Genomic DNA, 144,179 nt, shown 5'->3' with positions numbered 1-144,179 from the left:
ATGGCCCTCTATAAAAAGATATATATGATAAAAAAATCACAGACATTTCTAGTTGTGTGATGCAGAAGGGTGATAAATCAGGAAAACACTTTATGTCCACCATCATGGTCCACAGGTACCACAAAAGACAATTTCATAAAACAGCGTAATTCCTTCAAAAACCAATTCTGGGCTGGATCCTCAATGGGGAAAGAAATGTCTTGGCAAATGTGATCTAAAAATACCTAACTCACCTGGCTCTTCTGGTTAGCAGTGTGTTGGGGGTATGGTCCTGTTCTGAAAGATGTTAGGTCTCCCTGCATCTGTGGCAGTGCATGGAAGTGTTAGCAATTCAACAGTACCCTGTAATATTAGAGCACAACAGATACACCAGGCAAAACAGATGTCCCCAAAGGACTTTTAAAAGCAGGGCAAGAGCCAGAAGCAATATTGATGGAAGAGGAAGAGGCTAGATGTGCAGGATAGTGCAACTGGGGAAGAAATGGGGAAAGAAAGTGAGAAAGGTCAAGGAAAGTGAGAGCTTGTACTGTCTCCCCATAGCATTATCTCTGAGATCTTTGGTGCTGTTGGCTCCTTCCTGTATTCCAAACCACAGAAAACAGCACTGACAATAAACACATTCCACAAACTGTTAATTTCTCTTGATTGCCTGAGCAGAAGGATGGAAACTACTTTATATATCGCAGCAGAAACTCAATAACAATATTGAATGAAAGCATCACTTTCAGAAGGGATTTCAGGCAAACAAGCAATGTGACTGAAGAGAGTTCCTAATGAGTGCCTTACATTTCACCCAGGAGGAAAAAATAAAAGGCAACATAATGGAAGAGGGACCTTCCTGTCCTTTTTTAGTGAATGGGCACAGCCTCATTCATTACAGATTCCAAAAAGGAGGTGGAAATTCATAGGCATTACTGATGGACCAAAGTGCATGAGGTTTTCTGGGAGTGTTAGGAAGTTGTAGTCCTGCAAACACTGGGACAAAAGAGAACTGACTTTCAAAAGTTTGCATCTTGCAGTTAAATTCTTTGGTTTTTAATATACAGAAAATGTTGACTGAAATAGTTCTTAAAGTCAGAGATCTGTGTACTTTTGAAAACCCTGGTGTTTATGACAGGTTGATTTCTCCATTTCCCTCAGCTGGGGCATAAACTGATTGTCTATCCTCTAACCAGGTGTTTACTGCCATGAAATCTATAAGGCTTAAACATCTCTGAACTGTTTATTTCTTGATGTCTAATGATTTTAAAAACTATTTTTGGGGCAGAGCTAACCATACATACAGACTATGCAATGTACACCATGAGGCTCCATGTACTGCTTCTCCTTTGAGATTTGGGATTAAATGGGTTTTGCATAAGAAACCACAACAGCAGCTGAGGAAGATTTTCAAGTTCCTTCTAGTTTGTTCTATTTTGTAAACTTATCCCATACAGACATTTGGGATATTTAAGAAATAAAAAATTAGAATGCCCAAAATCTCTGTGAAATTTGAGAGTCTGAAGTCTGTAAGCACTGTTGTTATGATGGCAGGATCTTGCTGAGCCTCTGCTTTCGATCTCAAGCCTGCCCATTTGTGAAAAGTTAGAGCATCTCTGCAGCACAAGACAGAGGTGTCCACCTATTTGGGCACTCCACATAGTGCAGGGGCTCTCACTCCAGCCCTGGAAGTAATGGTGTTTCTGCAGGTGCAATGCTGTACCTGACTAATTAGGGCTTGTAAGAGGAAGATTAATTATCTCAGTCTCCCTGTGTGGTAAAGGGTCACTTGGGGACCTTCGCATTGCCCTCCATGGGACTGCACAATACACTCAAAGTTTCTTTGGATGAGCTCTTCTCCCCACTGCAGCACCTGGTGCCCAGAGCTGGGCAAAGTGCCAGAGAAGGTCCCTGGAGAGCTGCAGGGGAAGACAGTTCTGCATTATGACTGCCAAGTCTGTGGTCCTTGTGCAGCTCTGCCAAGGAGGGAAAACCTGAGGAAATACGTAACGGCACATTCTTCAGCATCGTCTTTCCCCTCCTGGGCTTGCACCTACCATGGCCCAGGGCCATGCAGCCATCTGGGGTGGGGGAAAGCTTCACTGCACCTTTTGTGGGATTGTGTGCCTTAATGCCCTCCTTTCCCTTTGCCACAACCCAGTTTTTTGTTCCATACCTCAGTGATGGAGCCAGACCTGGTAATTACAACCCCACAAGTCTCTGCTACCTACTGGGTAACCAAGCCTAAATGCAAACTTATCAAACTTTCTTCAATAATTCTACTAGCTGCCCATAGCCACTAGGCCAGAAAAACCAATTTCACACCCTATGGGGAAAAGGACACATGCAGCTCCACTCCATGGAGGGCTCCAGAGCTTATCTTCCACTGGGAGGAAGGTCTGGGATGTATTATGTGCATCCGTCCTGCAGCAGAGGAATGTAATTGGCAAGGGGCAGCTGCTATCAAGCCCAACACATTCAGCAAATTCTTTGGCTCTTGTCACCTACCCAATGGCTTTTCCTGGTCTTAACAACCTGGTTGGCAGGGATCAGAGGAACAGGGGGAGCAGCAGGCAAAGCTGGCCAGCACCATGTTTTTTCTCAGGTTGGCAGCCAGCACTAATGCAGGCTGTCTCTTTGGGAAGTGTTCCCCTGATAGGGGCCACCACTCAGGCCAGGGTGGCAGAGAAGATAATGCCCCAGATAAGAAACCTCTCTTTTCTTCCTCCTCCTTTAGCATGGGCCATCTAGTCTTGGAAAAATAAATATCCTGTGGACCCTGAATTGCTGCTTTGACAAGTGAAATAAATCCAACAGAAATCTAAGGCCAGAATAAGGCTCAGAGGGAGACAACCTCAGGCACAGTTCTAGTCACAGTAGTAAAACTAGGTTTGCTACAAACCTCTTAAAGTTTAACTGAAATTTTTTGTACGAGGTTTCTTGTGTTCCAATGGATTTCTTCTGGGGGAATATCTATTTCTGGCCAAATTTTCCATTTTAGGAATAGAAGAAGGGTGAAAATGAATACACACACATGCAACAACTTTTTGTCACATTCAGACTTCCTTCACAGGAATGATACAAACCACCCAAGAGATCAAGCTAAACAGTTAAACAAGGTGTCTGAAATATTATTCCCCTAATAAAAGAAAGCATTCTCTCCAGATCAGGCATATTGAATATCTTACTCCTGCTTTCCTCTTCCAGACATGTTAGAACACAATGAAATAAACTACTCACCTTGCATAAAAGTCTTTTAGATGTTTTCCACATTCTCCATTGGATAGAAACTCTCAGCAGAAGGAAGAAAAAGTTATTTGATATTGCATTTTTTTTTAATCTTTGACAACAGGAGTATTTCAGTGCAGGTGACATGACAACATGGCTTTGGATAGGAAAACAATGATTCTATGAAACAGAATTTAGATAGCCTAAAAGGAATTAAGTCTGTAACAATATTTAGCAATAGAGTGGTGGAAAAGAAAACTCCCATAGCACCCAGGGAGTTTCACAAAATACCTAGGAATTCTGAGGAAAAAAACAAAACCAAACCAAGGAAAACACCCTAAAAATCCATCAGCCACCCTTTAGATGCAACTATATTTTTCCTGGCAACTACTAAAGGGTCCATATCACAAAGCAAAATGAAAACATAACAGAGTGACCTTCCAAATCACCATCTGAATGCAAAGAGTGCTTGACAGGGAAGGCACAGAAGGCTGTCTTTTTTCAGATCCCGGTTACGTCAGACAGCTCTAGATCAGGTCCACCAAAGAAATTGCCATGTCAAAAAAACATCCTCTACAACTGATTCTTCATAACAACCCAATTGCTTTCCTTTCCTGAGCATAGGAAATAGAGTGGAAAAGTTGGAATCTTCAGCCATCACTTTGTCATCTCACCAGTGTGTGTAACCACATCACAAAGGTAATTGAAAACAAGACCAGGAATTTAATAGCTCAGAATTTATAGGTGCAAGTAGGATAGTTTTTCTGGAATCCCTTTCATTGAAAAAGTTCATTCATATTCATTTAATCAGGTTGTTATACACATACTCTGATTTCTGTGCATGAGGCTGAAAAGCTGGCAGCTCTGTGAGCTCCAATTGCCAAAGAACTAACCACCAAGCAACAGTCTGCTATTTAAGCTCCCTGACTTTTATTCATCACAAAATTTTATTTTCATCTGCCTTGCAAAACTTCAGGATGAAGTTTCCATGGCAGATGTCTGAGGCTAAGCACATGTTTGCTAAAAATCCCCATCAAGGTGGTCCTTGCTCCTCTTGAGAATATTATCAGAGAAGTATGCTGTATATGTTGCACCTCTGCATGTACAGTGCAGCTTTAAGACCTTGAAATTTTGGTAGTAAGAAACTCCAAATAGTGTTTTCAAACAGTGTTTCTAGGTGAGGTCAGAGCTGAAATGAAGAAAACCAAGGCAGGATCAAGTGGCATCCAGGGCAGGGACTCATAACAGTAAGGCTTGCAGGTTGGGGTAGAAAGCGGTAGGATGTGATGAAGAGCAGAAGAGAAGTAGCTGGACTCAGTTGTGGAAATGCAGAATTAGAAAAGTGAAATGGATTTCTCAAACCTTGAAGGAGCAAGGAAAAGAGAGGGGAGGAATTGCAGGGGAGGAGAAAGAAATGTATCAAGGAGAGATGAAGGACTGTGCACTTCCAGCATTCTCCAGGAATTCATGCTGAGGAAGGAGAGAAATGAGGAGGGAGAGAAATGGAGGATCTGGAGTTTTCAGGTATAGCAATTTGTCAAGCTCGATAAGCTAGAGCTATTCCTCTTGGAAGAGGATGGTACTGAGGAGGGAGCTCAGGAGTCTGATTGGATTCAAGAGCATTAATGTTGTGAAAACAGTAATCCCAGGAGTTCAATGGAAGCATTATAAAGCCTATTTCTTAAAACGTGAGACTTGCATATCATTTCAAATGTTGAACAGACACCTTCCAAGCTCTTCAATCCATATTCCTGGGTATGAGTCTTCAGTGATAAACTCATCACTTCTGGAGACTTGCTTGGTTTTGTGCCTAACAAATTACTCAGAGTAATATGTTAATCCTCCCACACAGACAAAAAAAAAAAAAGTGCTGTTCCTTTGTATACTCAGAGCATGCCCAAATTACCTATCATGGTCAGTTGTAAAAGCAGAATTCAGGATATTATGGCCAAATTTCCTAGATTATTATGACCAGCACAGTGTGAACACTTTTTCTTAAACCTATCATATAAAATTACCCCTGATAAAAAATAACAGAACACAAGTGGCACTGCATTATACCCTGAGAGACACTACATTGTCTTGGTCTGGTGTACATCAGTGGATTTTGATTCTTTCACATGCTATATCCGGAGGTTAAGTGAGGGAGTGATTTTAACATACCCAAGCTCTAAGTGTCAGACATTTGAAGCAGATTAATGATGTCTGCGTAAAACTGCCCCTGATAAAATGCTGCAGTTTGGACCCCATCTCCAGTCTGACTACAGGACTAAACCAATCTTCTGTCTTTCAAATCAAGCTTAAGCTGCCATTGTTTATCTTATTCTTAGCTGAGGAAATCTGAAAAACATATAAACTAAATCTAGAGCCCTGTTCACTCTCTCTTGACTGCCTCAGGGTTAAGATGAAATAAAAGCAGAAAATCCCCTGCTTGTTTCTGCCACAAGGGCACAAAAGATTGCTCTCAGATCACACTGAAGCTTATAGAAAGTAAATAATCATCTTGTGGGACGTTGAACATAATTCCCTGTAGAATTATGGCTTCTAATTATTGTTCCATCAAGATGCAAAAAGTTTGCTGAAGATATGGCATTGATCTGAGTCCCATATTTATCCCTGGCTGTCCCACTGACCCGGGGGTGATGTGGAAAGGTCATTTTGCTACTCTATGCTTTTGTCTTGCTTCAAAGTCCCCACATTCTGTATTTGGCTCTCACCCTGTTTGCACACTGCCTAGAAAAACCTCAGCTGCAGCCTACACACTCAAAGGTAACTACATTACAATTAGTCACCATGATGCCAGTAGGGTAAATCTGGGTAGTCAGTACTTCATTACTCATTCCTATTTATTTAGCTAAGGTAGTGCAAAACCTATTTTTAAAATAAAGTAATAAAAATGTTGACAGAGGACTTCGGCTTTTGGAAGAAAAAAAAAATTCAGGACTTTCCCAGACTGAAAATGGTTTAGGGCACTACTCTCATCCATCACTTTGTAAGGCTCCGTGATAAGTCTCCTTAAAATTGCAAGTCATTCTCTATCAACATACATGGACAGCTCTCTAGAAATTAAAACAGGCACAAAGCTGCTTATTGGTAAATAAATCAAAGAAGAGGAATTGGGAGAAGGAAACAACACAAAGCTCTCTCTGTCAGGATAGGACAGATTTATGTGAGAGATTCGCTGATGCTTCAGGCCACTGGTGCCATTTTCCAGGGTATGAATGGGTGGATCTTTTGCATACGTTTTGCTGGGTTGACTTAAGTAAGTCTTGACAACTCTCTTTCCCTGGGGACTAGACTAAAAGTATTGTTTAGAAATCTAATATATGGTTTATTTACTCAATTTGTGCTGAGCACTACAGTTCCTTCAGGCCAGCTTCAGCAGTCCATTACTCCATTAATGCTCCATTACTGAAATTAGTGCTGTAATTGGAAGGAGGGAGGATGATGGGGAAGGGGACACTTTTTAAAGGAGCAGGTCCTGCTTAATCCCATCACAGAAGAAAGCATTAGAAAAATCTCAACTGCTCCCTCCCAAGCCCTTTCCTTAGGAAAATGGTATTGAAGAGAAACTTCTCTCTGCTGGCTGACATGCAATAGCTGTGCAGTGAAAAGACAGGTCTGAGAAGTCGCCACTTCCCTTCAAATGAGAGGACAGAATGACAATATCAAGAAGCCTCCACACAGAGCTGCCCTGTGACAGAAATCAGCAGGCACTTAGGTTTCACCCTAAGCTTCTGGTCCCTCGCACAGATTGGTGCTGGTAATGGGACCACTGGTACAGTCTCTGCTCCCACTGTCTCCCTCACTGTCAAACTGCAACCAGCTCTTTCACAAGCCTAAGGAGAGGGAAGCAGTGCTAAGAAAGGCAGCTTAACCATGGAGATGGGGTACAGAGCTGAGTCTGATTCCCACCACGGGTCCTTCTTGAAGACATGGAAGATGGCCATGTTTGGGGTGGCCCTTTGGCTGCTTTGCTTTACTCATCCATTCCCCAAAATACTTTGCAGCATGAAGAAATTCAGGATCTGTGTATGAATATTTACTAATTATTCAACTTAGCTACAAAAAGAAAATTTCATGTATGTTGTATCCAAGAATTTTATATCTCCATGCTATCACTCAGCCTGCAATAATTTTCAATATTAATTGTAAGCTAGTTACTGAGTAACAAATACCCTGTACAGTTTTTCTAGATAACTGAAATATATGTTGCAAATATGCATATTTATTGGTTTAGTTAAATAGAAGACCTGTCAGGAGTCTAGCAGGAAGGTAATACAATAGCCCTGGAGAGGTCATCTGTTAAAGGAGATTAAAGAATTTACAATAAGAAGAAATGCCAATGCTTTTAGCTGGGATGCTGCTGATTCCATCTTCCAGCCTGTGACATTATTTGTTTCATCAAGACTGGAACTGGAAATTCCCAAAAGAAACTAAAGGATTAAAAGATTTTTTGCTATGGGGGTGAGACCTATGAGGACATGCACATCTCCTGAATTCGTTCAAGAGGAGCAGACTGACTTTGCTGGAGAGCCCAAAATAGCAAAAGAGCTATTATAGCATGGTAGGACCTATGGTAAAGTTCACATCATATCCTTCTCTTCTCACATTTGGCTTTGTTCTTCTGATTGCACAGACTCAACAAGATTTACTCTGAAACAGATGTTTTATTGCTGGGATGAGCCACTGCTCTGGAAATCTACCTAGAAAGAAATTGATTTGTTCACCAAAAAAAAAATCAGTGTAAAAAGAAATACCAGCGAAGCATGCATCTTACATGCTTATAAAAAAGAAAGTTATCTCTCTTCCTTTCTGACCTCTGTTTTGAGAAAAGCACTGTACCCCTTGAGGAAGTAAGGAAAGACACTACTCCTTTAGGCTGTCCTACTGATCAAGGTGGCTTGTCCCTAAACCTCTTTGAGAACAAACCACAGGGGCAGGCTAAGAGTTTGTCACCCCTTTGCTGTCCAAAATCTGAGCCACGTGTGAAAATTAAGAGTGTTAAGGAGAGCTGCATCATCAAGAGTCAGCAGATAAACTGTGGGGAAGGCTCTTTGGAGGATACATGTACCCTCTATGTCCCAGGTTTCTGGGACAATGGGTTGTTGCCTCTCTGGGCATCCAGCAGCACCTCAGAGACCTGTGTGCCTCCAGTGGCTGCCAGAAAGTAGTCAGGCACCAAGTTCTTGGCTGAGAAATGCATCAACATTCAACAGAATGCTAAACATACTCATGTTGGTGAATGCTGCTGAAAGAGGACTTTTTTAGAAAGTTGCAAATGGCTATTTCATGGTGGATATGGACAGGATACAGTGGAAATAACATTTTAAAAATAATAAAACCTTGATACTTCATCTTTCTAATTTTCAAGCTACTCTGGATTTCTCAATGAAGGCTTCAGAAAGAGAGAGAAGACTGGGAGGGACAGAAGAATGCCCCCTCAAGAATTAAATCCCAATTAACACGCCATCAGTGACGAAGGATACATTTTACGTGGTCGATTAAAAGACTCCTCCCTATTGATCTTTGCAGCTAATCATTGTCCTACTCCTGCTTAGGGAGTGCAGACACAAACCAGAGATCTAAATTTATTGAGACTCCTGACAATCAATAGGTCAGACTCACGGAGAGCATTACACAGAAAGCATCTCCACTGACTCATCACAGACCAGCAAGACCCAGGTCTCCAGCAGGTCCCTAAAGCCATTCCCCTCTCTGCTCGGGTGGTTCATGCAAGGCCAGGGCTGCTCTGTGTATGCTCCTTGTCAAAGTCTAGACAAACAACCTGTGACAAAACAACAGCCACAGTGATCCCTCTTACCTTTGACTCTGTATCATGGCGTGAGAGCAGGATACCTGCTGGAGGCAGCAGACAGCCTGCCACATGAGTCCTGCAGTTTTGATTTAAACAAAACAAAAGTGACTAGCTGTAATTTCACAGATGGGAACAATTCATTAGCTGGGAAAAAATGTGGTTGCTCTAATTTGGAGTGACTGGGGAGCTTTTGATGCAAATAGCCATTTGCAGCTGCCTCTCACCAGGTCAGTGTAAGGCAATAGCCTGTGAGATGGAGAAAATCAAACTGTATATTAATTGAGAGCCTGCAACAGAGCAACAGCATTGCCAGGCAATATTTTTGGGCCTTCCATGTGCCCAGGTAATCTGCCACTTTAGGATTTTATAGTACATGATAACAAGAGGATCACACACTCCATTAAATCACCCAGACAACTGGTGTTCAATATGACTGCAATTGAAGGGTCAGAACTAAAATCCCTACAAGTCACAGAGGTGAGTGCCCAGACTGTCCAGGTCTGAGATAGCAGATGGGGAAAACAAGGTTAAAAAAAAAAAAAAAAAGCCTTGTCACATTTTAATCAGTTACATTTGAGCTTGAGTGCCTTACACAAGGCTGATGGAGCAATCCAGCCTTTCCTTGTTCTCCAGTTACACTACGGCAAAGCATGCTCTCTGTAGCACTGATCAGTATGGTTAACCAAAGGGAGAAGAGTATTTTTGGTCTGGAAGGACTTTTACTGGTTGGTAAACGTCAGAGAAAGTGAGGAAGTGTGGGGAAGCAGCTGTAAATGTGAGCTACAGGCAGCAAAGCCTGCTGTCAAGGATGATGGTACTGAGAATGGAAGGAAGCACATGCTGATTTCTGTGCACGGAGATGTGGATGGCTTTGGACTGGGTTAAGGCTTCAAAAGAGAAGACTAAGCCTGGGATCCACAGGAGTTTGGGATTACAACACACAGACATCACAAGCAGCATTTCTACCTTTGGCATAAAGCATGGGTGGCTCCAGTAACCTTCTGGCAAAAGCAGACTCTTATCCTTCTTCAGCTAAGTTAGCTGAGTTAGGCTAAAAGTCAGGTCATAGCAGGACTTGTCCCAGACGAAAACCATTGAGGTCTCTTGCTGACTGCAGCAAGCTTTGCAGAGAGTACTCATTAGAGGGGCACAAATAATCCAGCAGTACACTCATGTGCTCAAGGTGAGAGAGGAGAGAGGAGAGAGAGGAGGGATGGAAGTGGCAGGTGGTGACCTAGGCACTGTGGTGCTCTCTGCTTTTTTGCAATTGTAAACACCACCTGCTATCAGGATTTCTACAAGAATTAGACATGGCCCCAGCACAGTCCCTTTGGAAGGTGCACATGCAAACTGGTCAATAAAACCATCTTAACATTCCTCCTTCAGGTAGAAGTGCTTTTTGTGGAATAAATGAAGGAGATGTGGATATTTGTTTCCTCAGTAACCTCCAAGAGCAAGTGATAAGGAATGTGGGAGACATGTCAGTCTGGTAAAAAAGTTGATAGTGGAAGATTTAAACAGAGAGAAAGAATAACTCCAAGCGAGTTACATACTGTTTCCTTTCTCACCCAACAGGCAAAGGCAACACCACTACTGTTACATAATGTCTCCTTAAGCCCCACTCTGGTGAAGTGGCATCCCACAACAAACATCTTTGGGAACAAGCATAGAAGCAGAAAAGGAGTAAAAACTGGAGAATGGGCAGAGTAATTTTAATTTAGATTACTGAATGACGCACCAAAACTGCCTGGGGGAGAAGTCCTTAGAGAAAATGACAAATCTGTGTATTACATGACATTAATTGCACTTTCACTGTGAGTTAACCCTATTACAGTATTGTGTATGGACACAGAAGATGGTACTTCTGTAGTGTCCCTCCTAATAAAGAGCTGTCCTTGCAGGGGCCCAGACATGGGGTTTATTATGCCCTGTACCACTACCCATAAAGGCTGCTTAATGCACTTCCTTGCAAGCAGATTTCTTTGCAACTTTACCAGATTAGAGGAATGGGGAGGAGCAGGATTTTCATTAACTTATTCTTTAGTTCGACGTCCTTTAACATGAGCTCCAAATGAGATGTGAAATCCTTGTGCCAGACGTCCCAGCTAGACCTCTATTGCAGGACTGGAAAAGTACTGCCAACACCAATGGTTGTAGTGTCATGACTACTCAAATCACTTGTGCTGATTTATCCTCCAGCACAGCACCTTGGAGCACAAATCTGAGCATAGCTGTGGGGTATAACCCTCAACTTGCATTCAGAAAAGTGACAGAAGTTAGTTCTTCACTGTGCTGGATTGCTGGGAGACCAGTAATGTCTTTCATGGGCTCAGGTGGCAATGGACAACAGCAGAGGTTCAGAGCAGGAGCAACATTGCTGGGGTTTTGTTGAAAGCAATAAATTTCAGAGAAACAGAAAGAAAAAAAAAAGCAAAGGAAGATGAGAGGGCAAGAAAAATATGATTAGCCAGGCTCAGGTAAAGCCACAAGAAAGAATTTAGTGCATCCACTACCACATAAGGGCTTCACACCATGAACAAGAATCTCATAGCAATTGATCCCTCATTTCCTCAGCAGAGCAGGGTTTGGCCAACACAAATTAAATTGCATCACATTTCCCCTCTCCAAACAAAATAGCTTAGAAGCACCCTAAGCACTATTGTACTTGAGGCAACAGCTGTGATAGAGATACCAAGCAAAGTGCTCAATAGCAAGATGCAAACAAACCAGAAGTAGTCAGCAAAGTTACATCAAAACAAGCATTTTAATAGAGACCTCAAGGTGCCCAAAACTTATTTTGGCACTGAGTGATTGCAAATCTCTTCCTCACTAAAAGCTGAGGGAGCCTATAATAGGCTGGAGATCAACTAACCCATGGAAGTTCTGTGTGTAAGAGTGTGTGAGCTGCTTCAGGAAAAAAAGAGCAAGCCAAAGCTTTGGGCTGGTCCCTAACATGGATGAGGTAGCTTGAGGTCTGAGCCTCTTTCCAAAGCATCTGAAATGGGCTCTCCAAAGAGAACAGGGAATTGTGCAGGCAAACCACCACAGCCTGCAGTTGGCATGATACAAAAGGCTTTGTCCAAACAATGATGGGATGGATGAAAGAACAAAAACGAGCCACTTGATTGGTTTTTCACTTGAAAGATATTGAATCTTGTGGATCCAGCTGGACTGAGCTGGGGACTATCTGTGCACTGCACTTGCTGGAAGTTTCTGTAACTTCTACTCTATCAGCTGAACTTCATCAGGGACTTCTCCATGCTTCCTACTCCTAGCAAGCCCTCTCATTTTGTTGGAATTGAATCAATGCTGGCACAAAATATTGGGTCAGTGTCTGCCAATCAGCTGAGAATGACAGCCAGTATTGGGGATATATACTGTCCTGTAGGCTTAGCTAGATTTGAGAACAAGTCTTTCCATAAGCTCATACTGCAATTATTTGGCAAGAACACTGCATTAATATTGGATTTTTCCTCAAGTAGGACAGACATGCCATGCTGGCTGCTCAGCAGCGCAGCAAACTCATGCTCTGGAAAACTCCTCCAAAAACAACTTCCTGCTTGCAAGAGGTGCTTTGTGCACTTGCATGCCCAGATGCTGAGTAGTAATCAGTGCAAGCATATGTATGAGAGAAATTCAACCTGTGTACAGCAGTCAACTTCAAACGTGGACTTTGGATGAATGCTTTGCAGGTTTTCAATGGTTTTCAAGGCCAAAATGAGACCTGGCTGCTGACAGATATCTACAAAATTCTCTGCTTTTTACCAGTAGAAGCAGAAAAATTATATCAGCAGGAGCATTGGAAGTGAAAAACACTGGTGAAGTGTCAAAGTGAAGAGTGGTGGAGTGCTCTTTCACTCCAATCATTTTTCTTACAATTCAGTGCATTAAATTACATTAAAAAGAGGGGCGGGGGGGGAGGGGAGGGGGAGGAGAAAAAAATAAGCCAAACCTGATTAATTAATTTTGGAGGCTGCTTTTTCCTTTTCAAAACCAAAACCAGTAAAACATAGTGGAGGAAATGCAAGAGGCCTAGGGATGAGGAATGTACAAATGGGACATGATGCTCTGAATCATTCATTTTCTATAACAACACTCTCTCAAAGGTGATCAGAGAGAGGAAATGAGAAAAAAATGGGTAGATAAAGATTTAGGGTAGTTTAATATTCTGTAACTGTCAAAACTACCCTGAGGCAGAGACATAGCTGGTAAAAAGCAAAAAAAATTTAAAAACTTGATACTTGTATATTTCTTGTATGAAGCATCCCTTAGCCCAAAGTGCCACATAGCAATGCGTGCAAATCTCTGTGACTGTTTCACCTGCATTTAAACACTTCTGAAATCAGGGACCAAACTGCCATGGTGGGAAAAAATTACTTCCTACATGGGAAAAATAATGATACAGAAAAGACCTAATTATGTTACAATGTTCTTTCAAGTTTATGCTGTATTCTTACCCTTAATACCACAATTTCACTTCAGAAGGATAGCTAAATAGTATTTTTCTTGGTTAATCCGTAGTATTTTCCTTCTGAGCAAGTTTGCCAAAAATAAGGTACTTAAGCAGCAGGGTCCTGTTCTATGTGGCCCCCAAAGGACAGTCATTTTCCACACCATGTCCTGGGCATCTCTGAAAATTCTACCAATTTGGATCAACATTTTTAGCTGCAATATTCAGCTTAAAAGAGATCATCAGTAGAGCAAACACCATCTGTTTTGTTACAAATGCCTGTCTCATAGTCTGGTTCCTGGTTCTGGTTCTCATTGTGTGCCTGGACAAGGCTTTCCCAGAGCTTCATATCATATGGGACCTTCATATCTCCTCTCTAGAGAGAGGGCTGGTCATCTTCTCCAAAGGAGATCCCTGATGATGTCTCCCCTCTTTGGGATTGCCTGTTTTCACTAAACTTGCAGGAAGAATCTACCTCTGCCATCTAGCTTTTTCTAGCCACCTAACCTGCCAAGTCCTGGAGTCACTGTGTGTGTGAGAAGGAGCAGACCTTCCTCCCTTCTTCCATCCTCACTTCCTAGAGAAATGGCGGAGAAAAATTACAAAAGCATGAGTGAGACAAACATGAAATGATAAATTAAAGAGGACAAAAAGATGTTTTAGGAAGGAGAAGAATGGTTCAGAGAATGTTCGGGCTCCTGAACTAGAAAGAAGCTAAGATAGTAGCTCTGAATTTTATCCCCATGGCTCTGCTGTTTGCCTGCTTACAGCTCCTGCCTCTCCATCCCAGTCCAGCCCACCCAGAAGATGATCCATCATGTAACCTGCCTAAAGTGGGCTTTTAGCTGCTCTGGGTGCTCCCATGCAGGGAGCCACAAACACACAATTCAAGGGAAGTTATAAATCCCCAGTGGCACTGTCTAGCAGGTTACCACAGTTTGGGTTTTTTTGCTTCACAGCTCTTGAAGGGAGCCCTGGGAGCAGAAGGATGAGAGGGAAAGAAGGAAAGGCTGTAGAGAGTCTGCAGTGGGAGGAGGGGAAGAATGGAGTCATGCTCACAGCTTTTCACAGATGAAAACAGACCCCACTGCTGGTAATGTGAGAGGGCTGGAGCAGGCGCCAAATGGATAAGGCTGTAGACAGTGGGACTAGAGCGCTGATACTTGCCAGTACCTGCAGATAGGAGACAAATAATTGGCACATGTTAAGAAAAGAAAAAAAAAAAAAAAAAAAAAAAAGGGAGAGAAAGAAGAAAGGAAAAAAAAAAGGAGAGAAAAAAAAGTGGAAAAAAAATAGAAAAGACAGGCAGAGAAAGACAGAGTTGTTAGACATCCGTATTTTCTAAATGTGTCTGGCAGGAGCCCCAGCAAGGAATTTAATCAGCAAGAGTTGTTTAAACTGGGCTTTGAAAACAAGCCCTGTGCTGCTAGTAATGAACTTCATATCATCTGCAACTCCTGTTTGCTGACGACATTCAATTTGTTAATTCTGCAGCTGGTGATAGGGGTCAGATATGAAAGTGACGATTGTTTTTTGACGTTCCAACCTCTGCTCACATCTTTCTAATTAATCCTTTTAGGAGCCACCAGCAGATCAAGAGAAGTGTGGGGAGGGAGAGAGAGTTGGGAGGAGGAGAAAGAGTGAATTTTTTTTGTGTCTGGCCTGTGGTTCCTTGCCTCCCTCTGTGGCAGAAAGGAGACACAAGGACATACCTGCTACTTGGTCTTATGGTCATGAGCTTTTACAGATGTCTTAGAAAACCTTAATTTTGGAAAAATAGGTGGCAAAAAATAAAAATTAAAATTAAAAAACAAGGCTCACATAGTCACAAAATAGGTAAGGTAGGAGGAGACCACAGTGGGTTATCTGGTCCAACCTCCCTGCCCAAGCAGGGCCATCCTAGAGCACATGACACAGCATTGTGTCCAGATGGCTATTGAATATATCCAGCAAAGGAGACTCCACAACCTCTCTGGGCAACATGTGACAATGCATGGTCACTGCTCAGTGAAGTTCTTCCTCATGAAGATCAGGTGGAACTTCTTGTGCATCAGTTTCTGTTCACTGCCTCTTGTCCTAGTGCTTGGCACCACTGAGAAAAGCCTGAAAACATCTTCTTGGCACCCTTCCTTCAGATATTGATAAATATTAATGAGGGTCTCTCTCAGTCATATTTTCTTGAGGCTGAACAAGCCCAGCCCCCTCAGCTTTTCCGCATAAGAAAGATGCTCCATCTTCCAACTGATCCTTGTTGCCCTCCCATGGAGCTGCCCCAGGAGCCCCAAGACTCTCTTGTACTGGGGATCCCAGAACTGGACACAGCACTCCAGATGTGGCCTCACCAGTGCTGAGTAGAGGGGCGGGGTCACTTCCCTCAGCCTGCTGGTGATGCTCTTCCCAATGTAGCCCAGGATACCACTGTGCTTCTTGGCCACAAGGGACCTGCTGGCAAAGGGACAGCCTGTTGTCCACTGGGAGCACCATTTCTTCTCCGTAGAGCTGCTTTCCAGAAGATTAGGCCCCAGCCTGTGCTGGTACATGGGGGTTACTTTTCCCCTGATGCAGGACCCTGCATTTACCTTTGTTGAATTTCAGACTATCTTCTCTGCCTCTCTCTCCAAACTGTTGAGGTCCTTCCCCCTAAAATAGCTCACTTTAAAATCTGGCAAGCATTTCATCTATAACTATCTCCACAGGGAATGAGAAGGGTGATGGAATTAGCAGTGAGGTAGGAAACCATCCTCCCACTATATTATCTTGCTGATACGGGGCTGGTGAGATCTCCCTGGTTTAAAGAGCTGTATGTGTGTACAAACCACACAGAAATCCAGAACTCTCTGGAGGCAGTTAAGAATGTCATCAAACAGAAGCAATCATGGCCTCAAAAGGAGCCCAAGTACGCACACACAGGCTGGTACTGCAAGGGACCCACCAACATGCACAGAGGCTCACAATGCATAGATGGTTCTAATGGAAACAGCAAAAGGGCAGGAGATATTGCTGGCCTGTGCACCATGACAGCAGGATCATTTTGCAAATGCCAAAGTCTCCCTTCACGGAGTTTTTAACCTGTGAGCCTGAATTTCTTACCTAGAAAGTTATTTAGGGTATTGAGTCCACTGTGGTAACCACACATACCTTGGAGAGGGCCAGCTGGCACATCAACCTAGATGTGGTGCAGTGAAGTCTGTGTTCATCTGCAGAGGTTGGATGACGAGGCCTTGCAAGGCAGAAGAGCCAGCAATCAAGAAGGAGGAAATTTTATAGAAGCTCAGAAATGTTAGAGTGGAAAACTGGCTGAGTGACAAAATTTTAAGAAAGGAAGACCTGAGATTATGCTCAGATTGCTGGCATTGGGGAAAGGTAGCAGAAAATAAACTTGCTCTTATTAGCACTAGGCTGAAAAAGAATTTTTAATGGAAGAATTTGGTTCTTCTCTCCCAGTCCACCTCAGCACTGAGGTTTGAACTCACAGGAAATACATCATTATCAGCTGCCCTAGAGCAGGAGAGTCCTGGCAGAGATTGCACCTGTTCTGGGTCAGAGCTGAAGAAACAGTTCCAGGTGCTGCCCTCACACAATGATTCCCCAGGAGAAGAATGCTGGGATGCTGGCACAGCTGAGTAAACACATCTATACATTTGCTCTGTTCCAACAGGATCTAACAATGAACATTTGGCTCAAATGCAGGGGTCATGGTTCCTCTCAAGAAAATGGGGATCTACCAGCTCATTCTGGCTGTGTATACACTGGACCCTGCTTTTCTGTGGCCAAAAAGTACAGCCACTTGCATATATGCTGTCAGTGCTCTTGTTTTCCTACAGAAGTTTTCACTTGACTCCCTTTATTAACCAGCAATTACTGCTCTCAACAATTCTCATATTGGTTTACCCATCCAGTATCTTGCAGTATCTGGTATTGTGATGAGAAATCAACCACCTCCATAAAAGTTTATCTTTTTTTAGCAGACTTTATCAGTATGTATTAATTTGCACACAGAAAGAAGGCCTATTGCTCTTTCACTCCAGACTCAAAAAATCAGTAAAACCCAGTTCTGCTCTTGGCATGCCAAGAACAAGACTAGCTTCAATTAGATTTGGCCTAGATTTAAATCACTAGGCTCATGAGCACGCTTTGCCCTTAGAGTGTCTCTTCAGTTTGCTCCAAAAGTTATGAAGAAAATCTAGGAAAATACTAGGGGTGGGGGAGAACTGTATGCTGTGATTAAATTGATGAAAAGGTATTGTTAGAGGTGGAGGTATATTCATTCTTGAGAATCACTGCTTTCCACAAGCAGGTAACTCACTATCAAAGCCTGCTTGTAAACGGAAAAGAGTGTCAGAGGGCTGCCTGAGCTTCCTGGGAGACACCAGCCCCACAGAGGACAAAGAGCTCTGCTACATCTGCTGATAGTAGAGGACAAACAACTGGAAGGATGAAGCTGCATTGGGACATCAGCAATGAAACAGATTTTTCCCATCAGATGAGCTGAAGACAAGAAAACAGAATTATAAATGCAGTGAAAAATGAGTAGAGGAGACTGAATATCTCTGGCTATTTAAAACACGCACTGTTATTTTTTAATAGGCTTTCACCTGCTGCATCTGTGAACACAAGCATATCTTTCACTCCTGCAAGATTTATAGGCTTAATTTAGCTGCTTATGAAAGACCCTGAACATCTCTGCAAGTGGCTCATGGTATCCACTCTGCTTAGCCAGAAGCACAAAGCACTTAGTGAAAAACATTAGCCTTTCCAGTGTTTATGTTCAGCTCAAGCACATCTTAACCCTTTTATTGTCTGTATGGTTAAGTCCTACAGGTACCCTGTCACATAAAAGACATACTGTTTATTATTCCACTGTTAACAAAGTACTTGAGGGAAACAGTAATCTATTTTCAGTGGAGGGAAAAAACCCAACCAAAACAAGTATGGCAAGAATTGCCAGCTCCAATAGCAACAAGAGGATCTTTTCAATCACAATCCTGCAGAGGCATCCCCATGCAAGCCTTGTGCAGGCAGTTGTACCCCACTAAGTGCATCTTAAACCACAGATTTCAACTTCTATGCTACTTTTCTCATTCTGTTGTTCTTGCATGACATTTATTTGAAATCCGAATAATATTTATTTTTATGAATTAACCACATTCATGGTTATAAATTCTGGTTTAGAGTGATAGGTCTGATTTTCTCAGGTAGGAAAAGGACTTTACATCAACACAGAACACCTAACACCATAAAGAATCAATTCCATACATTATCAACCCTGTTTTCTTAAATATTTTGTGTTTTTTTACCAGATATGTCTCTTGCCACAATATGAAGTTTTAATAATTGGGAAAATACATATCTTAAAGAAACACACCCTGTCTCTGAGACACACATGCAAAGAAAAAGCAAAGCATGTCTAGATCGAAAACAGCTAAAAGGAATAAAGTCAACAAGGACAGTGTTTAAGTAATCAACATTCCCAGATAGGTGATGTCAAAATGGTAATTATCTTTCCAGAGGTGCCTGAAAATCTAAAGCAGGAGGAAAATATCCAAATAACTGTGCTGCACTGCTCTCACCCTGTGAGGATACGGAGTACATCTGGAATAAAGTGCTCACAAAATGGTGTTCATCTTCCACAGCCCTCCAGAGCTCTATGGAAAGGGTGTAGGTGGTCCAAAGGGACACAATTACAAGAAAAGGAATAAAATTTAACACAGCAACATTTGCAGTGTTTATCAGAACAAATTCCCCAGCAATGAGACATAGCTGACATAAGGAAGTGTCCTTAAGGAATCAATGGGCGCTCCATTAAAGGTTATGCTAGATAAAGCAGGCAGCGCTACAACTTGGAAGGAAAATTTTCCAAATGCTCTGATTTCTTCAACAGAGTGAAATGACAGAGACTCTTCTGGGCAGCAAAGTTTCAAAAATGCCTTTAGGACCCTGGCTTGTTTAGGCTGCCTCTTGGAGAGCAATGCAAAAGAATTAGACTGCATGAAAGTGGCATTATTCAGCAGGTGTTATCTTGGGCACTTTGGAACAAAGTTACCTTCTTGTATTTAGCACTTAGGCCTTATGATTAATTATTTACATCTGCCCTGTCTTGGAGGGTGTTCAAGGATGCTGCTGCAGTACAGGCCACCAAGAGCAGAGTTTGGAAGGCTATGGTTCAGTAAGAGAACACAGGACAGGGAGAGTAAGGACAGGTACATGAAGATTCCCATTGAGCTTTCTAGATCCATATTGAGGAATCTGAATGAAAGCAGCTTGATTTGTGAAAAAAAGCACATAAATATCAGACTTTCATAGTGAAAAGACTGCTTAAGATGTACAGTTTAGGAATCATGGATGGAAGGAATAGCTAAATCAGTCTTTTTACAGTTTGTTACATGTTATAAGAGAAGAGAAAAGCCTTCATTCTCAGCAAACACCTACATCAGGGCCAGAATGTATTAGAGACAGTCCTTGCTGCCCAAATGCTGTCCAAATCTAAATACTTAACATTATTGATAGACATTAGTTTTCAATACTAAGGTTTTAGATGGCTGCGCAGAGACCAATCTTCCAGCTTTTATTTATCCATCAATTTCCATTTTGAGACCACAGAAGTATCTATGCTGGCAATTGAAAAATGGGGAAATGAACAGAGAAACATCTTAAAACAATACCGTTGTTCTGCATCGCCACAGTCAAGGGATTATTGCCCTTCTCTCCTCCTGTAATCAGAGATTTGACCTGTATTCCCTGGGCTGAAAAGGGACAAGTGACCCACGTACCAAGAGGCCCAACTCTCTCACCAGCAAGTGCCAATGCACTTTGCATTAGCACTTCTCACGAGGACACCCTGAGTCCCAGCACCAATGGGGCTAGGGGAGTGTGAAAAACCTCTAGAATAAGCTTTCTCACAGCCTGACAGATAACTTGCCATGAAACCCAAAGACTGTCATGTCATCCAGGACATAATATCCCATATTACAATTCAAAGGAATGAGTTGCTACTCACAGGTTACATAGAAAATCCTTAAAACTTCTATTGGAAAGTTATTTTTCTTAGGAACACAGCTTTGCTCCTCACAGAGCGTATTCTCTAAATCCACATAAAATATGGCTCATTCAGGTATCTCTGGGACAGCAAAGTTCAGCTGGTTTGAAAAAAAAGAAAATAAAAATACCTACTTACTCAATATTTTTGTTCTATGGAGTTTACTTTGCAAAAGAGCAGGGAAAGAGAAGAAAGTAGATGGAAATGCTTTAAAATACAAATACTATTTTTAAAAATGAAAGAGTTAACATGAGGAAGGTTATTTTATCTCTAAATTTCAAGTCCAAGATGCTCTGAGCAAGCAGTGGTTGGGAACAAAGCTAAAGTAGTAGGTTTCTCTTTAAAGAAATGCAGACCAAGTAGCAAAATATAGACTGAAAATTAAAGTGCAAGACAAAAATGCTTAAATTAGCCTGGGGAAGTCTATCTATCTAAGTCTTGCCTATATTAGGGCTTGCTGGAAAAGGGAAAATTTTAAAATTACCAGTAAGTTGCCCTACTGGAAACACAACCTTATATTAGGAAAAAGGAGACTTTGGGTTTCTATAGCCCTATAAAGTTCCTTCAAGCAAGTAAGCCAAGCCAGAGAAAGGATTCAGCTTCTGCTGAACCATTTGCCTGCACCTGCAGCCTGATGGAGAACGGTGTGGGCTTTGCTGGTAATGGTTAATATCTTGGTATTTAGAATCATCCTTGGCATTCTTGGACAGCCTGGGGAGGCAGTACTTTGTTTCATAGACTGCATTTCACAATACAATGTCCTGTGTGGCTGCATCTCATTTCTATACACCCTCCAGAAGAGGAAGAGGAAGAGGAAATGGAAGAGGAAAAGGAAGAAGAAAAGGAAGAGGAAAGAAAAATAAAAGGAAAATAAAAAGGAAGAGAAAAAGGAAGAGGAAAAGAAAAAGGAAGAAGAAAAGGAAGAGGAAAAGGATGAGGAAGAAACTCTTTATTGAAGTGGAGGAGAAAATTGCTTGAATGTAAAATACTCAGGGGGTAGCAGAGATCCTGGGAAATAGGGGAAAGTAGAGGCTGTGGCCTTCTGTGCCTTCTAATGGAAAAGTTTAAAACCCTCTCTAGGAGGTCCAGGTACAAATTACTGTTTTCACTCTCATCCTTCCCTAACTCACAGACGCTGTATGTCAAATACAAATTTTGAGCATGGATCCACTGCCTTAATCCCTTCCAAAGTCCTCTTGCCCATTCCCTCTTTGGAATGAGGTGACTCTCTCTGCAAATCAGTCCCATGATCTTATACTTCTCAAATCTTCACTTCTACCTCCAATACTTCCCCAAACCTCATCCCAAAATCCTTTTTTAACCCATTTCAAAAAAGGTACAACAAATGCTTGCAGATTGCTGACCTAAAGCACGATTCTTCACCTGATTCTGCACCGTGTAAACTTTACATTTTTTCCTACATGGCCTCTAATTTTGAGTTTCTGATAGAAACCTTGTACTAACAGACAGCATCATTTTGTGGTCAATTCAATGCAGATGGCCAGGATACTGTATTTATTTCCTCCTGGTATCTGTTTTGGCCAATTCTCATTTTTCTCTTTCCAGCAGAGGGGATACTCAAGACTGGTTAAAGAGAGTTAGGCATCCAAGTCTCTGTTTTAGAGCACTAGTGCACACTGCTTGCAATTTGCTTGCAAATCCCCAGGCTTAATCTAACAAGAAGAAGTAATTTTAGCCTCTTTAGGTCTCTTTGCCATTTATAAGTAAAGAAAACTATCACACAAAATAAAACAGTGGGGGTTTCCAACAGTAGTCTCCCTTCAGGCGAAGTCGTAACTTTTTCCAGGACAATTTTGATTTTCTACTACCAAACTATGGGTCTCAGAATTATATTCTGCATTGCAGATTTCATATTTGTGGCCTGCAGTCACAGGAAACTTATCCTTCAGAAGTTAATTCAGCAGGACCGCAAAATGGGACTTGCTGTTCAAAACAATAGGAAGACAACATTTATTCTTTTCCTTACTTACCATGACTAAAATGAAGAATAAAAAAAAAAATAAATAAAATCAACTTTATCTTCTGGAAATGTCACATTTGCTTTGTGTCCTTCAGAATCCATTGATTTCTCTCTTCTTCCCCTGGAGTAATTGCCCAGACCTTTTCTGCCCATCTACACTTCCTCTACCACAAGCTGCAGAAGCACTCACTGTTAGCGTGTCTCAGAGGTGCTAACCTAAAGAGACAAATATTAATGACATAAAAAACCCTGTGCAGCCTCTTCTATCCTTTTTCATTCTTACTTGTTAGAAGACAGGGAGCAGAGGAGGGGTTTCTACAATGGTATTGTTTCAGCTTAGTATGAAGAAAATCCTGGATTCTTTATGTGTGCTTGGAAGCCTATAGTAATCATATTATTCCAGGGTCCTTATTGCTGGTTAATGGAATTCTTTTAATATTGACCCAAGTTTCTATTAAATAGATTTGCATTGATCTGGTGATGTATAGAGCTCAAGTAAGTCTATCTATGTGTAAGCAAATTAAAAGCCTTAAGCCTATACAGCCAAACTGTATAATCCCATGCTGAAAAATTGATCATCTGATACTCTCCTGGGGACATTTTTTTTTTCTTTGTAGGTAGAGAGATACCTTCAATTTCTTTGACACAAAGAAAAAAGCACAAATATTTTACATTCAATAAATACAGTCCAAAGCCTCCAGAAAAAGTGTTTATAATTAGAAACTGCACCTTGCACTGGCTAACACTGACAATTCAGCAGTTATAATGAACATATGAATTATGTCGAATACAAAAAATTATGTTTCTACAGCATCACTCATCATTGCTTTCCAGTCTGAGCATAGAGTTTGATATTTTTGGAGCAATGTTTACCACAACCTTGCTGTCACCATATTCAATACTGGCATCACCCAGACCATTCTCCTTTGAAATCAAATTGGTCTTAGTTTGCCTTTTCCCTGTACTGGAATAAAATCACCAAACACATAGATCTCAAAACACTCAGTAAATTACACTGTCCTGGTTGTGTATGTGCAGTAGTGTTGAAAGTACATCCATGAAACCTGTGGCAATAGCAATAAGGTCCACAAATCTGCATAAGAACCAGTCTCCAGCCACCACCATGGGTGTTCACAGCCACTGATTGTGAGGATGGGCACAGGGGAGTGAGCAGCAGGAGCTCAGATGGGTGTTTTCCCAAGGCACCGTGCTCCAGGGTGGCTTATCCCATCTCTAGCAAGAACTGCATTCACTTTGAAGTCTCTCTTCTAAGAGAAGGCACCAATACTGCTCCTCCTTTCTCTTCCACCATGTCCATTAATTACATTCATTAATTAACCAGGAGATAATCCATCTTCACTATCAGACCACTGGGTTCAGAAAGCACCCAAGGAGCAGGAAGAAACACATGTACATACAACCAAATAAGTGGGATGTCTTCAACCTTATTTCCATATGAAAGTAGACTAAAATAATCATAAAGCTTAATTCAGTTTCTCAGTTCCCGTTTCACACATATTTTGACCCTCCAGCACAACTGCACTAGAGGTAATCTTTTTCTAACATATTACAGACTACTAGCCCAACTTCTAAAAATCCACAACCATATCCAAGGTGCCCAGCTGCATATAAAGACCAACTCAAATTTAGGAAACCCTAATTTGGAGGCCATTCTTACATTACCCAGTTAATATGTGTGTATGCTTCTGCTGTGTGCTTACAGTGTGTGAGCAAAGACTGAGTAAAAAGAACCCACAGAAGCCTGCCAAAAAACAGTGATCAGGATGGCAGAGTTCATGCAGTGTTTTTAATGGGGATGAAGGATGAGCATCGTGTCAATGCTTACCTTACCAAGTGGGATCTGTTCAAGAAAAGATAGGTAGTAAGTAAAAAAACACCTTTTTAGAAATTCTAATTAACATCAAACACTGATCAATAATCTTTAAAACCTCCCCATTATAAGCATGAACAACTACAGCTTTGCAAGTTGAAGCAGCTCTTGGTACATGTGAAGATTTTTCTGACTGGAAAACCCATATCTGATGTTATCCTGTGTGCAAGCACTTTCGTCAATTATTATCAATATCCAAAAGAGCATATCAGCAAAACCAGATATTTTCAGTTAGGGTATTGCATGCCATGAAACTTGCATGTATTTCAAGAAGCTTTTTTTCATACTTGTTATTCTGATAGACTTGAGACCCAACCTAGCCTCTGTTCTATGCATGCAACCTTTCTGCTGGAGGAGTTTTGAATGCCAGGTCAGGAATGGTTTTCTTTTAATGGAGTTTCCACATGCTTCAGTAGGAGTAGTGCAACACCTCGCTTTCATTATGAAGTTGTGTGCTTACTTCTCTGTGATTTCTCAGACAAACACAATTATGAAGTGTTAAAACAATTTTCCTGCAGGTCAGCTGCATGAATTTGCTTTGGGGAGACAAGAGTGAAAGCCTTCACATCATTACCATCTCTAGTTAACAGAATGAATAGATCACATCCCTGCATCAAAGGAAACCCACTGCCTACAGGACCTCAGTGTTCCATTATGATTGTCTTAAAATAAGTGAAAACTTAATGGGATGATAAAGAAAAAATATTTTCCTATTATGGGTTTTGTCATGGGTCCTTAAAAGTAACTTTATCACAAAATTCCTGTCTGTGCAGAAAAAGGATCCTTGCCTCTCACCCTCTACTAAAGGTAGGCATTACCTTCTATGTGGTACCTGCAGGATTTCCAAGGAGTGTAGTATGCAAACAACACCTCTTTCTCCAGGTGCAGAAGTCAAACTGAAAAAAAAAGGCTAGTAGTATGCCCTGACTCCTTTGCAAGACAAGGGGCTACATCAGCAATATGTACAGTAGCCCTGTGCAGCCCCCCAGGGCTGGGGCATGCTCCTGAGTCCTGCCTACCTCAATCCTCTGCTCCAGCCCTGAGCTGGAAGGTGACCTGCAGGAAACTCACAAAAAGCCATTACTGTGTTGTGTCAGCTCAGAAAACCACAACCAGGCCAGGCAGGGGAGGAAAAAGCCTGGAGAGGAAATCAAGGAAATTCACTTTGGCAGAAACTAGCAAAGCCTTTTTCTGAATGTTAACTATCTAATTTAATGAAGTCTAGAGATCAGTAGAGACAATTGTCACTGCCAGCTTAGATGCCAATCACAACTCTGGAACATGAGCCAGTGAATGCATCCAATACACAAAAGAGAAAACAAAAACAAGGCAAGGATTTGACCCTTTGCTCTCATGATCATTTAAGAAGAAATATCACCTTTCAAAACTATGGGAGAAAAAAATCTTCCCAGTCAGAACAAGTCAGCAAGAGAATGGAAAGAGAAATCACAAAGCAAAATACTACAGAATTGTAATTCCTCTCTGTCGGTCTGTGGTGCCTTTAGGGCTGTCGGCAGGAACACTTGTGGGTTGAAAATCTCTGTGTGGGCTGGAAAATTAGGGAAGATTTCTCTAATCCCTGTCAGGGAAGCAGGCCTGAACTTTTTCCATGTGAGCAGCTGTATGTCTGCTGTGCCTTCATGGGAGTCCTACTGCCAGGACACACTTCTCTTGTGCTGGTGGGTTCCCAGTATCCTCAGCTCCATCACTCCCTTCACCTTATTCTTGAGAAGGCATACGGTGAAGGAGACGTTTTGCATCTTTGCTAAGTATATACAAACAAACTCCAAACCTCTGTGCATCAAAGGCACAGCTAAGCAAATTAATATAGTCTGATTTCTTTCAAGCAGGTTTTTCCACAGAGACTTTCAATGGAAGAAAATTAGAATCATTAGGTTTGGAAAAGATCCGCAAGATCAAGTCCAACCTTTGAAGATCACCATTCCCACTAAACCATATCACAAAATGACACATATACTCATTTTTTAACACATCTGGGGATGGTACATTTCTACTTTTTTCCCTGAAAAACTTCTTGCTCCTATGGGTAAAAATGGATTAACATATAAATCTGGACAATCTACTCCTTCCCAAGCTGAAAGACTGAACTCTTTCATCACTTGTCCTCTTGAGCCACCCTTCCTTCTCTGAAAATGGGCTCTGGGAAAGCTCTGTAAAGGAGAGCAGCATTTTATCCCACCTTTAAAATATTAGGAATTTTAAGTGTGCCCATTTCTTGCTTTACATGGCTTTTGCTTATCTACATCCTCCTCAGAATAGTTACACCATGAGAAATTCTGGTGGTAATAAAAATTACTTTAGTGTGACACCGTATAATCTAAGAGGTTTGCATGAAGTTTCTACCAAGCATACAAACATAGAGGGTGATTTAGGGATGGATTTCCCTGAGGGTACAGTACCTTGTACTCAGTTTTGGAAGAATCCTGTCACAATGCAGAAGCATCCATCCTCTCTCCTGCATGCATGAGAAATACAAGACCCCAAATTCTTCTGTTTGACTTTCCCTTGCTTTCCTCTCAGTCTTTTCATCCAAGCTGTAGAACTGAAAACCAAACCATATGATCAGAAGACCATGAACACATGGAGACCTATGGAGAGCCCCCAGCTGCACTGTGCATTTCCAACCTTGATCCACCAACTATTGTGTGTCTCATTTCATCTATGCTGATGGCAGTCACCAAACTACACCAAGATTTGCAGCACAGCAACAGAACTCAGCAGACATAATCCCACCCAGGCCAGTCATATATTTTCCACAAGAGCTATACAAGGAGTGCCCCAATCCTGTCAGAATTTAGGTGATTTTAAGACAATGCACTGAAAACCATACTTTAACTTTTGGTCAGCCCTAAAGCTGTCAGGCAGCTGGACTAGATGGTCATTACAGGTCCCTTTTGGCTGAACAATACTAATTTCTGCTATTCTTACTATCTCCTCCTTTCCCTAGAAGTACACACTGAGGCACACACACTGATGCACTAAGTACAGGTGCTGGGCATTCCTCGTGCCTCTTCTGCCATTCAGCTCCCAGGAACTAACCTTGTGGTACTCCTCTCTACTTAGGCCATGGCAGAAACCAGCCCTGTGGCCCAGGGACTGCTGCTATTAGCTGTTCCCTCTCTGAAGACATGGGATAATTTCCTTGAGGCCATGCAGTGAGAACTGGAGACACAAACTCAGTTTTGGGGGGGATACAAGGGGTGGTTTCTGCAGCCAGAGCCTGGATAAAAGACAAATAACCAGAGCCATGGGCTGGGCTGGCCAGTGCCAAAAGACCACCATGGAAACAACACAGGCTTTTAAAAACCAGTAAGTGGAGGTTACACTGGTGTGGTAGAAAGGTTGGTAATTTTCAGATCTAGAACATTCAGATCTGTGCCCAAAGCAGAGCCAGGCAAGCAACTACATTTCCAAATGGCAAAAAATAGCTTGTTTCTGCTGTCACTATCATACTCCCTTTCCCCACTGAAACCAAGCTGCATAGATCTTCTGTTAAACACACCAATTTGCTGTGTTTACATAGGATACAAAATGCATTTCAGCCAAAGGGTAAAATTTCCACAGCTCACTTGTGCCACTGTCCTTTTGAAGAGGAGAGGGAGAGCAGAGTTCAGCTGGATGAGACATACACCAATTACCTAGTCCAAATACCTGATCACAAGTTGAAGGCATCATCCAACTACCTCTTAAGCACCAACAGGTTTGGGGCATTGACACTCTCTCTAGGAAGCCTGCACTAGGATTTGGCACCCTCTTGATAGATATGTTTCCTCATGTCAACTCCAAAACTTCCCTGATGGAGGCAGATTTAAGCCTGAGGTTGTCCCTCAGCCTTCTCACCAAACTAGACAAACCTTATCCTCAGCCACTCTTCACAGGTCATGCCTTCCAGACCTTTCACATCTTTGGTACCCTCTTCTGAATGCATTCACACCCCTCTTAAGTGATGGAGCTCAGAACTGCACACAGAACTTCACCAGTGTTAAGCACAGTGGGATAATCCCCTCTTTTGACCAGCAGGTTGTGTTATGTTTGATGCACTCCAGGATGAGGTTTTCCCTCCTGGCTGCAAGGTTACATACTGCTGGCTCCCACTTAGCCTCCTGTCAGCCAGCACCCCCACTCCTCTTTCTGTGGGGCTGCTCTCCAGCCACTCCTCACCAGCTTTGGACTTTCATCCAGTGTTACTTTACCTTAGATGCAGAATCCAGCATTTGTTCTTGTACAAGTTTATGTCACTGATTTGCCAATGCTCCAATCTACCCAGGTTTCTGCAAGGGCTCTTGTCCTTCAAGAGAATCAACACACTGGTGACTGGCTGTGTGACATTTATAACCCCAGTCATGTCAACCCTTTGAGAGCTCTGCCCTCCAGTCTGTTCTTCAGCCAGTGTAAGGTCTCCCTGTTCATTTTGCAAGACATCTGGACAAGTTGTCCAGAAGGATGCTGCGACCGACAGTATAAAAAGAGTTACCTATAATGCAGAAAAACTACATCCACTGCTTTCCCTTCATCCACTAGGCAGGTGACCTAATCACAGAAGAATATTAAATTAATTAAACAAGACTTTCCCCTTGTGAACCAATGTTGGCTGTGTCTGACGATTGCATTTTTCTTTAAATGTCTTTCAGCAGCATCCAGTATGATAGTCTCCATCATTTTTCCATGATGGTTAGACTAACAGTTTGCAGTTTCCTGGGTCTCTCCTCATCCCCTTTTTCTATGCTGTAGTCATACTGGCTAGATTCCTCTCAGCAGGAATCTTCCCAGGCTCCCAAGATATTTGGTAGATGATTGAGAGGTTCCTGCCATGACACCCACTAACTCCATTACTCCAGAATGAAGCCCATCAGAACTCCATGGACTTGCAAACATTCAGCTGATACCACTGGTCTCCTACAGGTTCATTATCCATGAAAGGAAAGTCACCACTTCCATACTCACGGTTCTCTGGCTCAGGGGACCTGGAAGCCCAAGGTCTATCAGTATTATTAGAGATTGAGACAATTGAAAGCATTGAATGTCTTTGCTCTTTCTTTATGCCTATTAGTCAGGTGCCAATCTTCAACAAGAATCTTGGCTGAGCAATAGATAATAGGCACCACGATGCCTGCTTTGCCTTCTGTGTCCCTGATCCTCACCCAGGGGCTCTCAATCACATCATCCCTAACATTAAGGGCTGTGCAGTCAAAACCTCTCCTTTACAACATTGCAGCTCCTACATCTCATGTGCTCTGTCTGTCCCTCCTGAAGAGCCCAAAGCCCTTCATCTCATTTGCCTATTTCACTTTGTGGGAAGATTCTCAAGTCTTATCTAAAATCCTGGTAAATCTCCTTTCCCTTTAGCATTTTGAGTACTGAAAGAGTAAGGAATAATATTATTCTTCTCATTTTGTACATTGATGCTAAAATTGGTTTGTACATTCAGACCATGTAAAAAAGACCATTTATACCATATACATTTATTTCATTGTGATGACGTCAGAAGAAAAAAAAAAGGGGATTGTTCCCTCTGTATGAACTTCACAGAGATATAGACCAAGATGTTATGGAAAAGTCTACTTGAAATGAACTTCTGGACTGTTTTTGCACTTTATTTTTTCCTTGCACTTTAATAGCTCTTTTCCTCCTTTGGCACAGGAAAACACCTATGTCCTTTCAGAACTCAAGTCTGTGTGAAAGAAAAGTTAAAACTTTTACCTTTTTTATCTTAGGAATAAGGATCTGTGTCAGGACTTAGGTCCCTCATATTTGTTGTGCTACATGCATGCTTTCCAAACTTTGGTGATGAGGGCACAAAATTCAGCATTGTGCCCCACTGAGGTGTGGAAATCTTCTTGGCAGTCTTTCCACTCCTCTCCCTAAGCTGACCAACTGTACCATTGGGTAGTGAATGCCTGGATCACGTCACCTGCATGTTGGGGATCACAGAAGCCACCAGTCTATGAAATGAACAAAACTTTATTGAGGTAGATTTGGGCTTTTTTTCCCATTGACTGCATTCAAATCCTATATACATTTCTTTGCCTCCAAAAAGAGATATCTTGGACCAAATGGCAATTTTCCAAATAATATGAGAAGGCTCTCAATAAGAAAGTTTCTTATCTTAAAAAGATAATTGGTGAAATATATACTGCTGGAGTACCCATCAGCACTGCCAGATGTCAGTCATTTCCATTACAAACCAGAGTACTGAAAATAAACTAGAATTAGGCTGTTATGTCCTTTGTATGGAAACCAGCTCCAGCACTGAATATATCAACTCATGTACACTAATTATTTTCTTAACTGAATTTTATCTCAACATACTCAAATGAACAGAGTTGATATGATGGTGGATACAAGAACTAGAAAAAATATTAACTCTAAAGATGGGGAAAAAAATTGTTCTGGCTATTGATAATCTCAAGAAATATCTGTTCAAATTAGCCAGGTTCACATCACAGATGTTTTGGATTGAGTGAACCTGTCTTATAAATAGTGCTTCTTATATTGTAGCTTGGCAGGACGAAGACCAAGAGGGGTGATAACTCTGTAATGACAGCAGAGCAGCATGTGCTAGAAGAGAGGAAGCCGAGGTATTTTGTTGAGTTAGTATATAAACCCCAGCTTTGTAAAGTTGCAGTGAGATTTACATATATTTACTTTAGGAATTATGTCAGTAGAGAGTTTCTGAATCACTGATGCTGTCATATTTGAATATTGCAAATTCACTCTTTCAGAGACTCAGTCAAGGAAAATCTAGAGAGCAGGTAGATTTGCTGCTGTCCCTGCTGCCATTGGAAAGCCATGCCAGAACACTCCTACCGTCAGTTTCCAATTGTGGTCAGCTGTTCTCAATTTTATTTTAGGCTAAACAACAATTTTTCCTCATTGCTCTTTGTTCCTCTCATGGATGCAGACAGTATTTACAGTCTCTTCACAGAAGTCTTTTTGCTAGACCCTGTAAATGCTATTCTTGCAATTCCCTCTCCAAAGGTTTTTATTTGTCTGGGCACATTATCTGTCCTGTCCTCCTGTGCTCATGGGTGTTTAAGGCCATGTGCAATATTTCCTATGAAGTTGCACCAATGCTTTGCCCAGGATATTGCTTTTACTTCCTCTGCTGGAAATGGATCACCTGTATTTCCCTGTATTTTCTGTTTTCACAAGCTATCACAGGAGTATTCATAAGTAATCCCATCTATCACTAATTGTTACAATTATTTGTCCTCTGCATCATGTTTCAAGAGAGTTTTCAGGCACAAGGAAAGCCAAATTCTGGAACAGACTCAAGTCCTACAAAGGGGTGGGAAGCAAAAATCCTAACTAGTTTTAAAACTCAGCCTGATAAATGAAGAGGAATATATGATGTGACTGCCTGAAATATCAGGAGTCTGGAACTCATGATCCATGAGGACTTTCCTTATCCTGAGTCCAGAATTACTAAATATAATAATATAAGATACAGTCACTGAAAATCTCTAGCTAATCACTCACATGCCAATAGCTTTTTAGGTAGAATTTTGAAAAGCAAGAACAAGATGAGTACCTAAGTCCCTTCAGCCCCTGTAGAAGCCTCAAGATGCTTTTTAGTTACAGTTTTTTCTATTTCCAGTGTTGGCTACAGAACTACATTCACATAGAAAGTTCTGTTTCCTGGCATTTGTACACTGAATGAGCATGACAGAAAGACCAAAAAAGGACTATCTATGTTTTAAACACTCAAAAGTTAGAAGAAAGGAGATATTAGAAATTCTGTAGAGTTGCAAAAGCCAGAAACTGATCTCAACACTCCCAATCCTCCCTGCAACGCCTAATTTGTGTGAACATCTCCTTTCCTGTAGTGCATCCACTGCTGAGTGAGTCAGAGGAGACTGAATCAGGAAACACATTTTCCATTTAGATCTGAAACCACTTGGCTCCAAGGTAGTCAATCTCAGTTGCATAAAGCAGATATAGAAAACAAGAGCAGTCCTGAGGAAGTTGTCTCCTGTGTTCCCATTTTTCCTGCTATTCCTCAGTTGACTCATTATTCCATTAGAATGACATAGATATTATGATGAAAGCATCATTTAGGACAGCATTTTCTAAAAAGCCTATGTAAGTGCTCAAATATTATTTTTAGAAGTAAGGCATATATGATCCCTCCAGTGAAGATACTGAAAACATGGATTATAACATAAATGTAAAAGAAAAAATGCAATACAAACTCAGAACCAAACACTGCTCTCCCTGTTCAGTCCTTACCTGCCTTCCCTGGGTACCTGTGGTTGATTTTCAGGTTTCTCAATTTCATGTACAAATCCCGGAGCATCACAATTTTGGCTTGATGTCTGACACATCCCTATGCTCATCTGGGCTTCACAAAATTAAGTATTTGACCCCCTTCCTTGAGGCGGGAAGGGCTGAGATGCCCAGATCACATCTATACACACACCAGCAATATGAGGCTGTCCAAGAAATAAAGAATTTCCATGGCAGCCTAGGGGTTACAATAAGCAGGATGGAAATCCAAAGACACAGTATAAATATTACAGACCTAAAGTCAAATCCTTCCTCTGACTGAGGCAATATTTGTGACCCACTACAGCATACCTCACCCCAGAGCTTCCTAAGTACCCCAAAAGAGGACATTTTCTTTTTGCAGGTGTTCATTTTAATAAAAAATCCTAATTCTTCAATTGAAAATGCAAGACCAAAATCTGGCCCCTGCAATAAGGATGGTCTGTGTATTATCCAGCAAGTAGTTCAGCATGGTACTTACTTTTCTTTCTGCGTATAATCCCAAATTACTCCTGAAAACAGAACTTGAATGTTTTTGACAATTCTGTCTTTTTTTAGCTACTTAAAAGATTTTTTAATTCAACTAAAAGTCTTTACTTATTGTGGCAGTGAGTTCCACAGATTAACTATATGTGACATAAAAGGGCATTTTCTTTACCGTTTTTAAATTTATTGCCTTTTAATTAAATTAGGTATCCTTCTGTGTCTCTTTCATAGGATGGGATAAATAGAAGCACCTGCTGACCTTCTTTATGCCATACATTATTTTATATACCTTTATCATGTCACTTCTTATTAGTCTCTTTACTAAACTAAATAGCTGGAATCCTTTTAATCTCTCCTATTATAAGATACCTTCCAACCTGTAATCATTTGCTTTGCCCTCTCTGAAAAGTTCTTGGATATTCAGATCTCTCTAGCTAATAATTTAAAAGTAACATATAATTTACAATAATTTAATCTTAAGAAAGTCTTACACTGCACAACTAAGTTCCTTCTATGATCTATCCTTTATATCCTGGTACAGATTTATCAGGAAAACAATGCCTCTAGGAACGGTCTTTGTTGGCAGCAATATTTGCAAACATGAGAGACTAAGCTCAACCTCAAATTGTTTATGTATTTGGGGCAATACTTCAGGATGTACCCCAGGTCAGGTCTGGTTTTACATTCACAATTAATTTGAGAGTGTAGTCAAATCCATCCCACACGCACCTCTGCAACATTGATGCCCTGAGTGTACTTCAGGTGACCTTAGTAGACCTTCATGTAGCACCTTCTGCCAAGTTTCTTCTCAATGAGTGCAGGCTGGTGATTTCATTTCCTCTTCATGGAGGTGAGCCCCAACCAGCAGCTTGCGATGGGAAGTCCCAGCACTCGGCACAAGCAACAGACCCTACACTCCCAGCTCAGGTTCCTGCTGTTGATGGAAACTAGAAGATATAATCTCCAGTTTCAATATCTCTGAGCAATCACATTTGCTAAAGAGAGAGAAATTTGTGCAAGCATTGAATGGATGTTTCAGTGTATCATCAGTGATAAAATGCCATGTACAGTTCAGGAGCTTGAGAGTTGTCAGAGCTTTCTCACCTCTTCCAAATATTTTTTGACTCACAATATCATTTTTAACAGGCAGGCAGGCAGACAAGGTAAGTTGCTAGCTCCACTGTAGGAGAATTTCTACCACCAGTACACAGCAGGACAAAACAAAGGTGTTTTCTGATGTAGCTCCACAGTGGCATTAGCAGGAACTAATGACAGGTCTTATAACCCCTCGTCTGTATTTAGACAACATTCATTCTGCACCCCAGAAAGCTCTCACTGCTGTCATTACATTTGGTTTAGGGTTCAGCCTCTATTCTTTAACACCAAGATTTAAACATTATAATCCCTCTGTCCATTTGACTCACAAATGGGGAGCAATTCCCCCCAATCTTCTTCCTTACACCTCCCCAGCTGTGGCCAGTCTTCTCAGGGCCTGATAGTTGTGCCACACTGGGGCACCCAACCTGCTGGGCCCAGAGAGAGGAACTCCAGCATTTCACCAAATATTTCACCAGTGAGAAGTCACAATGCCTGTTCATCCCACATTAACAGCTTCTGCTCTGCAGGTGCTAGAAAGAAAATTAGTGAAAACTTTCCCTCTCTCTTTTTCTTTAACAGAAAGACATTCTTTTTCCACACACACAAAAAGCTGAAAACTCTGGTTTTACTTCAGTTTCCTAAACCCAGGCACCCTAATATCACTGGAGATGCCATAGGTAGAGGCAAAACTCATGGCAGGTTGGGAGATGCAACACAGAAACTGTGATAGATCCTCATCCTTCTGAACAGTACCTTGACAGCAGCTACTGCAGCCCAGGGCAGCCCAAGCAGCAATTATTAGGCACTCACATTGAGCCTTTGCTCTTAAATGCAAGTCCTAAATCAAGTACCAAAAAATATATTTTGTGGAAAGTGACTGACTATTCGCAATCCAGCCATCTTCAGACCCGGCATCTGTGTTAAAGAGCATCTGATCCCACTGACTGCTTTCTGAACACAACACCCACTGGTAGAGGAAAATAAAGAAAAAGCTCAATCTCGCTTGCATGGTGTTTCTAAAGTGAGAGCACTCCAAAAATTGTAAAGGAAAACAGAGCCATCTACAGGGGATGGCTCTTCTTGTTTGGCAAGAAAAGAGATCTGATGAGACAACACATGACCCTCTGCAGCCAACACAGGGGCAGGATTGGACAAACAGCAGGGTGACAAAGGTTGCATAAATATATACTGTATAATAGACGCTTTTTTAATCAGGTCTCTCAGGCTCTCTTCTTTCATAGTATTTTTAGCAAATCATTTCCATGAGCATCCAAGCAAAGCTACAACTAACTTAGTTTCTCTGTGACCGCCTCCTCACATTCCGGTTACTGTTAATTGCTGGAAGACACTCACTGATACACACCTTGCACCTACCCAGGAGACAGGCTACAAGACAAAACAGGTTACTAGACAAAACTAGTGCAACATCTGAAGCTGCAGTCCCACACCATCTTTGGACTCCCAGCTCCTTTCCATCAGCACTCTGCCCCTCTCAGTTGCCTGAGCATGCCCTTGCTATATCAGAGACATCCAAGCTGTACCTAACATTGCTGGCTACACAAGATGTAAAACAACTTCTCCTTCCTGTTGTACAGTGGAAAACAGAAAAGGCTGGCACTTTTTTTGGTATTAATGTGTGTTTGGCTCCCTGCTTGTGACAAAAACAACCAGTAGCTACAAATTTTCAGTCTCATCAAGACCACAGGGAACAGCTCCTTATTGCCTTTTTGCCTCCACAAAAAAAAAGATCTTGGGGCTGAAATCCTCTTAATTCATTTTCCTATTGTATGACCAGCTTGCTACATGTCTGCAACCAGAGAGACAGAAAGGAAAAGAACAGCTGGCTGAAAACAGTGTATGATTGGCTCAGGGTATATGGAAGCCCTAAAAAACTGTAGCAGAGCAGCTGCTAAAAATGCTATACTAGGAAATGCAAGGTCTTCAGTGTTGGGGATTGCTACAACTTTGGGAAAGAACTCTAAGACTTACCCCATGGCCAGATGATAAAAAATGGGGTTTTTAGTGTTAACACAGGAACCTCCACACTTAGCTGTATTAAGCCAATTAAAATGGCACAAAATCAATCTTTCTTTAAATACTTAAAAGCAGAGCAAAAATTAGGTTGAGTGAACCCACCCTAATTGATTTCCATTTCTGTAATGACTGATTTATGTGATATATAAAGTTCAGTTTCATATCTAGTTGGACTTCTAAATGTTTGTGTGTTCTTACTTATTCAATCATTCTCTTGTAGTATTATTATTTTAAACTCATCCAGACTTGAGCTTTTTGAGTTATTAGAAAAAAAATTATACAGACTTACCTTTTGCAGAATTTAATAATAGTTTTAATTCAATTAAGTCTAATTGAATTACTTTAAATGCATCCTGCAATTTTATAGGTACTGACTGAGCTGTACAGTCAATGGAACTAAGTCATCAGTGTAACAGTATAGCTTTGAGTTTTAGTATTGTTGATGTAGGTCATAATATAGGAAACTAGGACTTTTGTGGGTAGGAAAGATTTACTTTGGCCTAGATAGTCTCATTTCTGCGTCAAAAGGGACAATGGTTGTGCCTTGTACTTTACAGCTTCCATCTGGTTCAGGTATCACACACAGAGATACCGAGCAATGACCCCTCATGAGGTGGCTGTTGACTTCTGTGGGAGCTGGATGGTGTGGGAAGGTAAGAAAGGAGTATTGTGTATATGAGTTGTCTGGAGCCCTTCTAGAACAGGACAACTTGGGCCTACCACTCTCCCTGGCCAATTATATCTGAAGACAAAACTAACGCAAGATATTTTGAAACATTTTTAAAAAAATTTCACTGTTCTTTCTTCTGTTTTAACAATGAGTTTAAATGAAAAACACATGGCAATCAATTAGGCACGGACTGTAAGCTCTCCCAGACAAGGGCTGCTCTTTTTGTGTATACATACAGAGTGAGATATGTTTCTGTTAATTTTAACTATCTAGGAGTTGTGTCTACTCTAAAGCAGTTGCCCAGGCATCTGCTGAACTCTTTGCAGAGAGTCTTTGCTAAGCAATCCACCCCATCTATCTTTGATGACACATCCTTTAGGGCTATGGAAAAGTTTTCCTTTGACTCACATTTATTCTTTTCCTCATACAAGTAAAAATGCAGTTTTAGCTCCATCTCTTTGCTTTGCCACCCACTCAGCCCCAGTCTCTCAGAGTCTCAGTAGGCGGAGAGCAGAGGATCTCGCCTGTCAGGATGGCACTCCTGTATTCCTGCTATTGCTCCTCTTGGTTAAAATCAGTCCTCCGGAAGAGGGAAGAGGGGAAAGAGGGAAGTGCGAAGAGATCCTCAGGGACTAACAAAAAAAGGAGTGAGTTGTGGAGGAAGAACACTGCAAGCAAGGAAGGTACAGATGTTAGAAGACAAACAAGGACCTCTAAAAGAAGAATGGTACCAGGAAAATGAGATATTTTGTGGCAATAGAGTGCAAAACCAGATCTAAAAAGCCAAGGCTGAAAGAAGAGCACTTGTGTAAGGTTTGGCAAATGGGTTCATCACTGAGCTTTTTACATATGCACTTAAGTCCTTTTTGTTCCTGTTCTCTGATAAAAGTGAGCGGCAGCTATTTTAGTCACCACAATATTATTTCATGCCCAGAAATCTCCACTGAAGAAAAGGTCAGTTGTCTTCCAAAGGCACAAATGAGTGGAAGAAGTCAATAAAGCAATATTAAATACCAACAGCTGTTTCACTCAGTATCTTAAACTTGGTTAAAGCATTCAACTTCCCTTGACTGCTACTTTTTTCCTAAAGGGATAAATATAAACCTAACTTAAATTTCTCATTTTTTATAGGATGCTGTGCTATTTTCAGCTCATTGTAAAATATTTATGCAGAGAGAAACTCACAATAGACAGGCTTGATACTTGACTCTGAATTTCTACAAGAAGAATATACAACCTCCTTCAGGTAATAGGAAGATAAAACAAGTGTGTGGTTAATCAGCTAAATTAGAAAATAAAAGGAAAAACATAAAAGTAGAAGTTAATCACAAGGCACATTGTCTTCATAAGTACATAAGTGTACATTTGGGATAAGTACAGGAAAGGGACTTCTCTCAAAGATATTTTCTAGTAAGAGGAGGAGAGGAAAGAAGTAATCTAAGGGATTATCTGCACCAGATAAAAGCTCTTGGATAAACTCCCATGCCTATTAACAGCTCATCTCCAAGAAAACATAGTGGAACCCACAGATAGGGAAAAAATGTGTGTATACCTCATATAAAATTTTCTCCCAGGCTCTTCCAGTAAGAGTAGATGAGGGAATCTGTGGGTAAGAGATCTGCAGGGCTTCCCATCTTCCACCCCTAAACTACAATTCTTCATTCTGCCCTGAGTTTTGCAAGCCCCAATCCTGCTCTCCGCATTCATGCTTTGTGTAAAAGCAGGAGGGGAAATTAGCTCACAGTCTACCTAGGAAAAGTTGTCAGTGATGGTGAAGAAACTGGGAGACAACATTTTCTGCTTCTCCTTGACTAGTTTTAGGTTTTCCAAAATTCCCAATGAGCTCTTTGGTCTGACATACAACTCTAACTTTCATTGCTGGCAATTCCTCTGCACAGGCCTGAGGAGACACTTCTATTTTGTAGTGTGAGCTCACATCTGGCTCCATACTCGTCAAATTTGTGGCAAGCTTGGCAGGACTGCCACAGATCCTCACTGGCCCTCTGTGGGGGAAAGGGACGAAGAGAAGTCATAAAGGAATGAGACCAGATTTCCTCTCCAGTTCTCTCAGCTGGATTCCCCTCTTCCAAGTATGTTAAGGCAAAGTAACACTGTAAAGATCTAGACATACAATGTTTGCCTATCAGGCACTTTCCTTACCACACCAGTCACTGTGATCAAGGGACATCCACAAAGCCAAGCACCATAGGAACAAATGGTGATTGCTAAGTGTATTTAAAAGGACAAAAACTCAGCTAAGATAAATGAGTACACCTTTTATAAAGTATGTGAGTCTGTCTGGATGTAGCACTTTAATTTTTGTTCTGCAGCTCAGGCAGGCTTTGGGATGGAGATGCATTACTCTACCACCTCGTCCCACCAAGCAGCTGGGCAAGCAGCAGCAATCCAGCACTTATTTCACATTCAGGTAGTTCCTGCTAGCCAGGATGGAAATTCCACTTTTAGTTTAAGGTTTGATTCGTATGACTTTGATAGCAGCTTTATGGCATAACAATGTCTTTAGGGTTTTCTTTGTGTTTCCCTGGTGCCTTGAATCAAATACTCACTTCAGGCAAAATAGGAGAATTAGTAACCTATTGGTATCAAATGGGTCTGCATGGGACCCCTAAGTGCCACTTCTGTTACTAGTTACAGAAATTCCTAAAAGTAATATGAAATAATACCAGTCCCTGTGCATGTAAGCAGCAATTCTTGATCTATTTTGACTAGTCTGTCTTCCTGATCAAAGAAATTTCCTGGAATTTTTTCGGTGTCATGGGTAGAGATCAACTCAGTGTCTTCATACACTTTGGTATAGACATATCAAGTCACAGTTTTTGTTCCAATACTTAGAGGTTTCTTCTCAGGGTACAAGAAAAAAAGAAAAGAAATTCCAGTGCAGATCATGGACTTTGATGGTATATGGACACCTGTGATTCTTAAACACTAGATCTCATTCAATTAGTCACATTGTTCTCTAAGGAAAACATAAAAGTTTGAGGGGTTCTCTGAAGGCAACTCAGGCTTTATGTGTTCACCTCCAGTGAGTACAGTCTTAATTTATACAGACAGTCATGTTATATGTTGATCATACATGTAAATTATATTTAGATCAGACTACATAATGAGAGGAATTCAAATCACAGTTGATACATTCAAATCACAGCACCACTTTCGTCTGCTGAGATTTCAGGCCAGAGCTTCTCTCCCCCGTTTTTTTCATAGTTTGTTTACAGAGTTTATTGAAACATCAACATTTCCACAGAGCACCAAGGAAAAAATCCTGTATTTTAGACAGTTACTCGTTTGCCAGTATACTAGGACTTTATATTGATTTTCTGTCCTCAGCTGCTAATGTGGTGCACTTCTATCTATTTTTCTCTTCACAGGTCACAGAGATTTATGGCTGACCCGAAGGAGATGAAACCAGACTGCTGAATCGCCGCTGCTAGAGGCCACCTGCTGCTGACCAGCACTGGGTCACACACATCTCCCTGAACACTTCAGGCCACACCAAAAGCTCCACTGGATATTTTGATCCTTGTGTGGGAAAGCTTGGATTATTCTTCCCATATTTACAATCTAGATAATTCACTTCCTCCCCACTCTAATGAAATTTTAACTATTACATAAAATGCAGTGCATCTGAATGAATTATCTGCTTGGAGAAAAGGCAGGGCCTCCACTGAAACATAACTTAGCAAGACACTGCTTAGCAAGATGTCTCCAAACTGGATAATCATTGAACATTCATTACTCTTTCCTAGGATAAAAAGGTCCCAGTGTGTTTGAAGATATTTTGATTGAATATTTAAAAATAGTCTGACATAAGAATTGGTTAATGTTAGAATGGTAAAACCTGCAGCTGCAGCCTGGGAAGGGATGGAATGTAGAGACACACAAAAGAAAGGAAGGGCTGAGGTTAAGATCTTCATCTGAGACATAGGGAGGGCTTGGGATGAAGGAGATGAAGTGGGGCAAACTGGCCTACAGGTAACTGAAGTTAAGGATTAGGGTTCCTACTGAAAAAAAACTATCAGCAGCAGTGCTGAAGTGCCTGCAAAAGTATCTCAAAAAATAATTATAAGCTCATACCAGCAGTCTCATTTGTCTCAGTGGATTAGCTTCCTGGCTTGTGAATTAGCTTAGGATTTGGGTTTGGGCTAACAGAAAGTTTAGGACTACAACCAGTGTGGGACCAGAAAGAGTCTTTTAAAAGAAACTGAGGGCTGCAAAAGGAACTTCTGAATGAGAAAAATGTTATGCAAAATTTTGCTAATGGGATCCAGAATAATATTTCCAGTAAGATCACAGAAAATCCCTAGAGAGGGGACTCAGTATGGTAATGCCTTCCTTTTTTTTGCCCATCTTCAGTCGATCTTGAAGAGGTTTGAACCCAACATAGATTTCTCATATTCAACTATGGAAATACTTGTCCTGAAAATTATTGAAATATAATGATTTAATCCTTGTGTGTACTGGGGCAAAAAAGGTCCACTGAAGATGATTATATACATAGATACATCAACCAATTTAAAAATAAAGCAAACCAAAATCAAAGCAAAACAAAAAACTTCCCTGAAAAATGTCAGCTGAAAATAAAAGCTGAGAGAACATGTGAAGAAAGTGTCCATTTTTTCACAGTAAGATCATATTCAGATAAGGCAATAGAAATGGGTCCCATTGTTCCCAGAACAGCCCCCACCTGATCTCCCCCTTGTGCTATGGACAGCCAGAGCAGGAGAAGTGTGGACAGAAAATATCAGGATTTGGTGAGGCAAACAGTGATGGGGCGGGGGCTATAAATTAAATGGTAAGGGGAGGAACACAGCTGAACTTCAATGAAGTTTTGAAGGAACTGGAAGAGATGCTGCTGCCCTGGAACGTGGTATCCCCACACACAGTTATTGCCACACAAATTGGGGAGCAACATTTTCCTATATTTTTCCTGTAGCATGAACCCAGCAGAAAGCACAGTGTGGCTTATGGTCACCCCAGACACAGGGAAAGCATTGCCAGTGAACCCCTGTGATTTGGTTCTGCTGAGACATTTTGAACCCATTATGTCTGAATGGGTCCTAAATGTCCCCAAACATGTTCCCATTATCTTCAATTAAATTAGCTTATTGAGATTATCTATGACAAAACATCATACAATTAAAACATTTGCACTCAATCAATTTTAATTGTATTCACTACAGTCGCCTGTGCCAAACCAGATGCCTTCTAGCCCGAGGTAAGTGGAGGAAAAGCAATTTTTAAACCCCACACTTACTGAAGTTTGATCTGATCGAGTATTAGTGACGCAGTCGGTTGGGTTGTTTGGTTTTGTTTTTTGTTATTTTTTCCTCCCGGGAGATGCGGGCTGCCCCGGCCGCCGCATCCCCCCGGCCTGGCAGAGGGAGCATCCTGCATCCCGAATCCCCGCTGGCTTCGGCGCTCGGGGAGCGGCCTCGGCCGGGGGGGTACCGCCACCTAGCGCTGACGGCGGGAACGGCCGGCCCCATCCCTCGGGAGTCTCCCGGCATCAGCTGTCGAACTCCCAGAGCTCTGCAGAGCCTGGCCACCGCCAACACCGGCACATCCGAGCCGCACCTGCGCTCCCCCGAGAGTCTCTCCGTCACCGCCTCACACTGCTTGTGCCGAGCTCATCGATCAAAGGTGGCGCCCGTCACAACTGACAGATAAAACACCCATCGGCTTTCATCTCCAGGGCCAGGACTGAAGTCAGCATGCTTGCCTCACGTTCCTCTGGGATTCAGAGCATCAGGACATACCATAACTCTCTCCTGCCCAAAAACTGCTGGGGAAAGGGGATTTGGGCCCCCATCCTCAGCCACAGCAAAACACAAAGATGCCTTGCAAGTTTTTCCCTAGCCCAGTTCTCCCAGATGAGGCTTTGGGCAGAAACAGCGCAGTTCTCTGCTTTCTTGAAGGATGTAACCAGTGGGGAGGTGGTAGCAAAGTGTCTGGTTTTCATCCAGGGTTTGTTTAACCTAAGGAGGCCTTCGTAGTTAGCTCAGGCCAGGATTAAGTCTCTGAGCACCAGGCCATGGTCCTGCTTTCCCTCCAGATTAGTGGGTGCACTGTGCTCCTCCACAAACCAAAAGCAGAGGATGACTGCCCCTAGAAACATTGCATATTCTGATTCTCTCCTGACACATGGATGTGAATTGGGCAGGGAAGGTGAGTGAGGCTCAGGGCTGTCTGGGAGGCACTCCAGTAGGCTGGGGCTTCATTGCTAGCCAAACCATCCATCAAGGCTGGAAGAAAGCACCATACCCTGCTCACGGGTACTGACTCACAGGAGGCAGCACCAGGCTGAGAATCCAGCTGGAAAGCAGACCTCCCTGCAGCCCTAGGCCAGGAAGCTCTGACCTCCTATTTTCTGGGTGAATACTTTTACTAGCAGCTTGAATACAAACAAAGAGGAGACCAGATTCTCTGGTGTTTACATCTTGAAAGAACAGCCATCAGCAGCCTGTCTAGCTTATGCGTGCATATAAGGGCAAAATAATTTACATGATCTATTCAGGTTTAAGTTGTTGCTGCTTCTCAGACTGGTAGGTATTTCCATGTATCCAGAAACAATTTCTATGTGTCTGTGAATTTCTGGATTAATACCTGAGGCTCTTTCAGACTTCAAATACCTTCAAATTAGAGGAGAAGGTGATGGGTTTCTGCATCCAGAGAGATTCAGCTGCTTTTTCTTGTCTCAGTAATGAAGCAGAGCCTTGCTGTAAAAATCAAACCTACCATAGGACTTGAGAATTCTGGCTCATGTGCTCATACAATTTTTGCAAGGCTGGCTCTAAATCTAAGATCTGTGTGCCACTTTAGTATTCAGATCCAGCCTGTCTCTCTTTAAATACAAATGCTAATTTACTCTCTGTTCTCCCTCTTGTGGCTGAAGACCTCTAATCTCCCTTGCTCCTCCTCCAAGTCCTTCCTGTGAAACTGATCACTGCAAAAATAGCAGTAATTGATAGCAGGTGTTTCAGATGTGTTTACTGCTCTGTGGCACCAGTTGCTTCATATCTTGCCATATCATTCTCTCTTCCAACATCAAGAATTTATGATCACTGATCCTGAATATCTGTACAAGAAGATTGATTTAGAGATGGATTCGTTTCCAACTATTTACCACTTCTCTTAATAATCGAAGAAACTCAATAGATGTGAGCATTGAGGAAGCCAATACAAATATAATTTTTTTTACTAGGGTTCAGAGCAAGGTTTTTCTTTCAATAAATTTTATGGATATTAGTGTTTGAATTTCTAATTCTCTTCCCATGCTCTGAACAAAATTACACATGTTGCAAAAGTAAAATAATAGTCCAAATATACTCAGATCTGTTGTAGATTGTCAGACTTATTCCATACCGCATAAGCTGTCTGGCTGCCCTGTGCTGTATTTTCCTATAATTAGGGCAAATAAAACATACAGCAACAAAAGAATAAGATAATCCAGGAAACGTATCTTACCAGGAGTCAAGCTGAATGGACATGAAGCATGAGTCTGAAGAGAGGAATTAGGTCTGCAGCTATCCTCCAGAAACTCTGTGTAGCAAGATCAAGAAGGTGCAAGAGGGTGTAACTATTAATTTTGGCAGCATCAGCTAACACCATCCAGGTTGCAAGTATTTCCCTCTTCTCTCAGACTGAAATCACCCTGTATCCATGTATGACATAATCTGGGTTCCATGGCCCCAGACCTCAGCTTCAGCTCATATACCAACCACGTTTCTTTCTTGACCTGAAGTGGACCAGGGCCTTAGCTCACAATCCAAACCCATACTGAACTCAGCACTGGCCTTTCCCTGCTCAGCATTCCCTTTATTTGCTGTCATGAGCACATTGGTATTTCCCTGATGAGGGAAGAAAATACTTATTACTACTTTTTTTGTTTTCTTTTGAATCCAGGAAGAGGATAAATTCAAGGAACTACTGTCAAAATTGCCAAAATAGTTTTGCTAGCTGACAGTATCTTATTCCAGCCATAACCCAAGCCATCAGCGGACCATAACGCTGCACATTTCAGTGCCAATCCCTTTAAACTGCAGCTTTGTGCCCCTCCAATTCTGATTCCTTTTCTCTCACTGGAGAGTGGTGCACTGAGGAACGCACCACAAGCAACCATCTGAAGCTGAGATTCAGGTTTAGTGCTGCTTGTGTGCGTCTGAAGAGTCCACAGGTGAAAAGAACAGGAAAGTTGTCTTTGATAGCACAAAACTGATGGTTTTTAAACATCAAAAGCAGCCATTGACCTGCCCTGGTATTTCAGAATACCTCAAACACCAACTAGAGCAATTCATTACTACCAACAGCAGGAACATGATCTGAAATCAGTGCAATCACACACTGAGCTATAATAGCAACAAAACCTCTGCAAGCAGACCACAGAAATATTAACTCTTTTCCTTGCTGCCTGTCTAGGATGGCAAGGACAACAAATTCAGAAGTTAAAATTCAGTTGTTTTCTGACCAGTCCATAGTGTGACCCTATTTAGGTCAGTCAGATTCTTCAGGTTGCTTGGAAAATGGACCAGATAAGCTGTCAGGAGCTCTGTCTTCTAATGTTTCATATAATCCACTGACTGACAGTGACTGCCTTGTGGGTCTGATCACCAGCACTGCAACAGGGTAGCAGGAGCCACAGCACGACCACAGATCTGGGAAAAGACTAGGTTTCGTGGGATAGAGCATAAGGGACACATTACTTAAGCAACAAGGAGCAGAGCTGAGGAGGCATAATTAAATTCATAAACACCAAACGCACTCATGAGAGTGCCTGTCTTTACAGGTACAAATGTTTTATAGACGGCATCAAACACTGGATCATGCAGTACTCCCAAGAATAATATCTTTTCTCCAGCTTGAACTAAGGAAAGCTCTGGTTCAGCTGGAGTTCTGTTCACATCCAAAGTGGTGCTGGAGCTGTCTGCTCTGCATCAGATTTCCAGCTACAATCTCCTCAGAATTGCAGAATCTGGAGAATTTTGATTGGGAACTGTCAAAACAAAACATTGTTTAAAAAAAAAAAAAAGAAAGAAACTTTTGACTTTCAAGTGTTGATCTTTTCTCTGTTTTGAAATGGAAGTCAAAAATGTCATATTTAAAGTCTCTACTTTCAGAAGAAAACCTGTATAAATAGTCAAAGCTAACATTTTCTGACAAAGAAAAAATATTTCAGCTAGCCTGAGAGAGATGGGGTTTTACAGGGCCAAAATATTTCAACACCCTTTCCTCTATGGATGGAAAATGGGGCCTCCTTCCTCAGCCCTAGCCAGCCTAAAAACACTTGGCAAACCTAAATTAATTCATCCTCTTGCTAGTGGGGGAAAGAACAGAGACAAAAGCTCTAAAGGGACATGCTTAAAATGAACTAGGATGTGTGTTAATAGTACTACAGAGATACCTCGTGGCTCCAAACCTAAAATGCCTGCCTGGGCACAGGTTCCATTGTACAAGATGCCTGGATGTGAACACCAGTGATGCCCAGCAGCTGTACCCATCTGTCCCTTAGCATCCTCCCAGCCCAGCAAACTCCTTCAGGCAGAGCAGAGCTGTAGCAGTGGGACAAAAATATTCCAGAGGCTGCCTGCCGCAAGACATGAATTAAAATCTTAGTCTGGCAAATCTGCTTGTTTTGCAATTTGGTCATCCTGACTACATCCTCGATGGCTTTTCTTTAACCTCCTTTTCTAAAAGAGAAAGGAAAAAAAAAGAACAATCCCCAAGAAAAATGTTTATTTCATGAAGTCATCCAAACTTTTAATTATCTTTCTTTTTCAGAGAAAACTAATAATGGCAAACCACAGAAAGATACACTACATGGTCTTGTCCTCTCTGATGTTACTGAGAGGAGAGGAACATGAAACTAAATAAAGATGTTTACTGACAGACTAATAAACAAATGGGCCCATTTTGATGTAACCTTGATGAATGGAGCATCCAGGTGTTTTCAATAATGGCAATAAGCACTACAACTCAAAGTATTTCTGATTCAAGTATAATGCATTATTAGGCCATTAGAGGCTGAGTATAGAGGGCCATTTGTGCTCAGCCCTATCAATAATGTTCCTTCCCAGCCTACATTTAGGCCAGGGGAATTAGTCATACGGATATTCTATTTAATAAAAACCTAAAGAAGAAGCATCAAGAATCGCATTACATTTTAACAGGGTTACAGTAGTCCAGGAGGACCACAAGTTTAATTTTCATAAGAGCATTCATTCCTCAATTATGTCAAACATGAAAATGTAAATGGCAAATTTAATGCTAACAATATCCCTCAAAGCACATTGGCAGGTAGCAACCATTATGTTGAGTGAATGCTGGCTGCATAACAAGCAGCCCCAAACTAGACAGCAGGGGATTAAAATTGCCAAGCTGAGCTCCACTGATTACAGTTGCACGCTGCCGAAAACACCCTTTGTAATACGCATGGGGACTAAGGGCAGATTCTTTCCTCCTGAAGAATTTGCTGACTGTGCAGGAATCATGATTAAAATTGGCAAGAAGGTGGTAGCCACGAGATGTGATAGGAGCCACCCTTTGGGTCCTTGCAAGCAAGCGCAATGAGCCAAATTCATCCCCAATGTAATTCCACCAAAGAGGAGGGATTTGCATGCACAGATGAGCTTTGCTGGCTACCTCCTTGTAAAACAGGAACGGATAAACAGGGTGGAGGTTGGATGCTCACATCTGGTTTCAGGGATGCAATCTGCAGCTTCCTCAAATGATGCAAGGTAGAAAAGCAATTAAAATATTCTGCAACCAAGCCAGAGGTACCTCTGTAATACATGTAGGAAATTTGTTGCTTCCAACAATCCACACCACAGTGAAATACAAAGGGGATAATGTCATGTGTTGCATCCTGCACTTTCTGAATACAGCTCAAACCCCTGCCTTTGTGCAAGTGCTTGGTTTCATTGCCATGCCATGAGTAGCCTGGGACTCCAGCCCTGTTTTCATGTAAAATAATAACATCAGGAGTCAGATGTGCAGTGCACAAAGTACCGGTTCCCTGCCAGAGCCCTGAAGGGAAGACATATTCCTTAGAGCACACTGTGAAATTAGATGGTACTGCTGAATAAATGCAGCCCCTACACTTTGGTGACATTCACAGTTCAGAAGAGGGAGTTGCATCCAGGCTCTGCAAAGCAAGCCACACCAGGCAAACTCTTTCCAGTTAACATCTCTGTTCAGGGAGTAAAAAATAGGATTAGCGCTGCAGTTCCTCTTGCTGAGGTCTCTAGAAGTGTTTGCACATTAACATCACACTGTGCTTATGTTTCTGTGTGTCCTCTTGTTTACATTAAGGCACATAAATAGATACTGGTGCATAATCATACATTCAATGAAAATATTAATGTTTTCACACCCATTAATTCAGCTTCATTGCAGAGCAAGGAAGGCTTTTTAATGTTTGCCAAATGAAACATTCATTCTATTAACATTTATTCCATTTTTTGAGGTAGAAAATGCTACTTGTTAACTTCATCTACCTGACATCTCCAAACCTACTCAGAAAGCAAGATTCCACTAAAGGTTAACAAGACCAGGATTGGTCAACACCATCATATGTTTCAGTAGCTCTTTTTTACATAGGTATGAATCAAAGCTTGGGGGCTTTAGATTTCCTAAGTATCCTTAGGCTTTTTTCCTCTCAGAAACTTCTAAAATGTGTGTGCAGGAACATCTGAGGTACAGATCTGTATTCTTACAGAGCCTTGCTACTAAAAGTCCAAATGCAGCAATGCTTTAGTTTAGGTAGGAAATCAGTAAATTGTTATCATGTTGTTTGGTTTATACCTAGACACTCATGACCAAAAATCATGTCAGGTAAACCTACTGGCCTCCACTCCCTGGGAGATGGGATCTTACCCTATTCACCAGTGGGCAACAGGGCTGTGACAACTTCAGCTGAATCCTCAGTATCTTCCAAGATGCCTGGGAAAGAACTGGAGTCAGAAAGCACTAAAGAAACTCGGACTCAGTATACCGTGAAAGTATATAGGTATGTATATAGGTATTTTTCTTACTCATCTGCATCTTTACCTATTTTGGCTCTCTCTCTGTGTTTTTGTGGGTTTGTTTTTTTTCTTTTTTTTGGGCAACATTAACTAAATCTCTCCATTGGCTTTTCTTTTACCTTCTTTCCTTCATCTTCTTTAATGAAGTCTCCAAATCACTGGACTTCTGCAGTCAACAGAACCTGTATTATCCTTAATCTCCCATCAGAGCAGTCATTCCTCAACAGTTCTCTTCTCCTGCCAATACTCACTCTTTTACCTCCACCCCGTCAGGTGGCTCTGTAGTTCTGTGCTGCTGCAGAGTCTACCCTGCTACCAAACCAAAATCTTGGCATTAGATGCTTTTGGAATATGAAGGGATGAAGTGGCATTTCCCTAATCAGATTCTGCAATACCTACTTGTCTTTGTTTACCACTTGCACTCTGGTTGTTGAAAGATAAAAGACATTTTACCAACCAGCTTGTTGCCCACAGGGACTGGCACCAACCCCCATCACACAAAATAAGCTGTCTCACACAGAAAATTATTTCTAATGCTTAAGCTGCAGCACAAGAGAGAAATTTGGAATAAGCAAGCTACCAGAAGGATTTTACTGTTGGTAGATGTATCTTTTTCACAAGTCGGCAATAACAAGGAGTGAGGTATAATAGCGTAAGCAGGATTTCAGACATGTTAAAATATACATGCTCATCTGATTTAACTTCCTTATCTCTTGGATGCCTTCCTGCTAAGAGGTGGGATGAGTCTGCATCTTGGCAAATAGAAACAGCAATGTTTTGGTTTTGATTCTACCAGCTCAGAAGACAACTGCCAGAAAATCCTTCCTCTTGCTAGGTGGGCATGGACACCCTCAGCATGCATTTAGAATATACTGAATTTCAGAGAGAGATCAGGGAGTGGAGGCAAAAGGGAAAAAAATTAAAACAGAACTGAGTTAGCGAATGGAAGAATTTTAGAAGTGATTCTTGTTTGACAAGCCAGAAAGAAGATAAATTGTTTTATATGGATGCTTCAGGAGTGGATATTAGATATTGGGAGGCTTCCTCAGATTTCTGGAGCCACAGAGAAATACACTATGTTTTTATTTTTTTTTGGCATAACTGAATATTTCAAGAAAGCTCAGTTTTCTAGCGCCATAGAAGAGTTTGAGCTTTCTAATAGCAGCCACACTTCACAATGGATACACACTCTGAACCCAGCAGATGTGTTTTCATGATGATTAGTTCTTGTTATTTCAGTCATTGTGCCCCAACTTTCCTCCAAGGATCACTGCGGGAACCAGCCCAGAACAAGTGTTAGATCGTGAGATCCTCTCTAGCCAGAGGCCATTGTGTCAGCACCAGGAAAGACTTGGTTTTCATCAGCCTGAAGTGAGGATCGGTTCTGGCTTCATTTGTGAATTTCAACAAAAAATGGGTTATTCCATGGCGGCTTCACCAAACCCCAAAGCAACCAAGTTCTTCAGTACTGGAAGGATTTGCCTGCAAGCTTGCTGAACTAGCACTGCTAAAGACAGGGAGTCTTGGCAGGCCAGCACACCTTGACAAAGCAGGTCAACAAGGCAGGTCAACACAGCCTTGGCTCCCAAACACGAGCATCCACATCTGAGCTGTTTTCACATACTAGAAATTCATTTGGAGACGGACATGTTTTCTTTTCTGGGGTGGGTTATTTTAAGTCTATGTCAGATGCTGTCAGTCACCAGCCTAAGAGAACTGCTCAGACCCCTGGCTTGGCTCTCCACATCCCACAAGGAACTTCGCAAGCAGCCCACAGCCGTATTGGCATATGGCTATCACCACTCCTCTCCCCAGACATCTTAGAATAATAAACTGGTAATTGAACGGCGAGTTCAGTGCTGCTGTTTGCAGAGAGCCATGACCGCTGAATGATTACGACAGCGGGCAGTGCTACAGAGGTGTTGAAAGAGTCTATTAGTCTGCTTAGTCTAAGGCAGTAAGGAGTGTTGATGCAAGCTCTCTGCAAACAAATACCCAGCACAAGCAACACAAAAAGGGCAGCAAAGGGTGGGGGGGCTGTTTCCTCTGTGGAGGTTGTTGTCAGAGAAGTGTCATACTTGATTGTGTGAGATATGCACAGAACAAGGTAACCAGGGCTGGAAGCAGTTGTCCTCACACTCTGGTTGTATCTCCTGTGACTGGAGCAAGGCAAGAGGAAGACTGTTGCTGTTTACTGGCAAGGAGACACACTTATTCTGTAACATGGTGTGGCTCTAAAACACATTACCTGGGACTTAAAATGACCCATTAGATACCCAAGGACACATGGCACATTCAGGAAAGGATAAGGATCACCATATTCTCAGGACAAAGAAATTAGTGGGCCTGAGCTACACTGAGTCACTCACCAACACCCTAGGGGATGCCCATTCAAGCCCCTGGTCTCAGCAGCCATGAGGCTCATAAAACCATTCCCAGCCAGGGGAGCTGCAAGCCCCAGCCCTGGCAGACATCCTCACTCCACCAGAGTTTGCAGTGGTGTTTTCAGGAGCTGGTAGTTCACAGCTGGTCCTCAGGACAGCAGACGCCTTGAGCAGCTCCTGGTGGCACCACAACACACTGCATGAGGCAGATGGACACAACTCATAGCTCAGTCCCTCAACAATCAACAGGGCTAAAATAAGGTACTGATAGGATGTATCAGATTTGTTCATGGATGCCTCTTGATTTATTATGACTTGGACAGACCATGGGTTTATTTGAATGGCCAGGACAGCTGCCTGTTGTGGTGCAAATCTCCTGCCACTGAAAACCCCTTATAGATAACACTCATCCTTGCACAAGTACCTAGCCTTCAAGCAGTAAAACATATCAGAAACATTTAAAATACATTGAACTAATACTGTGAGGTGGTTGCTATATCTAATTTGGTGTTTTCAAGTAGATTCTTCTCTCTTCATTTTACTCATCAGGAGGCTTATCTGACATAATTCAAAAGTTTGGGATTGACCTCATTTGTGTTTATGAGCTCCTCTGTTGCCATGGCTCTAAGAAGGCGTTCAGGTCACCTAGCTCCTAGTTGTTTTGACATGAAAGCAACAAGACACCAAACACCAATTTAGAAAACAGAGGCTTTAAAATAAAACCTTATAAATCAGAAAATTGCACAAAAGGATTTGAAGAGTCAAATCCACTGAAATTACATCTGTTTCTTCAGGTTAAAATTTTAATTGGGAACTGCAGATACTCAAAGAAAGGGTAAATCTTCATTGTGAAACCTGGAGTCAAACTCCGTCTGTTTCAGTCTGGTGTCTCTCTGTGTAAAGAGAGCGGCGTAACTCAGCCCAAACCAGATTTGACAAAATCACAGCATATCCCTTCCCAATTTTTTTCCTAGGCTTCTCAAGAGCCTTTCACTGCAGTCAGCAGAGAGGTGCAAATTTGCTCCATATGAAAGCCTGGCCTTTGAGGCATGATGGAGTGAAAAACAAAGGTCAGTGCTTTTCATGGATTTCATGAGTGGGGCTGGAATTGCAGCTGCCCCCAAACCCCAGGGTCAGCCACACCATCAGAGAGAATGAGCAGTGAGAAGCCAGGGAGATGCCTGGTGATGGTGGTGGTGGCTCCCAAGGCTGGAGCTGCCTGTAAAGATGGAGCATCATTGCTACACTTCTTCAGAGAACAAACCATCATGGCTAAAATGTGATTTTCCAGAGCAAGACACTCAGACATTGTTCCTGAGCACTGTATCCCTCTCTTTTTCTTTTCTTCCTGCCTTGAGATTAGAGGGAAAAGACATCTCAGCCCAGCCTGCTACAGAAGCTCACACACTTCAGGTGCCAGGACAGAAGGCATCTCCAAGTGGGACCTGCACAACAGGCTGGTGCATCTACTGTGACCCTTCTGGCACAGACGAGGCAGTGTGCTTCTCAAAACATCGGAGCAATCCCTTGGATTGCTGCCCAAATGCAGCCAAGTCCCTTCCCTGAGGGATCACTTCTCCACAGCCAGCCCCTCTGCCCGTCAGCCTGTGTTACCATCCGGCAGATCTGGCAGGCAGGATTTAATGCTCTGCCTTGTGATTCAGCAGCTGAGGATGTCCAGTGCCATAAGCTCATCATATGACTGCATGCCGTGCACATTGGGGTAACCATGTGGAAGGGCTAATTACAAGGCAGGAAACTAGAGCACAAGCTTGAAGGAAGCAATCTTTCAGCACGCAGCAAAGCCAATCACACAGACTTTAGCAACTGTACCTTAAGTAGAAAAAGAAGTCTGCTGAAGGAGGACCTGAATCTATGTCTCTTCCACTCTACGTTGTCTCAACTTCTGCTCTTCTTGTAGAACAGCTCAGGGGAAATCCAAGCAACATTGTCCAAGAGAGGTGGATATCTCCCTACATTAGGGCGTGTGCTTAAATTTAGGCATGTGGGTGGGTCAACCTACTGACTTCAACAGGAAAGCTTGTATGTGTTTTATTAGATGAATGAAGGAGAACTTTGATGAGTCAAATCCAGGAGTTTCATACTTTCTCCAAGATCAAAGGCAGCACAACAGCTCCCACAGTAGAACCCTGCTTAGTCTACATGGCTGCAGTTTATTTGCTTTACACTGACCCGGTTTGAGTGGGATGAAGTACAGTCTGCAGGCCAAATTAAGTTCTCCACTTCTTGTGTTTCTTTGTGATTTTTTTTCTTTTTCAGCATGTCAACAGAACAAGTTGAACTCTGACAGTGCAGAGACATACAGATGAAACTCTGGCATTGTTTGCAAACTGCTGTTATGCTAAAATACAGAAAAAAAGAAAACAACATGCAGTACAGCTAGGTAAGATGTCAAGCTAGTTAAAATGTTTTCATTGGCACCAAGACACACCTCTGTGTTCCCCTTCCCCACGGTTTAGCAAGATGGAGGAACTGCCAGACAGCTACTCCTTTTGACTTGAGAATCTGCATTTGCTACTATTGTTTGCCTTGAAATCCAAACATCAGTAGGAAAGAATGGTAAAATCTTTTTGAAATATATCAACCCTTGGCCTGCTCCCCCAATCCAAATTATCGAAGAGTACAAGCATCACCCCCACAGCTGATAAACTCTGGAAATAACATCACAGTCACACTTTACTGTAGATGGCTGCAAATAATAAAATAATTTGAGCTTGCTTTTGGCCTGCTAAGTTTTCCAACACTGCTCTAGGTCAAGGGATGAAAATACAGAGAGCTGTCAGATCAGACAGGGATCTCCATGAGCCAGCTGTCATTTGAGGAGAGGATCAAAGAGCTCACAGCCTGCTGCCTATCTCTGAGCTGGGCAACAGTAGTGCTCAGCACATTGCAACAGCACAAACCTCTAGGAAAGGCAGAGTAGCAACCACAGCTAGTGCACAGGCAAAATCTGACATCCCAGGAGCCATCCAATGATCCTGAAGGCTGTGGCATCTCTCAGGGACAAAGGCAGTGATTGCAAGTGACACTTTGGTCTTTAGCATCAGTCAGGTGGCTGTCTTCAGATGAGACCTCCAGAGACTGCGGAACTGGAGTCAGTGGATGACAGTAAAAGAGCTTGAGACACAGATCCGCACTGCAAAGGGTGCCAGCAGCACTCACACATGCAGAAGCACATGCCTATATACACACTTAGGTTTCAACCCTTATATTAAATTCTTATGCTCTTTGGTACAGGTTGAAAAATAAACAGCAGCTGTATACAACTGACACCCCAGAACATTTATGAGATATAAATGATGGTTTTGCTCAGAAATGTGATTAATGAGGAAGAAATACCTTGTGGGCTTCTTGACATCTCAGCAATTCCTAGTTTAAATTGTTTTATTTAACATCTAACAGCCTTTGAACCAGGTTTCCTTAAAATATAAAGTACAAAATAACAGTCAAATGCAGAAGCCAACCTGGTTTATTTCCAATGAATGTGCCACCTACTTGGCAGCCAAAAAGGCTCAAATACTTCAAACCAGACCCAAGATCACTGTGAGAGCATGAACAGGAACAGAGCAAGAGCTTGTGTCAAGGCTTGATCCCTCACTCCACTACCAGTGCCAGAGGCATTGCAGAATCCATCTAATCCCCAAACATAACCAGAAGTAAAAGCCATACGATGTATTTTGGACAAAACGTCAACAAGGATGAGGTTTGTTTCCAGTTGTTGCACTGGAAGGTCACTTTTTTAGTGTTATTTCACTTTAACCTTTATCACCCTTGTTCACACACAGATTGACCAAACAGCCAGAACCAGGGAAAGTTTTCCACTAACACACCCATAAATGCATCTTTCCTCTGAAGCAATGGAAAACTTTTAAGGCACTTAGATGCCATGATGATGATTATGGCATTAAAAAATGTAGATAGATAAGATAAGGCAGGGGATTGTCTGGCAGGAGTCAGCAGCTGTAATTTGACATGATGATAATTTCCCTTGTGCATGCTGGGATAGGACAAATGCAGCTCTCACATCTTCCATTAGCAGGGCAACAAACACAAAATATTCCTTTAAGAGAGACCTTTAAAAATGTAGCTCATGTCTAGAGCTACCAAGAAAGTCAAATACTCCACTCTTAAATGAGAGACTAAGGAGTGAAAGGGACAGCATCAAGTGCTGACAGCTCATCAGAGCTCAGACACTAAGTGAAAGTGAGATCAGAGCTTGGATTAGGACACCACAGTAAAAAACAGCGCTGAGGAAGAGGCAAGATCATTAAGCACAAATTTTAATTTTGCTTATGTGTCAGCTTCCTTCTCTCTAGCTATAAAGATTCAGAGTAAAGAAAATTCATTGTAAAATTATCCCTTGAAACCAATTAACTGCCAGTCTCCTACATCAGAGAAACATTTTGCTGTAAAGAACTTGCAGCAAAACCAATATATGGGAATAAAGCACAAGTGCAAGGAAAGGAAAGGAACACTTTTAAAACACATTTGAAAGATCCCCTCCTTGCACAATGAATACATTTCTTGAGGCAGCCCTGTACTCCTGTGTAACACACAGCTGGATTGCCACAAGATAAATTTCACCAGTTAAAAGCCTTTTAAATACTTAGGGCAATTGAAATAATTCCAACAGAGCTTGTTTTTTATGCCCAGGAGTCTCTTCAAGTTTAGTCATTCATAAGCAGTGGAGAAAATTTATCTAAACTGTAGAAAACTTACCATAATTTGTTATTACTGTAATTAATAAATGAGGCTATGAACATCACTGCCAATTTTTATGCCCTCCTCCAATTCATGTATAAGCCTTTCTCCACATATTTCTAAAAACACAAAGTCATTTTTCTACAGTGCTTCTTTAATCACTGAAGAAACAGCACCTCGGTAGTGACAGCCAGGAATCTGTGCAGGAATGCAATTCAGGCAAACAAAAAAAAGGATACACTCATCCCTCAGCACTGAGGGTTGAGTATAAAGGAATTACCTTCCTACAGTTCACACAGAACTAGAAACACTTTTCTTCCCTACGTGACTTCTGGGTCAGGTATTTTTCTATAGAAAGAGTTATAGTTTACAAAAAAAAAAGCACAGGATTGTTTTGTTTTAAATGTCTTGAACAAATTTTAAGTGCTATTGCTAGAGCTCAAGTGCAAAGAGTTGACAGGAGCTTTGTCCTCCACATTACCTTACCATAACATGTGAGCATGCACACGTCACTTGCCCTGGCAACTTCTATAGTTAGTAACAATTTTTCCAAATTTTTCTCTTTGCTTGGTTTTTGGCCACAAGGAAGAGCCCTGGACACTTGCAGCAGTGAGTATTTGTTCTCATTTTTTCTGGTGCCATCTTGATTAAATGATGTTTTATAGTTTTATGAGGCCCCAGAGGTGGAGAGAGGGGAAGTCCTTATCACCTGGATGTCATGGAAAGTATCTGTGGTGCTTCAGCCAAACTTCACCCAGTGGCTGCACTCATCCCTTTATCTAGGGCAGCCATACACATGGAGTTAAACAGTGAAAACTGTGTTGAGCTGAAGAGTCTCTAAATAAAACAGTGCCACAGAACACCCCCTGGCTGGCATTGGCATCTTAGCACACAACAATGGCTGCTATTTGAAGCTCCAAAATCACTTCTGCAAAACAAATACAAATGCAAAAAAGAGAAATCCTTCCACGACATGAAAACTGAGGCAGAGTTTACAGTAGAAGCAGAGCAGAATACTAGAAAAATACTTCAGTTTTTATTTATTTGTATGTATACACATATTCATATATATATATATATATATATATATATATATATGTGTGTGTGTAAGCAGTTTACATCAGTGAGAGGTTTTACTATTGAAAAAAATAAAGCCTATCTTAGTGGGGTAGAAAGGTCAAAGTATTTTAAATTAATTTTTCCACAATTTGTGTCTGACAAACTGATGCTGTCTAGGTAAGTACTGCTATCTTGGATGAGCTCAGGGCCAGCAAAACAAGGTGATAAGGAAGGGACATCATCTCAAAACCAATAAATCTCCTTTCCAGATGGCATTTTTATCTAAGAGTGCCAAAAGAAGCCAGACAGGAAATTTGTGGACCTATATCATGGTAAACTCATTAAGAGTAAGTGAGTTTCTGAAAGACTAAAAGCAAGTTAATCTGGTGCCACTGATTAAAAAAGAACCTCAGCACTTCAGCTCCATCAGCCTATTGTTTACAATGCATAACTTAATCCACCAGAGCATCAGTCCCGTGAATATCTCTGGAGGAGATAACACAACTAGCTAGCATTTTAAAGAGGTCCCAAAATAATGTGCTAAAACTGATGAGTTCAGCAGTGTAAGCATTGAGGCTTCCCTGAACAGAATGAGAAGAGTCCTACTCAGAGGATCTCCAAATAATTCCCAAGTGTTAAGGCTAAAACATGAAAACATGGGGTGAGAGGGGAACATTAAAGCAACAGGACCTTTCTTATAAACCAGCCCAGTCCTTTTGCTACATTTCAAGCATTGAGACCTGAAGTGGAGATTGTCTCATAGTAATGGACCAAAACAATACCAGCAATCCATGCAGGATAGAAGATTCTTGGTGCAACCAGCTGTGGCCACAATGCCTGCGTGAGGCTAGCGGGAGGGAGACGATCTCCCAGATATATGATGAGACATCTGCTTCTGCCCAGGAGCCAGATGTAGGTGTTACATTTTAGCCCCTGTTCTCCAGAGAGAGTCAATACACAGAAATACCTCAAGCACTCAATTGCTACTAATTGATAGTAATAGTATCAACCAAATAGGATCAACCAAACCCAGCTCGGAGTCTTCCTTGTCCCACAGACAGCTGCAGCCCAGGTTTGACCTCCTGGGTCAAACCTGAACCACAGCAAAGAAACACTTTGGATACAAGTGGATCACATCCAAGATCCAAATACCTGTTTGCAGCTAAATCAGCTTTTGCACCAGCTTCAGCTCCAAAACTGGTGACACTAGAGTATGGTCATCACCCTGCTCTCATCCCATTGCTCAGCTGTGGGACTCTCCTCAGCTCAAACAACATCAGCTCTCTAGCCAGGGCTAGGGAGACCACCAAAGTTAGAGACAACCACACCACAGCTGACAGTTGTACCACTGAAACAGATCACACATGAGCAACTCACCCTCTGATTCTCATAGACATAAGAGGTTTAAAATTCACTGATACTATCATTGAACAGATTCAAACATTCACAGTAACCGCCTTTCAAACTCAAAATCCTGATTTGCCTTAGAAGAATGACAGGATAAGCAAATGTTTATTTTGCTATATTCTTTTAATATAATAAAAGCTTTTTCCAAGTACTTTTGCAAGTGTAGCCATAAAGTATTTGTATAAGAAGGAACATATTCTTGGCATAAGAAGCATATTTTGTTCTTAAAACTAATATTTAGCTAATGCTCAGAAATGCATTTATGTAATCTGTGCTCTGTTACACTGATGTATTAATAATGAAATTGTAGCTCTCTAAGAAAGTAATGAACATTAACAATGGAAGTGGAATCAGAATCCTATAATGCAAGAAATACTGCTTGGTCAGCTGGACACAGAAGGTGCATCAGTGATTTGAGTAAGAACATGAAAGGACCATAATGGTAATAACTCACATTGCATTTGCATAGTTAGTGCTTTTCAGCCAGACAGTGCTCTCTGGACTTTATAAACTGCAAGGCCCAGAGGTGCCAAGCTGTTGCAGAAGGATGATGAGCAGCAGCAGCTTTTGAGACTACTGAGTTAATTGGGTAGGTTCTGTAAGATTTGACTTTCAATCTTCCTCCCAAAAGCCCTATTCCTTTTGGACTCCTGTGAAACACCCTCATCATAAACAGGCCCGTTTTCGAGGTTCTAGTCATTGTCCCGGATGCACAGTTTTGTTACTGCCTCTGACACTGCCCCATCCTGGACAGAGAGGTATTTTTTTCACTCAGAAGTTTGTTTTTGCACATTCTTCCCAACTACACATTCATGGGAGGTGCCACAGAGATCTCTCCACTGTGCTCCTGTTCCAGGGTAATCATAGGCTCAAGGGCTGCACTCTCACTGGGATATGCCACTGTTTCTTCAGGCTCCTGGTCCCTGCCATCATCCAGAGCAAGAATTTTCAGAGGATGCAGCAGCTCTGTCTTCTGGGATGGGCCTAGGTTTCCTTACCATTAAAAAAACAGGGAGGAGAGGGAATCCTTGTGCAACACAAGTGGTTCCAGCCACCATGTACCTCCAAGCATGGAAGCATCTAGAAGTCTAAAGGCTGCAAGAGAGAAGCATATGTTTTATAACAATTTAGACATGAATGCAGAAATCTGGGGTTCTAAAAACACTATAAGCACTATTGTATGCTCAGTTGTATTGCTGATAGACAAGGGAGCTCTTTAGTGTCTGATAGAGTAAGAAAATGGACGTGTTGTTAGCCAGTTAAAAGTAGGTTAGAATTTCATCCATCCCTAGTTTTCTTGAAGGCAACATGGGCTTGTAAATAACTGTAGTTTGAGAAACATCAATATTTCTATGAAGTGCTACTGACCAAGAATTGAAACCACAAACCCCAAATACAGATATTCCTAAATTCATGCTACAGGAGGCAAGTAGCCTGTCCATGTCATAGATCAATAACCAGCAGAAGCATCTTTAAAAGCAGTAGTGCTAAGTGAACCTTCCCCTGCTACACGTGATGTCTTGACAACAGTTTTGTGGTAGTCTGGCATTTACTGAAGGCTGGGTAATTCCCCTCCCCCTGCCCTGAACAGATTTCAGTCTTCTTTGATTTTCCATGCACGAGAGACCAGGCTGAATGAGCAGATCTGTTATCAGCTGCAAGGAGTCTGGGCTTACTGCTGCTGACTGATAACTCTCTGCAAGCCCCCCTCCAGGGCACCAGGTCTTGCTTCTCTTTGGTTATGCTCCTCAGGGATCCCAGGCTGAAGTTTTGCTTGAAGGAGCCTCTACCCTGGCACTTGCTCCTCTCAGCTACTTCCCCTCTCCTGTGCAACAATGATGCACAAAGCACTGGGTTGCAGTGCTGGATTTTGCCAGGTGAAGACATGGAAGCGTTTTGCATCCTAAGGTAAAACCATCAAAATATTTTTTGTTGGCAAAAGATATCCATGATTTTGAATTTTGTGGGGTTTTTTTAACAAGAACAGTGACTACACACAATAAAGCAATCAATAATGCACTGCTAACATCTCTAGAAGAAGAGCAGTGTGTTTCAGATGTGCAGCCCGTGACTTCTCTGAGACAATGTGTTGCCTTGGTAGCTTGATTTCCCAGATTCAAAAGTCAGTATTTCCAAAACAAAGATCAACAGAGCAATTCTCTTAGAGAAAGTGCAGTGGTGGGAAGCATCTTACACACACAAAGCCAAACTATTTGTTTTGTGTCAGGGGAATAGTTGTCAGCAGAGACCCTAGAGACGGTAAACTGAATTTTCTATTCTGCATAAACTAATGGAAGCTCAGTGTTAAGTCAAATAATTCTCCAAGATGGAGCGAGGTTAAAAAGTAAGTTATTAACAGGGAGAGGGGCTGAGGGTGCTTTCCCATTTGAAACATGCTTTTGCATTTTCTTTCCAGACTTGGAGGATTAGAGTGATAAAGGAATAGGATTTGCCAGGAGTATTTTAGCTGACTAATGCATGGAAGCAATGCAGATTGCTCTTATCCTGTTTGTGAATTACCAAGCTTACTTTTTTTTTTTTTTATTTCCCTATAAAATGTTTGGGAACTGTGCTGGAAAAGAAAATGATACCAATAGTTTTCCCGGAACTGAAGTTACCTATATAACCTATATATTCAACTTTTGACACAAAGAAGGACAAATCCTCACCTGGCCTTTGGCATACTAGAAAACTTAGTATGTCAATGGCACCATTTTAACTACGTTAGTAGTCAAGGTGACAATGAAAACTAAAATTGTAAATTGCACAACATATCTTATAGACAGACAGTAAGTCATAGAAAAGCTATGTATATATTTCAAAATATTCCTTTGAAAACAAGAAGTGAAAGTGGTACAATGATATTTTAGGCAAAGTTTAAGTTATATGCTACAGGTAGAAAATGTTATTGTTGCACAAAAACAATTTAGACCTGGTCTTATTCAGTCCAGTAAAATTTCCATAAGATTCAGGATGAATGGAAGAATTATCTTAGCTGTTCCCCTCTATAAATTTGATCATCTTTGATCAGTGGATTAGAGCTGATGGTTTGCACTTTGTTTCTCCTTTATTTTAGGTGCCATCTCTGAAGCACAAAACACTGCTGCTGTATCTGAGTTGGCAATTATTTATTTCATAAGGAAAAAACGCATACTGATTGTCTAAAATAAAGGCATGGTCAACCTTGTATAAACCTATTCTGCAATCAGCATAAGTAAAAATGCTTCTTTTTAAATGCTATTCCATAGGGGATCAGGGCTGCCACACATTGCCTCAGAGATGAGACAGGATGAGCAGGGACCCAACATGTGGTGGGTATGAGCTAAGAAAAAGGGATAGCTGCTTCCCAAGCTGCAGCCAGGTCTTCTCACCATCCAGTCTCTGTCGTGCTGCTCTGAAGATTATGCCTTGAGGAAAGCTTCCCATGCTGCTTTAGCAGCATTTCTTGGACTGTTCCTCCATCATAAATCCCTAACTTGCTTGTCAGGAGGAAAACAACTGAAATTAGGGGAACACTGAGAGCCTCAGACCACCTACACTGTAATCAGCAATGCCTGCACAAACAGGGTGATGCAGCTTCTGAGACTCTGCACAGCCACCAATACCAGTGAGAAAGTTTTCTGATTTACAGTCTTCATTCCAACCCTGGAGCTTGGCCAATGGCCATCATATCCAAGCAGTTTTCTTCCAGCCAGGTGTTCATTTCACAGCTCTCCTGTGCTGCAAGAACTGTCTAGTGCAAAGCTGACTACACATTTTTTTATTTCCTTGTAGATAAGGCTTTCCATTCCAACAATATTTATATCATTATCTTCTTGCTTTTCTATTTACAGCCCCATGCTGTGTTCTTATATAGCATCTGCAAGGCATTGACATCCAAAACTTTGCACAGGAAAGACCCCTCATGATCCATTTGTCTCTTGGGTGCTGTCCTGCTCCACTAGAGCTCAATAGGGCCTTTGTGGGTAACAGCAGCTAGAGACTACCAGAAAGCCTTAGACTGCAAGTGTTTAACACATCACAGTCCAGAGGACAGCTTTTCTAGTTCACTCTGAGTCAGCGATGATTTTTGTGACCAAAAAATGCTTCTTTGTATAGCAGAGGCTGCTCCAGTTTCCACTATTGTGTTCAGATTTGTGAGAACTCTGCCACCCACCATCAGCGCTAGAAGTGACATCCACTTTGGGGTTGAACACCATTGAACACACATTGAACACCAGGTAACACATAATTAAAGAGTGGGAAGAATATTTGTTTTTTGTATCCTCTGACCCTTGACCCTCACTTAAAGAGCTGTAAGTGGTAAATAAATGCACCCAGTGGGTTACACTCAAGCCAGAAGCAGCATCACAGGTACCAGATGAGCACTGTTCATAAGATATCCATTATATTCAATTCATGATGCTGTGGCTATATATCATAAATAATGGACATAAAAGAAGTTTCCTTTACATTGCTCTAGTTCATGTGCCAAGCCTGTTTCCTTCTTGCCTTGAGCATTGTTTAATCAATGCAATCTTTACAAAGACATTTTTACATATTTTTTACAGGTACACCAGAAAAGTATATATGAAAACATGTGGGTCTCTGAAGTTGAGCCCCTCAGTTTTATCTGCTCTTAGGCTATCTTTTCTTCATGCCTCAAATTCTTCAAACCCTTCCCCTAGCATTGCCTATCCATGAACCTTGCAGGTGCTAACAACAGCTGGAAGCCACCACAGGCATATTTCACAACATTGGTCATCACTATTCCAAACTTTTTCAGTTGGGATTGTTGATGAGGTTGCAAATCCTTTACAAGATGACCAAGAAATATGATGGCCCTCTTTGTATCCTACAGCCTCAAGGAACCTCTTTGGTAAGAGCCCAACTACAGGGAGGTCTGCAGTCCCTGAGAAAGCCTTGAAAGCTTTAGTCTGAGAAAGTTTCAGAAAGCAATATTGTTTCCAAAAGAAAGTGCAAGCACATAGTTGGCTGATGCCTTTGTGGCACCATTGCCCTAAAAAAAGAGCTGCCACAGATCACTCAACATTTCTGTTCCTTGCAAACATTTTGAGAGTGTTTTCTTCCTCTGGGGTGAAAACTATTGACTTTGATATACTATGCCAAAGGAAGAGACTGCTTGTTTTTCATGTGAGAAACATTTTCATTTTATTTCCCCATAATGCAGTATCTACCATAACTCCTGGAATTCCCAAACACCTCAGGAAATTCTCAGCTACTCACATGCAACCCCTCAAAGCCAGAGGGGATTCATAGCAGTTGCTGCCCTAGAGTAGGCACCCCACAAGCATGCCACCCCATCCCCTAGTGGGAACAGAAGTCTTGGAGAGCAGTTTTTCCAATCTAGAGGGTCCATAGGAGTTTTGATATAGCCAATAGTCTAGCCCAAAGGATGGAGGCCCCTGGTTTCCTCACATCTCAGAGAAGTTTCGAGACCGAGCAGAGAGTTGTTCATATCCTACTGATTCAGGGCCGCAGAAAGCAAGGGCTGCTATGGGATGTCTCTGCTTCACCCCACACAGAATCGATACCCAAGGACTCCTAACTTCCTACAGTAATGGAATATAGGATCTCAAAGCTGCTTATCCAGGAGAACAACTTTTCTTCTTTGGGAGACACAGGCTGCATTGCTGGTTCAGTCCTCATGGACATATGAAAGGACTCAAAAGGCATCTCTGTATTTCTCCCCTTGTGCTTCAACAGCAACAGGAATTTGTTCCACAGGGCTACACCTGCAGCACAGCTACCACCTCTCAGGGGAATTTTCTGTCAGGCTTTGTATCCCACTGGTGCTAACAAGGAGATAGTAACTTTCTTTTCAGCAGAAGATTGGGTGATGGCTGTTAGTGATATGTTGGGACAGGAGGAATTCAGCCAATGTCAAACTGGCACAGTGTGTGAGGGCTAAAATGAAGCTATCAGCCACATATTATTCTAATTCTTAGGAAGTTATGATTTATTTTTTTTTTAGTAGGCCAGTTCATTATACATTTTGGGGTAAATTTAAATCTTATTTTTGACACCAGTGGCAGGACAGATAGATCAAGTACTGTCTCAGGAGATCAGTCTCCTGTTAGCAGAATCAAGGACCATACACACTTTTCCCCAAACATAGCATTGAACTTTTCCCCTAGACTTACATGGTTCAGCTAAATGGAATAAAAAAATAAGGATCTTTTAGCTGACTAGCTGGAAAGCATTTTTTCATAGCAATAAAAATATGATGAGTAAGTACTGAAAACACAGAGGAAGTCTTTCCAGAGCAAACTCTACATACTAATTTCATCTTTTGTTTGACAGAGATAGGCAATTTAAAAGAACCCTATGACAGAGCAGCACACAACAGAGTTTCATCCTTGGCCTGTCATTGATCTCAGTTGTCTATCCTTGCACCTCTGTCATCAGTCACAGCATTCACATCACCACAGTAAACATCCATAGACTCAACCTTCATCCTGTCCCAGGACCTGCTCTATGCAGACTCTATGTTTCCCTCCTGTTAATTGAATTATCTCATTCTCTGTGCCAGGAAAAGTCCATTATTCTGTGCTCAGAGCACTAATTTCACAGTGTTTACAAATCCAGTGAGACATTGCTGGAGGACACCAGCTGCTTTCAAGAGCCAAGAACTCACAAAGGAATAATTTTGCTTCAGACAACAGAGACCAAGATTATGCTTACCTAAGTGCTGGGGAACAAATTGTTTGGGACAAGGAGGAGGGATTGGGAAAACACTATTCTTGCACATCTCACCAAGTCACGGGTCCCAGCACAGGCAGGCCGCAAAGCAGCAAGGATTGATGTGGTCCATCAGTCAGATCAAACTCTGACTCTTTACTACACTAAAATTACCCTTTGCACATTCCAGAGAGTTTTGTATGTGCCTTGAATGTAGAGGAGTTTTGACACACTTCTTTCTGTTGTCTATCACATGAGCCTCACAAACTCTTGACATTTTACTGTGAATCCTGTTGAAATCAGCATCTTCACACACGTGCCATACATAGCAAGGGACCCCTGCTACAACTCTGCCATGTAAAATGCAAAGCTATTTAAAAGACACGGGGGATAAAGCCTTGAAAATGTACTGGTCCTTAATCCAGCTTTAGAAAGAAAAACGCTGCTTCAGACACCACTGAATTATTGATGAATGTGCTAACAGGCTGCAGGAAAACATCTCCTCAGCAAATCTCGATCCTTTAACTTGCCTGGTACATACTTGTAGGCATAAAACCAAAGAAGTTGGTACATTCAAAAATAAAACCAGTTTTCTAGTTAAATCACAATAACATAAAAAACCTGAAAGCTTCAAAGGAAGTAAGGAAAATATAGTCCAGAAGCAGGAAGTACCACAAAATGCCAAGTTATATCTTACAATGCACTAACCAGAAGTCTTTAAACCTTCAGACGCCAGCTTATCCAATGTACCATTCTGCTCTTCTCAACTCAAGATATGTGAGGATACTTAAGGAATGCAACCCAGATGTTTATGCTTTTTTCAAATTTAAGCCTTTCTGAAACACTAAGCCAGTGAGATGAGTAGAGTTTTTTAGAGATCAGACACCAGCCTGTTAATTACAAAGCAGATAGGCTTGTCTGGCTGAGCTGGGAAAAGCAGGGAGCAACCACTGATGCTAAAGAATACTGAAATAGAAGATTCAGAAGGTAGAAGTACTGGACAATATTTTTCCCTTTGGTGCTTGACTTTTAAATTGGATTGCAGTCCTCCATCCTCCCATCCAGGGAAGAGCCTGTTCCCAAGTTAATTCTGGTAAGTTCTGGTGCAGTCCACAGAGGAACCACAATGTCTATCAGCCATTGGGGCAAACGTGTTGCCAGAGGGATGCTGAGAAGGTGGTTAATCTGAAATTCATATTCCGACACATTGCCGGGGTTTGACTTATTTTCGGGCTCACAGATGTGGACAAGCCAAAAAAAATAAAAAGCCAGTGAAAATAATTACTGTCATTATTTCTTGGCAGTCACTTTCCAATGTATATAATTTGGCACATTTTTGTATGGTACATGCCTGCAGATAGCTTTAGAGGTATTACTGGTGTTTGGACATGTGGAAGTAAAACAGATGCCTTGGCTTGGCCCCAGGTTCAGGTTTTTCCTCAAGTTGCCCATTTCTAGTAAAGGCTGTTACCAAAAGGGTGTTGTTGATCTTACTGTGACAAGCACAAGAGAAGTGGACTACACTCCAAAATACAGAACCCTCCTTAGGACAATGCTGTCCACTCACTGAAGCTGTAGGTTTACCTCAGTGCTGCTCTGGATCTATTTCTATCATGATTGAACCATGGGTACAGAAGCTGGGCACAGAATCTCCACCTCTTTCATTTTTCAAGAGGCTCCACTCCAACACAATCCATCCTGACTGAAATATCCCCTCCAGAGTCCAGTCCCTGTCTTCCCTCTCAGTGCATGGAGGGAGACAGCCACTGCATGGCTGAGTGTGTATGCTTTTGGCCTGCGAGTCCAGAATCTCCCTTTTCAGTGTTAAACTGATTTTATAGCTACTGAACACCCAAGATAGAGCAGTAATTTGAGTATCTCATAGTTTTTCTTCCCTCCTTTCATCTAAGCCCTCTACTCCTTGAGGAATCACAGCTCCTGCTAGAGGTTCTATATGCTCTGGTAATGCAAAAACAACAACAAAAAACCCCAAACCAAGCTAAAAATAAAATTCAAACAAAAAACCAACCAAAAAAAAAAAAGGTAAAACAAAGAAAAGTTTCAGGATTTTTATTCCATTATGTCTCTAAATATCCTTTGAGGAAGGAAAGTTGCTATTCAACTAGGCAGGTAATCCACAGCAAGGTAAGAATACAAAGTGCTAACATGTAGTCAGTGCATGAGTTTGTTGGGTTTTGGGTGGTGGGGACTTCTTTGATGGATTTTTGGGGGTCTTTCTTTTTTTGGAAAGGCTAAAACCACACTATTTTTTTTCTTTCTCATAATAATCACTGTAATAAGAGCACAGCTCAGAAAATACTGAATTGGCATTTCTAAAGCCTCTTGGCTGCCCCATTTTGCACTAGAAGAGCTATCTTCTTGGCACTGGCCTAGACAGCCCAAAGACATAGTATGTGTTGCATCACATTTTAATAGCCAGAAGAGCAACATTTATACTACTTTATATGAATGAGACATGAAGAAAAATAAAGTGTCTTATGGATAACTCAACAAGCTATTCATATAACTGGGCCTTAATTTATTTGATCTATAATAACAAAATATTTCCTCCTTTATAATTTCATTCTTTAAATTCACCAGATGACAGAAGAATATTGTAAGCAGAAATTCTGTACTAGAAACCACATTCCAGTGGTATTGAGAAATCACTTTCTTGTGGTGGAACTAGAAGCCTGTTCTTGGAGCTGCAAAGATTTCTGTTTCTCTGTGATAGTTTTCTGTGTGGTTGAGATGTAGTGTACGCTACAGAAGAGGCCTTATTTTGGATGCCAATGAACCTCATGGGTTGTAAATCTTTTTTCTTAAGCAATTAAATTTCTGACTTTAATCTTTCATTCTCTGATAGAAGTGGTTTCCTGGATCAGGCTGAACGCCAGAAAATAATTTGCAAAACAAAGGTTGCCCCCAGCTCTAAACTACATTTAATATTTCTCTTTCACTGCAATCATCCCTGCTTCTTTCTTTTTTCTTTTTTTCTTTCTTTTTTCACTATAATGTAAGAGATCAACTCTCAGCTGGGAAAGAGCAAGCAAGTTTTGAGACATGCTCTCTTAAGAGACCTGAAGCATCTACGCACACCAAATCTTGCCCTTTCTATTATGCAATGAGGCAGAAGTGCTAAAGCTGGAAGAGATATTCCCAGTCCTCAATGCCTTACAGCAGCACTCAAAATCTCAGCTACATATAACATTAATCTAGAAGTCCATGTCCATCACTACTTTACCCTGTCTAGTCTCTCATATCTGCGGAAAAACCCACTGAATGCTGGCATTCCAGTTAATCCCTTCTATCTGTAAATGAAAGATTATTTTAAAATAAGAAAGAGAATTTGCATTACCTATGCAAAGGTAACAGGATCTCAATTAACTATAGGGTCCTGAAACAATTTAAGCAGCTAAATGAACGTATATGTCTAGTAAGACCCTGGTGCTCCCTATTAAGCCTACATTCTTTATTTGTAATGAGGCTATAGAGCAGAGGTAGGCATTCATTACCAGTGGTCTTGCCACCTCCAGGGTGGGCTCTTTCCATTAGGAGACATCTAATGGGACCATATTTTGAAGTAATACAGAAGACTAGACTCGACTGAGACCCACATAAAACTGTGAACCTGAAACCTGCCAGAGAGTTTGGATGTCCAGTAGTACATTTTGCATCAGCACGGGCATTTCTGCCTATCAACATGGAAAAAACTTTCTGGTTATGGTGATTGGTTCTTAGCAGAACAGTTTCAGAGACAGTAACAAGACTTAACTGAGGGCATCAGAGCACTCAAGCTCTCTACTAAAAGTTGAAAAGGAATATTACACATACCATAAAATGCATTATATATTCCAACGATGTCTCACACAAAATAAATCTTGCTTAATAGAGTTCTCCCTTCATTATTTTTAGAAACGCCTAGAATGGTATGGGACTTGGCATTTGGAAAGAAGTATTCATTTAAAACACCACCTGTGAGATACAACTGCTCTCAGACCAAATGACAAATCTCCTTTTTCAAGACTTCAGTATGTAGCTTCTACCCCATAACACAGTTACAGGCTGGGTTTATCCAGGTCTGACCAAGTGAGTACAGCCAAGCTGTACTTTTCCCTTCTGCTTCCATTGTACAATAAACATAGCATGGTTTGTGGGTGTTCAGCACTTAAATCTGATCCAGCAGACCTTTAAGATCTTGTTTGAGTCTTCAACCCTGCAATGATAAAGGAAGATGCCCAGAATAATTCAGTCCATATAAACAACCTGCAATTCTTCTTTATGGCCCCCTGTGCATCCACACAAAATATGGGTCTATAATTTGTCCAGTATCACACAAGCATAAAATTAACAGTCCTGCACCTGCTGGAGACTAACAAAAATCCTACAACACATTGCAAAACAACTGTAGAAATAAACCTACCCTCTCTGGTGCCCTTCCTAGACTATCCAGAAGCAGTTGTTATGTCAACATCTTTCTCTGCCAAGTATCAGTTTATGCAAAATATTTTCATGACTGAAAACAACTGGGAAGATGATGGAATTACTTTCTAAATCGGAGCCAGGGAGTATCTCATCATACTTGTTTAAAGTCAGTGGAGGGTATCTTGTTAGCATTATTGACTGGATAGACTACTTACTGAAGGAGGTGGCAGAATTAGCTCGGTAGGTTTAATTTATAATCAGAACAGCCTATTGACTTCAAAAACTCAGCCACTGACAGAGAACAATTGTTATATTTGCTTAATAATTCAGGAAAATAAATAGCTGTCTTTAGTCCTCTCAGGTCTGAGAAACTGAGGAAGCAGCCACTGTGCAGACAAACTTTTTGTCCAAGACACACAACACCTTCCACTTTGCTGTGTCCCTGCAAACTGGAGCCAGGGCATGATGTAATACTAGAGTTATCAATTTACTTGACACAAAAGACACAGAGAGGGACAGTGAGAACTGCAGACTGAGTGTGTTTTAAGAGAAGCATGTTTCCAAAGAGGTCAAAAAAGTAATTGGGCAGTAATACAATTGTGTGAGTTGATATTAAAGCCCATGGTTATTCATTTTATTACATTTTGCTGCAAGTCACAGAACCAATGATCTGTCTAGGTTGAAGTTTATTTTGTTAAGTTTAGAAATATACAGAAAATTAATATTTTGGTGCCACCTTTGGTTTTCCTACCTAGGGCAGAGTTCAAAACACTCTAGACTAGGTTTCAAAGCTACTGAACCTGCAGGAAGGGTAGATCCCTAAACACACTGAAAACCCAAAGCAGGACTACTCTGGTGTTAACTGCTAGCTTAAACATAAACTCTTCCTACATATCCCTAAACGATTGGTGCGTGTTGACTAAAGCAGGTGCCCTCAGAGAGCTGCTGTGGTATGCTCCTGAAGTCATCAATCATAAAACGTGCCCACACTACTCTTGGCAGGAGAGTGCATTAACTCCTGTAGAAGAGCTTCACAAAATTCATCAGCCAGCCCAAGTCTAGGTTTCTAATCCTTCTGATTCTTGACATTGAATTATTTACTGACCAGCATATGTGATCCATTTCACTACTAACTACTAGTACAGCCTCTCCTGCAGAAAAACAAAAAGGAAAGTCATAGCAAGAATTGTGCTTAACTAAATTAACTGCAAGTTAGAAGGAGTTATACTTAATGGCTGGTGCTTCTGCAGCTTGGCTACACTAAATGTTCAAGATATTTGTGAAAACCAAAACAAGATGTAAAATGTGACTCCATTTCACTGACCTCCATAAAAGCTTAAGATCAACTTCAAGTTTTCAAATCTGAAAAACTTCAGATTAACCCAAACTTTACAAACATGCATCCACCTCTTCATTTATAATTGCATATCAGAACAATCTTCACCTCCTATATTCTTATGTTCAGAAGGAAGATGTGGATTGAGTGTGAGTTTCTTCAACTGAATGTGCCTTTGAGCATTGCATTCACTAGAGGTTCTTCAAAGCTAATTTGTTCCTTGACTTTACAGATTGGTTGTGGCTTGAACCTCAAAGCATAAGAGGGGCTAACAACTTATTCCGCCATGGATTAAATACATAGTTACTTCTTCGTACAGCAGGAGGTCCATTTTTGCTAGTCTGTGCCCAAATCATGAGAAAGGGCATCAGCCAGTCAGTGCCTAGGACAACTTATGGTCTACCATGGTGTCTGCCTTCAGCCCAGCTCCTAGGAGAGCAGGACCACAAGTTATCCTGCTTGCATGAGCTTGGCAGAATGCACTGGGGACAAAGATTCTGCTCTAATTTTTTCAAAATTTCACTTCCTCTTATACAGAAGAAGGTGAAAGACAGTTCATGCCAGAATTAGACTAATTCTGTTCTGAAACACTACACTTCCCATCTCAAAGCACCAGGTGTAGGTGGTACAGATCATGTGACAATACCCAAGCATCTGAACAACACCTGTTCTAACTGCAGGGGGCTGATAACTACTCTGCACATACCCACTGCTTGGGTCAAGCAACACATTTACTTTCCCCAAGACAATCAAAAGTTACTCCCCAGATGACCCTAACCCTAAACACGCCTGCATATTCACAATGGTTGTCTAATTTGTTGTGCTAATTTGTTGTTCTGTCTGAGAGCACTATTACTTGCTACAGCAAAGCCCTAACAAAATCCACTGCTGGTAAAAGCCTCGTGAAATCACCTGGCATAGATTTACTAGAGTGATACTTCTCTTTTTATTTCAGTGCTTTTCCCAGATAAATTTGCAAGATGTCTTGATTGTAGCTGTGCTTGTGTATCTTGTCACCCCAGGAGGATTTGGCCTCAAGAAGGGTCAGTTCTCCAAAATCCTAAACAAGTTATATGGTTAGACTGACAAACTTTTTAGAAGCCCTAATGAGGCCAAACCCACAGGTGCTGATGGGGAGCACCTCACAGTCAATCCCCTGACCACTGAACTCAGTGGAGCACAGTCAGCTGACAGGTGGTATTGAACCACCTGTGTGGCCAAAGAACCAGCATCACAATGGGCTCTGCTCTATTCTACCATCGACATTACATGGATTTACTCAGAAAATGCTTGTTTCAGGTGGTACAATTGCAAGGAAAAAAACTGGTGGACATGACAGATCAAGACAGAGACTAAAGAGCAAAAGTTTTAACATGATCACTTCTCAGCCAGAATGCTAAAGCTAAATCTTATTTCCATGGAGGTCTCAGTTTTATTCCCCTCACAATCCCTCTTGTTCTCTAAAACCCACATACATGCCATTAGGCAATAAGCTTAAGGATATCAAACAGCAGGCAATTAATGTTAACAACTGACTCAGTCTTCCTTTTCCTTCAGCAGTATTTTGTGGTATTATTGAGCAGACTTTAGAGGAGAAATAGAAGAAATTGAATACATACCAACTAGTGAAAAATAATATACCCCCTAATTTACCTATACATAAAAAACTACAAACTGGATGTGACTGAAGAATCTATATTCAACATGTATTCAATGCTTTACCATTCACAGGCACATTCACTCACTGCCAGCAAGGAGTAGAATGGCAGTAGACATTTGCCAGCTTCCATAGATGTGTTTCCTGTTTATTCTTAACTAAGTACCTTTTTCTTATAAGTCATTATGTCAAATGCCAGGACTTTGGCACTGAGCTGTGGCTCAGTATTCCAGACCTCAAGAACCACGTTCAAGTTTGAGTAGTTTTTACAAGGCTGTGCAAGATTATTTTCTTCTTTAAGGGTACCATCTAGAGTTAGGAAGTGGTTATGCTGTCTATTGGTCAACAAGATAGTCTAAAATTGTTATCAAAAAGTAGAAAGTAGCTACTGGAAATTATTTGCTATTATTAGACCCAGGAAATCCTCAGTGATCTCCATTCTAACAAGACAGCACTAATTCTGATATAGACTGAAAAATTAAAAATCTCTGGACTACACAGCTTTGTCTTCTAGCCCACTGGATAAGATGTAACAACAATGTTTTTAACAAAACCAGTGAAAACCACTGCTGGAGTTTCAGGAAGGCATTGTGCATTGTAATGAAAATATTTTGTCACAATTTCCAGTCATCCTATTGCTTTTTTCATATGGAGCCAGTTATTACTAAGTATCGTGTTCATCTGAAGAAAACACATTTCCATCCTCAAAGGCTTTGCCTGTAACACAAATAACCAGGAATTGCTGGTACTCCAAATGATGATGCACAAATTAGTGCTTTCTATCTGGCATAGATGCAGCATCATTTAGAAAATAAAGGCTAAAGAACATGCTTAGCAAACCTTCAGGCATCCAAAATCCCCATACCCATAGAAGTAAACCAAGCATCTCTAATGTCCTCCCTCATCACTGAAGAGGGACACGCAAAAAGTTCGCTCAAAATATTTGCTATGACAAATAGAAGCATCTGCTCCTGATGTGTGGTGGTTTACAAGCCCAGAGTGATGGTCTCGTTACCCCACACAGAGACAGGCTCCATGTTTAGGCTTGTGCCAGGTTGAGCTCCAAGACTTTCAGTTCCCTGCACAATGGGAGGTCAAAACCTGAACTGAATAGAGGCTCTTCCTGGCAAGAAAGCACTGAACTACACAGGGGAAATAGGTTAGAAAGAATAATCATCAAGTGGGTGCATGGTGTTTTCAAACCAGCATTTTAAATGTTTTTCTTTGAACTTGGAAGTCAACCTGAAACAAAAGTACATGCTAAGCAACAGTCTGCAAACAGACTGGGATTCATAAGTTACCCAAACCCTGTCACCAGGGCCATCAAATTTAGTGTTCTGGGAATAAGAGCTAAGCAAGCACTGCTCGACTTGTGCAATGATTTAAAGACAACAAGCAGTACATACAAGCCCCTCTCCTGAACCCTAATGTTGCACACAGAAGTGTACCACCAGCAAAACATTTATGCTTGTGTTTCAGGCAAGTACTGTATACACACACACTGAAAAAAACCAGCATGTCTCTGGAACGGACTTTTGCTAAGGCAAAACCTTTTTTATTCAGAGATCAGTCCTTGATTCTCCTTTCCCCCCAACAGAGAAGTCAGCCAACTGTTTGGTGTGAAAACAAATTCTCCCAGTGTGGCCACAAGCTGAGCTAACACAAGAAACATTTCCTCTTGCCCAGCTTCTGCAGATGATGGGACTTGGTCCCAGGGCATTGTATTTAGTTTCAGTCTAGAGCTGCAGATCAGCTCGAGGCTGGGAATCCCACCCTTGCCCTGTTATGAAGGAAACAGTGTTGAAAGGAAAGCATTTGCCTCCAAGAGGGAGGATTATTTTTGAGGACTAAGCATTTAGCTGTTTAGGGTACAAACCAAGCAAAGGAATATAGCCTGAAGTCAACTAGAGGAACAACACATAATTTCTCTCTGTATAATGTAACAGTTTTGTAAAGTAAGTTAGAGGAGGAACAGCAATTTGGTGGTATTCTAAAAGAATGCAGTCACCCCAGGACACTCATATTTTAACAGAGTAATTCAGATCTGATGAAGTGTATATGCATTTATTTACCTTCGTCTTGGTACATAAATCTATCTGGGCAGCTATCCTGAGCAGCAGTTCTGTTGTGAAACAAACTGGTACACACACACATTCACACTGACTTTATGAAACAATCACCAAATCTTGGCCACATATGAGCTATGTTCAAAGAGATCAAATTAAATGCTATCACTTCAAAACCAAAGCTAGGACCCCATTCTTCAGTGTCCAGATAAGATCACCTAAAAAGAACTTCCACCTGTGGTACTTCCACAGCATTGCTATGCAAAGATACACTGATCCTTAGGGCCACACAGCTATGGACAGCCAGATCCTCTCCCTTACTGCACAATCCCTCACACAGAGCTAGAGCATCATACTGATTATTTTTGACCCTATTGCTAGGGAGGGAAAAAAAAAAAAACCAACAAAAACACGTGCCAAAACTTCCAGTTCTCTTTTCCCCAGCCTTTTCACTTTAAAAACAAAATATTCAACGAGTCTGAAGATTTACATTAACCTTGTGAGGCCTTCTGGGAACTTCAGAGCACCATAGCTCTGACACAAAAAGTGCCCAGATGATATAAACCCAAAACTTGGATGGTATTAGGTGCCTAATGGGATACTCAAGAATGTCTGACTGTGTTACGCCTACACTAGTCACCGCTGTAACCACAGCTTGGTGCAGAGGAACTTCAACATAAAATTCAGCTGAGTAATAGAATTTCAGCATTTGGACTTTGCTGAGCTCTGACCTAAAACTCTGCTGGTTCCTGGATAGGCAGCTTACAGTTCAGGAACAGCTGCCATCTACTTCAAATACAGCAGCTGTTACAGTCTAAGAATAACATAGATGGGTCTCAACCCAATTTCTGTGAAGCTTTGAAGTCCAACATTCTTTTCCTACTGGGAAAAGAATTGGCTCTGAGAAGAAGGATTATTTGTGAGGACAAAACATTTAGCTGCTAAGAGTACAAAATGTACAGTAATCTTCACAGATCTATGTGTTGAGCTAGGACAACAACATCCAGCATCAGGAAGCAACATAGGCTACCCATCTGTACAGTAAAGATTTAGAACATCTACTCAGGAAGCCTACATTCAAACTTTATGAGAGTCAAGCACCAACTGCACGGCCCTTCCCATGTGTTAATTGAGTTGAACAAGCAGAAAAAATAATTAAGGACAGAGGAAAAGTAATGGAGCTTGTGCTTTCATTAAATCTAGCCACTTAATTTTTTTCTTCCCACTCTCCTTCAAACAGCTAAGATTTCATCTCCCAGTATCCTGGGACATGTGGTGGGAAAAATGGGACAAATCAATTCGCACCTCTAAAATTATGCTACTGTACCCAACACCCACATGCAGAGACTCACTGGACCAAATCAAGAGGCCCTGTTAGTGTTAGGATTTGCAAGCAGAAATCTTCATCGCTCATTGTCCTGGCACCAGGCAGGAGCCTGGAGCTTTCAGAAGTTTATTATTCCTATTCCACAGTACAGAGTGTTTCACTGATGTATTTAAGCAACCTCCAGTTAAAAAACAGAACAAAACAAAACAACCAGATACATGCTTATCATTGGCAGGGGTGTGATGTCAAGCAAACACCGACCAGCTCTGTGGGAAGGTCCAAGCCTGCAAAAGTCAAGGGAAAGGAAGGAGAGAACCACTCAACCAATGCAGCCCAGGCAGCACAACTCCCAGGAGAGGAGGCAGGCCAAACAGAACTCACTAAAGACATATTTTAGCAGCTAACTCTACTAAACCAGTGTGAATGGCCCCCAGGACAGTTTTGTAAGCTGTTCTTTCCCAAGTATGAAGTTTTTGTTAGCTGCCCAAGGCATCAAGAGGGGATGGGAGGTAGATATCCATATGCCTTCAAGAAGTCTCAGCAAGTGATTCTGGCTTAGGGATGCTGACATCTCTTTTCTCCTTTCTGAGCTTCAAAGGTGTTTTGCTGTACACAATCTTTCCCTCTTTCTCTTCACTGAAGCTATCACTCCCCTCTCTCCTATTAGCATCCATGAAGGCAAATCAGTTTTTCACTTACCTTTTAGCCACAGATGGCTTGCCTTGTGGTCATACCAGTTCACCCAAAACATAGGAATAACATCCATTAAGATGCATCTAGCTATTTCCACCTATCCTTTCTTACACAGCAATCCTGTGTTTTACTGCTGGTTCAGGGAGCTTCAAGCTTAAAATTTGTATTTATCAACATGGTCCTTAAGGACGAGGATCTTCCTAGCTACTCACTATTCACACTTACACTAACTCAGACCAAACTAACCCAAAAGCCCATTGCAAACTTAAGTACAGCAAACCTACTCCCACAGCCCCCCAAGGCTCACAGCCCTTCCCTGGGCTCCTGCTGGGCCTGTGCTAATTCACAGCAGCTGTAGCTTGGAACCAGCTTTCTCCCAGCTGATGCTGCTTCAAGACGGCTCATACTGAGATATTGGAATTTAGTACATGACATCAGTTTTTCTGATGAATATGTTTCTTCTTCTGAACGAAGAAGAGTTTTCTGAGGAAAAAGAAAGGGTGTCAAGGGCTTTTCCCTCATTTGCTAGGGAAAAAAGACTAAAAATACTGCAGTATGGGGACCCTTAAAGGGAACCAAAGCAAGCACCACTTCCTGCCCTAGGATAACATGGTGTTTGCCTTTACTGGGAACACCATATGGAAGGAACTCTGTCTTTCCTTACAAAGCACTAAGACAGAAGATCCCAAAGCCTCTCTTTTTCCCAAAATAAAGGGTTGTCTCTTTAAACACATGCTCAGAGGTAAGGCTATATCAAAATCCATCCCAAATGAAGAAAACAATTAAATCTACACCATGTCAGGTATTTGTTCCTCACTGAAGTTGGCAGGAACTAAGTGTGCAAGTTTCTCTGAAGTTGACTAACAGGACTATTGAGCCCAGAAACACAAACCCTTGAAAGCCTGGTGGTACAGTTTGGATCTATGTTTGTAAAGCAACACGTACTGGCACTGCCCTGAGCACTGCCTGGCCACAAGGCAGTTATGCAGCTTCCAACACAGTGCTCTGAATAACTGAAGAGGGATTTTGGAATTTGCTTGGATAAAAACTGAGCGACAGCTAAAGGACATCATCAGAAGTTTTGCTTAGCAGGAATAACTGGGATCTAATAATGGCTGATTAGAAAAGCTTTGTCGCATTTCAACAGTTTGAATAGTGCCACTGAAGTCCCAGGGAGAGCAATTCAAGTTTGTGTGAACCAGTACCAAAGGCAAACTATTTTCATGAGTTGAGGATTGACCAGCTTTCAGGTACAGTATGAAGCATTACATTTGCCATGGTGGATAATGACTGATGGAAGAAATTCTCTGTGTATTGAGAAGTTATTTTTCCCATCTGTTTTAAAAATGATTTAATTTATCCAAGGTTACTTGTGGTAAAAATTAATGGTTAGTCAAACACATATTACTTAGTTGCAAAAATAATAAAGAACTTTTTAAAAGGAGAGAAATGAGAGTAACAAATTGACTTGAATTTATTTGACTTGAATTTTCGTCTCATATGGGAAGGCAAATGAATATTTATATACTGTAAAGTCAAGTGTCTAGCCACCAAAATAATGTCATCAAAAAGCCATCAGGAGAAAAGGTCTTATTATTTGAATAGATTTTTTCCTTCTGTGGTTCTTTCTTCTTGAAGTCTAAATAAACACTTGGGCTGCAGCCATATTTCATCTGTTGGAAGTTTGAGGAGGTGGCAGGCCCCTGTGTTAAAAGAGAAAAAGTTTTTCTCTTCTTAAGCAGCAAGAGTAGGGCCCTGAGGAATCGAGGGAGAGGCTTCACAGTCCAAAATAATCACCCATTCAGACTGATTAAAATGAGACACTGTGGGAAGCCATTTCCAATGCTCTCCAGATGCAGCCAGAGGAAAGCAAGTAGTTGTAAGTACATTGTCAAAAGGAGCAGAGACCTCCACCCTTGCATAATATATATAACATAAAATACAAGGTAACAGTGTGCAAGGGAACACCAGCTGAAGTCCTAAAGCTGAGGTATCTCACTGCTCTTCACTGGAAATCAATTAACCACCAGTACAAAAGATTTGCTTACACATGCTTTAGGCAGCCATGTGATCCTGCAAAGTCTCCATCTGCAAGGTGTAGATCTCACTATCCCTCTCTTTGCATTGCAGCAACAGTTAGAAGCACTCCAAAATTCAGAAGGATTTGCCTCTAGCCCTTCTGGGAAGTTTTTGTACATCCAGCTTCAGAGGGACAGTGAGCACCAACAGAGACTAAGTACAGGATAGCAGGGAAGACTGCAGGGCTGTGACTTCCCAGTCTGGCTGGGCTGCAGCTCCAGGCTGCCCAGGACATTACCTGGAAGATGCTGCTGGCAAGCCACAGGTTTAGAAAAACAGCAACAACTGCCACATTTTCTTGTGATTCAAGACTGACCCAGGTGATACAACTCATGCCAGCCAAAACTTTGCTGTGACCCCGCTTAAGTTTCAGGTGAATGAAAGCTTGGGAGCTTGAGGCTGTGGTGGATTTTTGTGTAAGATGACACTTGGAGATTGTAGAACAAATGACATTTTTCTTACCAAAATTTCTTCTTAATTAAAAAATTTCAATAGGAGTTTTCCCTCCTAGTGTCAGCTAGATATAAAAGTTGTGAAACAAACCCTTGCAGACATCAAAGCAAGAGTGATTGCTTCTGGGTTTCAGAGCAAGCCTGAAACTCGATCCAGACCAGTACTTGCAGACATACTTTTTCATTTTTAAGAGCCATTGCCCAATAGCTCTTACATTCCTCCCAGTGGCCAGTCCATTGTTTGTGAGCATCCTCAGTAAAGCTGCTGTAAATAATTTACACAACCCTCAGCCAACCAAGGCTGAGCTGGTACCACCAGACGCACATGAACATCTCAAGCTATAGCTGTGTTACTTTGTATGTGATGTGAAATGAAAAATAAAGCCCTGAGCATTCCAGTCATACCAAGTGTGCTCCTGATAGCACTTTTAAACAAATCTCCACTGTTTCAGGGATGGAGCAGAACTGGAGTCTGTCTGCTTCGATTTAAATCTGTCCCTGAATGATGTCCATGAGTTAACAGGGAGAATTACAAGGGAAGGAACAAATAAACATTACAAAAAGAAAAAGAAAACCAGACTTTTTAAACACTCAGACGCCTGCATAGTTCCCAGGCTAAGCATCCATGTGTTGAAGAAAAAACCCCAATCTGCTCAACAGTCCACAAGCTCTAGCAGCTCCGAGGCTGTGTAACCTATCTGAGAATCAGGTATGGATTTATGGAGGTGAGGGGAGGGAGAGAGGAGAAGCAGAATCCCTGACTTGTTCCCATGACCACTTGCAGGGCACATGGTCTCAGGCCATACAGGAGACCTGTCTATAGGCACACCACCCAGCCCATGTGGGCTGGTGTACAGGTTGTCCTCTCCAGAGAGGTGAGAAACCACCCTGAAAACTGGTTTTATCTGTCAAATGGGGAAATGCACCTGGTGGTGTGGTCAAGTGTAGAGAACTTTAGCTACTGTAGATGAAGGAGAGGTCTGTTTTTTTAGGACCATTTCTGCCTTTGCTTTCTATAGCAGCCAAGGGAAAGACTTGTGTCTTTTGTACGTATGTACCTCAGCCAAAGCCATTCCAGTTTTAGGACAAAGGCCCCATGAACCTTTGAGTCCACACTTATGTTGCTGCAGGACAAACAGAAAGTCCATGGAGACCCTCTCTCCACCAAGAGCCCAAGTCTGCAGCCACCAATCACAGGCTGGTGTTAATATACAGCGCTGAAACACAGCAAGTCCCCAACAAGTGATAGTAGGTCACTTTAATGGTATCTAACTTGTCCCACAAAAAGCCATCTAGGTTTCCATTTGGCCCAGATATTGTATTTATGTAGTTCAAATTAATGCCCACATTTAATGCAGGAATGTTAGAGATTGAGTGTAATTTGTGTTTGTACTTCTAATAGCTATGTAGAAAATACTAGACAAAGACAATAAAAGGAAAAGCTTTCCCCTGTCTCTCTCCTCAAACTCCTCTTCAGCTTAACCCAATTTTCCAAGTCACTTAGAGGCCTTTAAATAAAATGAAATCCTAACGATGTCGCTGCCATGAATAATTAATCGTACCAGTACAATCTCTCAAACAAAATCCATTCTCATTAGATTAGAGGTTTTCTCAAGACACACGAGTTCATTATGGCATTTTTACATCCTTTTTGTCTCTTATGTTTCTTTGTCTTTCCTTATCTGTGTCTTTTCTTATTTGCGTTTGATACACGGGACTCCATCCCCTTGGTAGCCTCCAAAGCAATATTCCAACACCCAGGGAAGAGCTCCTACACAACCAGGCACATGGTGGCAGGGGTTTGAGAGACCTGTCTGCAACTTATGTACAGCCCAGTGGGGTGGGAAGTTCACTGGACACTCCTATTTCCAGAATCCAAGGACTCTATTTAAAAGGTTTTCCCCTCTCTGCTAAAAGCCCTTAACTTTGAATACTTTAAGCAGCATGGTTCAAGATTAGTGTGAAATCTGGTAAAGCTATTCTCAGTGTTTTAAGATACAGGAAGTTAAAGAGCTTTGCAATTCTTATATTAATAACCAGGCATCCATCTTTTTCTACAGTTTTCTATTCAGATTATTAAAGATAACAGATGAATTAAAGATGGAGGATAATAAGCATTGCAAATAAGAAGTGATTTGTCTACTAACATTTTGGTAGGCAAAACTTCCAAGACACTGAGAGCTGAATTTATTCAAAGACCAAGGAAACTATTTTAAAGTATAACAGGAATCATTCACAGTATCCTTAGTAATAGCCTTTGCCACAAGGAATAAATCTTCTGATCAGACCCAATTCAAATTGCTGCCATCCAGTATGTTCTTTTCATTAAGCCTCTGGGAGGCCAGACTCATCCAGTGGAATTTTCTTCTTTTGAAAGTGATGATAGTATAAGGAATAAGAACTCCCTGAAGTCTTCAAAGCAATTATTATTTTTGGAAGAGGCATGAAAATAAAGTCCAGGTCACCAAGAGTCTTCAGGAATCTGATTTTATTTTTCACAGAGCCAAGCATTACTTTCAGCACTGAGGACAGATTCCAAGTCTGATAACCACTTCATCTCTTACATGTGCCTTGAGAGTTCAGCGGGTTTGGAATCATGAAATGGTTTGGGTCGGATGGGACCTCAAAGATCATCCAGTTCCAATCCCCTGCCATGGGCAGCAACACCTTCCATTAGACCATGTTGCTCAAAGCCCCATCCAACCTGACCTTGAACAAAGCCAGGGATTTGGCCTCCATCCACGATTTCTCTGGACAATCTGCTCCAGTGCGTCACAGTAAGCAATTTCTTTCTTATATCTAATCAAAACTATTCTCAGATTAAAGCCATTCCCCCTTGTCCCATTGCTACATGTCCCTGTAAAACGTCCCTCTCCAGCTCTCTTGTTGGCTACTTTTAGGTACTGGAAAGCTGCTCCAAGGCTCCCCAGAGCCTTCTCTTCTCCAGGCTGAACAACCATAGCTCTCTCAGCCTGTCATCATAGGAGAGGTGCCTCAGCCCTCTGATCATCCTTGTAGCCCTCATCTGGACCTGCTCCAAAAGATCCATGACATTCCTGTGCTGAGGACCCCAGAGTCAGAGTCAGTAGTCCAGGTGGGATCTCACAAGAGCAGAGTAGAGGGGAGGTACCACGTCTCTGGACCTGCTGGTCTTGTATGGCATTGCTGCATCAATACATTGTCCTGCTACTTTGGATGCTTCTTCACAAACTGCAAACCCTGGAAGAACATGCTGGTAACTGGTGCTGGATCAGAGAACTGAAATGGAACCGCCCTGTAACAGGACTCCTTGAGCACCACCCTTACACCTACCTGTGGTCTTCACCCCCATCACTCTTCTTTGGAAGATTCCCTTCCATAGTTAGGAATTATATTCTGGCCCAAATTTACTCTTGGAAATTATGACCATTTCTCTTTATGTCAGTTTTGTCCTTCATGACAAAGAGCTGTTCTTCCTGACAGAGTTTATTTCCTCGGTGTGTTCATAGGCAACATTCATAATTTCTTGGTTTTCACCTTCTTAGATGTTTCAAATTCTCCTAGTTATCCAGGTGTCTCCTCCACACCACCCCACTGTGGGGATTATCTGTGGTGAAAATGAGAGAGTGGAACTATACACATCAATGTACATTAATGCCTTGAACAGTGGAGTCAGTAATTCCTACCCTTCTGCCAAGTCCTCATTTGAAGTACCTTAAGACATCAAGATTGTAGATTTTTTTTTTCCTGGTGACTTTGCACCTATGACTCCCTGTAAACACCTGATCCATGTCCTACATCCTCTTCCTTTGCTGTTTCCAAGTGCTATGCTTTTGGTTTGTAAGAGTAATTTTTGTTATCTTGTAATATCTTGTTACCACCATCCTCTTCATATTCCTGGTGCCTCATAACTTCATGCCTGTACCAAGTTTCACTGGCACTCCAGAGCCTGGTCACAGACATGCCCTGGCTAGGAGGACTGTGACCACAACATATAACCTACCACTGGAAAAGCCCACGGGGAAGAGATGTTACCCGATTACCATCTCACTGCCCATGGTAATCTGTCCTTAGAAACACTGCTAGTTTTTATGCAAGATCATTAACTGAACTATTCCATTTAAATTCTTCTCCTCAGGGCTATGTGTAAAACATGTCTCCAGCCCTGTAATCCCCCTGTCAGCAAAGCTTCCCATTATCTCTTCTTTATCTAGCTTTTGTATTTGGCCCTGTCTTAACCATCTAAACTAATAAATTGTCACAAAGGACCATAAAATCTGGTCCGCCAGACACAACGTTTCATGTTCCAATTGTCTCTCCAGCACTTTCTTACAAAGATTTTGTCTTTATTCAAAATCAAGGCAAGTTCTGTACTTCTGATGCCTGCAGCTCCAAGACACCTCTAACAACAAACCCTTGAGCTCGTTAGTTCCACTTGATCTATTCATTCCTACTGGCAAAATTTTCTCTCCTGAAATAAAGCACCTTAGTTTTATTTTAAAACCTTCTGATTTAAAGGAACTCCATGGGCATTCAGTCAATCCAAGCAGTTTGGTTTGATTTTGGTAATCACTTCTTTGCTGCTGGAGTCTGTAGTACCGATATCAGACTTCCATTACAACTAGTGAAGAAATCTGTAAGTTGCTGGGCACAAGACTATCTGGGTCCTACTAGTCCCACATACTGTTTTCCCACTTAGATTTTACAGATGAAATTTAGTTATAGAAATCCACCTATTTGTATCTAAGGCTGAGTATCTGCAAGCAGGACTCAAAGCATCATACCAGCAGATTTTTTCTTTCACACTTCTTCCCATGAACTTCTAATCCAAAGTGTGTCCATTTGACTAGTGTTATGCCTTTTTCCTTCTTTGTCATACTGGGAAAAGAGAATTATCATCACCTTTAGCTTTATTAATCTGTCCTGAATAGTGCACCTCTTTGAACACCAGATTTTCTTTTATGATCTCTATTCCCAAAGTGTCAACCCAGCTTCCTTGCAATCCCATTGAAGTCCTTCACCAGTAGTTCTTATGACTTTATTGCAATGTTAATTACACGTTTGTGTTAATACCCTGCTGGCCTTGACATGACAGTTGTCTTTTTTAAAAAAAACCTGAAAGGTTTGTATATTTATACATTATACTGCATATGCATATGTCCTGGCAGAAAACCTGACAGTCTAGGACCCATAATTCCTCTTGTACACATAAACCATCTTGCAGCAGATTCTGTTGGTGTATGTGAACAGGCTGTACCAAACTGAGCAGTAGCTCCTTGGGTATGCATGTGACTGAAGGTGAGTGTTTGCATATCTGTGTGAATATACAGTGAGCCAGTCTGTTATCCCTACTAGGAAGATCACTATAGCTATTAAATTACAATGGGCAAAAACATTAGTGTAGCCATTAAAATCAAAATGAAATTGATTTTTTGAGATGATCGTTATCCACAGATGCAATTCCAACTTTTCCTCTTAAAAATGGAAAATTCTACACAGGCAGAAGGGCAGTGCATTAAACTCTAAAGAAAACTTAGAAAATCAGGATAATTCACCCTTGATGTTCTTTGACCTAATTTCTTTATCTTCCTGCATCACAGGGGCTAGAAAATATGAAGTGGTATCATCTGCATTGTGGATACCAAGGCAACAGGCTCTCTCTCAGCTTAAGGACAAAGTAAAACCTCATGGTATCAACAAAGCTCTCTGAAACCTCTTTCAATGATGCTAATTGTGCTTTCAAATATGTGATTTGAAAACTGATTTGTCTCTGTGATCTTACTATATTTTGTACTGTTGGGACACTGCAGACCCTCAGTGACAGACAATTATACCACTTGAAGTAAAAGTTAGCTTGGTTGACAAAAAATCTCTCATTATTTCCCCTCAATAAATATTAAAATTCTACCTCCTTCTTTAACAGACATAAGGCATTTGCAGATGTTTATAAACCCACAGAAAAGAGGAAGAGACCTTCCCAACATTTTTTCCTCACAACATATTCCCTTCTTCACCATCTGCTTTTTGCCACTGCCCATCTTCATGCTACACCACTCTCCCAGAAACAAAGAAATGCCAAAACAAGAAAAGCAAACTTTAACTGTATGGTTATTACTTAATCTGTGCCTCACATTTAACACATGATAGCTCCTTAAAGTGCAGTCACAATAAAGGGAGTGAAGCCAGTACAGAGAAAAATGAAAGGAAATTGGGATCACTGTAGACACACAAATAAGCCAAGGAAGAGAGAAAGTGAATGATATACGATATTATATATTTCATATACAAGTAAAATGATGCTTGTCTGTAATAGCTCAGATAACTTTGGGGTCAAATCTTTGTACAGTGCAAACAGGCTGAAATCTGCACATCTTGTTAACCGGCTTCATATGATGTGCAAACACCAGATGAAGAAGAGGGACAACAGTTTTAAGGTTCTGCCTACATTTTACTCTTACATATTTCTCTAGAAATTTGAATCCAACATGCTGTCCAGGCCAGTTAAGTGCATTCCCATGCAAAATGTGCATTCCCAGTTCCTGAACCGGACTTTGGAACAATAACTGTGGTCCCATGAGACAGAATCTTTGACAGCAATATCCCCTTAAGATATGGCTGCTGAATAGCATTCTCATGACACATCATGCTGTCCCACTCCATTGCACCAGCTGAGCATCTCATGTGCCCATGCTGGCAACGAGACCAGAGAATGGGTCCAGACTCTGAAACCCCTTAAGCATGACTACTACTCTACAAGCTTCTCCCCCTGCTGTGACACTGGGTAATATCACCAGCATTACAGTACTGGATCTCTGCAGTCACCCGCCTTAGTAAAGGGCCTCTAAAGCCTTCGGGCCAAGGCCATAGAAATTCCAGCCCTCACTAGGGATATGCAATTGGAGAAGCAGCAGTAAGAAGGTATCAATTACCCTCCACAGCAGCGCCAGGGAATGATTCAGATGAGTTAAGACAAATGTTTGCTCCAGCAATTAAAAAAAAATGTTTGTTACAAAGTGGAAATGGATCCATACATCATAACTTATTTGCTAGGAAGACCCATGATGTCTTTTGCATTGCATCTAACTGCTAGGAAAATTAATTTAAGACATACCAAAGCCAAGTCATATAATCATTTTAATTAACAGTATTCATGCTGTTACTTATGTATTGCACCACATCCTTCTAGGCACAGGGGAAAAAAAATATTTTAAATCAACAGCATTGGAAAACTAGCATACAACTCAATAAGCTGATGATTCCACATTTCCCAGAGCCTACTCTGTGTCACATAATCTGGAGGCTGGGTTTTTTCAACCAGATGAAGACAGCAGGTTGCTTAGCTTGTTACAGCATTGCTTCACCAAGCACCAACATTACGACAAGCATCTAAATGAGAGAATCTAGCAGCTCGGGAACAGGCAAGCTACAGACACGGCTGCTTGAAGGCATATTTGGAATATGAAGCCCTCGAGCCAGAGAAAAGACACAACAATGGGAGCAATTTAGCAGCTCCCTCGTAATACTTCATCCACTTATCTCAAATGGAGTGAGGGAGCCCTCATGCCAGCTGCAGCAACTCACCTCTGCTGAGGGTACCGCAGGAGGGTTTGTGTTAGGGATGCTTTGGGTTGGGGGTGCTTTTTTGAAGGGAAAGCTACCCAGCCTTCCCTGGCAGCATCAGCTGTGTCCTGAAGGTGAGCGCCACATTCTTCCTAGCAAAGAGTTTTGGAACAAACACATTTTTAAGCACAGAACCTCTGCTCAGCACGTTCACTAACCACAGTGACCTGCTGCCGCGGGACCAGCACACAACTCGCATTCCCCACACACGAAGCGAGCCCAGGAGTTCCGTCCGCGGCCCGAGCGGCTCTCGCAGCCCTGTGCCTCCGCCCGGAGCAGCGCAGCCAAAGGCTGGCCCGCAGTCGAGCGGCGGCAGCCCGAGCTCCGCCAGCCCTGTCCCAGCTGCCCCCAGCCCCTCAGCCCGGTTCCCGCTGCCCCCAGCCCCCTCAGCCATGTCCCCGCTGCCCCCAGCCCCTCAGCCCGGTTCCCGCTGCCCCGAGCCCTCTCAGCCCTGTCCCAGCTGCCCCGAGCCCACTCAGCCCGGTTCCCGCTGCTCCGAGCCCACTCAGCCCGGTTCCCGCTGCCCCGAGCCCACTCAGCCCGGTTCCCGCTGCCCCGAGCCCCCTCAGCCCTGTCCCAGCTGCCCCCAGCCCCTCAGCCCGGTTCCCGCTGCCCCGAGTCCCCTCAGCCCTGTCCCAGCTGCCCCGAGCCCACTCAGCCCGGTTCCCGCTGCCCCGAGCCCCCTCAGCCCGGTTCCCGCCGCCCCGAGCCCCCTCAGCCCTGTCCCAGCTGCCCCGAGCCCCCTCAGCCATGTCCCCGCTGCCCCGAGCCCCCTCAGCCCTGTCCCAGCTGCCCCGAGCCCCCTCAGCCATGTCCCCGCTGCCCCGAGCCCCCTCAGCCCGGGCGGCGGCGCTGGGCGGCAGCGCCATCTAGCGGCTTGCTGGAGCAGCGCCGCCGCCCCGCCCGGGCTCCGGCCCTGCCCTCAGCACCCCCGGTTACCCCGTCACCAATGACGCGCTCTTATTCTGTCGATTACTCATTTCCTTAATTATCTCAGGCTGACAAATTAGAGCGTCAAGTGGCTCACCGGCTACACAATCGGCTCGTTTATTTTTACGGCGGCGTATTTTCACATTGCTGCGGTTATTTCATGGCTATGGCTTAACCTTGCACCAAGTTACTAAACAAAACACTGAAGAAAGCCGCCCAAACACGGTAACTTTAACACAGAGACTGGGTTTTGGCTTTCCTTTCCAGCAGTCTTTCTAAAGCCATCAAGAAAATATGTGTGCAGATGCACCAAAAAAAAAAAAAAACCCTCATATTTTAAATTTTTATGTATCCACAACCCAGTTTACATCCATCTCGTGAACTCACACGTAAGCTTTTCCCTCTCTAGATTTCTGCAAAGCTAGGGGAATAACTGTCATCTTTCTGTAAATTTTCCCCTGCTTAAACACACCTCACCACTGTGTGAGCAATCTCAGCGGCAGCTGCTCTGGTATAAGCTCCCTACTCCAAAAATTACCAGCAATTTTACAATTTATTCCTAGCACAGCTAAAATTTTGCAAGAGTCATCTACCAATATCATCGACACACATTAAAGGAAAAAAATTATAAATTTTTATTGTTATACAGCAAGATTTCCTCATGTGGCTTAAATGAAGTCTAAAATAAGCACAAACTGATCTTGATAAAGTGGAGAAAGTTTGTCTTGGTAAAGAATTGGAAATGCTGCTTATGTGCCATGGGAATTCTCCCACTGGACACTTTGGTTGCCTCTGCAAATACAAAAGAAGTTAGCCCGTTCTAGCCTCATTAGGGGTAGATAGTTCCTCCAAGTCCAGTATGTGCTTCCCTCCTCTCCAGTCAGTGCTACTGGGTTGATTCCTGTAAATAAATCTCCACTGCTAAGGCTTCACATAAGTCACCTGACTTCCTTCAAAAGCGAGAGCTTCATAGACAGCTGCAAGTGAATAAATCCAGCCAAGAGAAAGAAGCTGCAGCTGAACAGGTACTCCAGATGTAGCATTCTTGCAGAGCCACCACCACGCAGAATGGCTAAATGCTCTTTTTTTAGGAGTAGGAACCATGATGAAACCTGTATCTTACATTGTATTATCTTGTTAGTTGGACAAGCAGCAGCTTTGAAACTAAGGCTGTGAGTGATGAAGTAACTCACTCCCACTCTGCATCATCCCACCTATACTAACACTGGAATCTGAAAGAAGAGTACCTTACCCACAGGAACAGCCACGCTGGCATTAATGCCCTTAACTTGAATGCCAGCAGCATCAAAGCTTTCCCAACACACCCTGGAGGCTTTGGCAGCTGGCACTCAAGTAAAGGCAGTGCCCCTTATTAACGAGGGTGCACCCAGCAGGGCTGTAGTTGGGTCTGCAACAGCCCACTCAAATATATCCAAAAATAAATCAGTTCACACTCACTGGGGTAAATTCTGAACTGCTTCCTGTCAACAGAAAAGGCTGCTAAATATGAATTACACTAGAAAATTTTCAGTAAGTACAGAAAACAAGCAGCAGAAACATGACTAATCACACCATCTGACGGAAGTGTCAGTCATTTTGCATCGCCTATTAAGATTACAATCATCACCAACAATGGTTTGGGTTTTTTTCCTTCCGCTGCAGCAATAGTAAGAAGGCAGTGCTATTTTAGACTGAAGCAAAGTCTTCCTTGAACATCAGGTGGTAATTCTCTATGAATCACCTGAATTTAGGAGCAACAGGGAATACCTGGAAAGCCAATTCTGCCCCTCAAGGTCTCCCAACCAAACAGTAGCATGAGCAATAGATGGCAAGCTCGCAACAGAATAAAGATCCCTCTATCCACTGTTTTGTTCCAAAGAATTCTCCAGCTTGACTTGATGTTACACTTGTGTCCTAGTTTCAGCTGGGACAGAGTTTTCTTTTTAGTAGCCAGTACTAAGAAGTACTGTGCTTTAGACTGAGTGTGAGAACAATGCTGATAACACACTGATGTTTCTGTTGTTGCCGAGCAGTGCTTACCCTAAATCAAGGTCTCCACTGTTTCCCATGCTCTGCCAGGAGCAGGCACACAAAAGGCTGCGAGGGAACATAGAAAGGCAGCTGATCCAAACTGGCCAAATGGATATCCCAAGCATAGAGTGTCATGCCCAGGATATAAACTGGGGGAAGCTATCCCAAATGGTGTCAGGTGCAGCTAAGGGATGGGCTGGTCATTCTTCAGCAGGTGGTGAGCAACTGTACTGTGCCTCATTTTTCTTGGGTTTTCTCTGTACCCTCTTTACTACAATTATTAGCATTAACATTGTATTTCAATTTATCTCAATTATTACACTGTTCTTATCTCACCCCATGAGTTTTACTTTTTTTCCTGATTCTCCTTTCCATTCCATGAGGGAGGGGAGGAAGAGGGAAGGGAACAAGTAGCTACATGGTACATAGTTACCATCTGGGCTTAAACCAGGACAAACAGGTTAGGCACACAGTGGCACTGCTAAACTCAATGTAAACTGGGATTTAGAAGTCAATGCATGTCTATTTATGGATACACAGGAGTTGCAAAGTGTTTTTCAAAGCACAGTATTAAGAAATCATGCTAAGGAGTAACTGTCTGTTGCTCTTTTCATACATCTGCTCCACCAGCACTGCTGATCTAATCTGTATCTTCACAGCAGAAGTACTATGGATGGAATATACTTCGCTTGTGTCTGTTTCTGATATGAGTGTCTCTTACATCAACACACCATGAAGTTATTGCACATGCTGCCACAGAGTCGCTGTTAACGTGCATTTAGAATAATATAAATGCATCTGTCATTTCAGGTCCTCCTGAACGGTAAAGGAAAGAATTTTAATCCCTTTTTCTACATTCAAAGTTGTAAAAGTGGGTAATGTACAGGTCAATTGGGGCACATCCGATGGTGATTCAATCCTCATGTCTTTTGCCACACTTCATGCTATAGATTTACTACAGTTCTGCATCTGGCTTTGCCTAGAACCATGTAACACATAACTGTGTTTTGGTTTATGCTATTGAACAGTTTCTACTGTTATATACTACTAAGATATACTAAGAAAAAGCAACTATTTTCCTAGGGTTTTGATTTCTCTCCCATCATCACCTGTTGTACTTCATATGCTGTTCAATTCTTTACCCAAATCACTCAGAAACATATGCAACAAAGACCTCATCTGACTAATTTTCAAGAAGTTCTGTCCTTTTCTAAAAAGTGCACCTTTCTTACCTCAACCTGCATTTCAATGCTTGTTTTGTATTTACTCATGATCACAACTTTATTTTTGCTTCTGCCAGTAGCTTTCTTCTGCCTGCAACTCTTCAGTAAGCTTCCTATCACATGGTAATTTCCCACTCACTTTCCTCAGTAACCATATTTCTGCTTCTCCTTTCTTGCATCTTGGTAAGTTGTGGAAGCTGGGAGATTCTATGACCTTAAAATGATCTCATGGAAGTGTGGCCTCTGTGACACATCACTCCAACTCCGTGTTCTGATTAAAGCTTTCAGAACATCTCCCTCAACATCCAACCAACTGCCAGAATTTCCCATTTCACTATTTCAGACTTGTGAAACCTTTCAAATTTATCCTTGTCTGAATACAAACCAGCAGAGACAATCCCACACCTTCTAACCAAACCAGGGCTAGCAGCATAAGAGCAGCTTCCTTAATCTAGTCTGCTAACAGCAGAGAGCTGCCACCAACTGCTTCCTACAACATGGAAAACAAACCAACCTGAACAACATTGCTAAGAAGCAACAAATGGCTGTTGATAGCTGGATACTGACAGGCCATAACTGCACAGGTATGCTAACATAAGGACAAAAATAAAAATGGTAAAAGAAAAACTTTGGTAAAAGTGTGAAGGAGAACACACAGGTCAAATAGATAAAGCTTCTTCAATGTATTCCAGAAATAAGGCCTATGACATCCAAGACTGCCATGCCACTTGTGACACTCCTTTAAAAATGTGCATTTTTGTAGCAGCCCTTAAATAGTAGTCAAGTTAGATCCATCTGCCAAACTAAAAAGGTTACATTTCATGGACAATGTGTACACATTTATTGTATATAACCATTCTCAAAACTGAGAGTAGCTTTCCATAATATAAAAATAGGAAGAAAAGATTGTAACTAAACATGACTTATTCACCATTGCTACCTATGTAGCAAATAAAATAATTGATGCTTTTAAGACTTACATTTCTTTTTCTCCTGACAAACTTGTAAAAAATTAAAAGGTTTTCTTTCAGTTTAAAGCCTTGCTACATAGTTGTTTAACATTAACAAGCAAAAAATAAATCCCTATTTATCACTCATTAAGAATATTCGAGTTTTGCCCTGTACTTAGAAGTCAAATAAGCTTTCCTTTGGTAGTAGTGTAACAATCTCTGCAGATTTTTTGAAGTTAAAAAGCACATAATATTTCAGAATTAAGAACAAAACCAAATGTACCTTCTTGACTATGATTAAAATCTAAAGAAAGCAACCAATAACCTGACATAGCACTGTGCTACTCCCTCATGTACCATTTTTTTTTCTTAGTTTTAATTAGGTTAATGAAGTTAAAGAATACAGATAGTCTGCTGTTGAGATCATACTTCTAACTGTATAGACGCTGCTACAAACACATCACTTCGGTCAATGCCAGTAATGCCACCATGATAACTTTATTACACTCTCAAATTAATCATATCCTCATCCTTAATGAGGCACAATTTAGCCATTTGCATTCAAATAGGCATATAAACATCCAAAAGAGTTACCATAACAGTTTTATTAAAAAACCTAGTGTACATATTTTGCCCCAGCGCAGCTATATTTTCCTTAAAAAGTACTGAATGTATCAAACATTTAAGGTTTATCCCATCACTGCCAATTGTCTTTGAAGAGCTGTCAAACACCTCCAACTTTAATGCACATCAGTACAGTCTCAAGAAAATGCTCTCAGCTTTTTAAACAACTATTTTCTGACATGAAGACAACATGCCATTAACAAGTAACCCTTGTGTTTACTGCATTCTCTCAGGAATTATTTAAGTTCCAAATCCCACGTGAGAATTCATAGCCTGTATCAAACTAACACAAGATACATTATTCAGATAAATAGAGAGCATTTGGAAAGGTCTGTCAACATTCATAGTCTTAACAGCTCTTTAAAGAGGTAATGGTGCAGATTACATACAAGCTCTTTGCCTCAGTGTAACACACATTTGAAATTAAAACAAAACATGGAAGACAAATATCTTTACATTTTATTCTTCAGAAAAAGAAGAATCTTAAAGAAAGCATTTAGTAGTCCACTTGTGCTTAAAATATTCAATGCATGAGAAAGCCAAAAGAAAAAAAATACACAGTTTTGTACACCATGATCAAAAAGAAAACATTATAAATTTTCAGAAATTGCACTGTATTTAGAACACTCTCTAGGATCTGCTCCACTTCTACGTATGGCTACTGAGGTTGCCTGACACAGTTCCTTTTCCACTTTAATTGCCAACCTGTGGAGGCCCTTCAGGGATCAGTGATGTGAAGAAGGTTGTGATAAAGGACCAAGCAGAAGCCATGAATCCAGGCTGCTGCTCTGTATTGCCATCTTCACCTGCATCTTCTCCGTTGTCTTCATCAATCCCATCATCCATAAGTCGCTCCTTTAAAAACAGAAATTGAAGCAATTCAACTGCTTCTTTTCAGAATTCTGATATAAGGTAACCAGCAGTATCTTCCTACATTAAGTGATTTCTTTCAGAACAACTTCCTGAAGTAACTAGCATGAAGAAAGTCTGTGACTGAAGTAGAGACAATCAGTAACCATCAGACTGGAGAAATACAGAACTTAAGCAGCAGGCACAACCTGAGGACAATGCTGAAAGCTTTCTGGTTAAACCAACTCTATTCCACAAAAGTTGACTTTCTGTCCAGGCACTACAGCATATTTTACAATATAATACAGAGGAGTCTCGAAAGACATGTCTGCCCTTACTCACCATCTCTTCAAGATCAGGATTATTTGCATGTTGCCCATCACGGTTCACTTCTGCATTATTGGCTGCCTGTTGTTGGCCTCCCTCTTGCCTAAAGGGAAACCATCCAGCTTGGTGTCTATGTAAGAAAGTGGAACAGTTGAAAACCTCTCTTTTGAAAGGAACAAAAGTATTTTTTTTCTACAGCTAGCTACTGCAGCAAATTCTGTAAGTACTTTCAAATGAATGAAGTTACATCTATTTTTCTGTAATTCATCCTTCTAGACTGAATGGTTATTCTTCAATGTCTGCGTTAAGGTCTTGCTGTTCATAGCCCTCAGTTCCAGCAGAGGAATAGTATACCATGATTAGGTGATTCAATATGTAGAATACTTTTTATGGGTCTCCTCCCCATTTTTAAGTACTGAAGTTAAGTAAGTTTTCAAAGCCAGCCTTAATTTTCTTAGTTTAAATTTAATTTTCCCTGGAAAAAAATGAATTTAAACTTCAGCTAATGCTTGAACCACATTACCACTGTAAATAAAGTAAGCCTCTCCTACATTTCCAAGCATCTATATTCTGATTTCAGCTACCCTACCTGTATGAAAGAACAGTCCTAGTTAGGACTGAGACTACAGTGTAAGGAAACTCTGAGTGCATGGCATCAGTCTAAAATATCAAGCATTACTGCTGTTTTCCACTTCTTTTTACATCATTAAGGTATCTTCATATGCAAGAGGAAGTGATGACAGCAGTACTGATATTTCTCAGCTAAACACAGAATGTGCCTAGGTCTTTATGATGTGCAGTTAAAAAATTTTTACATCTCTTTAAATCTACCAGATCTAGTAACGCACCATTATACTACCACTACCTTAACTCTGCCCAGCAAAATTTACTGCACACAACCCATAATTTATTTTGGAAATACACATGAGCTTTGCACTTTCACATCCAAGCAGTAAGGTTAAGTTTATGCTTGACCTATATGAGCTTCCCTCCCGTCACCCCCTTTTTAAATTTTTAAAATTTAACGTTTATTTTTATAGACGTTATTTTTTATTTTTATAGATGTTTAAATTTAGACGTTTTTAAATTTTCATCCCAAAATGCTACATTTCAACAACACTGATCTATTAATATCACCAATATGTAAGAACATTGTATTTCAGGTATAAGAGGTATCCAACTTACTGTAAAAATATTTTGAGAATCACTTCTTTCTTCACATCAGTTTCTCTACCTGTTTAAATTTACCTTTTTTAACAGACACACCGTACTATAAAGGGGCACTGTGTAAATATTTGCATGTGGATAATTTTTAATTTTAAATGGAATGAATATTAGCACCATACTCCACATCTCAGATCTGCAGCTATACTCAACTGTTGTACTCACAAATAAACCAGCAGCATGGCTCCCATTACCATGACAAACCGACTGAAAGAAGAATAGAAGTATACAATGCTCAGAAGAATTGCTGCTCTAGAGAATGTGTACATCCAGTCCAGCCAGTCCCGGTTGAAGTCCTCTTCATTCACTACTGGACCACCCTGTGCATTCATCTGAACATTTTGGTTTACAGGCCTGTTCTCCTGGACAGCTACATTTGGCACTGCTGCAGGCTCATTTGCAGGAGCATGTTCTGAATTTACAGCCTGGGCAACTGCAGATCTCGCTGGCTCAGTGCTGGAAGTCACTTGGGCTGAAACAGCAGCTTGGCTAAAAATTTAAACATAAACCTGGTTTGTCAAAAAACATGCACCATAATTACTAAGCCTGTCTTCTTTGCTACAGTTCCAGATGTAATACATGTCAAAACAAACCACATTTTCCCTTAGACTTTTATTTACTAAGACATTAATTTAATTCTAATCCAAGACTGGCTTTCATAATTTACTGGACAAAACTAGGTATAAAACAGAGCTAGACAAAATAAACACAGACATTTTGATCCTGACAAAAGACATTTAATATATTCTTTTCACTAGTGTAGCTCAAAAGTAAGATAATGCAAACTTACTATTGCATGTAGTACTGACGTACATACATCTGTTGCCACCATATCATCTGTAAGGGACTGAATGCAGGATACATAGAAAATCCAGCAGGAACGCCTTGGCCTGGAAACTGGTTGCCTATATTGCTACAACATGATTTAAAGAAAAATATTCAGCTCTGAACTGTGACATTTAAAAAGCGTGCTAGCATTAAAAAACAATTAAAGTAGCATTTCTCTTCTCATTTGCACTCCTAAAATAACACTTTGAAATAACATATAGTGAGATCATTCAACCCATTCCAAAAAAGCACTATATTTTGATAAAAGAAATTAACAAGCAAAGTTATTTCTCTAGAAAGAATATTTGGCTTTGTACTTAGTATGTCACTAGCTGCATCTCTGGGACAAAACAATGCTGGAAATTTTTCAACACTATGCTAACTACAGAAATTCTTCCATACAATTCCTTTTAAGTTCAGAGATCATCCTTAAAGGTCTACAGGAGCTCTAAAGGGAAAACTTACTATCTTCTATAGTATTCTTTTAGAAGCAATACTTAAATATCACTGTGATCAGAGACGTGAAGAAATATCATAAGCAAAGACAACAAACTTATCTTTCAGATACAGCTTCTGAAGATTGCAACTAAGAACATTGTAAAGGATTTACTACCCCCCTTCAATTTTTGAGCATATGTGATTCTCCTCCCTATGGGCTTTTAACTCTGATTCACATGCAAAAGAGGGAAAACTCCTGTAGTTAAGTTTTATGTTTGGTTTTGTCTGCTATTAGACTTCTTATCCTCTCTTACCTCCTAGAGCATATAGCATGTTTTGGCAAGATTTCCAACTCTTTCCCAAAAGATTTTGATGTAGTGAACTGTAGTAAACCAGGACATCTTTCAGGACAGCATGAGAGTATAAAGCATGAAGAAAAGTTTATTCAGACTGCAGGTAGCAAAAGCTGAGACTGCTGTAATTGTACTGCAGACTACACCTGTTCCCTAAGTAAGGCACTCCCTGCAAAGATATCACCAAGAGATTTCATTAGTCTTACCAGGCATTCAGATATACACGACATGCCCAGAAAGAAAGATGGGAGGAAGACATTAAAATCTTTTTTCTGTGTTACACATGAATACATATTTCACTGCAATTCTGTACAAGTACCTGCCATGCAACTCCATGACTTCTGCTAAAACTGTTTTGCTTGCGTTTAGCCATAATCTGTTTTGACAACATTTTTTGGGGGAAAAAAAGAAAAAAAAAGAAAAAAAGAAAGAAAGAAAAAGTACAAAAGTACTTTCCTGATACCAAACACAAACTGAGATAGTCATAGGCATTACTGAAGGTTTATTTTGAAAATTGAAAGGTTTAACTAGCAGCCCTGCTGATGCTATTTACTTATGCATTATTAGCATGTTGAAACAGCAATGTCATGAAGCCACTGTTGAAAAACATTAATCATGATTTACAGTTGCAAGCTATAAGAATGTGTTTTTCTATCCCTGGAACTGTCAAACACTTGGAGAGATAAGACTCCTCCAAAATTCACAAAATATTTGACCTCGAAATGTAAAGATGATTTAAATATTCTACATGAGTATCATTAAGTACTGTGCTGAGACAAACCAATGAGCAGTGTTTCAGTTTCAAGCAAGTAGAGTATCAGATGAGCTTCTGAACAAGCAGGGTCACTCACTTCCACCTCAGTCACCAAAAAGCAGTGCTACTCAACTTGCCCAAGTGAGTTCTGAAGGAATTTGCCACTTCCTTTTCTCATCAGATACAGATTTTAGGGTTCTTCCTTGTAACTGCTACGTTGACCTCAAGAAAGGTTGAGGCCTCAACACCTAACAGCTTGCCCTCACAGATGTATCTTTTAGAAATACCATATTTGAGCCTCACCTTTCTTTTAAACTCTTTCAAAACCTGCTTTCTTGATGTCTTAAAGCCTAACAGTAGATTAAGCAGCCAACTCAACTCAAACCACAGAAGTTATGTCATGTTCTTTTCTTCCACATTATTTCTTTCACACTCAAATATTGTGGTAGGTTTTTCATCTTTTTTTCCCCAACAGCTTTTCTAGAAGGCATGACTGTTTGAGAAGCAAGACTTAATTTTTCAAGACCTGATCACATTAATTGAGCAGAAGCAGAGACTGGCTTACAACTGGCTTCTGGCTTAGAATGCCAACTAGTACAGCAGCATTTTGTTTGCTCATCAAAAATCAAAATGAGGCAGATGTTGTCAATTATACAGCTATTACAGTTGCCATGGTATTTAATTAGCTTATGAAATTCAGAAACAACTCTTTACACTGCAACAATGTATTTCAGTCAGAAGAAGCTCCCCAAAGGAAGAGGATCTTCTCAGCAAAGCAAGGCAGCTTGCTGCTCAAGGAAAAAGTAAAAGTAGGACAATACTTTCTCCTCATCCTTTTCCAAACAGAGGAGAAAAAGGTAGGAAGCAGAGTATTTCAAAAGAATGGCAGCAACAGTGTAAGGACAAAGCAAATAGTATCTGTACAGGCATTCCAAGACTGCAGAACAAAGCAGAGCAGACAATAGAAGAACAGTTGAATAAGCCAGAGAACAGTTCAAATGGTAGAAGTAGCTTCAGAATATTCTGAAAAGACACACAGTGCTCCTCAGGATGGCTAAAAAGCTCAAAACTACTTCTTTTGGCCTACAGAACATACCCAAATGAACTAACCAGCCCTGAATTTTAAAGTAAGGTTATCATGAAGATACTGCTCACCACTTGTGAAAAAACAAGACTTTTTATTTGGACTTAACAGCTTGGGACATCAACTTCAGGTGATATTTCAGTTTCCTCCACTATGTTATTTGCTACTTAGAAGAAAATATAGTGAGCAAAGGTAACTGATGCAGCAAGGTATTTATGTGCTAGGATATACTGCATGCTCTCAGTATGTTATTTGCTTTCAAACATTACTGTGTGCACAATATGAAAACATTTCACTAGATGGGCCACCCACACTTGACAAATGATTTCACTGCCTTGATGTCTCTTGTCTGCTTACTGCTTCCAAGTGGTCTCCAGTCTGAAATGTGAGCCCTGTCAGGGCTGAGCCCATGTGTTCTGTTTCTGCCCATGCAGCACAGCACAGGTCCTGATCCCCATCAAAGTCCACAGGAGCCGACGATGCTGTGCTCGCTCCCCACAGCTAAAGGCTAACTTGGTACATACATAAGCTACTTGCCCAGTCCCACCACAAGTTTAGATCTTTTGAAAACAACATTTGCAAAAGTTTAAAAGCAACAGAAAGTTTTGGGTTTTTTTCCCTGTAATACTTCAAAAATCTGAACTAAATGCTGTTTTCCCAAAGTATGTTCAACTCTCACGCTGCAACTTTAAGCCAGGAGCTGAAAACACATTGAAACTGTAATTTAATCATTTAACGTTCACATTACTTATTTGTACAAATCAATCAAGTACTGCAAAATGCCCAAGGAAACTGACCCTTACATAAATTTTCAAACACCTGGAGATCTTTCCCCATCAGCAGTGCCTACAGTTCATCATGCAGCTAGAATAAAAATTGTTTGGTCATGAAAATAAAAGAAAAATCAACAAAGTAACACCAGTTTCAGCTACGAATCTTCATGCTCCTAACAAGTCTTGATCTGCGAATAAATTACATTAAAGCTCAAAGTGATTAAATCCCAAAGTGATTTTTAAGAGACAGCTAAAAAAAAAGAGGGCATTTCTTACTGCTGGAATACAAGCAGATGCATCTGAAAAGATTACTGAAGCTTTAAAAAGGGTTTTTAAGGAAGCAAGCAGACTCCAGCAAGCACTGGGCACAGATGATTTGGAGCTGAGCAGAGCCAATACCCAGCAGTCTACAAAGATCTACTTCAAGTTCTGACAGCATTCCATTAAAAGACTTTTTTTTTTTTAAAAAGGCCTAGGATTATTTAGGGTTTGTTTATTTTGGCATTTCTGTTAAGATTAGGAATGCACTTCTGGAAACCTCCAGTCATTTGCACTTACTACAGTTCTATTTGCACCACAGAATGCTCTTGGATCACCATCTGGATTCCTTTTGGATTACACAAAATTGAAATAAGCGATTTGGGTGCACTGCTAATGCACCACAGTCACAAGCGGTACACTATTCCAGGTAACGAAGTTAGAAATCATTTGAGTAGGACTGAAACCCCTGAAATAGGTACAGCACTTCTCAGCACCTTTTTCAGTCTACAAATCCACCCCTCTCAATCTCCATTACATGCTAGACATAGCAAAGCATGGACTTAGTATTTTTAAGTTATATTTTCTTTCCAAGACAGCAATGTCTCCCAAACTGACACAAATTCATTCAGCTCAAAAAATGAAACCATAAAAAATGGTTCTGCTGCCTTTTCGAAGTCCACAGCCTATTCAGTTCACCACACTTGACAAAAACTCAAAATATGTCTGTGTGAAAAGCTAATTAAAATACAGATTAGTCATTTACCCAACAGATAATAAATTGCTTTTAGAATTGATTTATATTAAACCAATAGCAGTCTTGACAGTCAACCTGTTGTCACCTAGCTTTGTCTGAAAGGCAAGTATGACCACTTCTGTGAAGATGCATTTGGTCAGAATAACATAAATCTCCACCTACTCTAAAGGCCATCTCTTCTCAGCAGACAGTACATTTCAGATAATAAAAAAAATAACAAATTCAAGATGAAAACTAGTAAGAGTAGTGAAGTCTTAATTAACTCTAACGAGAGCACGTAAATTAAACAAACTAAGTAAACTTTCAACAGCTCTTGGCATCTGTTTTCTTTCCAGCAACAGAAGCAATGTTACTGTTAGCACATTCTTATTTTAGGGTTTTTTGTTTCAACATTCTCCAAAGTAGATTTCTAGAATCTATACAGTACTGGGAGAGCACCTTGCCAGAAAGGAAACTTGAAAGTGCTCCCTGAGGAAATGACAGCTATCACTTCAGAACTATCATTGGTAGATAGTTTCATTCTGTTGTAGATACACAAGCACTACACATACTCTAAATATCTGCATATCATTTCTACAGTTGAATCCAATATGGAGAAATGAAGAATTAAATCTCGTGTGTGTCAGAAACTAGAAATCATCATATTCTACTAATAATTTAGTGTTGACAAAAAAAAGGACAGTAAAGACAACCTGAAGTAATAATTCTATCAGTTACATTACTAACTACATCCACTAGACATACTAAAGCTGCACTTGTCCAAGAAAATTGAGGGCAGAAAGCATAAAGAAAAGCATAAAAAAAACAGCCTGAAGGGGAGCACCAAGAGCACTTCCTCTTTGACTGATTCCTAGCTGAAAACCCTAATTTTCATGTGGAAACTTTTCTAATGTGACTTCAAGACAAACTAGCCAAATAATTTTCCAGACTGTGAAAGAAACGTAATTGCAACTGAACATTTAAAGCACTTCAAAGAGCATGAAGGAGTGAGGATTGCTACAGTCTCACTTACCCTTGCATTAAATAAGGGAACTGGTGGCTTGGCGTGGGATTGCTATGTGCTTGTGGAAGATTACGATGTCTCACTCCATCTGCACTAGTGTTCAAAGATGTAGAAGCAGCTTCTTGGTTTGTGGACGAGGCAGCAGTTGATCCAGAACGGTCTAAATTCTAAAAAATAAATAAAATCGAGGTTGTGGATCTTTTGCCACAGTTATAAGATTTACTACTATGTCTTAAAAAAACTACTTGCTTTAATGTTTTGTCACAAGTTTTATTAAGAATGTAAACACTGGGTAAGTCTTCTGTGGTTTTATTGGTTCTGGCAAGCCTTAGTAAAAACAGAAATTCAAAATTGCACTCAGGTGCAAGAGGGGAAAAAAACCAGAATTTTTCAGAAAGACTCAACATTTGATAGTTTCCTGAGAAAACCACAGTCACTGTTAATCATAGCTTCAAAAAGCTGAAGCAAACTAAAACTTAATTGAAAGAATATTTAGCAGGAACAAAAACTCTAGTGGCTATTGTTAACAGAAGTAACTACAACTTCAGGATATGACTGCCTTCAGAGACAGTGGCTTAAAACACTATTTCCCTATCCTTATATTTAGTTACCCCTTCTACTCTTCATCCTCTTCACAGTGCCAGCTGCCCAGTCCAAACTGCTGTGGTCACCGCTGGAAGGGGGCTATCAGTGGGCATAGGGAAACAGCTAGGAACTCCTAGGAACAGCTAGGCTCCAAGGAACACACCTGAAGCTAGTGTCAGACCTCTGATACCTGGCTTCTAAACTGTCACCATAACAAGATTACAATGGGGCCATTGAGATGCATTATTTCCGTTTTAAAAAATCCCCAAATCCTGTTGCTAAGAATTACTGTAGTGTTTACTCAGTAGAAAATCCTCTAACTTTGACAACTCAGGAAATGAGAAGGTGCAAGTACTTAAGACATCTATATCACATTTGCCCTACAAAGAAAACAAGAAAAATTTACCACTAGAAAGTCAGGGTGGGGAGGAGAACAAATAGAAGGATAAAGACTATTCAAACTTTGTGTTTAGGCTGTTTCCTCCAAAGTGTTATAAACTTAGCACTTTGCATACTGCCTGCTTTAAGCAGTCATTAATACAGTCATTCAAATACAACAATTATAACTGATGTACACAGCAGTAAAATACAGTGCCAACATTGTGTCCTGCCTGTAAACAGAGATATAAATACAGTCCTTGAAAAGATATTGTAGCCACAGTCCCCTCTCTCCCACCGCTTAAACAGCTCATGTTTCTGACCGTCACACAGCAGCCTGACACAGGCCCTATCAACAGCAGAATGAAGACAGCTTCCAAGGGCATCTCCCATATGCTGACAATCCATGCCCCTCAGATGAAAAGTACCTACAGTGGCATTGTATATATATCCCTTTCTGACTAACTTTCAAGGGCTGCTTAGTGATAGTGCCAATTCTGGAAAAAGCCAAGAACTATGAAGTTCTCAATAGAAATCATAACAGCTTTTAAAACACAATGCAACCAAAGACCATCATTTTGGAGGGTATGAAGAGGGGAAGGCTCAAAACACCATAAACAAACATGTTCTGTAAACAATTTAACTAATGGAAGTGTTAAGAACACTTCCTACTTTTGACTGTCTTGCAGATGCTATGACTAGCTTGAAGTTCATACATAAATTCTGGCCAGTTCCTGTCAAACAAAAAAAACTGGCTAAGTTCCACCTTTATCTCATGACAATGGCAATATTTTGACTCGTCTCTCAAATTTTCACAAAACAAATCTAAACTTAGTTTTTCTAAAATTCTAAATACACTATGTGATTTCTGCTAAAGATACAAGGATATGGAGAGAAAGGAAAGTGTACTTTTTGATACAGTGTTAAATTGCTTAGAAAAAGTAGTGCTTTGTCATCAAATAAACATAACTATTACAATTTGAAAAAAGGTCATCTTTGTTTAAATAAAAATACAACCTTAGATAATCAAGTACAAATTCCTATGGTATGCTCTAATTTCAACATACCATTTCACAGACAAATATAAAATGTTAAAGGAGAAATTAATGGCAAGTTTCCTTAGCATAAAAGGAATTTGAGTCCTGTGTAAGAAAAAACTCACTGAGTTACTGCTGGAGGTTGACGCTCCATGACCTTCTCTACTGGTGCTGGGTTTTGGTGAACTTGGAGGTGTCCGAGATGTACATACCAGGTGAACCATATGATATTCATCTTGCTAAAAATTAAAGAAATTGAAGAGCTAAAGCAACAAAACTGGAGAAACTTACAAGTAAAAAAAGGTCTTCAAAAATTCAGAGTTGTAAACACTAAAGAAACATTATACATAAGAGACCATAAAGCAACACTTGAGTGTAGCACAAGAGAATACTACTATTTCACAAATAATGTCTTCTTAGAAGCTGTCCAAAATAACATATGAAACATGGACTTTATCCCTGGTTTTCCTAAAACTGCAGTATAGCAGAACCAATGAAAGAACCCTAGGAGAAGCATGAGGAAGCATATCACAAGCTTTGACTTTTATTTCGGAAAAATCTCACACCTTTTACAGGGCTCAGTTTACCTAAACTTAAGGATGTTTACACTTACACTGAGATATATGAAGAGTGTTATTGAATAGAGACATCAGGGTACATGAAAAAGGTAGGTGCTGGAATTCCACAAGCAGACCAAGATGTGAACAATGTGCCAGGCATTGCATTCACTTTGCTCCTGTTTAAGGTTTGCTCAAGCCTAACCTGCAGACAGGCAATTGAAGGGCCCCTGCAGATATTCCATGTTCAGGAAATGCTATTCAAAGTGCTAGGTGGGGCTTGAGTATTCCTAAATATTTGAAAGTGAGGAAGCAGATGCATGCCACCACTTGAACCCATTAGCAAGGCCATACCAATTCTGCAGGAACACGATCTGGAGGCCATAACTTCAACCTGTAGCTATTTCACTGTACCAAATTAAAAAACACCCTTACATGGCCATAGCAACACATCAGCTATTGGCTGCATGTTTAAATTCAACACTGCAGCTTCCTCAGTAACTAAATTTTAAACAAGAGGAGCAACAAAAACACCCCTCTATCCTCTTCTGAAATCAGCATGGTGCAGGCAAGCTGCCATTTTTAATGAGATGACATTCAGAAAATCTCCATTGGGAGGGTTTTTTTTTAACTATATATAAATGTGCTATAACAGCCATTTACTCATTTTCATGGTTTTGATTTTTAGGAATGGAGAAAACTAGACAAATGCTTTTATATGCCACTGTGCATTACTGCCAGCATAGCCAATGCACACTCAGTTATTTAAACTCCTCCCCATGTACTGGCCCCTAACCCCAAGCACAGCCTCACTGCTACATTAAGTGTAATTTCTTAGCAGCCAGTGACAGCAAGAGTCAGAAAGCACTAAACACAGGTGAACAGCACTTTGACCATGTCAAAAGCCTTTAACCTAACTAATCACCCTCTTCCTAGATAAGAATTTATGCCCCTGGGAAAGGCAAGGGAAGCTAGACATACCACTGGTAAGCCTACAGCATGTTTATTAAACGTGACAGTTTATTGTAATGTACTTCTATTCATAAGTAATGTGTTGGACATCACTGTGCTAGAAGAGTGCCACAACTTCCAGCCTCGAGGCATTTTGTATCAGTGAAATGACACTGGTCAGTGCCAAGGAGCAAGTATCACAAAGCTAGACTGAGTGATTTAGTAAGTTCTCAGATAATATTAGGAACTTATAAATAATCAAGTAGGAATATTTTGGCAGAGAATGAGACTGAATTTAAGTTTAATCAAGTTTATACATTTTTCCCAAAAGCTCTCAGAAGCTTCAGTACAAAAACTCCTCTTCTTCCAACAAGAATTTCTAACTTTGTGCTTAAGACAGGTGTGTTTTCAAATTCACTAAATTTAACTACACCTGAGGCCCAAAACTGCCATTATGACTTTAAAGCTTTATGCCAATGCTTTAAAGTCAAGCACAGCCCCTGTATGGTGAAGAAAGACATTAGTTACAAAGTTTCTCCTCTAGCACACAAACAAAGTTTGAAATCTTGTTTTCTAAAACAAGTATGCTGCAAGTAGACCAAGTGAATTTAAGGAATTTGGACTCCATTTTGTCTTCAGCAAGCAAAGCTAAACTTTGAGTAAGTTCTATAAGCATTTCCTTAAACATTTGAGCAGTACAGGGCATACTGGTTTGCAACAGTCCAGATCAGTTTTCTACTAAACATATACATAACAAACTGCAAACATTTTCTTTGGTAAGAAGTTTAATCTCACTTAATAAAATCTATTTCAGAATAAAGATTATAAAGGAACAGCAGTGTTAATCTGCTGAAGCAATACTCAAGACTCCTCTGCATTTCCATCTTAATGGAAACATCCTCTGTTTTTCCATCTTAATACTAAAGTTCAGTTGCCCACTTTCACTAAAGCACCATCCACGTTTGGAGACTTTCCTCCATAGGAAGTTTTAAAATGTGACCCACCCACTCTTGTAGCCTGTAGATTGATTTTTACTTCAATACATTACACAAAAGTATCCTTACCAACAGCCAGGTACTGCATTATAGAGTTCATCTATTTCATAGGATTAAAAACTTTGCAAGGACCTAAGGCATTTCCCCAATAACAGCTATTGCTTCATCCTGAGCTGTTTACAAAGAATTTAGACAGCTCAACATAATGCATCATGTTCCCTGTCACCATCAAAACTGAAACCAAAGTTTTTTATTATCTACCCTAAATATCTCGTTCTACACATTTTTAAGGAAAATTTCCTAATTTAATAGTCCCTACTAGGTGGTATCATTAATCCAAGCTATTTGAGCCAGTTTGAAAACCAAGACCATATATTCCAAGATTCCCTGCATGAGATGTCATGCATATTCAAAACTGGGATCTAAATGTTGACTGAAGAAACCAAAATTAGCTAATAAAATTATTTTTCCAATAGGAACCAACAGAATTTTTAAAAAGTATGAAATTAAAGGAGCAAGAACCATCAAAGTTTTAAACATAATCAGGAATGGTTAACAGCTGACAAATCAAAACAAGACAACAAACAGCCTTCCCAGGAAATTGTTCAGGAATTGAGAATTCTGGTTCTGCACAATTAATATATTACTCTTTATCTGCTTACACAAGTGCCATGATTGACATAAATTCTGGATTCAAGCCTCTATGAGAATTTAAAAGATGTCCCAAATCAACACAAATACATTACACTTATATGACAGCGGTAACTGTCCAAAGAAGTCAAGGCCAAGTTGGAGCTCTAAGCAACCTGGTCTAGTGGAAGATGCCCCTGCCCAAAGCAGGAGGGTTGAATCTAGAAGATCTACAAGGTCCCTCCTAACACTATGATTCTATGATACACAACATATCACTTGCTTGGGACTTAGCATAGCCTGCTTGGTCTCCCACCAATTGGAAACATGCCTCAATCCACAAGCATCATAATCCAACACACAAGGCATACTTAAAAATATATTTTCCACAACATATCAATATTATATGGTTACATGTCTCAATACAACAATGAAAATGTGAAGTTAAGCAAAACAAATCTAAATTCCTACTTCCCAAAAATGGGCTTTGATCAAATATTGCATAGTGTTGATATAAAGCTTACTTTTCTGAGAACATCTTTCAGCTGCAGATGATCAGGAAGCAGTCTGCCAGAATACACCAGTCTCTGATCCTTTGTAGACTAGGAGATGGGGACAAAGAAAGAAATTATTTTTTTTTTCCTGCTGTACAGGTATATAGCTGGAGATAAAAGGAATTTTCTCATCTGCAAATCTTAAGTCAAATCACCAAGAGACAGAATTAAAAACATTTCAGAGGCTTCACAGGTCTAACTCACAAATTACTTCTGAAAAATAATTATATTATTAAGCACTCAGCAAGAGTGCCATAACAATTAACAACATTTAAGGGTAAATGCTTGTTAAGAAAACTTTCAAGTACATTCAAAAATTCCTGTCTTTTAGTGATTTATTCTTTGCCCTGCTCCTGGTCCCAGGCATCTTCTGAAAATATAGATGCAAAAGTGGCTGCAGCAAAGAGAGTTCGCAGAACAATGGAATGCCAATTAAAATACACAGAAGAGCACAAAGTTTAGTATTTTTCCACAAGGACTTTCTGTTATTAGTCCTTGCCTCCGACCTCAAACCCCCTGCAGAGAAAAAATCAAAAACAAACAAACCACAAAACAAAAAACATCATTAGAAAAAACAAGAAGGAAAACATTAAAAAGCAAGAAGAAGCAAAAGCATTATTTTAAGGTAGCCTTCCTTAAAAAAAAACCCTTTTTTAAAAAAGCTGGATAAGCTTTTTTTTCCTATTCTTATAGTTTCATAGCTTAAAACAATCCAGTATTGTAAACAAAGGTTTTACTTCTTTTTTTTACAAGTGATTTACTGTTCATATGATAATAACTTCAGACTATTCTACACAACAGAAATAACAGAATTATTTTAAAGGAAACTATTTGAGCAAAGTAAACTATATCTACAGAAAGATGTCCAGTATGCTAAAACAAGGAGCTTACTCGGTCAAACAAGAGAAAGAAAAACAAACAAGTGCTAAATGAATAAATCTAGCCTAACATCAGTGGAACAGACATGCATTATCAACATGAACTATTTGAAGAATTTCCCCATCGTGCAAACACCAAGTCTTACACCTCTCCTCTTCCTATCCCAGCCTTCTGCTACCCACTCTGCAGTCTTGTTCATGCTAATACTAAAACAAATAAATGAGCCCCAGATCTCTGATTAGGAAAAGCTTTCACAGAAGTTTTTGACAAATTTTTACTTTCAATAGCCTTCTACAGACCTCAAATAATTTACTCCAATAAAGAAATGTTACAAAACGTTCTTGAGTTTTTTTAACCTCAAAAAAGAAATGGTCATATCATTAGAACAAAACAGAGATACTCAAAGCAAATAATGCTAGTAAGTAGTCAGTAAATCTGAAGCTTTAACTTTTTTCCCAAAGCCATTCACTAGTCATTCATGATTAAATATGTATTTTTTTAAAAAATAGTCTGCCACATACTATGCAGAACAGTTTACCACTTCTATTTAGGAGCAATTTTCTCTATTCTTCTGCACGTTTCTGTATTTTTAATTAGTGGCATTGGACAGTATTTTTATGTCACACAACACTGGGAACTGGTTATTTGCAGGTCAAATTGATAAAATACTGCAATACATTCATCAACAATGCTGTACTATTTCTATTAACATTTAAAACAACAACAAAAAACGCCTGACTCCTGTCAGTAACTTCTTTTGAGCTATTTTGTTGCTCCCTTCAAGCAGAACAGGCTGCCAGCAGAATGCAAGTTTGCAGTTTGTACTTGGGAAAAGCCAGAAAAATCAGAATTTAAGCATCCCGATTAAAGAAAACTTTAATTTCCTGTAAATTGGAAACTTGTTGCTTCAGCTTGACCAGTGCAGTCAGAAGAAAAATCTTAAGAATCCTTGTTTCTGGGTCCAGAGACAGATTATCTGGAGATTAATAAGAACCGATAAGCACTTGAAACAAGGAAAGCCCAACAGCAAAAACCCCTCAAACTCCAAATCTTTAAATCATCATCCAGCACAGCACTAGTGTTGTTTTGACTGTCTCACTCCTAATGGAGCTTTCTACACGGTCACTTTCAATTGTCCTCTAATGTACCTCGTGAACCAGTCCCTCTTCCACCCCCTCTAATTAAAGAATCTTCTCAAAGATACAAGTAACATTTAAATATGAGTATTTTACAGAGTTGAAATTGTCAAGATTAGAAGGGCCACTCAAAGCTGACTACGAGGCCTTCAGTAATGCATTTCAACTCCCTACAAAACCACAAAAGAAAAGGTTAAACATATGTTGAGTACTGCTAATCACATTAAACCAGAGATTGTAGTGATGAAGATGAGGCCTTAAAACCCCATACTCCTCCCTTCATAAATTAAACACCTACCTGAGAACTAAAGGATTATCACTTGCAATTCTCAGGTTGAAAGCCCGCAATTCTGAAATGGGCTTTTTTTTTTTTAATGCAAATTGAAAAAGAGGTAATAAATGTGGAAACACAGTAGTTCACACATATGCCAAAGTAAATAGAAAAGGCATTCAACTCATCCTCTGCCAGAGGAAATTTCACTACCACACCTCCTGCTTCAAGGAACAGCATGCTCACTGCTAGCTGAAACACTCAAGTGTGATGGAAAAACACCTCAAACCACAGAATTAGAGCAGCCCCATTTTCAGAAGAAAAAAAAATCATGGCATTAGAAAAAAAATATTCTAGAACCTAGAGTGAGATGTGAGACAGTTTGCAGATCAAAATCCAAAAGGTATATATTCAAAACTAAGAACTCCAGAGATACTGTTTTGGAATTTTTTCCTCCATTTTTCATGCAAGACTTCTTTTGCAATGCTTTAGTCCAAACTAGCTGTGCCCAGAACATTACCAAACACCAAACCTAAGATAGTGTAGCAATGTCCTGTAGAAACACAGGCAATCTCTGAGCTGTACAGCTGCAGCTACCAGGTATTATTCCAGTTCACTAAGCCTCTCTCCCATTTTTCCATAGGAAATAAAAATCCAGACAACCACATCTAGTTAGAACTGTAGGCAAATGCTAGATGACAGGTACTGAGGGAAATGAGAAATAGCAGTTTTAAATTACTGTTTATGGGTATAATCGATGCAGCAGTTAAGGCACTGAAGGTAGGATCTGCCAGACTGAGACACACAGGCTGATTTTACAACAGTCTTGTGTTAGTCCACATAAGTATTTCATTTAGAGACACTGTAACTGCAGTACTGTCTGTGAAAGCTGGTCCAGTCAGGGAGCTAAACTACTGACAAACGTGAATCTTGGTAAAGACTCACAAACTAATTTAACACCCTTCTGAACCTATTTAGCTTATTCAAGCATTTACTTTGAAAAATATATCAACTTTAGTAACAACTAAACCAATTTAAATCTGCCTGTATTTAAAATGTGTATGTATTTAGGCAAGTAATTTACACAAATTAATCTGGAAAAATCCCAAAGAACACTGCCTCAAGACCTAACTTCTCATTTGCTTATTCTAACCACCTCACTTTCTGAAAACATACTCTTAATAAATTGTAAATTTAATTAGGACACTTACAGTTATCATCAGTTTACCAACTGATTTACAGATGCACATGCAAGAATGAGGTTCAAGTCACATAGAAAACTTGAAATACTACAATAGTACAGCAGTGACAGCAACAGATTTCTACTTTACACCCCTAACTTCAAGAACACTGCAAGGCCTGTATAGTCTCTGTGATCCAACACCTTAAAATAGCATTGTAATAGAAATTATTTCAAGGACCTAGCATATTGAGGGAACAGAGAAATCAAGTCTTTAACACTGATCTGCTTTAAAAGGAAAAAAAAAAAGAAATAAAAAAACAGGGAGGGGGAGGGAAGCTCCTAAAAGAAAAAGGACTTACATACATTTGAAAAAAGCAGTAGCAGTCAACATCAAAAATACATCAAGCCAAAAATACACTTTTTGATTTTACTATACATAGGAGCCATCCTATTAAACACCTTTCTCCTCTCCCATGTTATTACTTTAATTTGAAAGGTCCTATGAAATAAAAATACTGTGTTCTGTTATTAGTTTAACTGCAAGTGCAGTAAATCCAAATTAAATTGGAATTACTGAATGAGAATTAATAATTCTTGTTTAAGAAACTCCTCATTCTTTAACTCAAAACAAGTTTTGGTATGCTGAACTAGTCATTTAATGCTGTGAGGCATGGTGAGGAATCTGCAACAGAAGGAAGATGTTTCAGGAAACTGAAATTTAACACTATACTACTGTTTAAAGCCTACAGTGCCACATGAAAACCTCTTGTTCATTAAGGTTCTTTCCTTTCAGGAGCTCAATTTAGCAGGATCATTCATAGGATGAGTAAGACAACTAGTGTTTAAACACAAACACGTCACTGGAGGAAATTCTAGTGAGGAGGAGGAAGCAGCAATCAGCTGGAGTGATATTTTTGTTTTTCACAGCAGATAGGCTCTTTCAGCAGAGAATTACTCACAGCAATAACTATATTCACAAACTCTCACAACTGTTTGCAGACGTCAATGTACCAGTGACACAGCCCAAGTTGCTGGCTGCTTTTCTTCTTCCTCCAAAAGGCAGAAACCCTTTTTGAGACAAAGCTATAATTTTACTTTCCTCTGTCAAAAAATCAACAACGGCAGTAATTCTTCTATTGAACTAGGTGAAAAATTATTTAAAATATTATCTTCTTCTGATGTTTTCTAGAGCCTGGTTATAGGCCCCAAACACTGCTGCAGTTCTCATACAGTTGTCCAAAACAAATTTTAAATATACCGTTCTGCATGACTGCCTTTCTACACATATGTAGCATTATCACTTACTGCCTACTGCTTTTTTCATAGCCCCTTTTAATTGCCACATTTAGAACTTAAGAGGAATTTAGAAATAAAGTCTATTTCCCTCAAAAACTAAAAAAGCCATAGGTATTAAGTTTCAAAATACAGTCACAGCTGTCATACAAGTTCGTGTAACACCTGACAGGAAAATTTTCAGCACAATCTCATGAAAAACGGCTTTTCAAAGAGGAAATAATTTTGTAGGCTGTTCAACTACATAGTTTCAAGTAATATAATAATAATAAACACTTATCTACTCTAGTGAATTCCCTAGATCGTGTTAACCTTAAGCATATCACTTACACTTTAGAACAGACAGAACTCTTAGCCAGTGCTCTTAGAGTTACAAAAATTAGTCTCAAATTCAGTTAACTGAGATACTTAAATCTCAGTTCCTCAAAAAAGATAAGCAAAGCATTAGTAAGCATCTTTAGCGATAACGCCTTTCAGGATGCTACACTTCGATCTTCTCACATGATGCAAAAGAGCAGCTTAATATTTGTTACACCGCCAACTCCCTGAAAGCAGAGGGACGGCCATCGCCTCCACGCAGGTCACTCTTCGGCAGCTCTTGTTTGTTTACTCAACAAGGCTTAGGGGAAGTCTCGACCGCCTGTCCCCACGTCGCCGCAGTACCCAGCCTCACCGCCAAGGCGAGCGAAAAGGGCTGCCAACAACTCACCGGCTTACTGGGGTACACCTTGGAGAGGTGGGACTTCAGCTTGCCCACAGTCCACTCCAGAAAGCAGCTGATGGTCTGGTCGGTGTATTTCTGGTTGGGGGCCTTGATGATGAGAGTCACCGGGTGCTCCACCACGCTCTGGTCCATGCTGCCCGCGGGGCCGGCCGGCCCTGCCCCGCTCTCCTCCTCCCCGGGGACACGACACCGCTCAAACCTTTGGGGGGCTCCGGGCGGGTTCAGCGGCCGGGGGCGAACTTCCCGGGGGAACTGGGGGAGCCCATCCTCGTACTGGCGCTCCGGGAACCGCAGCCACAGGGGATCTCACCTTCGTTCCCCGCGCCCGCGGGAGCGAAGGGACAGCACGGCACCCGGGCCGCACCCGCCCGGGCCGAACCTTTCCAACCACGGCACCGCCTCGGCCTCCGGCCGCGTCCACCGCGTAAAATGGAGGCCGGAAGCGGCGGCGCCGCTGCGCCCGCCCCCCGCCGCTCCCGCCGAGCGGCACCGGGGGGCGCCCGCGGGCCGGGAGGCCGCAATGGCGGGCGGGGCCGGGCCGGGCGGCAATGGCGGGTGTGGCCGGGCCGGGCGGCAATGGCGGGTGTGGCCGGGCCGCCGCAGGGCTGGGCCGGGCGGCAATGGCGGGTGTGGCCGGGCCGGGCGGCCGCGGGGCCGGGCCGGGAGGCAATGGCGGGTGTGGCCGGGCCGCCGCAGGGCTGGGCCGGGCGGCAATGGCGGGTGTGGCCGGGCCGGGCGGCCGCGGGGCCGGGCCGGGAGGCAATGGCGGGTGTGGCCGGGCCGCCGCAGGGCTGGGCCGGGCGGCAATGGCGGGTGTGGCCGGGCCGGGCCGCCGCGGGTGTGGCCGTGGGCGGCCGCCGCGGTAGGAGGTGGGGGTGTGCGCTGTGCTCATTGACAAGAAGGTCTCAACGACTGAAAAGCTGAAATGCTTCTCAGCAGGGGAATTAAAGCTTTGCTGCTTGTGTTTCTTGTCTCCGTCACCGTTGCGTGGGAATGCCGCAGTGTAGTTATCCCAAATATCCTTGTGAGGTTAGGAAATGCTGTTTTATAACCAGAATGATTTGATAACCAGAATCACAAAGAATCACAAAATCACAGAATAGTTTGGGTTGGCGAGGATATTAAAGTTATCATCTGGTTCCGTCCCCCTTGCCAAGGGCAGGGCCGTCTTGCAGCAGGACCAGGTTGCTCAGAGCCCCATCCAGCCTGGCCTTGAGCAGTACCCAGGATGTGGCATCCACAGCTTTTCTAGGCAACCTGTGCCTTCACAGTAAAGATTTTATTCCTCATGTGTTTAATCTAAACCTACTGTCTTTTAGTTTGAATCCATTCCCCCTTGTCCTGTCACTACATGCCCTTGTAAATAGTCCCTCTCCATCTTTCTTGTAGGCTCCCTTCAGGTACTGGAAGGCTGCAATTAGGTGTCCGTAAAGCTGTCTCTGTGCTGAACAAACCCCACTATCAGCTTTTTTACTAGGACAGCTGCCCCATCCCTCTAACTGTCTTAATGGTCTCCTCCAGACTCTCTCCAACAGGTCCATGTCCTTCCTGTGCTGGGATCCCAGAGCTGATGCAGCACTGCAGGTGGGGTCTCACTGGAACAGAGCAGAGCAGAGGGGCAGAGTTCCTTCCCTCACCCCGCTGGCCACACTGCTCTGGATGCAGCCCAGGACACGTTTGGCTTTCTGGACTGTGAGTGCACACAGCTGGGTCATGTCCAGCATCTCATTCACCAGCACTTCCAAGTCCTTCTCCCCAGGGCTGTTCTCCGTCTGTTCATCCCCCAGCCTGTGCTGATACCAGGGATTGTCCTGACCCAGGTGCAGCACCTTGTGCTTGGTCTTATTAAATCTCACTAGATTCCCATGGGCACACTTCTTGAGCTTATCCAGATCCAGCTGGATGGCATCCCTGCATCGCTCAGCTTGGCGTCATCTGCACATTTGCTCAGAATGCACTCAGTCCCCTTGTTTGTATCATTAGTGGAGATATTAAATGACAGTTGTCTCAATATGGACCTCTTATGTTGCTCAATAATTCTGTCTAAAACCATAAAATAAGTTTCTGAATTTCCAGGTTTGCACTGCAAACTTCTAATCATCAACATGATTTTTCAGTTGCTGGGAAGAAAATACTTCAAGTATAGCTATGAAGGTGGATGGATAAAATGACAATTAATAAGGGACTCAGTTCATGGTACTTCTACTAAATCTTTACAATAAAAGTTGGCCGCATTAACTTGACAAAAATTTTAAAATGCTTATAAAAACCAAGAATTTTCTTGTGAAGAAACAATGTTTCTTTCTATTCCCTTCTGTCATCAAACACTGTATGTAGCTACAGAAAGCTCAAGGGTTTCAGACAGGTTTGATTTTTCCAGTAGATAGTGTCCCTTTAATGCCAAAAAGTCAGACCTTTAATTAAATTGTAGTGAGGCATGAAGAAGTTTGCTAATGAAGAGAGGACCATAAGGAACTCCAGCTTCTGAAGGGAAAGATAAAAAGAAAAGCCTGAAGGAATATCATTAGCCCCCAGGACCTAATTCTCCTGTTTGAATAAAACACGGATGCAGACAACTAATGTTAGAATTTGCAAAAGCAGAGGAAACAGTCCTTATTTTTATGTTTATTGACTTTCAATTACCTTTCTCTACAACCACACCTCATGTTTGAGATGGACCATGAGACCTCAGGTGTGTTCCTACAGCACCTGCTATCTTTGAGATGGATTGCTTATCAAATTGTAAATGTGGACAACTGGTACTTCATAGCACCTTCAGCTACAACACTTGACGTGCTCATACTAGCTTCCCAGTTCCCTTCCTTGTTGTATAAGAACAATTGTTTGCTCTTGAAACTCTGAACATACTGTCACTACCAAAGCATGCACTTGGAATTCCTGGGAATTTCCAAGAATAAACTAGAATTTCCAAACACTTGGCAAATTATTTGTACATGGCAATGCACCAAAATGGGTCAGCTAGCTGATCATGAGCACTTGGAAGGATTAATATGCTAAAATCAAGGCAAATAGTCTATAGAATTTTTCATTCAAGGTGGTTGCTTGACAATTTTGTGGTTTATATATACACACAGGATTTCTACAGCACATATTTTAACTACTATGTGAAATTTCATACTTGGGATGACTGAGAAATCTCCTAAGTTAGAACATGAAAACAGTAAGATCTCTTCTGTAGTGGTATTTTAGAAGCTCCATGAGCAGCTCCCTGCGCTGTGCACAGGCCCTCAGGGGGCAGCGTGACACTTGCAACAATCTCATTTTAGGACTAAAACTTTAAACCTTGTAAAAATGGCTCAGCATTAATTTATGATCCAGAAAATCAGGCTCATAGAATTATAGAATGATTTGGGTTGGAAGGAGCCTTAAAGATCTCCAAACCCCTGCCATGTAGGCATAAATGTCTTATGAATATACATTGTGAGGCGTCATGTCACAAATGGACCGAGAGTCCATTTGATATTTTAACATGCAAGAAATTGTCTTTATTCTTAATACTTGTCTGGCTTGACATACCTTGACACATCCACAGTAATCTTTTTGCATACTTGTATCATCTGTGACATCTCTGTAATTCAGAGGAAAAATTGTGGCAAATTTTTAAGAATGTCAAAACCGTTCTTTTTTGTAAAGGAATTAATGCATTAAAATATTATAAAAGACTGAGGGATCATCTTCTGACTCTTGAAATGTCTAAAACAGGTACCTGATTTGAGAGTTGGGCCTTCTTATATAGTCACTAGCCTATCCACAGGAAAATTCATAGCCTATGAGATCCTGCATCTCCAGGCTCTTAACTAAGGCACAGAGGATACATTTATGATTAAACTATTAGAGTATCCAAAGAGGGCCATGAAGATGGTAACCTGTCTACAAGGGGAATTCATACAGAGAGTGGCTGAGGTCACTTGTTCAGCCTGGAGGAGAGTGAGGGGAGCCCTCATTTCAGCCAGCAGCTTCCTCACAAGGGGAAGCAGAGGGGCAGGCACTGATCTCTTCCCTGTGGTGACCACTGACAGGGCCTGAAGGAACAGAATGAAGCTGTTCCAGGGGAGGTTTAAGTTGGGAACTACCAGAGGGTGGTTGGGCAGTGGAACAGGCTCGCCAAGGAAGTGGTCACAGGACCAAACCTGACAGAGTTCAAGAAGAATTTGGACAATGTTCTCAGGCACAGGGTGTGATTCTTGGGGTGTCCTGTGCCAGGGCCAGGAGTTGGATTCTATGATCCTTGTGAGTTGCTTCCAATTCAGAAAATTCAGTGATTCTGTGATTCTAGTCCATGCTGATATCCATTCATTATGCTGGAATAGATCAAAATCTCAAGTTATTGGCAGTAAAATACCATCTCTTTTTCCCAATTATTTTTATAAATTTATTTATCTCCTGATAAGGTAGTATACAGTCTAAAAATTTGGATCATTTCTTTCTTTCATTCCTCTGCAGAAGCCAGCAGGACACAGCTTAGGCTCTGTAACATGAAGTAGAATCACAGCAGTTGCAAGCTGAGTTGCAACTAACAAATTCAGCCTCTTCTGTTATTTATACTAATAGTAGGGGTCATGTGAAATGTCTGACCTGTATGTGGGATGACAACCAGAAAGAACTTGAGAACCTCTATGCTCAGACACATCAGTTTTCTCCAAGACTTTTTAAAAACTCTGCCTTACCATGAAACAATCACAAGGATTCCCACATTCCTTCTCCAGAACAAATGACTTTGAGAAAATCAGTATTTTGGTCCTTGCCAAGATTTTTTCTTATAAATCACAGAATTTACGTTTCAGTTAATGATTTGGAAAACTTGATTGATAGGGAAGAAAGAGTGGGTTTGTGCTGTTTGTGCTCCCTTCAGTTGTATACATGCAGTCAGAGTGGTTTATTCCTTAAGAAAACTAAGGGAAAGGTCATGTTCACATGAGTTTTCTCACTCTGGAAGTGTGTATCATCTCCTCAGTACTAGAAATATTGCAATTCCCAGTAATCCACAGTACTATAGGAATTTCCCTAATGGATTTCCGTCAGGAAAAATGTCTCTGTGAGCCTTTTTGCTGCCATATTAACAACACTGAAAAACAGGTTTGACTACACGTCTTTTGACAAGAAGTATGTGACTTGTCAGTGGCATTTCTGATATTTTTGTAAGCAAACAAGCTGAAATGCATGTTTTTAAATATAATAATGGGCTTCTCAGTTTTGTAGTCAGGACTTATGTGGTTATGTTTCCTATATGTACCAGTTGATCTTCCCTCTAATCTTTCAACTCAGTAGCCAATTTCCATCAAAAGTCACAAGGGCTAACAGTCAGATATTACATGAAGGCTGCAAGAACTATGAGGCTATTAAGAGAGAGAGAGAGAGACTTTACAAAGGTATTCACTGATAAGAAAGCTAATAAGCTTTCTATTTTCTAGCCACCAGAGAATTCAAATGGAGCCGGCTAAGAGGGAAATATAGAATTACTTGTTTTCACTTGCAAATCATGTAAAGAACGAGACAATTTAAGGCCCCATAAGTCTGCAAAAGGTGGCTGGCAGACATTTGGCAACATGGAAATGGGCTTTTAATGCATTCAGCTGGGCTATGCAGTTTCAACAGTGACTTCTGGAAAAAAGTCCTACAAGACCAAGATCTGGTTTCTACCAGGATTGTGAAGATGGCTTTATTGGCAATTCCTGAACAGACTTTTTACTGTGTGCAATGTTGCTAGCAGTGGTGATCCAGTTGGAGACATATCAGAGGCATAACTTCTTGAACTGGTTAAATGAAAATGGGATTCATCTACAAACATTTTTGTCCTGGTGGCATCTCCATGATTGAAGAGGAATAGCAGTTACCTGTGCATTTTCCTTCTTACATGCCAGCTACTCCAAAAGAGACAGGTAAAATAATGTTCTGGTATTTTATTGTTTTCAAGGAAAAATTAACAGCAAATATGCCAGGTTAACAGCTGCAGGGATAGAAAAGTTTTAGGTGAGCACTAGATTTCTGGAATAGGACTTGAATGGACCCTTCTTTATCTTGTAAAACCGCAGTATTTAATAGCTAGACCTCTGTGTTACATGGTGTCAAATCAGATCTCTGATTTGATCTCAGACAGACTAGGGTTGTACAGAATGGCTTTTAACTTGGAGATCTAGCACTGGGTTTTATTTGAATTTTTTTTGTTTGCTATTTATTATTCCTAAGCAAGAGCTCAAATTACACCTATATTCTCAATAACTTGTCATCCATTTTAAGCATTATGATCATTATCAAAACCATTGTTAAAATGTCAACAAATTGTTTTGTTGCGGAATGCTAAGGAAAAATTATTTAAAATACTTAATTTAAAACATTTAAAGTATTGCTAAAATGGCCATGGGAAATCTATCAAAACTGGCTATTATCTTGGGGTTTTTTTAGAAGAGCATTTATTTCTGTAAAAAATACTATTTGCATTTATCAAATTCCTTGCCTTTTTAAATTTCAAATAATTCTAAGGCACTACAAAGAAAAATTGGAGACAAATCAGCATTTCTACAAAGAAAGATCTCTTGCAAAGCGGTAAATACAGGAAAGTCTACTGATACAATTGATTTTTAACTTTCAAAAGGCCTCTGACCTTACTGCAGACAGGAGGCTACCAATGACATCAGCACTGTGATCCAACTTCTGCTTCCATCAGTAGCATTCTTTACTCATGTGACACCCCATTAACATCAAGAGACCTATCAGTCTGCCCACATGAAAGAAATTGCAGACAGCTCCCACAAAGATGCTGATAGGGTAGCATATGATAAAATGACACTGAGACCTAACAAAGTGTTTCTCACTCTAAATATTTCCCTGTTTTCTGCTACTTGCTCGACTTCCTTTTGAGGTTTATAAGACTATTCTCCACACCGCCTGGCTGTAGACCAAGCAACGAGCTGCTCGTGTTTTACGGATATGCATAAAATGTGGGAGGTGCATAACTCTCTGTGGGAACTGGAGCTTCTTTGTGCATCATGGCACAGCCCAAGCTGCCCCGCAGTTCTGGGTCCATAACCATAGAAGCAATAAACCTGAAAGGATCTCTCATAATTTGAGAACAAAGTGATACTTAATTAAAATAAGAAGAAACAAAGTGTGACTCTTTTTTTCATAGTTCTTTTTACAACAGCGTATAATTAGTCTGTGGAACTTGTTATCGAAAGAAACTCCCAAGCCCCTGTTTTGAGGGCAGTGTCAGGAAGCATTTGATTAGTTCATGGCAGGAAAGGAGTAACTTGTCCCCAAGCAAAGAATAGACCAAGTGCAGACTGAAAAGGTGCCTGCTTCATTCTCCATAGCAGACAAGCTATGTTGAAGCACTGCCAGTAAGAGCATCATCCCTTTTACCTCCAGGAAGCAGTAATGGACTCATGTGAATCAATGACAATGTAAAATTTACTGTCACTGAAAAGATCACTCCTTCCTATAGTCTTATTTTTTTCTTTGAGTGCGTTCAGGGCTAAAAACCTAAGGAAATAAAAAAACAAGAGACTTGATGATAGCCAGAATTTTTCATGCCCAAAGGAGAGGTTCCTCTGAAACCCAAAAGATTCCTGATTTACATTACAGGGGCTCTGTCAGATATTTTTTAATTGTTTTATCTTTTCTTGTGCAAAGTTTCTGTCAGCATCTCTAATTTCAGCTCAGGATAACACAAGCAAAAAAAAGAGATGCAGGCATCTCCTGGCACATTGTCAGATAACTGGCACCTGCACAGTAAGTGTGACATGCTCCAGATACCTTGGATTTTTATTCACTTCAAGCACAGTTGATCTTTGTATGTATGCTGGCCAGTTATCAGGACATCAAGGCATCACTTGATCTGCACTACTGCACATCCACTCAGGTTGCTAGTTATCCAGAAATCCCAGACATAAGACCAAATTCCTGCTTTTCTGTGTCAACAAAATTTACAGGGTGAGGGCAAGAAAGAACATGCATGGAAAGAATTAAGATATGTAGGTGAATACCCAGCTTTTCATGAAAGAAGGGATTGCTCCTCCACTAACCACTACAGGGCCATTTGTTGCTGAGTGCTTCCCCAGTTCCCAGAACATGGCACAAGGGAATTACAAGGACAGAGCAGTGCAGCACTTCCAGTTCCAAGCCTTCTTCACCATGCTCCGTGCATGGCATGGCCCAGCATCTTCTTTCTGTGGCACCTGTGGGACAAGGAATATAATTAGGCGTGTGATTATGGCAGCATTGTCTGGATGAGAACAAGGCACGGCGGGCTCAGTGATGAAAATGCTTGGAATTAGCAAGGCAGCTCCTCCCTGCTTGCAACTCTGCTGTAGCCATTACCTCCTGGCAGTATCCCTCGCAGCAATGCCCTCGGGATTTCTCTCTCCCCCTGTGCCATACACTCTGTGTGTCAGCGCTACACAGGTGAAAATAGCCACACAACTCATTAACTGGTGGGAGAGCATGAAATGCTGAGAAAGTGCCTTTGTGAAGGGGCCAAGGAAAACCTTTAAACCTCATTCTTGTCTTTATATGTCTTTGTTATTATTTATAACAAAAATTATCAAATGCTTGCTAAATTTTATCCAGTCCACGGAAAAGAAACCATCATCCTTCAGAACAATTTATCATTTTTGAAGTTCCAGTCTTACAGGTTTGCAGATGTCACTGCACATGACTGGAGACTTACAGACTAACTAATAACTTTACTCATGAGCAGTCCCAGGAGACTTCATGCATCCATTTCAGTGCACAGGTATTTACAGAAACAAGATCCAGTTGTCCTGGGAATCCATATATTTTGTATATTTATAATTTGTTATGTCTGAGCCATTGTATCATGTATGTTGTGATGACACTCTAATATATTTCTGAGTGGAAACAAGCTGGTTTAGATTTTACTTCCAAATATTTTGTTTCCAAATGCTCTTCTACTCTTGTTTGTCTTTTTAGGTGTCATCCTGACATCTGTACTCTGCAAAATATAACCTTCTCAGTCTGAAATGCTGTTCTTACAGCTAAAAGATTTTATAATAACATCTCTCTCCACTAAACATCACACTCTTATTTAAAGACAGATTTTACAAGTTCTTGACTATCATAAGAAGACTCTTGAGTCTCAGTTTAAAGTCTCAGAAGCTCGTTACTCATATATGTGTAGCTTTACACTGTGTTCTAAGAATCTATAGTCATGTCTCATTTACAATGGCAAGATACAATAAAAACCTAGGAGAGATATTTTGCCTGCAGTTCTGGATGCCTTGGCTTTTGCTTTTTCTAAAAATTGCAAAGAGTGAATTCAGCCTATAAATTGTATAAGCAACAGGGATTAAATTTAGTTACAATTTAATTCAAGCCATGCTGAAGTGGTTGCAAGAGGAAGAAAGACACAATTTCCTCATAGTGACACTTCAAAGAGAAGTCTAAGCCGTGTATATCTGGATGCTCCAGTTCTAGCAAGGAATCCTGTGTGTATGTAATCAGTCTTCTGCCTAACAGAGCACTTAGAGCCTCCTCAGCAGCACTGCAGGTCACACAGCTCCTCCTAAACCCAAGGGGGATTGTGGGGCTCCATGCACCATTTGTGAAGACCAGGTTCTACAAGCTGTCGTGAGCGTTCTTGGGCAGAGTCAATTGCTCTGGCCAGTCTTGGTCCCTACACTCATTTCATAGCAATGCCAGACTTCTTATATTACAGTCTGCTCTTTGACTACATTTGCCTGAGTGCCTTTTGGACTGTTCAGCCAGCTACTTGTGCAGCAAGTATGCCAGGTATTTTCTCAGTTTGCTGGCACAGACATTGTTCCTGCTGAACCTTGTAGGATTATTAACCAACAGAAAGTTGCTAAGAGGGAGCTTCTTGACATCTATCCAAGATCTAGGTGTTACCATAACACAAACGGTCTTTAAAAATCAGTATTTCATGCACTTTCACTCCATTTTCACATCTGTCATTATAAGTTGTATGAACTTGAAAGATTCTATGTTTGTTTGCTTTAATGAGTCTTTGGCAAGACAAGGACTTCCTGCAAAGACTCCGTGGTCCTAGGACGTGCGAGCCCTCAGGTCACATAGCACATATCAAACATATCAAGCTCCATTTTCAAACGCCTGCATCAGCACACAGCCTACAAACAACTCCTAAACACAATTAAAGATCCTCAATAATTCCCAGGTCAACTAATCTCATGTTAAAGATTCCCATCCCCTTATTTTGCCAGGTTGCTCCTATAACATTGTGTTGATGTCCATAGTGTTTCTCTGCCTTCTTACAAAGTAATCAGTGTTTGGCAAACACCAACCTTGCTTCTCAGCCACGAGATGTGATGCCATCTCATGCTTGGGAAAATACATGGCACATGCTTAGGAGCGCTTCTTAATACAGGTACCTAACCAGATGCCACAGCGATGAGTAATAGGGAGGCTCAGCAAGTTGCTAATCAGCTGTTAACTGTGTGCTTCAGTAATTAGCTTCTGCTGAAAACCAGTTCTCCATAGGCCACAATTTTAGGATGGAAATGGCAAGTTAAATGAGAAGCACACAAAGATGCTGTGGTTAACTTTGTCAGTCAGTAGATGGCTCTATTGCTTCTAGCCACCTTCAGGGAGCAACACTGCATTGCCATGGCCAAGAAGGAGAGCGCCCTTCCCCAGGGATACAAGGAGCCACTGACAGTGCACACTGACCTTTTCACTTCATTGTTTCCAAATGGTTCAATTTGCACACAATATTGTTCATCTATTTATTTTTTTGAAGGTGTTTGTTAGTTGCACAAAATCTTTGTAACTCTCTGGTTGTCTGTGCATTGCTGTTTCATACAGCTTAACTTAATTACCTGCTCTTGACATCACCATAATTTCACAGCAAGAGGTTACTGATGTTCCACTGTGAAGGAACTAGTTATTTCAACTGTTTAGAAGTGGACTGAGAGTTTCTTCAGTTGTGTATTCATAGTCACTGTCCTGGTTCCTTCTCATTCTCACCTTGTGCAATTGTGCAAGTGATGGTCTTCCTGTCAGCATAAAACATGGCAACACTCACATCACCAAAAAATTACAATTGCTTCATTGATTAGACCCAGCAGAGAGAATGAATAAGCACAGAGTTCAAGCTACTCTTCCCTTCCAAAGAAACAGTCACACAAAATTGGAATTGTAGGAGACTGCCAGGGCAGCAGGAGGAAGCTTGCAGTGTTAGGCTCCTTCTATTCTGCAGATAAAAAAAACATTTCAGTTACCCAGAAAATCTATTAATGAGTTTTCTCATGCATTAAATGACCACACAAAACCCTCTTCCCCTCTGTCCTAAAAACACAAGCCAGCATGTTGCCAGAAGAGCTCAGTGGTGGCAGAATTTGAAATGGGCACAAGGAGATTATATTGGCTGCAATGGAAAGAAATTTAAAAAGAGACAAGTTTATTCTTTGGCAGTTGTGGGAAGATACATCAAAACTATCAGCAGATGTAAAAAGTTCAGGAAAAAATAGTAAACACTTTCAGATGCAGGTGGATTAATGTCCAGAAGGCGGTAATCTGAGTTCCTGGAGCAAGGAAAGCAGGTCCTGTAGGCAGGATCTGAAGTCCTCTGGAAGCACTGGGAATGTTTTCATGGGTTTCAATAGTCCATAGAGCTGCCAAATGTCATGCATTTTACTCAGGCTAGCGAGGACCTTCTCACGCTGGCCTGGCTTTCAGCTGGTTACTCAGGCACTCGGGCTGGCAGTGGGAAAATGCGTCAGGTTTTGGCTTGTAGTGCTGTCTTATGACTGTTAGGGGCCTCCATGGCTCTGCTTCTGTGTAGTCATGACCTGTCTGTAACTGGAGTACGGCCCTAAGCAGTGGACCTGATCCAGGACAAGGGCCAGGATAAAAGATGTGTCAGCTTGGGAACCAGGATAAAGGTTCCCAAGCTGACACATCTATTGATGGCAGGATCCCCAGAATTTTGCTCCACAGGTAAAGTAGCTTCTACCTCTGGAAAGCCCAAGTCAGAGCAGTGACTGCTTTTCTCACCCTGCAACGTCTTCCTCATTCATCATCCTTCTGCACTGGAACCACTTGGGTCTGATGTTCTCTGTGCTTCCCTCCTGATGGTACTGTCAGCCTTGGTGACCATTTCTTCCCATCAGTCCCCTTGCTACTTGCCAGCAGCACGCATCTAGTAGCCCCCTCCAGCACTGCACTACCCCACACCTTTGCTCTGCACTGCTTAAAGTAATGTGTGTTGCCTGCTAGTCTGAAAATTGTTTGCAAGCATGTGTAAAATTGCACACAGGGAGCATGGCACCTTTTGGAATCGCTGTTTCAGTCCCAGTCTGGCGCAACATAATAAGGACAATAATAATCACAAAATCAAAGAAACAAATTTTCAACTTGTGGAAAATGCTTGCAGTCAAGGAATGACTGCACAGCATGTGGAAATGAATGACCAAGGACTGGAACAAGACAGGATGTATATTACCATAGGTTTCATACTGGATGGCAAAAAACATTACATAGATTGAAACAGCAGAGGAATTTATCTAGAAAAAGCTGCTTTACATTGCTGCGAGAACATGGAATGTTATAAAAATGTATTCAGTGAGGGGTCAAGGGAGATATTTAACCTTTCTTGGACTGTAAACATACAAATACTTGTGTTAGATGGTTACAAGCTTTAAAGAAGGCTGACCCAGTTTGCTGTTTAAAATATTCTGAGACTTCCATGGAGACTTATCTGATGCCACCTATATATAATGACCTAGATTTTAAAAACAGTTGGGAAGCAGACGTCTGGAAATCTGCTGTGAATTTTAACGTTTCCCATGCAAAGATTGAGTGCAAACTGGCAGTTTAATTTCAGTTATGAAGGACCAAAATCCTTTTAGGACTTCCCAGTTATATAATTAGGATAGTCTTGCTTGGAAGATGACCATGAAGTGGAAACAGAGCCATCCTTTCCCGCCAGATTCCTGCCCTAAAGGATGCTCAGGTAAGCACAGGTCTAAAGTCATTGCTGTCTAATAACTATATGGTTGTCTGTGTGCCATATCTTAATGTGCTTATTAATAGATGGGTGTCAGTGTCACAGAATTCACAGGCACCACTAGTGCCTGCTGGCTGAGTTCTCACGGGGACCAACTAATGAAGCAGTGAAGAGAATGGATGACTTTGCCAGTGTGAAGCACTCAGAATAAAACAGATATGTGATGATCGGGATGAAACACTCTATGGGATACCTTCCCCTCTCCTCAGATTAACAGGCTTCAGTCCACAGGTTTTTCTTCACATCTATATTCTCTGGAGCTCACTCAACCATCCAAAGTATGAACTATGTGAAGTGGCATTTCTAGAGTTCGGCAGGTGGGCTGCCAAAAGAATCTCTTCTATTCCTATTTAACGTGAATTTCTATGAGTTGGGGAAACTAAATCAAGCAGTCATATGAAAGGGAATTACTGGCAGAAAATATTTGTGGGGAAAAAAAAAAAAAAAGAGAGAAGGAAACTAAAATGTCCCTTTTCATATTTTAAATAGGAAAAAATATCCCAGAGCCTCATAGGCTCAGGGATCCAAAGGTCAGCAGAAACAATAAGTAGTAAGTCTTAAAAAAGCAAATAATCTAGTAGAGGGGAAAAAAAGAAAATTTGTAAAAATAAGCAAAAGCAAGTTAAAGGGTAATTAGAGAGATAAATAATACTGATTTCCAAAAAAATATTTCAGCTGACAGCAAGGAGACACAAATATGTTTTTAGTGGAAGCTGACCAAAGATAACAAAAAATTGGTCCATGGGAGCATAATTGGCTTGATTGTCACAGCTCTTTAAATAAGAGTTTTGAGATTATGAAAACAGTTGTGTGATACTACTGAAAGTGCTCATTAAAATAAAGCAGGCATTTATGCAGGCTGCTAGCAAAAATTTCCTACAAAAAGGTTTGAAAAGAGCAAAAAGCAAAAGAGTTTGCTCTTCAAAAACTCTCTGTGCAACTTTTGCAGGCCGGAATGCACATGAAGCCAGAGAAAAGTAGAATTAACTATGCACTTTCTCCCACAGTTTCATCATTAGTGAATCACATTATAATCACATTATAAAATAAATGTTCATTTTAATCTCCTTCAAGTCTCACAAGTGCTATCCCTGTTACACAAACAAGGATGACTCCAGACACAACAGTTGTGTCTTGAGAGATATCGAGCTAGATCATCTTTCACCAGAACAAATAAAGGCCAGAAAAGATAAAATACTGTGAAATTATGTTATCCTTTTTTTCAGATGTCAAGGAAAATTCTGTGTTATAGTAGCAATACTGAATAAAGTCAGAGCTAAATACTAATACTGTGATTATTGTTGTGCAGAATGATACAATGGCAGACATATGTGCTATGAATTGGAACATACCAGATGCTTGTTCAGATGAATCTTTGCAAAAATTGAGTCTAGTGCAAAAAATTTCAAGAGCTTCAGTTTCTCAGGACAGGTTTTGAATTACCTCTCATGAATATTTAGTGGTTATTCTTGCAACTCTTCTTATTTCCTGAGTCCAGTCCCGTTAGTATGAGATGATGTTCCTCCAGTCTCTTGAAGTTCAGTGTCAGAGGGGACTGCCACCTGGTCCCTGGTCAGAACAAACTGGTTTTGGATGAGGGAAGCATCAAGGGTATTCAAATGTCAACTGGAAGTACCAGGTGGAAACCCTGGGCAAAGGAAAGCTTGCAGTGGTGCAGCACAAACACCTGAGTAGAAGGCAAGCAAAAAAGCTTGGGATGGACAGAAAACAAATGCTACCAGATGCTTTAACATCACCAGAGTAATATCAAGTGATTTTCACTTAACTGCTCTTTCTTACAACTGCAACACAAAGAAGCTTTGCCAATGCCTCCCATTCTTAACTGCATTTTGCATCAGAGAATTTAAACCTCACAGAAGCCAATATGGTACTGCTGGCAGAAGAATTGATTTTGCACGATATTTTTTTTAATGCAGATTAAACTAAGCTTTTTTTTATTGTATACTGTGACTTCCAGGAATTACTAGGTTTCCAGAAATTGCCTTTTATGCCAACTTTAATTAAGGATAACTCAGGTAGGAAAAATGTATAACCACTAAACCATCTCATAGCTTGCAAATTTGTCTTCCCAACAATTTCTAGTTCATGCCCTTCACAAACATGACAAGACTCAATCACCAGAAGTTAAATGAACCACATCCTCTGTGGATATACCAGCCCCCAACCATCTGCAGAAGGCCTGAGAAAATAGAGCTAGTAGTATAACCCAGAAGGTCAATAAACCGATTCTTTCAGATGTGTACTATTTTGGATTTGGAGATAAAAGCCAGGATGTGAGCTTTCTGAGGCTGTTGCTTCTATATGTAGAGTGTTTTCACAAGCTTTCTAAAGACAATTCAGAGCTATGTTAGTATTCAGCTTTTCACACTTATTTGATATTTCCTAATTGCAATTCCCCTCAGTGACATGACGATCGAAATTCCTATGATTCTTGTTGTAGCTGTTTTGCAGGATTCTTTTATCTACACAAACATTTCCTGTTCTGCTTTTCCATCCTCCCCCAGTGTCCTATAATGGCTTCCTATTGTCATTTTTTTATCCTTTCTTTCACTTGAGTCCACATTGATTTTCACTGATGACAACTGTGTCTGTGATATTTCTCGGGTTAGAAATACATCATTGCTTTTATCCAAGTGAAGAGGTTTTCTGTGTGCTACTTAATGCTTTAGATAAAATGTGTAGTGTAATGTTTTTTAAAATTCTTGACCGCATTTTAATTTGACCTGAGCTACAGCACAACTGGTTCAAGTTCTGCATCTTACCCTTTCGTAATTTTCACTCCTGGGTAGTTTCTTATTTATGGAACACCATAGTTGTAATTTAGGTACTGCACAGGTGCTGTATTTATCTGTGATTTATACTTTATCATTATAATAATTTGTTATGGAGCCTGCAGTCTGACTGAGAGTTACAGACCACACAGCAAAAAACAAGGGAAAGAGCAGCACTGAACAGCACCAGCATGGAAGCTAGTTCATTAAAGTCAAAGTCAAGCCAAAAAAGAGGAGTCTTAAGGAGATTCTTAAGTCTTCGTTATGTGGAATAAGAGATGTACCTGAGGAAGGTCTGGGAAACAAGCCTGAATGATATTTGTCTATCCTCACCCCTACTGCTTTGCTCTGACCGAAAAAAAACTTCCTTTCAGTGACTGTTTTGTCCCTCTCCTACTGGTCTTAAATCATACTAGTCACTTTTACAGCCTTTACCTCTCATCATCTTCCTTTCCAGCCATAACATTTATGAATATCCCCCAGATACCACCACTGGCCCTGTTGCCTTACTAGCTTTACCAATCCCTTGTTTTTTCTCTACCTCCCATTTGGGATATCACCACCATGTGCACTTAATCTGCAGCACATTTTGCTGCCAGTCACTCAAACCTGACCCACACTACAGCCCAAGGGATTCTTCCAATAACACTTAAGGGTGCTTTGGGCTCTCTTTGGTGCTTTTCATTTCAAAAATGTACAAGCCTGTTTCTTTTCCTTTCCCTGAAGGCCCTTCATTAAATACAAATTTCCTTCTCTGAGATGGTGAGTGACTCCATCCTGTACACCTGCAGATCCTGTTCCATTAGTGGGTCTCAGTTCTCAAGTAAGAGTGCTCCTCATTAAGTCGTATGAATTCCCTCACAATTTTCATGATTATGTATGGCCACCACATAAAATATTCTGCTTTACTAAAACTAGTGGGACATTTTTTAGGGTTCTGCATGTTGTTTAAGTGGAAGATATTGGAACATGGCTTCTCTTACATCCAATAATTATGATAGTTCATCCTCAGCTGGAATATCTCTCCAATAGCTTTTGTCTTTTGAGAAAAGAGTAGATAAAAGGTAGTTAAAAGAAGAGACAAGGGAAATAATTTAGCAGGAAATATATTCCTCCTTCTGTTGAAGGAAGGTTTAGAACAGACTATAGAATACTGGATATAGAATATAGAATATATAGAAGATATAATAGAATAGTTCAGCTGGATGGGACCTAAAGTGATCATCTTGTACAACTGCCTGACCATCCTAGGGCTGACCAAGCTAAAGCATGGTATTAAGGGCTTTGTCCAAATAAATGCCTCTTGAAAACTGTGGTGCATCTACCATCTCTCTAGAAAGCCTATTCCAGTGTTTGACCACCTTCTTGGTAGAGAACTGCTTCCCAATGTCCAGACTAAACCTTTCCTGGTCCAACTTTGAACGATTCCCATGTGTCCTATCACTGGATGCCAAAGAGAAGAGATCAGCAACTCAAAGGAGTTCCTGCCCTTGCACTATCTTTTGTGTCCTCTGGATGCATCCATGGATCTTCACATCCTTTTTAATTTTTGGTGCCTGGAACTACACTCATTATTATACTCAAAATTAGGTTGCACCAGCTCAATACAGTGGGATAATTACCCCTCTTGGCTGGTCAGTTGTGTTGTGTTTGATGCATCCCAGGATGAGGTTTGCCCTCTTGGCTGCCAGGGCACACGCTGCTGAGTCCTCTTGAGCCTCCTGTCAATTGGCAGCCCCAGGCCCCTTTCTGTGGGGCTGCTCTCCAGCCACTCCTCTCCTAGCTTATACTTCTACCCAGTAGTATTCTCTCCCAGTTACAGACTCTGGTATTTCAGGTGGCTAAATTTCGTCCCATTAATCCTAACTAAATGTTCCTGTCTATCCATATCTCTCTTCAAGGCTACTTGTCCTTCAAAACAGTCAACAACACCTCCCAGTTCAGTATCATTAGCAAACTTGCTAATGGTGCATTCAACTCCTGCACCCAAATAATTGACAAATGTACTGAACAGAACTGTCCCCAGGATTAAGCCTGAGGAGCACTGCTGGTGACTGATCTCTAGCCAGACATGGCCTCATTCCCTACAACACTTTCAGTTCTACCCTCCAGTCTGTTAAAGCTTGAGTAGACAATATGCACCTTGCCACCTTCTTTAAAAAAAACAAGCAATAATTTGCATTTTTTTTCTTTTCCAGATGAATTTCTGCAGCAAATGTGTGTTGTTCGCACTCTGTCTCCTCAACTGATCTGAGTTTCATTTCAGTCAAGACAATTACATCATCCCCTTTGAGCCAAGTATTCCTGGAGTGGTAAGGTGGGAAGTACAGTCATTAATGGGATTAAACCCTGTCCTGCAGAAAGCAAGAAAGAAAAAGATCACTGTTCTGGTTTAAAACAGCGGTATGGGGAATCACTAAGCTGCAGGGAGATACGTTCTGAGCTGTATGTATCTGCCTCTGCAGCTCAAGAGATGCATAGCTGTACAGTGGACTGGTTAATGCTTCTGAACAGATTTCTGGACATTTCAAAAGAAAGAACATTCCCATCTTCTGTTTTCGAAATAGATACAGGGATAGATTCTGCAGCCACAAGAAGCAGGTTGGATTAAGACAAAAAGTATGTAAGATGGCTTCACGGGTGTTCAAACACTTACCAGAATTAAGTATTACCTGGTTGCTGTTATTCTTGATACTTTCTTATATATAATCTCTCCTTAGCAACTGATGGAAGAGGAAAGTCGTGATTTCCTTGAAGTGCTGTACCATCTGTCAGCTCTACTCATCTTTTCTTCAAACTTATTTTGAGGTAGCTTCATATCTCCTTCTGACGTTCTCTTTTCCCAGGCTTGGCTATAGTTGGATGATTGTTATGTTCAGTTACAGATTATGAGATAATCTATATTTCACTTTAGAAATATGAGGTATCTCACCAAGTGACACCCCATTGACACAAATGTTGATAACCAGTTTTCCACAAGAGGATGTGAAACAAGAAGATAACCAATATGATTCTCTCAGATATTTCTGCAGGGAGTGAAGATATAGCATGACCCCATTGATCCCAGATAGCTTCTGCAGAAAAGCAGCCAGATCTGAAGTTCATTTGTGTTGAGAACTGATGATAAACCTTGCAGACTTTTACCACAGATGAGAGGATCATATTCCACGATGGCCATAAACCATGCTAAGAAAGGTTTGTATTCTTGTGAAAGCTGTAAATTACTGAACCTGGCTTTTTCATATTTTTCTTTAACTTGAAAAATACAATGATTATGCAATACAATAAATAGATTCTTTTATGCTTAAATGTGATTCTTTCATTGAGTAACATCTGGATCATGTATGTGGGAAGCAATTATGCATCTTTTAAAATTCTGTGTCTGTCCTGATAATTTTAATCTTGAAAACACTGTGTTTTGGCTTTTAAATTTTCTTCTTGCTGTCAGTAGGACTTTTTAGGGTTGTAATTTTAATTTTAATTATTTTTATTTGCCCTCTGCAGTCTTTCCAACAGAGTATTAAGGCAGAAGAGGTTAAAATGACAAAAAAGGCACATCCTCATACAATCAGGATGCTAAATCCAGCTGAGCAAAGCAAGCAGAGTGCAGATGCAAGACAGAAATAAAATATGCAGCAAACTCAGAAGTGAAAGAATAAAGAAGTCAGTATGGCAGACAGTGAGAAACTAAGCAAACACACTGAAAACACAGCCCACGAGAGAAGCAAACACACACCACGTATAATGAGGAAGGAAAAGTCAGGCTCAGGCCATCCCCACTCATTGGCAGCACATGAAGAGAGTCAGCAAATGCGAGCTGTATGGGTTTCTCTGAAAACAAAGGCCTGATTTTCAGAAATGGAATTTTCTTCTTCCCATGAAGCAGCAGATCGCTTTGTAAAAGTCAGGCCCTCCAAAAAGTCAGTGTGAATAGCAGAATGTGGTTTAGAGTTTTGTCTTCTGGGGAAATGTTTATCCACACTAACTGGGGGTAATTGGAAAGGAATCATTATAAATTATCTGTGCAACTTTGAAATTTATCTCTTGCATTGAGTCGTGTTCTGGCAGTAAAGCAAAAGTAAGTTAAGGCTGGAGGTTCAGGAAAAAAGCTGGAGCAGGAAACATCAGGAAAAGTGAAGGCAGTGAGTAGCTACTCACAGTATAATTTTACAATATGTGGATGTTACACCTGGAGCAAGATGTGCACACGTACTCATGTGTGTGTATACACACACACACCTTTGCCATGCAGACACTGAGGCAAGAGGCAGACAGGCTGAAGCACAAAACCGTTTAAGTACTCTGAGCCCGTGTTCACACATGTTAGACCTCTGTCCCAAGCCCACCCACACTGAGCCCTTTTTATTCATTTTGCTAGTTTTGAAAAATGTGACGAAGAGCCCTGGCATGTAGGAAACAGCTAGTGGTTTGCTAAAGCTCTTATGGGCTGGTCTGCTTTTTTTAATCCTTTGTTAAATGTGATTGCAGCTCAGAATTCATCTTTTTTATGTTTTGCAAATTGAATTAAAAATAAATAAATAGCTAAAAGGAGCTTTCTGGAAAATTTATTTTATCTGTGTGTTGTTATAATTCAGCTAGCAAACACCAAGTTTTTCAGAGGAGAACATCCAGAGCTCATGGTTTAAAAGACCAAAAGCAGAAACAAAGAAGCAAGGAGCTACATCCTTTGCCACCAGCCCAGAATCCATTACTAAGATTTTTATTACCAAGTCATACAAAGGCAGCAGTGACAAATTATGAGCTCAGGAAGATCTTATATATCACATAGATGGGACTAACAAAATTTTAAAATATATGTCATTTTAAAGGGTAATGAATAAAGATAAATGTGTCTTGTTCCATACTCCAGAAATTAGCAGCTATTTGGAATGGGGAACAGAATAAACCTATAGTTTCACATCACTTTCAATTCTTCTACCGTAATTTTCACAGCCAGAATAACTTAATGGGAAAGTGACACAGGTCACCCATGCAATAAAAAGCTGAATGTCAGATGGTGAGAAAAAAATCCCCAGTGGTTTTAACACTATCAAGAGTATCAAAGGCTTGGCTTTCCTGAAGTCGGGGCTATCTACAGCCAGCTCTCATAGCATTTGCACTGGGGGAACTGCTGGAGCAAACCAGGCAAAGCAAAATGAAGCTCACTCAAGTAAAGACCTGTTTCTGAAAGGTGGAAAGGTCTAAGCACAACAGACGCCTCATCTTGACGAGGTAAATTCTATAAGGACTCAGACAGAAAGGGGCAATTACTGCCTTAAGCTTGAGCTCTAATCTTAAATTATAGGATAGTTTCCTAATGAGGGGGAACATTGCTGGAGACAGCTGTGGTGGATGGAAGGGAACACTGCTGTAATTACAGCTCCTTACATGTCAGTGACAGAAGTTCGCAAACTCTAAGGGGAAACACCTTCATAATATTTGTTTTTGCAGAATCAAATATCATTCTCAGTTTGCAGTGAAATGGAAACATCAAGTATAGGAGCCTTAAAACTGGATTTTAGCACTCCATGATGCATGTTAGGAGCTGGACTGCATTGGCAGGGGTGCACTGGGATCTTAACTCAGCCTTGAGTACGATAACAATAGTCAACTAGAGAAATGCAAGATTTGTCAGTGGCACTAGAGAGGGAGAAAAAAAAAGAAAACCAGCAGACAAGTCTTAGGCAGAACATCTGATATGGCATAATCAGAACAAACTTGTTCCCTTCTTTCAGGATGACTGCTAGCAGCAAGGGTGTTGAATGTTTCATACGCTTTCTTATGACACAGAGCATGTTACTGGACAGACTGAAAAAATTATTCTTGGTTTAATGCTTTTTTTTTTTGCCTTTGTGAGCTATACAGTTATAGACAGCAGTCTAAAACATGTGGTCTGCAGACCCCCAGGGTTCCACAGATGACTTAAAAGGGCTGCAGCAGAAATAACTAAAGAACAAGCTGTTGTCTAGTCACTATTCAAGGATCTGCATCTCATCACTAATGTTTACAGGGGTCTACAGGTGAAGAAAGCTTTAAATCTTTGCATTTATACTATTACTAGCACATGAGAAGAAATGTATGATATTTTTCCAACTGGTACTTCCATGGATGACTCAGCTCCTACTAGCATGATACAAAACTATATTTTCAGAGTATCTTTGCTTCAGCCAGTACACAGAACAAGACCTGATTATGTAATTAACAACTGTTCAATAATTTGTGTTCTACTTGTTGTTTAATGGGGCTTCAGACTTTGCTGTATTCTTTTGTAATGAAGGAAGAATTTTTTGTTCCCCAAAATGTTTGTTTATTGGCACTTAACAGTATAAAATTTGAGTATTTCACAAATATTTTTTTGAGAAAACCTGTGAGGTGAGTGGATAAAAAAAGGGTGGGGGAAATAAAATAATCTTGGAAACCAATGTGAGATATTAAAATCTGATCCTTTTAAGCACCTAATGTTTGTGATTTTTTTTTTTTTCCATATATGAAAAACACAGCCCCCATTGACTTTAGTTAGAGCTCTGAACACTGCACTTTCTCACATCACGAGTCACATTGACCACCAGGGAAATCAGGAGCTTCCGCATAAATATATACAAAGTTTGCCCGGAATGCAAGGAGTTCTGGGACTGTGAAACAGACTCCAAGGCAGAATTTAAACTCCAGGGGCCATTTATCCATACCACATCTTCTCTTTGCCCTCAGCTTTAAGTTCTGTACTTCTGATTGATCCAGTCCTTACCTCCAATCTGTAAACTTCCCACCCAGTCCTAATCTTCTCCTACAACCTTATATATAAGTAGTATATATTCTATTCTATTCTATTCTATTCTATTCTATTCTATTCTATTCTATTCTATTCTATTCTATTCGTATATATATATATTAGAGTAGTATATAAATAGGCCTTAGTAAATCCAAGATTAAAGGACCACAGACATCAGCCCCATGTAAAGCTTGTTTCTTGGACCAGCACCTTTCCCCCTCTCCTTGTTTCAGCATCTCCATTTCTCCTGTGTTAACTCAGCCATGTTCAACCACATGTTCTCTGTGTGTATTCCCAATGTCTGGTGGTCCCTTCCAGCTTCTGCCTTGCACTTTACTTCATCATCAGTGTACTCCCCATCTGTGATTCCGATTTAAAACTTTCATCCTTCCTCCTGCTACCTCCAGGACCAGTTTCCACTCTTGTGAGGTTCCTTCCCTGCAGCAGCTTCCCCTTTCCTCCACAGTGCTAGCCAGGGAAAGCTGGCTGAAAACCAGGCTGTGCCCCTCTCTCAGTTCAGATCTCAACATTAGGTGTAACCTGCCACAGAGCCAGCCTTGTAACAACCAAACAGGAGGAAAAGTTACCTTAAATTTGGACTGAAGTGTGCTCAGGGAAGACAAGTCATTAGGGAGGTGAGCTGCTAAAACTGTGAAGGTTTCTGTTGAACATTTGTGAGTGACAAACCTTCAAGAGCCTCCCTCTGACTGAGCGACCTATGGCTGCATTTGCTGAAGGAGTGTAAAAAAGAGCTCTTTCAGCAAGACCACTTCTCCCTCCTTCCCCCAGCCTTCCTGACTGCAAAGGCCAAATCTCTGCTCCAAATGCCTATGACCTGAACAAGCCTTTCAGGCTCTATCTGAAAATTACAGCCACACGTACTTAGGTGTACGTACCTGTAGAGCCAGACGGCTCTAAACAGTTCTAGGAGCTGAATTCAGAAGAAATTGTAATTGGCTGTAAACAGGGCTTTGTGAGATGTGCAGACAATTTTAATCATACCTGGAGCCACTAGACTCACCTACAATAACTGATTTCATTTGGAGAAACCTATAAAAAAACTGTTTTGGTGCAGCCTACAGTAAACAAGCTCTTGTTTTATCTCCTCCTCCCCATGTTAATTGTGACAGATACAGCCTGACATCACTGCAATCTGGGAAACAGATAGTTAGGAAAGGAATTGCAGCCACACCAGCACCAAGCTTTCATCTGACTTCTGCTCTTTGATCTCTTAGCTGGCTAATTAAGAAGCTGGAATCAGCACCCTACCAAAATAGGTTGTGCCTTTTTACCATACCTGTGACCCTCAGAAAGAACAACCGGTGTACTCACGTTCAGTGAAAGAGGCATTTCATATGAGTCTTTCAGTTCTGTTCATTTAGGTGACCATATAAATGTGTGCTGTGTTCTACTGTGGACCCTCCTCTTTCTGCATTTCCTATTTTAAGAGGAACTGAAGGGGAAAAAAATATAAGCCTTGACATCACATTTTGCAAAGGAAGCAAATGTGCTCCTCCCTAAATATAAATGAATGGCCTTTTAAGGTGACTGCTGAATTAAATTCTTGTATGATGAAATCAACAGACATGAGAAAGTTCTTATTTCCGAAAAAGAAAAATGCTGCAGGAAAAAAAAGAAACTAACAAAAAATCAGCCAGTATGTGATTGCAGGGCTGAGAGCTGAATAGGAGCTGTTTACACTGACTCAATAAAGATACTTTACTCAGCTTTGGTAGTAAGGCAGCTTCACAGGCTGAAGGGAAATAGGGATATACATATTCCAAGCCTGCTAAGCTTCTCTAATGCAAGACATTTGCATTTTGCTGAAGTCCTGGAATACTTCACTTAGAAGAAAGATGATTGAAACCCCAAGAACATCTTTCTGTTTATCATACATTACACATTTCTGACATACTTTGAGCAATACTGTATGCAGCCAACATCAGTATATATATATATATATAGAGGCATATATATATAGATGCCTATATAGGCATATATCTATATATCTATATATATATATATGCCTGCTATAAGGTATGCAGCTGAAACCTAATTTCTGCGAAGACCTAAAATACCCTTAAAACAGGGTAAAAATAATCTCATTAGGGGAATGTGGCACGTCTGGACATTCTCAGGATAGAAGCTCTGCCCAAGCACAGCCTGTTGCTTTACCCTCACAGGGGGAAATCAGGGAACCAAACCACCATGAAATGCAAAAATTAAACAATCTCCTTGCAATCTTGAAAAAAATAAGCCAGAGACCTCCATGAAGGCCATAAATTTTGTAGAGCTCAGGAGGTCACTAATGATTGATTAACACTACTGGAGCACTTTTCTCTCCTTTTTCACAGTGATATTGCAGAAACATGAGAATACAATGGACATGAAATCTGGCTACATTTTTTTACCTCTCTTTATACCTGCTGCCCCAATGTAATCCTAAAACCTGGGTCCTTCTTCCACATCTTCCATTGTTGGGCCTTCTCCTATGGCTGCATTGTTGGTAGAAATAATAGCTTTAGGGCAGGAGAGGTCCTTTAAGGTGTTGGTATTTTTATTATTATTCCATCACCCAGACTTGCATTAAGTAAGGTTAGACCAAACGGTGATAAAACACTGATGTCTTATCTTAACTGTTCTCAGTGTTGCTACAGGCAATGGTGCTACACCAGAGATAACTGAATGTTACAGGAGGGTGGCTATTTTAGACAATCCTACATGTGCAGGAAGGAAGGGAATGTGACACCTCGTTACAGATTTAGTTTTAAGATAAATGAAGCAGAAAGCAACTATTTTCCTTTTTTGAACGTAATTCCTCCTATCACAGATTTACAGGCAGAAAATTAATTACTTGGGCAGTACAAATAAGGAATGGAGAAGAAGCTGAATGATGGCTTAAAGATCTTTCAGAAGTGAGTGACTTCTATCACAACAGACAGGGGAACACTGCAGTCAAAGCTACTTTCTGTGTCATAATCTGGAGCTAACTCTGAACTGGATGTCTCAGCAGGGGATGTGACAGCAGTACACCCTTTTAATTTCTCCTGTCTTCTTTGGTCTCTGTCTACTAAAAGAATGACTTCTGAGTATTGGACCCTACATATATCTTATCCATAGCAACCACAACACTTCCCTCAGATTTGCTAAAATGCAAATCTGGAATTTAGATGAAAGAAGATGGATCTTCCCCCAACACTCTAATTCTGAGCTTGACTGAAATGTAGAAGTAAATATCTTTGTCAGCATCAGGGCTTCCTGATGGCCCTTCCCATCCTACAGCCTCCAGACTCTGGCTTAGCAGCCCATGACCTTTGCTAGCAATCAGTGGGAAAGCACTGAAGAAAAATTTCTGAGTGATGACTCACTCTACCAGAGCTTGGTTGCTCTATCATTTTCTTATGCTGCTGATGGGAAGATATTTTCTATTGTGAGATGCTTGTTTTCCTGCTCCATAGAAACAATGATCCATAAGGATTTCCTGAGGAGCGACTTCTCCTTAGAGTCTCTCAGTCTTCTTGTCTCTTAGCCCCTGGAAGACTAATTGAATTACCCATTACCCAGTGACTTATAACCTTCCTGTTCCCTCCTGTGTTTTCAACACCTACTTTAATGCAGAGGACTCCTCACTGGACACAGGCACTGGGGAACAAGGAACTAATGAAAAACTTTCATAAATCAGCAGAGGAGGTGGAAACATGTAGGACCCACTAGAGGAATCAGGGGACCCCTGTGGAATACAGCATGGTGGATTGCACTTGGACTTGAGCAACACAGTCCTGGCAATGCTGGAGTGTAAACTCCAGCTTGGAACAGCTGACCTTGATGAGGGTCATGGCAGAGAACTTCTTTCTTCTCTGATCAGAAATAGCACTTGGGGCTTCTTAAGAAAGCAAAGGCACAACAGCAGTCAAGGTTTATCTGTTTGGGCAGAAGTCCCAAAGCCACTACATTCTTCCCCTTTTATTTACAGCCTTCGGCGATGACTCCTCTCCTCTGATGGCTGCGGACTGTAACGTTTCACTGCAAGCACAGCTGGCTGTTTGGGGTGGCTGACACGCAGAGCTGCACCTGCTAGAATAGATGCGAAGAAAAGAGATGTGTTCTGAGAGATACAAAGGCATTGTCTGACCCGTGATGGATTGCATGGGCAAGAGTTTCTTAAGACCATCCTGTGTGACCTCCTGCATTGACCATCTGCTGGCTCCTGGTTGGGTGACAGAAAGCCTTTCAAGATGCTACCAAACCTATAGAAATTACTCTGATCTGACGGTGAGTATTGGTAAATATGTGTGTGTGCGCCTTTAGATTGGTGGTGTGGAAGAGATGTCAGTCACACTGCATAGCTCACTATTGTCCCTTTTTTCTGCTCCCAGGAGGCTGGGAGAAGCAGCTGTACTGCAGAGATGCCAACCATCAGCAAAATACAGCAATTGTTTTATGAGTTTAATGCTATTTATCTTCTAATTTATTTACCAGAGATGCATGTAATGCTGAATGAAAGCCAGTTTGCTGAGGAGAAAAGTCTTGAAAAAACCCTTCCATTTGCTAATGTATTTTTCTTATTAAATAGATTTTTTGTTTGTTTGTTTTAGAATATTTAGGCTTCATTAAAAAAAAAAAAAAAAGAAACAAGCAAGTGAGGGTGGAGAGCTAAGGCTGATAGGAGATGGGAGCAGGCAATGGAAAGCAGGCCAGCCAGGTCTCATCTTGTTTCTAATTACTTGCCCTACCAGGGACAGAGCCCCCCGTTGCCCTGGAAGCATATGGTTCCTGCTCCAAAGGCTCATATGCCAAGGGGTGAATGGTCACTTTGTGTAACTGTGTCTGAAGGAGTTCAATCTGATCTCCAGACAAATGCGAGAAAGCTGCTGGCTTGGTATTTGCTATACACTTGGTATTTGCTATATACTGCAATCTCCTCTGTGTTTGCTACAGGTATTTGTAATGGCTGGGACCTCATGGCGAGCACTGCCAGCTTCTGTACCAAGTGGAATTAATTGCAGGATAGAGGCCCTGAGGAACAGATAAGAGGGATCTAGAAAAATGATGGAGGCCAGCTTGCATTAGATAAACGGTGGTGAGAAAGCCCGCACTAATAGCAGTAATGTAGCTCTGTTTCCTGCAAAGAGAGCAAGAAATGTCCCTAGTGTGAACATACTTCTTGTTGGCCAAAACACATTCTGAATTCCTCAATAATCAGGCAGGAAGTGGTAAAATCCATCAGACAAAATGAACAATATGTTATTTTTTCCAACATTAAAAATATATATTTTTGGTCATAACTATTACAGAAAAAACATTTTATGGACAATCAGATTTATTTTTTCTGCCATACTAAATTTTTCAGTGATGTACAGCAAGTGGAATTTCTACACTAGGAGCTTTGTTTCCATGCAGATCAGTACTTTACCTAATAGGTGCATTATTCGAAAGTACTCGCTGCTCTTTCAAAAACTTGCTCAAATAGAAATTATGTTTTAGTAGTTTCCCAGTCAAGTAATCGGAGAGTAAAGCAGAATTATAATAGCCATGAGTTTTTTGCTTTGTGTAAACAGCTGAAGTTAGGTAATTTCTGATTTGTTTTTGTCACTTTGTGTGATTTTGTCTAGTTTGCACCTTGAGTGAAGTCAGTGTTAACTCTGTACTACAACAGGTCTACAGCCTTGTATCTACCTTGCCTTGGCTGGCTGTTCTGAGAGCCTCCTACCAAGATTTCCTGTTGCCTCCATTTTAGAGCAGTTCTGTCTTTTCTCTGATGAGTGGAAGTTAGTAAGACCCAGCAGATGCTGCTGCCTGAGTAACACTGTGATTCCTTCCAGCTTCTTTGCTTGTACATCAAGAGGAAAAAGGATGCTAACTTTATAACTTCTCCCCATTGTGCCCCAGAGGTTAGGCACCTTGCCATATACAGATGTTATCAAAAATGGAATCATTTTATAAATAAACTGTGAATTAACAAGGGTCTACATAAATGTATGCTTTGGTTCAACACTGATGTATTCCATTCTTGGAGAACATTCTCTAAATAAACAGAACGTTTTCATTTTATACTTTGTTATGATTTATCACATTTTGGTTTATTTAAGGCTTTCAATGCTCTCTCTTCCATTTGCTGAACTTTAGATATGGAATTAAAATACGCTTGACTGCACAGTCTTCCTTTATATTCAAAGATGAAGCCATGTAGCTATCACAATGGATTAAGACATCCTACATTAAAACCCTGTCACTTTTGCAACTGCATTTATGCAAGAAGACAACAGTAGCTAATGGGTCCATCTAAGACGTTGAGTTGAATGGACAATTTTTTCATAGCTGTGGTAATTACGAATACTGTGAAAAAGGCTGCTTTGCCAGTTGTAGCCCAAGAAAATTGAATACTGTTCTCTTGCAAAAAATGCTCTGCAAGTATTCAGCCATCTTATTCCATTACATGCCATTACAAAAAACAGTGACTTGTTTATTCATTGGAAGTTCATGCACGTACACTACATCTTTTGACAGTCCATAAATACTGCTTTGGCCTGCTTTCTGTCAAAGGCACAGGCTCGAGCTAAGAACCTTTCTAAAGAATTACTTCTCCATTTGTCCCCTATAGATGGACCATAGCACTAAAATAGATGCATGACCCCAAAATTAAGTGATCCCCATTCTTTCATACAGGCTCCAACAGCCACCTTTGGTGTCTGGACTCAGGCACAATGGAATTATGGGGTGATCCACCCATCTGCAGAGAAAGGTTTTCTTTTGGAGGACATCCCCCAAAACATCAGGACCAAACTTTCAAGTCTGTCCAAACCAGCCTTTTCAAGAAGTAGGAGTTTCCAGGAAAAAAGATTAATGGTATTGAGGTACCTTCACAATGAACTCTTCCTGCTGTTACCAAACCTATCAACTTCCATTTGGTATTTAGTTATGCCTTAAATCATTTATTTACTGTCTTGTAATGATTCATATAGCTACATAGTGCTGCCAAGTGAATTCCATTACCATGGGGACATTTGCAGACATTTTAAATAGTTGAGATAAATACAATAAACTAGAAAAAACCTCCAAGAAATAAATTGATATAAAATGGAAGATCACTGGCTCACGAACTGGAATGAAACACACTGCATTTTTGAACCACCTAGCCAACTCAACAGTAACTGCACAAATTGCTTAATAGTACACTACAGGTAGAAAAATAATACATTCTTTCTGCAATAAAGTAGCCAAAACACTTTTAAAAGAAAGGTAATATGGACAAGTATTTGCATCCTACACAACTGAACCCTCTTTCCATAACATTAAATTTTCCAGCTAGGTGTTTCAAGGAATAAAGAGCACACAGGAACAGGCATGTGTCATGTACAATAGATTATTTCTATCACAGTATCTTTGGTGAAGATGAGTAGTATCTGAAGACATGCATGGCCGTTGCAAATACTGCAAATTCATGAAACACAAGGTCAGACATCTAAGCATTTCAGGTCAGTCTATCTATCATCTAGCTAGCTAGCTAGCTAGCTTTTATCTTGTATATTATATACCAGAGGTGTTCCCATACACCCCATGAGGACAAGATTAACTATCAAAAAGTGCTATCAATGTAAAACCAAACAGTACATGCTTCCTATGTATTTGACCACAGTTTTTTACCATGGTGTTTACAAGATTTTGGGTATTACATTTGACCATTAAGGGAAAAAAAGGCCAAAAACAAAACGTGTTGGCAAGTTTAGAAACATCCTGTGCAGGAAGAATCCATGCTGCCAGTTTATCCAAGAAGGACACTTTATGAGCTCATGACCCAGAAGTTGTTTCAAAAAATATATTAATGATATTATGCAAATAACCCCAAACCTTATTTTTCTACACTTTCATGCAAATTCTGTGTTTTGCATTAAAATTTACACACTGCAAGGAGTGTGTCTGAAGTCTGGCTCTGTAACAAGCACATAATTTTTTCAAAGACTCTCTAACACTCTAACTTTCTGTTATTACAACAACACAAGAACTTTCCTTATCTGGAAGACTAAGGATAAATTTTGGGTTGTGCTAATGGATCTGCTTTGAAACAGCTCTTGAAATATTCTTGGCTTATATAGTAGATTCATCATCAAAAAGACCATTATCTCCCATTATGAATCCCAAATGTCTATATAACTGATTCTTTCAGAATTGAGCTCTATTTCTAGTATTGCTCAGTCATCACAGCAAAATCACTAAGTACTTTTCTCCTTATGTAAAATAGAAATTCAGAATGTTGCAATTCAGAATATAAATGCAAAGAAGTAATCTGAATTAAATTTCAGCATTTTCCTTTTCTATGTTTCTAGGGTTTTTTCCATATTATGCACCAATAATTTAACTAAGTGGATTGAACCATAATGTATTTTGAGTATTTCTATACCGTTATATTCATATTTTAGCAGTTTGTGGTTTTCTTACAAATTATAGTTTTGAGATTTCTCTTTTTGTTAATAGAGAGCTTTGACTGTTCAAGACTGTATAACCCTTAAATTGCAAAATTCCCACTCTCACCAAAGGCAATAGCATTCAGTCAGACCTATGTGTAATCAGATGCCAACTGTCACACATGGTTTAAGTTAAAAATAAAAAGAGTTTGCTTTAGACTTATGGATAGGTATTTCATATCACCTTTTGTTGCAAAAGACAAGTGAGTAGTTGTACTGGATTAACTGGAGCTATAGGCATAGGTGTGTTCAGCTTAATGACTGCCACTAGATAAACTATCAGCAAAGCCCAAAAGACGAGGACAAACAAGTCATCCTCTGACAAAAGCAGGAGACAAAACCAAGCAGTGAACTATAAAAGCTTCTATTCATTGATTCTAGCCCAGGGGTTCAATGACTGGGTTCAGGCTGGAACCTAGAGATCAAATGCATAAGGAGCACCTGAAATTGAAATTTCCAACTGAGTGTTTTGCAGGGTTGATGCTCTGGTGCTGAGACACCAAGAATTTTGTTCATAGAGAGCAGCTACTCAGAAAAACCAGGAAGGATGGTCTAACTACCCAGGAGAAATGACATGTGTTTGTGTGGTAGATTAGACAGGAGTGGTGGTACAAGTCCTTCTCTGTGTAAAATCCTTTGCTCCTAAACGTTGTGCCAAACAATTAATTTTGCTT

At 40.9% G+C, this 144,179-nt stretch overlaps 1 protein-coding gene and 5 long non-coding RNA genes across 9 annotated transcripts; 2 read left to right on the top strand and 4 right to left on the bottom strand.

The window, feature by feature from the left end:
• Window positions 1–42,122: 42,122 nt before the first annotated feature.
• Window positions 42,123–77,078, bottom strand: LOC147655803 (uncharacterized). The gene is made up of 3 exons (XR_015275347.1): window positions 76,759–77,078; window positions 44,443–44,517; window positions 42,123–44,053 (listed from the first exon to the last, which is right to left on the bottom strand). It is a non-coding gene; the product is annotated as an uncharacterized LOC147655803 (long non-coding RNA).
• A 4,678-nt stretch (window positions 77,079–81,756) lies between these two features.
• On the bottom strand, window positions 81,757–87,228 carry LOC147655802 (uncharacterized). Its single transcript, XR_015275353.1, has 2 exons — window positions 86,844–87,228; window positions 81,757–82,869 (listed from the first exon to the last, which is right to left on the bottom strand). It is a non-coding gene; the product is annotated as an uncharacterized LOC147655802 (long non-coding RNA).
• A 5,267-nt stretch (window positions 87,229–92,495) lies between these two features.
• HERPUD2 (HERPUD family member 2) lies at window positions 92,496–112,965 on the bottom strand. 4 transcript variants are annotated; one of them, XM_023919423.2, is made up of 9 exons: window positions 112,447–112,930; window positions 106,946–107,023; window positions 103,414–103,527; window positions 101,298–101,455; window positions 96,621–96,707; window positions 95,831–95,953; window positions 95,206–95,529; window positions 93,832–93,946; window positions 92,496–93,495 (listed from the first exon to the last, which is right to left on the bottom strand). In XM_023919423.2, the coding sequence occupies exons 1-9, from the start codon at window positions 112,591–112,593 to the stop codon at window positions 93,334–93,336; spliced, it is 1,308 nt and encodes a 435-aa protein (XP_023775191.1). In that variant the 5' UTR covers window positions 112,594–112,930; the 3' UTR covers window positions 92,496–93,333. The 4 variants fall into 4 exon arrangements, with proteins under 4 accessions (XP_023775191.1, XP_023775192.1, XP_023775193.1 ...); XM_023919424.2 differs by having other exon boundaries at window positions 93,832–93,919; XM_023919425.2 differs by lacking the exon at window positions 96,621–96,707 and having other exon boundaries at window positions 112,447–112,965.
• Window positions 112,966–113,317: 352 nt separating this feature from the next.
• LOC147655801 (uncharacterized) lies at window positions 113,318–115,394 on the top strand. Its single transcript, XR_015275338.1, has 2 exons — window positions 113,318–113,490; window positions 113,997–115,394. It is a non-coding gene; the product is annotated as an uncharacterized LOC147655801 (long non-coding RNA).
• Window positions 115,395–118,364: 2,970 nt separating this feature from the next.
• Window positions 118,365–124,396, bottom strand: LOC147655800 (uncharacterized). Its single transcript, XR_015275346.1, has 2 exons — window positions 123,442–124,396; window positions 118,365–120,656 (listed from the first exon to the last, which is right to left on the bottom strand). It is a non-coding gene; the product is annotated as an uncharacterized LOC147655800 (long non-coding RNA).
• LOC111923608 (uncharacterized) lies at window positions 124,390–134,728 on the top strand. The gene is made up of 6 exons (XR_015275333.1): window positions 124,390–125,428; window positions 130,473–130,591; window positions 130,740–130,893; window positions 130,995–131,082; window positions 131,295–131,469; window positions 131,779–134,728. It is a non-coding gene; the product is annotated as an uncharacterized LOC111923608 (long non-coding RNA).
• Window positions 134,729–144,179: the final 9,451 nt, after the last annotated feature.

This window comes from Cyanistes caeruleus, chromosome 1, assembly GCF_971803275.1.
Source record: "Cyanistes caeruleus chromosome 1, bCyaCae1.hap1.1, whole genome shotgun sequence".
NCBI lineage: Eukaryota > Metazoa > Chordata > Aves > Passeriformes > Paridae > Cyanistes > Cyanistes caeruleus.
The sequence above is the reverse complement of the archived record's forward strand: the minus strand, read 5'-3'. Positions and strand labels throughout refer to the sequence as shown.

Coding starts and splice junctions, on each gene's coding strand:
- HERPUD2 (XM_023919423.2), bottom strand. CDS start 112,593: ATGGACCAGAGCGTGGTGGAGCACCCGGTGACTCTCATCATCAAGGCC. Junction 93,947..95,205: donor GCCATGCTGCTGGTTTATTT/GTGAGTACAACA, acceptor TTTCTTACATAG/ACACCAAGCTGGATGGTTTC. Junction 93,496..93,831: donor ATCCTGATCTTGAAGAGATG/GTGAGTAAGGGC, acceptor CTGTTTTTAAAG/GAGCGACTTATGGATGATGG.